General features: G+C 45.2%; 4 protein-coding genes across 6 annotated transcripts; 2 read left to right on the top strand and 2 right to left on the bottom strand.

Moving 5' to 3' along the window:
• The first annotated feature begins 20,964 nt into the window (after nt 1-20,964).
• WNT8B (Wnt family member 8B) lies at nt 20,965-48,297 on the top strand. The gene is made up of 6 exons (XM_002821068.4): nt 20,965-21,393; nt 40,798-40,831; nt 41,623-41,761; nt 42,763-42,888; nt 43,684-43,826; nt 44,043-48,297. The coding sequence occupies exons 1-6, from the start codon at nt 21,326-21,328 to the stop codon at nt 44,586-44,588; spliced, it is 1,056 nt and encodes a 351-aa protein (XP_002821114.1). The 5' UTR covers nt 20,965-21,325; the 3' UTR covers nt 44,589-48,297.
• Nucleotides 48,298-48,421: 124 nt separating this feature from the next.
• On the bottom strand, nt 48,422-82,472 carry SEC31B (SEC31 homolog B, COPII coat complex component). Its single transcript, XM_054522779.2, is given in 27 exon segments — nt 48,422-49,575; nt 49,806-49,835; nt 49,837-49,884; nt 50,644-50,760; nt 51,038-51,184; nt 51,489-51,547; nt 51,794-52,108; nt 52,492-52,669; nt 57,181-57,342; nt 58,059-58,232; nt 58,936-59,081; nt 59,472-59,598; nt 59,834-60,012; nt 60,516-60,615; nt 60,973-61,071; nt 61,337-61,411; nt 64,014-64,238; nt 67,116-67,250; nt 67,795-67,810; nt 67,812-67,954; nt 68,074-68,173; nt 69,168-69,310; nt 69,651-69,794; nt 70,733-70,828; nt 71,041-71,236; nt 77,827-77,950; nt 78,606-82,472. Coding segments are annotated over 27 exon segments (3,537 nt in total). The 5' UTR covers nt 78,685-82,472; the 3' UTR covers nt 48,422-49,395.
• Nucleotides 82,473-85,460: 2,988 nt separating this feature from the next.
• Nucleotides 85,461-97,433, bottom strand: NDUFB8 (NADH:ubiquinone oxidoreductase subunit B8). Of its 2 annotated transcripts, XM_054521703.2 has the most exons (6): nt 96,308-97,433; nt 91,383-92,027; nt 90,992-91,118; nt 88,586-88,685; nt 88,012-88,167; nt 85,461-85,650 (listed from the first exon to the last, which is right to left on the bottom strand). In XM_054521703.2, the coding sequence occupies exons 2-6, from the start codon at nt 91,465-91,467 to the stop codon at nt 85,558-85,560; spliced, it is 561 nt and encodes a 186-aa protein (XP_054377678.2). In that variant the 5' UTR covers nt 91,468-92,027; nt 96,308-97,433; the 3' UTR covers nt 85,461-85,557.
• On the top strand, nt 96,283-115,499 carry HIF1AN (hypoxia inducible factor 1 subunit alpha inhibitor). Of its 2 annotated transcripts, none has more exons than XM_009245709.4 (8): nt 96,283-97,782; nt 97,999-98,249; nt 102,237-102,385; nt 106,537-106,682; nt 107,531-107,637; nt 108,104-108,167; nt 108,725-108,835; nt 109,680-115,499. In XM_009245709.4, exons 1-8 carry the CDS (start codon nt 97,546-97,548, stop codon nt 109,722-109,724), a joined length of 1,110 nt encoding a protein of 369 aa, XP_009243984.1. In that variant the 5' UTR covers nt 96,283-97,545; the 3' UTR covers nt 109,725-115,499. The 2 variants fall into 2 exon arrangements, with proteins under 2 accessions (XP_009243984.1, XP_002821115.2); XM_002821069.6 differs by having other exon boundaries at nt 96,283-97,722.
• Nucleotides 115,500-143,166: the final 27,667 nt, after the last annotated feature.

Raw genomic sequence — 143,166 nt, forward strand, 5'->3', positions numbered from 1 at the left:
CTAAAATATAAAGCATATCATGATGTGATGCTCTTCTGCTTAAAACCCTTCTATGGCTTCCAATTGCTCTTGGAATACAATCCAAATATATGGTAGAGGCCAGGCGCGGTGGCTTACGTCTGTAATCCCAGCACTTTGGGAGGCTGAGGCAGGCAGATCATCTGAGGTCAGGAGTTTGAGACCAGCCTGGCCAACATGGCAAAACCCTATCTCTACTAAAAAAAAAAAATACAGGCCAGGTGTAGCGGGCCACGCCTGTAATCCCAACACTTTGGGAGGCTGAGGTGGGCGGATCATGAGGTCAGGAGATCAAGACCATCCTGGCCAACATGGTGAAACCCCATCTCTACTAAAATACAAAAAAAATTAGCTGGTGTAGTGGCGCATGCCTGTAATCACAGCTACTCAGGAGGCTGAGGCAGGAGAATCGCTTGAACCTGGGAGGCGGAGGTTGCAGTGAGCCGAGATCGCGCCACTGCACTCCACCCTGGGCTACACAGCGAGACTCTGTATTAAAAAAAAAAAAAAAAAAAAAATTCGCTGAGGGTGGTGGCACCTGTAATTCCAGCTACTTGGGAGGCCAAGGCAGGAGAATCACTTGAACCCGGGAGGCAGAGGTTGCAGTAAGCCGAGATCATGGCACTGCACTCCAGCCTTGGTGTCAGAGAGAGACTCTATCTCAATAAATAAATAAATAAATAACAAACATCTAGTGGGCACTTCCTGATCTCAATAAATAAATAAACAAACAAACATCTAGTGGGCACTTCCTGATCTAGCTTATTCTACCTCTCTGACCTTATCTCCAGCTACCCTCCCCTCTTTGCTTACCATATTCAGCCACACAGATCTTTTGGCTCCAAAAACCTGCCTAACTTGTTCCTGCTTCTAGACCTTTGTGTTTACTGTTCTTTCACTCGGAATGTTCTTCCTTGGATCTATGCCTAATGCGCCTTCCTATCTTTCAGGCCTCCCCTTATGTATCACTTCTTCAGAAATGACTTCCGTGACCACATCTGAGGTAGGCCTGTAGTCAGTCCCTATTCATTATAATTTCATAGCATATATTATCTGAAGTTATTTTGCCATTTGTTCATTATTTCCCTCTCCCAACCACCACCTTCAAGACAACAATAATTAGTTTCTTTCTTCTTCACAGCTGTATCCTTAGTGCATACAGCAGTGTCTAGCACATCACACGTGCTCACATGTTTGTTGAATGAATGAATGGGTGACCTTCAAGCAGTCTGGAAAGAGAGCAGCCAGTTCTCTACTTAAATGTTTTCAGAAAAGATTCCACCATTTTTCTGACAATAAAAATGAAGTCCAGCGTCCAATAACATTTAGTTGTCAGAATGGTCCTCCTAATATCCAACCTAATCCTTCCCAAAGCAATTTCTGTCCTGTCTCTTCTCATTTGTCTGGTGCTCAATGGAATAATTAAATTGGTTTACCATGGTCAATAATAAATGTACTGGGCCTTCTCAACAATAATTCTACTTCTCATCATATCTCACATTGCTGTTCTCTCTGGTCCTTGTCAAAGTTCTCGGTCTCAAGTTTCATTTGTGAAGCGCAGTATTCAACCCAAATATTACTGCTTGAAATAGCCTACATAAGAAAAACTCAACGTATAAGTACCTACTTAAAAAGAGCAGTCCTACATCACCTACCTCTTATTAAATTTCTTTATCTGGCCAGGCACAGTGGCTCACACCTGTAATCCCAGCACTTTGGGAGGCTGAGGCAGGAGAATCGCTTGAACCCAGGCGGCACAGGTTGCAGTGAGCTGAGATCGCACCACTGCACTCCAGCCTGGGCAGCAGAGCGAGACTCCATTTCAAAAATAAAAAACAAAAAAAAAAACTATTTATCTATAGGTTCTACATGTGTTTTCATAATGGCCTTTTGTGAAAATGCTTGGACCTTCTCAAGAACCTGTAGGTTCAAATGAGAAGAAGTTTCGAAACATCTTAAAGGTTGTAGCTCCTACAAAAGCTACCCAACATTGATGGCCCACCTGTGGTTTCGCCACTCCACGCAAAGCGGGGTACAGGTACAGGGTCTGAAATTCCAGTGACCCAGAAGAAGGTTGAATGAATAACCATTAAAAGCATACTTTTCTTTTTTTTTGAGACGGAGTCTCACTCTTCACCCAGGCTGGAGTGCAGTGGCGCGATCTTGGCTTACTGCAACCTCCACCTCCCAGGTTCAAGTGATTCTCGTGTCTCAGCCTCCCAAGTAGCTGGGATTACAGGTGCATGCCACCACACCGGACTAATTTTTGTATTTTTAGTAAAGATGGGGTTTTCCCAGATTGGCCAGGTTGGTCTCGAACTCCTGGCTTCAATCAATCCACCCACCTCAGCCTCTCAAAGTGCTGGGATTATAGGCATGAGCCACTGCACCTGGCCAAAAGCATACTTTAGTGAGAAGTTATTAAGACTAAAAAAGTGGGCTTTGGGCTGGCTGCAGTGGCTCATGCCTGTAATCCAACCACTTCAGGAGGCCAAGGGGGAGATCACTAGAGCCCAGGAGTTCGAGACCAGCCTGGGCAACACAGGGAGACCCCCTGCCATGGTCTCTACCTAAAAACTACAAAAATTAGTGGGGTGTGGTGGTGCATGCCTGTAATCCCAGCTACTTGGGAGGCTGAGGTGGGAGGATTGCTTGTGCCCTGGAGGTCGAGGCTGCAGTGAGCCAAGGTTGCACCACTGCACCCCAGCCTGGGCAACAGAGTGAAACTCTGTTTCAAAAAAAAAAAAAAAAGGTGGGCTTTAGGGGTAAATCTTACAGTTGAGATGGGGAAAAAGTAAATAGAACTGAGGATCCTATAGACTGCACTAGCCAAAGTTATGACGAGACCTCAGTTTTGTTAAACAGTATAGCACTGTGGTTAAAATAAGCTCTGGAGTCAGGCACACCTAGGTTCAAATCTTACCTCTGCCGCTTACCTACTGTGTAAATCTGGGCACCTTATCTTGCTTCTCTAAACCTTGGTTGCTTCACTCATAAATGAGGGCAATGATATTGCATCCCTCATAGAGTTGTGAGATTAAATGACTTCATTCGTGTAAACCCCTTTTTAGGGTTGTAGGAATTGTACATTTATTTGAGTTACTACTATGAATTCTATTTTTTTTTTTTTTTTTGAGATGGAGTTTCACTCTTGTTGCCCAGGCTGGAGTGCGATGGCGCAATCTCGGCTCACTGCAACCTCCAACTCCCGGGTTCAAGCAATTCTCCTGCCTCAGCCTCCCAAGTAGCTGGGATTACAGGCATGCACCACCACACCTGCCTAATTTTGTATTTTTTTTAAAGCATAGATGGGGTATATTATAAACAACTATAAGCCAACATATACAAAAACTTTCATCAAATGAACCATCTTCCAGGAAAAAATACAATTTACCAAGACTGACTCAAGAAGAAAGAAAAACCCTTAATAATCCTATAACAAGGCATTAAAGCAATAGCTAAAAATCAAGTCCAGGTGGTTTCACCAGTGAGTTCTTACATACATTCAAGGGACAAATGATTCCAACTTATGCAAATCAATTCAGAGTACAGAAAAGGATAAATCACTCCCAATTAATTTTGTGAAACTGGCAGAATTCTTATAAAACTTGACAAAAACTTTATGAATAAGGAAAATTATAGGTCATAGTCACTCAGTAATATAGATGCAACATCCTAATAAAGTGTTAGAAAACTAAATTTAATAATGTTCAAAACTGACAATACTTTATGACCAAGTTGGGTTTATCTTAGGAATGCAAGCTTGGTTTAGCATTGGAAAATCTACCAACATAATTCAAAATATTTGCATATTAATGAAAGATAATATGTTTATTCACTACATGGATACAATGCATATGATAAAATTCACCATCAATTCATTTTTTAAAAAATAATTAATTAATTAATTTTAGTTTTTTCTTTTTTGAGATGAAGTCTCACTTGGTCGCCAGGCTGGAGTGCAATGGCACATTCTCAGCTCACTGCAACCTCCGCCTCCCGGGTTCAAGCGATTGTCCTGCCTCAGCCTCCCGAGTAGCTGGGACTACAGGTGTGCGCCATCACACCCAGCTAATTTTTTTATTTTTTAGTAGAGACGGGGTTTCACCATGTTGCCCAGGATGGTCTCGATCTCCTGACCTCATGATCTGCCCACCTCAGCCTCCCAAAGTGCTGGGATTACAGGCGTAAGCCACTGCGCCCGGCCAATTTTAGTTTTTTCTAAAGAGAGGGTCTTACTTCATTGCCCAGGCTGGTCTCAAATTTCTGTCCTCAAGTGATCCTCCCACCTTGACCTCCCAAAGTGAATTCATTATTTAAAAAATCTTTAATGAAACTAGACATAGATGTGAACTTCCTCAATCTGATAAAGCCTCTACAAAACTCTTTGTATTAGTTATCCATTGAAGCATAACAAATGACCCCAAAATTTGATAGCTTAACACACTTAAACACATTTATGATCTCACACAGTTTCTATGGGTGAGAAATTCGGGCAGCTTAGCTGAGTGCTTCCAGTTTAGTATTTCCCATGATGTTGCAGTCCAGAACATTGGCCAGTACTGCAGTCATCTGAAGGTTTGACTGGGGCTGGAGGATCCTCTTTGAAGGTGGCTGACTCACAGAGCTGGCAAATTGATGTTGGTTGCCAGCAGGAGGCCTCCTTGCTGCAGTGACCCCTTCCATAGAGCTGCTTGAGTGTCCTCCTAACATAGCAGCTGGCTTCCCCCAGAGCAGGCAAACCAAGAGAGAGCAAGATGGAAACAATATCTTTTATAATCCAGCCTCAGAAGTCACACATGACTATTTCTGCAATATCCTATTACACAGGTCAGCCCTCTTCAGATATGGGATGTGAATATCATTAGGCAAAGGTCATTTGGAGCCATATAGAGACTGGCTATCACAATTTCATGTCATATATCTTCTTTCATGGTGAAACACTAAAATTATTCCATTTCATGAACAAGACAAAAGTTGCCACTATCATCATTTCTATTCTATTGAAATAGAGGTCTTAGTTGACACAGTAAAATTGAACAAGAAATAAAAGGAAGAAACGTCGCTATTTTCAGATCACATATGTCAATATAAAAAAACGCAAAAGAATATCCCATAAAATGTTAGAATTAGAGTGAGTAATGTTTCTGAATACAAAGTGAATATTAAAAAATAAATTGTGCCAGCAACAATCAGGAAGTACAATTTCAGGACCAGGCTCATCACCCTCCCACCTTATGGAGTCTTCAGTGTCTATTATTCCATCCTGTGTGTCTATGTGCACTCGTTGTTAGCTCTCACTAATAAGTGAAGACATGCTGTTTTCTGCTTCCTGCTTCTGAGTCATTTCAATAAGGATAATGGCCTCCAAAACATCGTATTTAACGATGAAATATTAGAAGCATTTCCACCAAAATAGGATAAGATCAGGAGGCCCACTACTATCACCAATATTATATTCAAGTTTAGTCAATGCAACAAAAGAAGAAAAAGAATAGAGAAATATAAATATTGAAAAGGAAAGGCAATTTGGTAATATCTATTAACACTTTAAGTATATATATTCACAAGTTTTAGGTGGCCAAGTGAACACATACAGTTTTTCCCTCTCACTACTGGAACCCCACCCTATTATAATGATGACAAATAACATAGAAATAAATAAAACTTACAGTGGTGAAAAAAATGAAGGGGCCCATCAGCAAATGAAGATTTCAACCAACTTTTTGAAGTTAGAGATAAGGGTAATGAAGCCAAGAAGAAGCAGCTACTGCCTAGGGTTTGTGTGGAGGGGGTGGCAGCCAAGGACACTGGGTAATCCACAGGATCCAGGAGGAGCTTTTAGCTGGAGGCCCCAGATACAACAGAGGGAGCAAATGAGATGTGGGAGTTATTGATTAAAAGTCTGTACATAGAACAGCTGGCCCATCAATTTCACTCTCCCTTCATCAGTCAAGCACCTGCCCCTCCAGTAAATAATTGATGAGTTCTCCCCAGAATAACTCAAATGGCTCAATAAGAAAGGGCTCAATACCCAGAATGCAGGCTCTGGCATCACAGAACTTTCTATCATCTGTTGTATGGGATTTGACCACCCAGATAAAAAGTTCCAAAGTGATAAAATCTGAGATTATACAACATCTGAATGTGAGTACAAGGTTTGCTGCAGGGTTTGGGGGTGTATTTTGGTTGTTGTTATTGTTGTTGTTTTGAGATAGGGTTTCACCCTGTCTCCCAGCTGGAGTACAGTGATGTAATCTTGGCTCACTGCAGCCTTGACTTCCCAGGCTCCAGCGAACCTCCCACCTCAGCCTCCCAAGTAGCTGGGACTACATGTGCGAGTCACCATGCCAGACTAACTTTTGTATTTTTGGTAGACAGAGAGTTTTGCCGTATTGATTAGGCTGGTCTCAAACTCCTGAGCTCAAGTTTTCCACCCGCCTTGGCCTCCCAGTGCTGGAATTACAGGAGTAAGCCACTATGACCAGCCATTTGGAGTTTTTAGAGTGAAACGTTTAAAGGTATATATCCTATACGTTATGGATTGAGTTGTGTCCTCCCAAAAGATATATTGCAGCTCTAAGCTCCAGTACCACAGCATGTGACTTTATTTGGAAATAGAGTTGCTGTGGCAGATGTAATTAGTCAATTTAACATGACGTCATGCTGGAGTAGTGTGGGCTCTTAATCCAACACAAATTGTGTCCTTCTAAGAAGAAAAGAGGCCAGGGGCAGTGGCTCATACCTGTAATTCCAATACTTCGGGAGGCCAAGATGGGAGGATCGCTTGAGGCCAGGAGTTTGAGACCAACCTGGGCAACATAGTGAGACCTTGTCTCTAAAAAAATATAAGAATTAGCCAGGTGTGATGGCGTGCACCTGTAGTCCTAGCTACTTAGGAGGCTGTGACAGGAGGACCACTTGTTCCCAGGAGTTCAGGGCTGCAGTGAGCTCCGACCACACCACTGCACTCCAGCCTAGGGGACAAGCGAGACTCTGTCTCTAAAAATAAATAAATAAAAATTTTAAAAATGAAGAAGAAGAAGAAGGAAGAGAGGAAGAAGGAGAAGGAGAAGAAAGAAGAAGAAGGAGGAGGAGGAGGAAAGAAAGGAGAGAACACCGTGTGATGACAGATGCTGAGACTAGAGTGGTGTGTCCACAAGCCAAGAAATGCCAAGGATCGCCAGCAACACCAGAAGCTAAGAGTAAGGCTTGGAACAGATTCTTTCTCTGAGCCCCCAAAGAGGAACCAATCCTGCTGACACCTTAATTTTAAACTTCTGCTCTCTAAACTGTGAGAGAATACATTTTGGTTGTTTTAAGCTTCCCATTTTGCGGTGCTTTGTAATACAGCGGCAGCCCTAGGAAACGAATACATCTTCCACATTAGTTTTCTATATCAAGTTGTTTTTTCTCAGGCATAGTGTATTTCTTCCAATCCTGGCATCCTTGAAAAGCCAGTGGAAATGGAATAGCAAAGTAAAAAGGAATGGGTTAACCAGGACCCCTCAGTCACCGATTACTTCCTGCCTAGACTTTATTTTTATTTATTTATTTATTTTTGAGGTAGAGTCTCACTCTATCACCCAGGCTGGAGTGCAGTGGCACAATCTTGGCTCACTACAAACTCTGCCTTTCAGGCTTAAGCAATTCTCATGCCTCAGCCTCCCAAGTAGCAGGGATTACAGGAGTTACAGGAGTGAGCCACCACACCTGGCTAATTTTTGTATTTTTTTAGTAGAGATGGGGTTTCACCTTGTTGGCCAGGCTGGTCTCGAACTCCTGACCTCAGGTGATCCACCCGCCTTGGCCTCCCAAAGTCCTGGGATTACAGACGTGAGCCACTGCGCCCGGCCCCTGCCTAGACTTTCCTTACACAAAAGATAATTCTGAGTAGAGGTCAGTTACCATGAAAGAGGATCATTGCCACAAGCTATGTTATTCAACACTAAATTGCCTCAGCCAGGTGTCACTTATTGAAGTTGATGTAGTCCTTTTTGGTTGTGCAAAGACACACTCGGCTTCTATCTACTACTCTAGGGCTTCTAGATTCTCTAAATCTTTTTCTCCTTGTCATCTATTTTAGAGCACATTTTGCTATCTCATGTTTCTCCTTTCTGCTCTCACTATTCTTCTTTTGAAAAAAAAAATACATGGAATATTCAGGAAACAGTGAGAAGCCCAACTTGACAGAGATACTATTTTCCTCTCTGTCATTCTCTCTCTCATCCAAATTTCCAGGGAAGGAAACCTGATTGGCTCAGCTGGGGAGAGTACCCACTTAGTTACTCAGTTACATCATTTATGGTCAGGGCTGAGGTCATGTGGTACAAAATTACTGCCAGAGGCCCCCCACTGGAGGTTAGATAGCCTATAAACGTGATTATGAGCTGGGCAGACACTCCAAAAGCACTCTGCTATTAGTTGTAATAATTCAATGAATTCCCTTGTGTATAATCTTTATAAACATCATATGATTACTTCCTTAAAATAAATTCCTAAAGGTGGAATTATTGGGTCAAAGTGTATTACTATGATTAAAGTTTTAAATTCATGTTATCAAATTCATCTCAAAAGCATTGGATTAATTCACACTCCTATTAGCAGTATATAAAATGGCCATTTGACAAAACAATATTGGATCTTATTTTTTTAAATCTTTGCCAATTTGATGAGTTAGGTGATGTCTCGTTATTTTAATCTTCCTTTTATAATCAGTAAAGGTAAATATTTTCTTTTTTTTTTTTTTTTTGAGACAATGTCTCACTCTGTCACCTAGGCTGGAGTGCAGTGGCACAATTTTGTCTCACTGCAACTTCCACCCTCCGGGGTTCAAGTGATTCTCCTGCCTCAGTCTCCCAAGTAGCTGGGATTACAGGCAGCCGCCACCACACCCAGCTAATTTTTTGTATTTTTAGTAGAGACAGGGTTTCTCCATGTTGGCCAGGCTGACCTCGAACTCCCGATCTCACGTGATCCTCCCACCTCGGCCTCCCAAAGGGTTGGGTGGCGTGAGCCACCACTCCCGGCCAAGGTAAATATTATTATCTGCTTCTCGGGTGTTTTTTATTTCTGACTTTTGAAAAGCCTATCCATATGAATTTGCCATTTTAAAATTGGACATTTTTCATTCTAATGGTTTGTTATAGCTCTTTATATGTTAAAAATATTTACCTTTTTTGTTTTGTTTTGTTTTTTGAGACTCACTCTGTCACCCAGGCTGGAGTGCAGTGGCTCAATCTTGAGTCACTGCAACCTCTGCCGCCGGGGTTCACGCAATTCTCCTGCCTCAGCCTCCTGAGTAGCTGGGATTACAGGCACCTGCCACCATGCCCAGCTAATTTTTGAATTTTTACTAGAGACAAGGTTTCACCATGTTGGTAATCTACCCACCTCGGCCTCCCAAAGTGCTGGGATTATAGGCATGAGCCACCGTGCCCGGCCCAAAAATATTTACTTTCAACATACATATTAAAGATATATTTCCATTAGTCTACTTTGTTTATAGAAAGGTTTTTTTAATGCCAAGTTAAATTTAAAATGACACGTTTACCTAAATGTTAATTGTCCTCAAATCAACTTTAATAACATATTTAAAAAATACTCTAGAGAACAATAGATTAAATATTAGCAAATGAATCTTGCATACTTAGTGAGTATGAAGCGCCAAGCAAATATTCAATCACAGTGTCCTTCATTATACTAAATAGCTAATTCAATACTCTTCTATTCACTGCCATATTCAGTCTTTGTCTTTTTTCACCCAGATTTCTGCAACTGGCCCTAAATTGTCTCTGCCTCCAATCTCATCCTCATCTAAGCCATTTTTCATCACTGCCAAAAAATAAGTCTTCTAATGTATACATTTTATATTACATGTCTGCTTAAACCCTTTGATGGTTTCCAATTGCCTTCATGATGATAAAACACAAACTCCTTAGAACGGGCGCTTCCTCCCCTGCATACTACCTAATTTCTCTGGCCTTTCTTCTTCTTCTTCTTCTTCTTTTTTTTTTTTTTTTTTTTTTTTTTTTTTGAGACGAGGAATCTCTCGCTCTGTCCCCCAGGCTGGAGTGCAATAGCATGATCTCGACTCACTGCAACCTCCGCCTCCCAGGTTCAAGCGATTCTCCTGCCTCAGCCTCCTGAGCAGCTGGGATTACAGGCGCCTGCCACCATGCCTGGATAATTTTTGTATTTTTAGTAGAGACGGGGTTTCACCATGTTGGTCAGGCTGGTCTCGAACTCCTGACCTCAGGTGATCCGCCTGCCTCGGCCTCCTAAAGAGCTGGGATTACAGGCGTGAGTCACTGTGCCCAGCCTGCCTTTCTTCTCCCTCCCTGTTCCACATACTGCAGCCACAATGGGCTAATAATAGTTCTCCAGTGTACCCTGTTGCTTCATACGTTTGTAATACCTTTTGTTATTCCCTCTATATGAAACCTCCTTCCTTTTTTTCACTACTGATGAACTCTTATTTCATTTTGTTTTAGACTTAACCAAGTCTCTTCATGTTCTAGGAAGTCTCTCTGCCTCTCCCCCTGTTCCTTTGGGTACACCGCCTACAAGCTCCCAAGGCACGCCATGCATATCTTTCCCTTGGCAATTTTGAATGTTTACTTGTCTGTTCTTCCAGGAGACTATCAATGTGGTGGCAGCCTCCTCTATCACTATGATTCAGTGTCTTACACAGGGCCTGACACATCATAGGCTATTATATTTTTGCCAATTAAATAGACACATTCATGCACCATGTTTTCTTAGGGAAAAGTACAACAAAGCAAATGTGCCACTATCGAAGTTTTAAATAGAGAATAAAGTGTCAGGGCATTAATAATAATAACTTAAAACAGTACTATCACTAAGGATACTCAGTATATTGCTTTTCTGCCCTCTAGCTTAATTTTCACATTTTTATGTCTACAAGAATAACACTAAGCAAACACCTTTGGAAGATGAACTAGGATAGAAGAATATTAAGAAATTTGGTTGTCAGGCTGGATGCAGCAGCTCACGCCTGTAATCCCAGCGCTTTGGGAGGCTGAGGCAGGTGGATCACCTAAGGTCAGGAGTTCAAGACCAGCCTGGCAAACATGGTGAAACCCTGTCTCTACTAAATATACAAAAATTAGCTAGGCGTGGTGGCAGGTGCCTGTAATCTCAGCTACTTGGGAGGCTGAGGCAGGAGAATCGCTGGAACCCAAGAGGCAGAGGTTGCAGTGAGCTGAGATGCCATTGCACTCCAGCCCAGGTGACAACAGGGAGACTCCATCTCAAAAAAAAAAGAAAAAAAAAGAAATTTGGTTGTAAAATGCTTCAATATATATTAGTTTCTGGTATAAAATTCCAGGAGAGAGGCGGAGATTGCAGTGAGCTGAGATCGCGCCACTGCACTCCAGTCTGGGCGACAGAGCTAGACTCTGCCTCAAAAAAATAAAATAAAATCCCAGGAGAGGCCGGTCACAGTGGCTCATGCCTGTAATCCCAGCACCTTAGGAGGCTGAGGCAGGTGGAACACCTGAGGTCAAGAGTTCAAAACCAACCTGGCCAACGTGGTGAAACCCCGTCTCTACTAAAACTACAAAAATTAGCTGGGCATGGTGGTGGGTGCCTGTAATCCCAGCTACTCAGGAGGCTGAGTCAGGGAGAATTGCTTGAACCCGGGAGGCTGCAGTGAGCTGAGATGGCGCCACTGCACTCCAGCCTGGGTGACAGAGTAAGACTCTCTCTCAAAAAAAAAAACACAAAAAAAACCCCCAAGAGATCTAAGAATATCTGATTCTTAATTATTAATAATAGTAAATCAAATAATGTAATATAGTCTGTTTTAGAGGAAAAATGCAAATGTAGTTCATTTTTACATGGGGCCCCTGATTTGAGGGCACCAAGAGAAAATTCCAGACTTAGGATTTGAAAATAATGAGAGGGTTATAAAGTTGAAAACAAAACCTGATGGAACTCATAAATTTATTTATAATTCATTGTACCTCAACCATTGAGATAAAGACTCTATCCTCCAGTATCAAGATGATTAAAATAGCAATACTTAAATCCAAATAGAAATAAATTAAAAAGTTGACTTTTTTGTTCCCTTCTCTTCACAGGTGTTGAAAAAGTTGCCTTTTAAATACCCGAAGAATTAAAAAAAAGAAAAACTGCCAATTCCTTTATTAGACTGAAAACAACCCAAATATTGAGCAAAATAAGATTACTTGTATACCTGACAATTTATACTATCCTGCTCTTTAAAAAATTGAGAGTAAGAAATATATATATATATTTTTTGAGACTGAGTCTTGCTCTGTTGCCCAGGCTGGAGTGCAGTGGTGCGATCTCGGCTCACTGTAACCTCTACCTCCCAGGTTCAAGTGATTCTCCTGCCTCAGCCTCCTGAATAGCTGGGACTACAGGCACACGCCACCATGTCTGGCTAATTTTTGTAATTTTAGTAGAGACGGGTTTCACCATGTTGGTCAGGCTGGTCTTGAACTCCTGACCTTGTGATCACCTGCCTCGGCCTCCCAAAGTGCTGGGATTACAGGCATGAGCCACCGTGCCTGGCCAAGAGATCTTTAGACCCTAACATAGAAAGTTGTATAGAGGTTCCAAGATGGCCAAATAGGAATAGCACCAGTCTGCAGCTCCCAGCATGAGTGACACAGAAGATGGGTGATACCTGCATTTCCAACTGAGGTACCAGGTTCATCTCACTGGGGCTTGTCAGAGAGTGGGTGCAGCCCACGGAGCAGGGCGGGGCATTGCCTCACTGGGGAAGCTCAAGGGGTCGGGGAATTCCCTTTCCTAGCAAAGGGAAGCTGTGACATACAGTACCTGGAAAATCGGGACACTCCCACCCTAATACTGCGCTTTTCCAACGGCCTTAGCAAATGGCACGCCAGGAGATTATATCCCGCGCCTGGCGCAGAGGGTCCCACACCCACAAGGCCTCGCTCACTGCTAGCACAGCAGTCTGAGATGGAACAGCAAGGTGGCAGCAAGGCTGGGGGCAGGGCGTCCGCCATTGCTAAGGGTTGAGTAGATAAACAAAGCGGCCAGGAAGCTCGAACTGGCTGGAGCCCACCGCAGCTCAAGGAGGCCTGCCTGCCTCTGTAGACTCCACCTCTGGGGGCAGGGCATAGCTGAACAAAAGGCAGCAGAAACTTCTGCAGACTTAAACGTCCCTGTCTGACAGCTTTGAAGAGAGTGGTGGTTCTCCAGCACGGAGTTTGAGATCTGAGAACGGACAGACTGCCTCCTCAAGTGGGTCCCTGACCCCCGAGTAGCTTAACTGGGAGACACCTCCCAGTAGGGGCCGACTGACACCTCATACAGCCGGGTGCCCCTCTGAGACGAAGCTTCCAGAGGAAGGATCAGGCAGCAACATCTGCCATTCTGCAATATTTGCTGTTCTGCAGCCTCCGCTGGTGATACCCAGGAAAACGGTCTAGAGTGGACCTCCAGCAAACTCCAACGACCTGCAGCTGAGGGTCCTGACTGTTAGAAGGAAAACTAACAAACAGAAAGGACATCCACACCAAAACCCTGTCTGTACGTTACCATTATCAAAGACCAAAGGTAGATAAAACCGCAAAGATGGGGAGAAACCAGAGCAGAAAAGCTGAAAATTCTAAAAATCAGAGCGCCTCTTCTCCTCCAAAGGAACGCAGCTCCTCGCCAGCAGCGGAACAAAGCTGGACGGAGAATGACTTTGACAAGTTGAGAGAAGAAGGCTTCAGATGATCTGTAATAACAAACTTCTCCAAGCTAAAGGAGGATGTTCGAACCCATCGCAGAGTAGCTAAAAACCTTGAAAAAAGATCAGACAAATGGCTAACTAGAATAAACAGTGTAGAGAAGTCCTTAAATGGACTTGATGGAGCTGAAAACCATGGCATGAGAACTACGTGATGCATGCACAAGCTTCAGTAGGTGATTTGATCAAGTGGAAGAAAGGGTATCAGTGATTAAAGATCGAATGAATGAAATGAAGTGAGAGGAGAAGTTTAGAGAAAAAAGAGTAAAAAGAAATGAACAAAGCCTCCAAGAAATATGCGACTATGTGAAAAGACCAAATCTATGTCTGATTGGTATACTTGAAAGTGACAGGGAGAATGGAACCAAGTTGGAAAACATTCTTTAGGATATTATCCAGGAGAACTTCCCCAACCTAGCGAGGCAGGCCAACATTCAAATTCAGGAAATACATAGAATGCCACAAAGATACTCCGTGAAAAGAGCAACTCCAAGACACATAATTGTCAGATTCACCAAAGTTGAAATGAAGGAAAAAATGTTAAGTGCAGCCAGAGAGAAAGGTCAGGTTACCCACAAAGGGAAGCCCATCAGACTAACAGTGGATCTCTCGGCAGAAACTCTGCAAGCCAGAAGAGAGTGGGGGCCAATATTCAACATTCTTAAAGAAAAGAATTTTCAACCCAGAAATTTCATATCCAGCCAAACTAAGCTTCATAAGTGAAGGAGAAATAAAATACTTTACAGACAAGCAAATGCTGAGAGATTTTGTCACCACCAGGCCTGCCTTACAAAAGCTCCTGAAGGAAGTGCTAAACATGGAAAGGAACAACCGGTACCAGCCACTACAAAAACATGCCAAATTGTAAGGACCATCAATGCTAGGAAGAAACTGTATCAACTAACGAGCAAAATAACCAGCTAACATCATAATGACAGGATCAAATTCACACATAACAATATTAACCTTAAATGTAAATGGGCTAAATGCTCCAATTAAAAGACACAGACTGGCAAATTGAATAAAGAGTCAAGACCCATCAGTGTACTGTATTCAGGAGACCCATCTCACGTGTAGAGACACACATAGGCTCAAAATGAAGAGATGGAGGAAGATCTACCAAGCAAATGGAAAACAAAAAAAAGCAGGGGTTGCAATCCTAGTCTCTGATAAAACAGACTTTAAACCAACAAAGATCAAAAGAGACAAAGAAGGCCATTACATAATGGTAAAGGGATCAATTCAACAAGAAGAGCTAACTATCCTAAATATATTTATATATATTGCACCCAATACAGGAGCACCCAGATTCATAAAGCAAGTCCTTAGAGACCTACAAAGAGACTTAGACTCCCACACAATAATAATGGGAGATTTTAACACCCCACTGTCAACATTAGACAGATCAACAAGACAGAAAGTTAACAAGGATATTAAGGAATTGAACTCAGCCTGCACCAAGCAGACCTAATAGACATCTACAGAACTCTCCACCCCAAATCAACAGAATAAACATTATACATTCTTCTCAGCATCACATCACACCTATTCCAAAATTGACCACATAGTTGGAAGTAAAGCACTCCTCAGCAAATGTAAAAGAACAGAAATTACAACAAACTGTCTCTCAGACCACAGTGCAATCAAACTAGAACTCAGGATCAAGAAACTCACTCAAAACCGCTCAGCTACATGGAAACTGAACAACCTGCTTCTGAATGACTACTGGGTACATAATGAAATGAAGGCAGAAATAAAGATGTTCTTTGAAACCAATGAGAACAAAGACACAACATACCAGAATTTCTGGGACACATTTAAAGCAGTGTATAGAGGGAAATTTATAGCATTAAAATGCCCACAAGAGAAAGCAGGAAAGTTCTAAAATTGACACCCTAACATCACAATTAAAAGAACTAGAGAAGCAAGAGCAAACACATTCAAAAGTTGGCAGAAGGCAAGAAATAACTAAGATAAGAGCAGAACTGAAGGAGATAGAGACACAAAAAACCCTTCAAAAAAATCATTGAATCCAGGAGCTGGTTTTTTGAAAAGATCAACAAAATTGATAGACTGCTAGCAAGACTAATAAAGAAGAAAAGAGAGAAGAATCAAATAGACGCAATAAAAAATGATAAACGGGATATCACCACCGATCCCACAGAAATACAACCTACCATCAGAGAATACTATAAATATCTCTATGCAAATAAACTAGAAAATCTAGAAGAAATGGATAAATTCCTGGACACATACACCCTCCCAAGACTAAACCAGGAAGAAATTGAATCCCTGAATAGGCCAATAACAGGTTCTGAAATTGAGATAATTAATAGCCTACCAACCAAAAAAAAGTCCAGGACCAGACAGATTCACAGCCGAATTCTACCAGAGGTACAAAGAAGAGCTGGTACCATTCCTTCTGAAACTATTCCAATAAATAGAAAAAGAGAGAATCCTCCCTAATTCATTTTATGAGGCTAATATCATCCTGATACCAAAGCCTGGCAGAGACACAATAAAAAAAGAGAATTTTAGACCAATATCCCTGGTGAACACCTACGCAAAAATCCTCAATAAAATACTGGCAAACTAAATCCAGCACCACGTCAAAAAGCTTATCCACCACAATCAACTTGGCTTCATCCCTGGGATGCGAGGCTGGTTCAACATATGCAAATCAATAAACGTAATCCATCATATAAACAGAACCAAAGACAAAAATCACATGATTATCTCAATAGATGCAGAAAAGGCCTTCAACAAAATTCAACAGCCCTTCATGCTAAAAACTCTCAATAAACTAGGTATTGATGGGATGTATCTCAAAATAATAAGAGCTATTTATGACACATCCACAGCCAATATCATACCAAATGGGCAAAAACTGGAAGCCTTCCCTTTGAAAACTGGCACAAGACAGGGATGCCCTCTCTCACCACTCCTATTCAACATAGTGTTGGAAGTTCTGGCCAGGGCAATCAGGCAAGAGAAAGAAATAAAGGGTATTCAATTAGGAAAAGAGGAAGTCAAATTGTCCCTGTTTGCAGATGACATGATTGTATACTTAGAAAACCCCATCGTCTCAGCCCAAAATCTCCTTAAGCTGATAAGCAACTTCAGCAAAGTCTCAGGATACAAAATCAATGTGCAAAAATCACAAGCATTCCTATTCACCAATAACAGACAAACAGAGAGCCAAATCATGAGTGAACTCCCATTCACAATTGCTTCAAAGAGAATAAAATACCTAGGAATCCAACTTACAAATGATGTGAAGGACCTCTTCAAGGAGAACTACACACCACTGCTCAATGAAATAAAAGAGGATACAAACAAATGGAAGAAAATTCCATGCTCATGAGTAGGAAGAATCAACATTGTGAATATGGCCATACTGCCCAAGGTAATTTATAGATTCAATGCCATCCCCATCAAGCTACCAATGACTTTCTTCACAGAATTGGAAAAAACCACTTTAAAGTTCATATGGAACCAAAAAAGAGCCCACATTGCCAAGACAATCCTAAGCCAAAAGAACAAAGCTGGAGGCATCATGCTACCTGACTTCAAACTATACTACAAGGCTACAGTAACCAAAACAGCATGGTACTGGTACCAAAACAGAGATATAGACCAATGGAACAGAACAGAGCCCTCAGAAATAATGCTGCATATCTACAACCATCTGATCTTTGACAAACCTGACAAAAACAAGAAATGGGGAAAGGATTCCCTATTTAATAAATGGTGCTGGGAAAACTGGCTAGCCATATGGAGAAAGCTGAAACTGGATCCCTTCCTTACACCTTATAGGAAAATTAATTCAAGATGGGTTAAAGACTTAAATGTTAGACCTAAAACCATAAAAACCCTAGAAGAAAACCTAGGCAATACCATTCAGGCCATAGGCATGGGCAAGGACTTCATGACTAAAACACCAAAAGAATGGCAACAAAAGCCAAAATTGAAAAATGGGATCTAATTAAACTCAAGAGCTTCTGCACAGCAAAAGAAACTACCATCAGAGTGAACAGGCAACCTACAGAATGAGAGAAAGATTTTACAGTCTACCCATCTGACAAAGGGCTAATATCCAGAATCTACAAAGAACTTCAACAAATTTACAAGAAAAAATCAAACAACCCCATCAAAAAGTGGGCAAAGGATATGAACAGGCACTTCTCTAAAGAAGACATTTATGCAGCCAACGGACACATGACAAAATGCTCATCATCACTGGCCATCAGAGAAATACAAATCAAAATCACAATGAGGTACCATCTCACACCCGTTAGAATGGTGATCATTAAAAAGTCAGGAAACAACAGGTGTTGGAGAGGGTGTGGAGAAATAGGAATGCTTTTACACTGTTGGTGGGATTGTAAACTAGTTCAACCATCGTGGAAGACAGTGTGGTGATTCCTCAAGGATCTAGAACTAGAAATACCATTTGACCCAGCCATCCCATTACTGGGCATATACTCAAAAGATTATAAATCATTCTGCTATAAAGACACATGCACACATATGTTTACTGCAGCACTATTCACAATAGCAAAGACTTGGAACCAACCCAAATGCCCATCAATGATAGACTGGATTAGGAAAATGTGGCACATATATACCATGGAATACTATGCAGCCATAAAAAAGGATTAGTTCATGTCCTCTGTAGGGACATGGATAAAGCTAGAAACCATCATTCTGAGCAAACTATCGCAAGGACAGAAAACCAAACACCGTGTGTTCTCACACATAGGTGGGAATTGAACAATGAGAATACTTGGGCACAGGGTGGGGAACATCACACACCAGGGCCTGTCATGGGGTGGGGGGAGGGGGGAGGGGGGAGGGATAGCATTAGGAGATATACTTAATGTAAATGACGAGTTAACGGGTACAGCACACCAACATGGCACATGTATACATATGTAACAAACCTGCACGTTGTGCACATGTACCCTAGAACTTAAAGTATAATAAAAAAATTTAAAAATTAAAAAAATTAAAAAAAGAAAGTTGCATATTCCTAAATGAGAAAAGCAATTTGCAAAATATAATTTATATAATCTCATTTTTGTGGAAAATGTTTATATACACATTTACATATGCATATAAAACCTCTTGAAAGACCATCTAAAACTTAACTGCTGTTATCCTAGAGGGGAGAAGGCAGGTCATCAAAAGGGATTTGCACTATTTATCTCTGTCATGTTTAAGTTTTTATTATAAGAATGTATTAATTTTGTGCAAAACAATAAAAGTAGGCCAGGTGTAGTGGCTCACGCCTGTAATCCCAGCACATTGGGAGACCAAGGCTGGATGATCTCGCCAAGCCAGGAGTATGAGACCAGCCTGGACAGAATAGCGAGACCCTGTCTCTAAAAATAAATAGATAGATAGATAGATAGATAGATAGATTGATAGATAGATAGATAAACAAACAATAAAAGTCTTAACTTTTTCCTTTGTGGAAAAAATTCTAAGGGGATAGGACAGTGCCTCAATGAACTTATTTTAAATTAGCTCTCCCTTTTTACACAAAAACTGCCCAAATCTGCTCTACCTCCCAATGAATTTTTGCATCCCTTAGGAGTTCTCTAGTCAAGTAAATGGCAAAAACTGTGGTCAGGGAAGAAGTCAAGGCTGAAATCCAGGAGTCATTGCTCCTTATCTTCCTAGGACCTGACTCTTGGCCTGAAATAGACTCTACTGCTCCCTTTCTGAATGAAGAGAGAGAAGGACCTAAAGTTGTTTGTGTAGGAGCCTCAACTGACCAAGCTCATCTCACAATAAAGTTTGGAGCCCCAAATAAAGACTTGGTCTAGAAGATTCCATGTGAACAACAAAATTACACAGTTAAGATACTGAGGTGAAGACCCCCTAAATCGTCTGGCCTAGGTCATGGAGAAAGTGAATTTGTGTATTAATTCTTTATTTTCTGGTTCAGTCTAGCCAGAGAGGGTTTTGGAGCAAGAGGAACAAGGTTAAAAGAAAAGAACAAAGACCATTGTCTCAGGGAGACCTTAAGAAAGGTGATGTGGATGCCAAAGTAGAAGGTGTGAAAATAGTTAGAAAGAATGAAGAAGACCTAGTATTCAATAGCACAACAGGGTGACTATCGTCAATAATAATTTCATTGTATGTGGTAACTAAGAGTATAATTAGACTGTTTGTAACACAAACGATTAATGCTTGAGGTGATGGATACCCATTTACCCTGACGTGATTATCATGCATTCATTGTATGCCTGTATCAAAATATCTCATGTATATGTACTCCATAAATATATATACCTACTATGTACCCACAAAAGTTAACTGAAATTTTTTTAAAAAGATGGGACTATATGGCCACATAGACATCAGTCTGGAGCCCTTTGAGGATCCCCAGTGCTGTGGCTGAGGCCACCCTCCTCCCTAGGGAACAGAAGGAGCAGAGTCCCAGAGAAGTGTGAGCGAGGGCCTGGGTGCCCTCCTGGCTCTGCCACCTGAGTTTAAGAAAGTAGGGATTTTGAGATCACCTTTGTGTGCCTATTGAAATCTCTTCCCTTCTTCGAAACTCAAATTCTACCTTCTTCAGAAAACCTCCCCTAAATAAGCCTACACTATTATAGGCAGTTTGTAGCTATTTAATACTTTATTAAACTGCATTATTTTATTGTCACCTTACTAGGTTGTAAATGTCATTAGGGCAGAAATCATGTTTTGGTTTTTAAAAATTTCCACAATGCCTAGGGTAGTGTCAAGAATAAAATAGGCATTTGGTAAGTAATTGTGTGATGAAAAAGTTGAAAGGAAGAAAAAACCATCAGGCTTCCTGAAGTTTCTAGCCTTTCTAACTTAGACAGAGAATACACTAGATGGTAGGACTGCATCCCCACATTCTCAAATCAGAGGGTGGAGGTTCACCTGCACCTGGTGTATTTTTTTCTGAAAAAAACAAAACAAACAAAAAAATGCTATCCTGAATGCAAATTCAGTCTCAAAGTGCTACAGAGGACAACCAGGAAAGCACAGTCCAGAAAGGATCTCTTTTGGGGACCCGGCTGTGTGTGTGTGTGTGTGTGTGTTGTGTGTGTGTGTCTGTGTGTAAGTGTGCATAGGTGGGGAAAGGTTGTGGTGTGATGGGAGGGGATAGGCAAGAGAGAGGAAAGAGACTCCATGCAGTGTTTATGTGGAGGGGATTTGCTATGTCTCTTCCCCCTGCTTCTTTCTTTGTCCTCTTTCTCCTGGTCCCCTTCTTCTGCATTTGTCTGGGAGGATCCTGGAGTGTTCTTTTGATCGACTCAATCTTTCTCTGGCACTTGAGTTCTGATTGGCTGAAGGACTTAGAGGGGAAAAAAAACTTTAATTAAGTAGATAATCTCTTCTTTGGACGTTTGGCAGCTCCATTTCACCTCCCCTTAACTCTGTTTGGGATCGCTTACACACCAAGGAAGTTGGGCTTTGAGAATTCCATCCCACTGCCACCGAGGAGAATATTTCTCTGTCTTGCTTACCCATCTCCCAGTTTTTTGGAATTTTCTCTAGCTGTTACTCCAGAGGATTATGTTTCTTTCAAAGCCTTCTGTGTACATCTCTCTTTTCACCTGTGTCCTCCAACTCAGCCACAGCTGGTAAGTAACCTGGACTCTTACCTGGAGCTGGGAATAGGTGAGTGTATGTAATATGTTGGGTAAAGCTCATTTCATTTCCAGAAATGTAGGAAGCCTTGAGATCTCGCCTAGGAAAAACTGTTCTATGGGGTAGGGCTCTTCCTAAATTCATGGCTGATTTTAGTGAATCTTTAGGACCCCTACCAATAAAGGACTAAATGATGGGAGGGGGGGTTCCTATTTTTATAAATCGCTATTCCACAAATATTCCACCAAAGTGATTTGGGGGTAAATGGACAGCAGCCCTTTTCACGAAATCCTGATGTCAGCATTGTAGAGAGGAGGAAGGTAGTTCAAAGCAAGTTCTACCGTGTGTTGAATCTGATCTTGAGGTAGTCTGGAGACAAAATTCAATGGGATCTTACTTTATACTTTCTGACTTTAGTTTTTTTTCAGGATAGTCTAAGTAATTGCTCAAATTGTCATTTCCTAGGCATAAAAAATTTTATTTGAACCACTAAGCAGGCATTGGGTTAACAAACATGTTTGAAACCAGATATTTTAGAAATCTAAACGTCTCGAGAAATTTATTTAATTTGTTCAATTTACAAATATTTCTAAATTGTTCAGAAAATCAGATAACGTATATGGAAGTGCTTTGTAAATTATAAACACAAATGCTAAAGAATATCATCACCATTCTCATTTAGCTCTTGGAAACCACATAAACTATCTATACATGCAACTGTTCATTAGCAAATACGCCAGTACACAATAACATACAGAATGCAGGTTGCTAGGGTGTTCGGAGTTTCTCTCCAGTTCAGATATGAGCTCAGTCTCTCTCTTCATCAGTTCTCATTTTGACCATCTATTTAACAAAGATATAAATCCAATTCCTACATAAACTGTTGAGGAAGCAAGAAAAGAAATTTCTTTGCTGAGATAAGCTTCCTTTGAGAATTGAAAATATATTTTTATCATAAATGAGTGTAGCCGTCTTTATTGGAGTGTTGATAAGAAGTATGCCAACTTCCTGAAACTATTTGCAAGTTAATACAATAATTTGCAACATTTCTGATTATAAGCAGAACCACCAATTAGTCCATTTTTAATTGGCATTTTAATTAAATATTTCAACGTTAAAAAAAAGGTCTCTCTTCTCTCCCCCTCATGAGAACAAAAAGACAAAAGGGAGAGGAGACTATTTCAGAGCATTTCTACTGATGTTCATGGTATTCTTCAGCTGATTCAGTATCAGCAAAAGAGAAACACGAGATTCCTTTCCCTAGTCACCAGGGCGGTGTGAAGAATTGTTCTATAAAAAATACCTTTACTGTGTGTTCCCTTCCCTGCTGGAGGGGGTCATGTTCATTTCATTCCGATACTGACACAGCCACACTGAAAGGTGGCTGGGCTGCTTGTCTGTCCAAATTCAAGTGTCTGGATTCAAAAAGAAAAAAGGAAAAAGAGATGTGAAAGAAAGTTCTAATTTAAAAAAACAGGGTTTAAGAACCCCTTCTCGCCTTGCCTGACTTTGAGGAGCAAATGTACAAATCTCCTTTATAATACAATTAGATTTTAATTGCTTTTTCCTATAAGCCCCAATTTAAATTAAACATTTGCACTTCACCAAGAATCTGTTTGTGGTGGCATTTGAAAAGCAATTTTTAAATTTAACATTAAATCTTGATTATGCTTCTAATGAAACTATCAGGGTTTTGCATAAGGTCATCTTCCCCTTTATGCCATGCAGAGAAATTTGACCAACCACAGCCTTTGAAATGTTTCTCTTAATACTTCATTATCAACCCTTTATGTAAGGACCTCAAAAGCATTTAACAAATAGAGAACCACAATTTCTGCTTGGCTGTTCAATTGTAGGCCTGCCTGAAATTACTGTCTAAAGAGTCCATCAACAGAAATTCCTGGGCTTGAAAAGGAGAGAATAATGATGACATTCACCTATAATATGTGTTTTTACTAGGTAAATCAGTACAAGATGATTTCTTTGAAAAGTATTTGCCACAGTTTTTTATAGTTGGGACACTTCCAAGGAGAACTGTCTTTTAGTAACTTGAGAAAATTATTTTCTTTGAATTTGTTTGTCTTAATCCTTATGGCTCCAAAGAAAGAGAATAAGAATGCATGATAAGGCAAGCAGATGATGATGATTATAATGGTGGCCAGAGATGAACCAATTTGATTTTCCTTCCAATGCACTTACTCATCCAATGCACTTACTCATCCAATGCACTTACTCATCCAATGCACTTACTCATGAGCAGGCCTAGAAAGTGTTTTACCTTAACTGGTTGGCCCCATTTTACTCCAAATGATATGTCATAATGACAGTGGATCTTACCCAGTTCTGTTCATTTCTCACTCTCTCCCCACCTAACTCAGTCACCAAATCAGAAGGATGCCCTGGGATACAGAAGTAAACTATAGCTCTGCTCTCATTCTTCAACAGAAGTCACCACCTCTACTTCTTTCCAAAGGTCTGCAGCAGGAATTTAAACAGGGTCCATTTCTCTTCTGCAGTAGGGCAAGAATTTACCTAAAATCTTTGGATTTTAAGGCAGCTTTTGAAAAACATCATCTTTTGGTCCTCTACATGCATCTTATAGAGTAACCTTTCTATGGCTCTTGAAATCTCATCTGATGATGACATGTGGGACTCCTGATTGGCAAAGGAATCAGTTATTGCAGGAGGGTCTTTGAATCCATATTCTCACCAAGCATTGTGTAAAGCTGAAATTATTGATCTCCACACTATGTTCTACTACTTTTAGGTGTATTTTATGAACAATAGAATATAAACTCATTTAAAAATTACTGAATTCATACTGGGGTTCTGTCATAAGTTTTTGCCATGTTGAATTTTTCCCACTAACAGATTAAAAAAAACCATATATGATCAAGTGAGGATCCACTAAAACTGTCACGATAGGGGAGGATTCTCATCCTCAAAGACGCTGGGAATCCCCGAAGTTAAAGAAATAAAAAGTAAGGTGTGAGGAACTGCTTTGGAATCTGGAAAAAAAAAATACCAGTATAAAAGAGTCACTTAATAGCATCCTTAGTTCATAAAAAAAAAAAAAAAGTGCCTGATCCATTAAAAAAAGCTGGGATTTGTGGAGTAGCTCTGAGGTGGGCTAGATCAGCAGCTGCACTGTAGGAAGGCCTGAGGGCTCTGAGACATAACCAGAGAAGTTTAATTCCCAGGTTTATCATTGAAGGCCTCCACAACTCGAGCCCTATGTGTTTCTTTCCAGAATCTCTATTTCTGTTGTCATGAAAGACAATAACTATTATTATTATAATTATTAATAACAACAAAGGCTGTGAGTATCCTGGGAAAAGACACTTCATTACAGCTCTTGTTATGAAACCAGTTTGTGTGAGTGACAAGAAGGATGCTCTAAGATGCATCTTCGTTTTAGTTTTAGTTTTTGGTGGATGACAACATGACACAAAGAAGGATCTCCTTTGTGTGCTATTACATAGTGACAAATGAGGCATTAAAAAAGGACCAGAAGAAAAGGAGTTTTAATCTAAACCCTCTCCTTCCATGGAAAGATATTCCTTTTTTTTTTCTTTTTCCCAGCTGGGAAAATTGGTTTAATGCTGCTCTATACTGGGTGATACTATTATCTCTTGGGACTATTAATAAAATTCCTTTTTTTCTGGGCTCCAATGACGCTTGTCTATTTCCATCAGAAAAGTGGGGGAGAATTTATATGGCTTAGAGAATGAGGTCAATATAATTTTTCTTAGGATAAACCTTTATTTTTCAGAAACTGGATTTTTTTTTCTTACTCAGTAAAAGATCAGGCTAGGTTAACAGCTGAGGGAAACACTGAGCTTGGGTCACATAAATAACATTCCCCATTGCCTCCCACTTAAAATATACCTGCACTCCCAGGACCTCTCAACAGAAACTACCATCCACTTTGGACAGATGCTTCAGTCTCATTATGAGCCAAAATTTTATGGTTTGTTTTTCTCAATCTTTATTGTAATCCCCTGTTATTGATCATTTCATTTCTCTGTATGCTTCTTAGGTTAGAGTTTTCTCCAAGCCAAGAGAAAATCAGATCATAAGGGGATCATTTAAATTCACCATCATCTGACCAGTCCAAACTCGCTTTTTAAAAATAGGTTGTTTTCGCACCTTCAGCATCCTATGGTACCAGCACATTATGGGGGCTATATTCCAGTAGTCCCAATAAGACCCTATAAGAAGGTTAATAGGTCAGTCTTTCTATGCAGCTCCATAGATGAAATTCTTAAACTCTCCAGGCCAAATTGACACCACCCTACATTAGGAGGAATTTCCCCTTCATTCAGAACTGCAATTACCTTTTGCTGCTCTAAATCTCAGTCCTTTTTCTGTAGTCAGGTTCTTTAGGTTTATCGTATCACACTTTGAAGGTTCCATTATCCAGGACACTAAGTAGTGAACCAATAGATTGTCCACATTAACCTGTCTGGTATTTCCTCACCTTAATCCAAGGCACCTGGTGGAGCCCAGATTCCATAGATTATTGTTTTTCAGAATAATTGGTTTTCTTTTAAAATTTTCATATTATGGGGAAAAAATGTTTTTACAAAGGTTGAGAACAGCATATATAACAAACCCCAATAACTCAGCTTCAACCGTTATCAATCTCTGACCAATCGTGTTTCACCTATACATTCTGTAGCATTTTTAACTGCATATTCTCTTAGTCTAAATCTTCCAAGTACTACCATGGTTCAAAACAGGAAGAAGAGGGATAGCAAAAGGATTATCTGTCCTGTGTCTGAGAGATCCAGGCCAGTAATTAGAACGAAGTTTGGGGAACATTGTACATTTCTCCCATTGCCCTTGGGAGAAGATCAAGAATACAAATTAGCAAAAGGGAATAAGTCATTCAAATACATGTTTGTGTTTATTTCTGTTGGAGCTGTGGTTGATTAGCAAAGGCAGTAGAAATTGGTGGTTGGATCAGATTGAGGAGAGAACATTTTACCATCTATTTGGATTTAATTCCATTAAGCAGTAAAAATGGCACTCAAGTGCCAAAGCCTGTCAATTTTCCAACCTTAAGCTGTTCACCTAGTTGTTTTACAGGATAATTCTTGAAGTTACCATATACACCTACCTTCTTGATACTGATATAAACTGGTATTGTTTCCATCGATGCAATTGAGAACATAAATGTTTTCTAAAGTCTATACTGCAGGGACCAAGGCAACAAGATCAGAAAACAAAATGGAATTATCTGCCTCCATAATGACTGTGGAAAAAATTTCCGTGATCCCAGGCTTTCTGGGAATGGTGGCTTGAGCTGTTCCTTAGCAGCTCTCACTTAGAGACCAAGGAAAGGAGCGTGAGTATAGCTTATCCCTGCCACAGTCCTCATTTAGATGCTAAGTGCTGAAGTGCTTTTCTGTAGCTTAGCGTTTCTCAGCAGCGCTTGCTACAATACATAAAGAAGGAAGGAAATGAGGACAGGGAAGATAGCCTATCGCTCTATAAAATATCCTGAAATACAAATGACATATCAGTTGCAGGGAAAAAGATGATCCCCCGAACATTTGTGCTTCGCTTGTGAAGGAATCTGCCTGAGCTTCTTTTGCAAAGATCCATGGTACAGAGTTGTCCTGTGGGCTATTACATGGCCTTTGACAACAATCATTTGGCAAGGGCTGGATTTGCGATAATGTGGGATTTTAATATACATTTAAATATAAGGACTACTGCTAAGACTGTCACATCTGTTTAACTTAAAAAAATTTTTTTTTTGTCAATTGGCTTACAAGACTTGTTTTCTCTTTTCATATTTTAGGGCACTGCATTATTATATAAAAAATTCACGTTTATAAAAAACATTTTTAGAATGATTTACAGGGCTGAACTCCCTTTGAAGAAAGAAATAGACTTTGATTTGGTGAAATAGTTATGGGAATATGACCAAAAGCTACACATTCCTGAATTTTTCTTTCTATACTCATCTTGAAAAATACCTTCCTTTGGCCCCAATCTCCACTGCAATCATTTCTCCTTTCTCTTTTTTCTTTCAATGCCGTCCTCCTCCAACAAGTCAGCACTAGCTATTTTCATGTCATAACTCTTCACTCTCTGCAATCTGGCTTGTGTTCTATGGCCATACTTAAATAGAACCCTCCACTGATACCAGCTTTGTTCCCTCTTGACATATTTTTAAGTAGGAGGAAATCTGATTTTGAAAGTCTGAATACTTCTCTTCCCTTTAAGACTTCAGATACCTTGTAACTTCTATCTCCTAATCCCTTCCCCTAGTTAAATAGGAAAGCCTGATTTCAATACTTTGGAATAGGTAAGAATTAGTCATGCTTTTCACCCTTGAAAAATATTTGCATTTTAAACTTAACTCTCTCAAATTGTACAGTGAATAGTTCCAAGTTCAATACCCTCAGGTATTATCAGATAAGGGTAGTGAAGAAAATTTGGGGACCAATGGGATATTATTTCACAGTTATTAATAAGACCTACTTTCTGTGTAACTGTGTGTGTGGGCACATGTGTGAACATACCTTTGTGTCTGCTCGTGCACATGTGTTCTACAGGTCAGATGTGTGGATGCTGTGGAACAGAGACAGTCACAAGGAAACTCACTCAGAAGAGCTATCTTTGGGCTCTCCCCAGCCCAAGGCATTTTGGGAGTTCTATGGAGTGGAAAGCTGCTGTCAGAACTCATTCTAAGAGAAAGCTGCATCACTGGAGCACCTTCCAGCTATAGCCCCTGGCAGTTTCCCTACTCCATACCCTCCCCTTAGCCTTTAGCCCTTTGCCCTATATGCCTTCTGTGCTAAATCTTCAGATGGAGATCTACAGTTCACATTCATTCACTACCACTTCTCCTTTCCCCTGGGCCAGCACTCCAATTTCAGTAATCAGATGTCTCTCTCCTAAAGTAGACCAAACTGAGCCTCATGACTCAGAGACAATTTTTTTAAGGCAGGATCTCACTCTGTTGGCCAGGCTGGAGTGTACAATCCTGGCTCACTGCAGCCTCGACCTCCCTAGCTCAAGTGATCTTCCCACATCAGCCTCCCGAGTAGCTGGGACTATAGGTGTATGCCACCATACCCGTCTAAGTTTTGTATTTTTTGTAGAGACAGGGTCTCACTGCCTTTTTAAATATCATCATTATATCCTCTTTTCTGAGCTCCATCCCATTTCTCCATCTTTGTTATGATTTTTATTTTTGTTTTTTGTAGAGACAGAGTCTCACTCTATTGCCCAGGCTGGTTTCAAACTCCTGGGCTCAAGCAATCGGCCCACTTTGGCCTCCTAAAATGCTGAGATAACAGGCGTGAGCCACCATGCCCAGCTGATGACTCAGAGACATTCTACGGACATTAAGAGATGGGATTAAAGGTTGGGGAGAAGCCAGAAATATTACGTAAAGATTTGTGGGGAAAGTGATGAGAGGCAGAACGAAACAAAATCACAGGGCACTAAGATAAAAGTCCTGGGTGGTAAGAGGAAAATACTAAATTCTGCAGATTCACATTCAGAGTGTTTGTCTTTTATTTTTTATTTTATTTTGTTTTATTTTATTTTTTGAGGCAGAGTCTCACTCTGTCACCTAGGCTGGAGTACAGTGGGCGATCTCAGCTGACTGCAACCTCTACCTCCCAGGTTCAAGCAATTCTCCTGCCTCAACCTCCCAAGTAGCTGGGACTACAAGTGCACACCACCACACCCAGCTAATTTTTGTATTTTTAGTAGAGATGGGGTTTCACTGTGTTAGCCAGGATGGTCTCGAACTCCCAACCTCAGGTGATCTGCCTGCCTCAGCCTCCCAAAATGCTGGGATTACAGGCGTGAGCCACCATGCTGGGCCTACGTTTTGTTTAGATACACAAATACTTACCATCATGTTATAATTGCCCACAGTAGTCAGTACAATAACATGCTGTATAGGTTTGTAGCCTAGGAGCAATAGGCTCTACCATATAGCATGGGTGTGTAGTAGGCTATCCATCTAGGTTTGTATAAGTACATTCTATGATGTTTGCAGTGACAAAATCACCTAACGACACATTTCTCAAAACATATCCCTGTCATGAAGCCACACACTGTATCCCCTCCCCACCTCTGCCTACAGTGTCCTTTAGTATTTGTTTCTCCCTACTCTTTCATACATAGAACCCAGTGTGAGCAGCAACAGTGCCTAGAAAATGTGCCCAGGGGATGTCGTGCTACCCAGATAAAGCAGGGCCTGTGCCCTGGCAGATGTGGCTGTTTTGTGGACATAGAAGCAGTAGGCTGGTGCAATGAAAGGATAAAAAAGTAGCAGAGACAATGTGATAATTAACTGAGTGTATTCATGAGTGTGTGCAAAACATCACTTAGGCCTCTCAGAAATATTTATCAATAATTTTTCAGGAATTAGGAGTCCTGGATTAGCCAGTGGGAATAACAGCAAGGGAAATACGGGCTGCAGAAAAGCACAGCAGGTAGAGTGCATGCTCTAGAGTAGGACTGCTTAGGCTCCAGTCCTGGCTTCACCACTTACCTAGCTGTGTGAGGCTGGGTGGCCACTCTATGTTTCAGTCTCTGTTTCTGTAAAATGAAAGATATAATAGTTTCTACCTCATATAATTGTGATCATTATATGAACTTAAAATATATAAAACACTTCAAAGTACATGGTCAGTCCTGGCAACACAATGAGACCCTGTCCCTACAAAAAATACAAAATAAAAATATGCCGGGTGCGGTAGCTCATCCCTGTCGTCCCAGCACTTTGGGAGGCCGACATGGGCGGATCACTTGAGGTCAGGAGTTCAAGACCAGCCTGGCCAACATTATGAAACCCCATCTCTACTAAAAATACAAAAATTAGCCAGCATGGTGGCATGTGCCTGTAGTCCCAGCTACTCGGGAGGCTGAGGTGGGAAGATTTCTTTTTTTTTTTTTTTTTTTTTTAAGATGGAGTCTTGCTCTGTCGCCCAGGCTGGAGGGCAGTGGTGCGATCTTGGCTCACTGCAAGCTCCGCCTCCTGGGTTCATGCCATTCTCCTGCCTCAGCCTCCCAAGTAGCTGGGACTACAGGCACCCGCCACCACACCCAGCTAATTTTTTGTATTTTTAGTAGAGATGGGGTTTCACCGTGGTCTCGATCTCCTGACCTCATGATCCGCCCGCCTCAGCCTCCCAAAGTGCTGGGATTACAGGCATGAGCCAACGCGCCTGGGCGGAAGATTTCTTGAGTCTGGACAACAGAGCAAGACCCTCTCTCTAAATAAATAAATAAAAGTACTTGATGTGCACAGAATAAACACTCAATGAAAAGTATAGTACCACCCCATGGAGTTGCTATGGAAATTTAAAAAGATGATACAGGTAAAGCACTTAGAAGAGTTCCTCACATACTTGAATAAATGCTAGTTATTATTACATGATATGATTAAACTTTATATTATATCAGTGTATACACACACACGTATACTGGACAGCTAACACAAGGAGAAGAAACAATTGTAAAATTTTGACTTGGCAGTGTAAAAGCACAACTAACCACAGTTATTTATGTAAATCGCTTACCACTTATGCCTAATTACTATGAAGCACAATAACAATTATACACAGCACTAAGTATGTCAGATTAACTTTGCTAAAGGTTTGATTATAGCATTAACCTCTGTGTACATATGCTCAGTGTTCACTCTGTGACTCTTGTAGTATGATCATTTGCTAATGTGGCACAGTCATCTGCTCACTACATTAAAAAATAAGTGGGAGCACTGGCTTGCCACAGACTTCTTATATTTCTCAAAATCTTTTTGCAGTTCTTTTTCTCCTTACATTTTCTGCTGCATCTGATGATCTATCTTTTTTATTTCAAAATCCTTGTATTCAATTCACTTTTACAGGCACTTACTATGTTCAAAGTACTAGATTAGGAACTGGAGGGTATACAGAGATAATTAAGGCAGCCCATACTTATAGTCAAGTATAAAAGAGGAAAGGGAAACCTTCATATGAAACAAAGAAAAGTTGCTGTGAGGCTTCAAGGCGTGCTGGTTGTGGCTTCTGCACTGGTACTTATTCAAGAATAAGTGAGATTTTTAAAGAACAGCTTTATTGAGATATAATCTACATACTATAAAAGGCACCCCTTAACAAATCAATGATTTTTTTAGCCAATTCGTGGATTTGTGCAACCTTCACCACAATCCATTTTAGAACATTTTAATCACTCCAAAAAGAAACCCTTTATTCATTAGCATTCACTCCCTGTTCCTCCTCCCCTCAGTCCCTGGAAACTGTGAATCTAGTCAGTTTCCATGAGATTGCCTACGCTGGACATTTGATATAGATAGAATCATATCATTTATGGCCTTTTGTGTCTGGCTTCTTTCACTCAGAATGATATTTTCAAGGGTCATCCATGCTGTAGCTTGTATCCAGTACTTCATTCCTTTCTATGGTCAAAAAATATTCTATTATGGGTTGGACATGGTGGCTCACGCCTGTAATCTTGCACTTTGGGAGGCTGAGGCAGGAGGATTGCTTGAAGCCAGGGGTTTGAGACCAGCCTGGACAATAAAGTGAGATCCTGTCTCTACAAAAAATTAAAAAATTAGCCTGGCACAGTGATGTGTACCTGTAGTCCCAGTTACTCAAGAGGCTGAGGCAGGAGGATCACTTGAGCCTAGGAGTTCAAGGCTGCAGTGAGCTATGATGGCACCACTGCACTTCAGCCTGGGTGACAGAGAAAGACCCTGTTTATACTTAAAAAAATAAAAAGACAAAAGAAAATAAAGGGCTGGGCATGGTGGCTCATGCCTGTAGTCTGAGCACTTTGGGAGGCTGAGGCGGGTGGATCACTTGAGGTCAGGCATTCGAGACCAGCCTGGCCAACATGGTGAAACCTCATCTCTACTAAAAATTAGCCAGGCATGGTGGTAGATGCCTGTAATCCCAGCTACTTGGGAGGCTGAAGCAGGAGAATTGTTTGAACCTGGGAGGCAGAGGTTGCAGTGAGCCAAGATCACGCCACTGCACTCTAGCCTTGGCAACAGAGCGAGACTCCGTCTCAAAAAAAAAAAAAAAAAAAGAAAAAAAAAAGAAAACAAAACAAAAATATTCTATTTATCCATTCCTCAGTTGATAGACTTTTTTTTTTATTTTTGGCCATTATGAATAATGCTGCTATGAAAATAAATGTACAAGTTTTTGTTGGACATATGTTTTCAATTCTCATGAGTATATACCTAGGAGTAGAATTGCTGGCTTATATGATAACTCCATATTTAACCTTTTGAAGAATTGGCAGAGTATTTTCCAAAGTGTCTGCACCATTTTACAATACCACCAGCAATGTATGATTTCTCCACATCCTCACCAACAGTTGTCTTTTTCATTTTAGCTATATTTGTGGGTGCAAATCCTTGTCATCTTTTTAATTCGTATTTCCTTGATCACTAGTGATACTGTGCATCTTTTCATGTGCATATTGGCTATTTGTATATTTTCTCTGGAGAAATGTCTATTCAAATCCCTTGCTGAGTTTTAAAAAAATGTTATTTATTCATTTATTTTTTGGGACGGAGTCTTCCTCTGTTGCCCAGGCTGGAGTGCAGTGGTACACTCTTGGCTCATAGCGACCTCGGCCTCTCGGGTTCAAGTGATTCTCCTGCCAGCCTCCCAAGTAGCTGGGGAGTACAGGCATGCACCATCACACCTGGCTAATTTTTGTATTTTTTGGTGGAGACAGGGTTTCACCATGTTAACCAGGCTGGTCTCAAACTCCTGACCTTAAGTGATCTGCCCACCTCAGCCTCCCAGAGTGCTGGTATTACAGGCATTAGCCACTGCACCCGGCCCCTTGCTGATTTTTTAATCAAGTTTTGTTGTTGTTGAGTTTCAGGAGTTCTCTATATATTCTGTATGTTAACCCCTTATCAAATACGTGCATCGCAAATATTTTCTCCCATTCTGTGAGTTTTCTTTTTGCTTTATTGATGGTGGTTTTAGAAGTGCAAATGTTTTTAATTTTGAAGAAGTTCATTTTATCTGTGTTTTATTTTGTCACTTGTGCTTTTGGTATCATAGCTATAAAATCACTGCCGAACCCCATGTCACAAAAATTTACACGCATCCTTTGTTCTAAGAGTTTTATAGTTTTTGCAGTTACATTTAGGTCTATGATATATTTTGAGTTAATTAAAGGGGATGGGGAGTTGCAATGTTAAATAAATATATGTTGTGCAATAACAATCCAACTTAATCATTTTGTATGTGTATATCCAGCTATCCCAGAGTCATTGGCTGCAAATACTAAGAATAGGTGAGATTTAACAGAACAGCCGAACAAAGGCATGGAGGCATGAATGCATGGATGCCCAGGAATAGCAACTGGTTCAGCCTGAATAGAGGATTGGACAAGTAGCGATATTTAATGGGAAATGAGACTGGAAAGGTTATGTAGTCAGATTATGGAGGGTCTTGAGTACCAAAAGCTGGAGAACTGTAGAAGATTCTTGAGCAGAAGAATGACATCAGAATCAGTCTTTCAGAAGATTGGTCTAGTTGAAGACTATACACTAGATTGGAATGGGGGTAAACAACGTAAGCAGAGAAGTCAGAACTTCTATGGTGGTCTAGGTGGGAGATCACAGCTAAGACTGTGACAGTGAGAGTAGAAAAGAGGGAGCTGATAAGCAAAAAGTATGAGAGGCACAATACACATAAGTCCTGGTAACCGATTGGATGATGAGAGCAAATTGGTAGAGACTTGGCAAAATGGTGGTTCCATTAATAACAAAAAAGTCAGGAGAAGTAGCTAGTTTGGTAGGAAAGATGAGTTAGCTTTTAGATAAACCGTCTTCACAATTTGAAACATTCTCAGTAGAGAAATCTAACTTTCATGTGGAAATGTAGCTCTGGATCTCAAGAAAGAAGTCAGGGCTAAAGTTAAGGCTTTGGGAGATATCACTTAATCACGATCGTTAGAACCATGGACATGAATGAGGAAGTCCCCCTCTCTCTCTAGATAGCAGCTCCTTTAGAGTTTCCTCAGATGATATTTCTTCTTCTAATACCCCTAAATGTGGGTTCCTGCATTCATTCATTCAACAAACGTTAAAATACATTTAATAAACATTATTAAATGCTTATTATTGCCAGACACTGTTCAAGGCATTGGTAATATTTGATGAACAAAATAGACCAACCAACAAACAAAAAAACTGCCTTAATAAAGCTTACAGCCTAGTGGGAGAAGGCAAACAGTAAATAAATATATATGTAAAGCATATAGTGTTCATAAGCAGAGAAAGGGGATGGGGGAGGTGGAGTTGCAATTTTAAACAGGATGATGAAGGAAAGCCTCAGGGAGAAGGACACATGTGGTTATGTGGTTAAACGGCTGATGTAGGTGAAGGAACAAGCTATGTAGATATCTGAGTACAAAGCATTCCAGGATTCCAGGAACAGAGAATATGCAATGACCCCAAGGCTGGAGAGTGCCTGGTGGGTGAGAGAAACAACAAGGAGACCAGCACAGCTAGCGAAGAGTAGTGAGGGGAAAGCAGGAGATCAGGTCAGAAGCATAAATGGAGGCCAGATTGTGTAGGGGCTTAAAAACCACGGTAAGAATTTGACTTCTGCTTGATGTGAGATACGAAATTATTAGAGGATTTTGAGGAGAAAGTTGCAACATTTGATCTGTATTTTAAAGGTATTAATCTTTAAACAGACCACTCATTTTGAGAACAAAATTTAGGAGAATAAAGGCAGAAGCAAGGAGGTCAATCAGTAGGCTTTTACCATAATCCAGACAAGAGATGACAGCTTGAGCCAGGGTGATAACAGCGAAGGTGTTGAGAACTGGTTAGATGCTGGATATATCTTGAGCTGGAGCTAGCAGGATTTGAGGACAGACCGAAACCGGATGTGAGAGAAAGAAAGGAGTAAAAGATGACTCGGCTGGGCATGCGCGCTCATACCTGTAATCCCAGCACTTTGGGAGGCTGAGGCGGGTGGATTGCTTGAGGTCAGGAGTTTGAGACCAGCCTGGCCAACGTGGCCAAACCCCATCTCTACTAAAAATACAAGCATTAGCTGGACGTGGTAGTTCATGCCTGTAATCCCAGCTTCTTGGGAGGCTGAGGCACAAGAATTGCTTGAACCCAGGAGGTGGAGGTTGTAATGAGCCAAGATGGCGCCACTGCACTCTAGCCGGTGCAACAGAGCAAGATTCTGTCTTAAAAAAAAAAAAAAAAAAAAAAAGTGACTCTTTATGATTTTTGTCTGAGCAACTAGGAGGAACCGTCCTTTACTTAGATGGAGAAGACTACAGAAGGGGTAGGCTTGGGTGGTGGCAGCGAGGATCAGGAGTTCAGTTTTAGACATGTTAAGTTTGAGATGCATATTAAACACTGAAGGAGAGATGCCAAGAATACAGTTGGATATGCAAGTCTAGAGTTCAAGCAAAGGTCTGAGAAGAGTTGGGAGGGTTCAGGAAGTCATGAACCCTTTGAATGGTCCTGAAACTGGGTAATATTGTCAGCAACTGTACAACCTCATGGGAAATAGGAAGCTTGTACCTCCATCTGGGAGTATACTGTTTTACCATGTTCTGTCTATATAGCAGCCTCCATTTGTTAAACAAAATTTATATCTTAAAACAAATTTACATCTTCAATGTTTGTTAGCATCTTTCCTTCAATCACATAACTGCCACATATAGGTGGCACCCATACAAACACTTAAATTCCTTCCTTTTTGGTTCTCTTTGCATCTTCTCACAATACACACTCACTATGTTTTCTGCAATCTATATTTTACCCCAAAAAGGAAATCATGCCATTGTTTCATTGACCAAGAACAAGATCCTCCTCCTTTGGTACTCACTAGAGGACAGTCTTCTTTTTTTTTGAGACAGAGTCTCACTCTGTTGCCCAGGCTGGAGTGCAGTGGCATGATGTCGGCTCACTGTAACCTCCACCTCCGGGGTTCAAGTGATTCTCCTGCCTCAGCCTCCTGAGTAGCTGGGATTACAGGCGTGCATCACCACGCCCAGCTAATTTTTATATTTTTAGTAGAGACGGGGATTCACCATGTTGGTCAGGCTGGTCTCAAACTCCTGACCTCAAGATCTGCCCGCCTTGGCCTCCCAAAGTGCTGGGATTACAGGCGTGAGCCACTGCGCCCAGCCGAGTCTTTTCTTAATATAGGATATTTTGGATATGAACAAGCCAGCCATAAGGTTCAAATATGTCTGCAAATAACTCGGAGGTTAACAACACAAGTTGGCCGGGCGTGGTGGCTCACACCTGTAATCCCAGCACTTTGGGATGTCGAGGTGGGCGGATCACCTGAGGTCGGGAGTTTGAGACCAGCCTGGCCAACATGGTGAAACCCCATCTCTACGAAAATTACAAAATTAGCTGGGTGTGGTAGCACACGCCTGTAATCCCAGCTACTCAGGAAGCTGAGACAGGAGAATTGCTTGAACTCAGGAGGCGGAGACTGCAGTGCGCTGAGATCATGCCACTGCACTCCCATTTGGGCAAGACAGAGCAAGACTCCGTCTCAAAAAACAAACAAACAAAAAAACACAAGTCCCGGGAGGCGGAGTCTGCAGTGAGCCAACATCGCACCACTGCACTCCAGCCTAAGCAAGATACAGCGAGACTCTGTCTCCAAAAACAAAACAAAACAAACAACAAAAAAAACAAAAACACAAGTCACCTTACAGGAATGTTGTCCAAATAAGGCCTATAGTGTTGTTCCATGACAGGTGCTCAATTAAGTCTCATTCATTGATCAGTTGGGCTAGACCAGAACATCATACAAATCTTTGCATATTGTAGGATCTTCCAGGAAAGAATTCTCTAGAATCTCTGTCTATAACTCCATGTGGTTCCGGCTTAGACTCCTTTCACAGGAAGACTCTTCACCCGGCTATGGCAAAGCATTTTCTTTGTCACTCAATTTGCTTTGTTGTTTTGTTTTCTTTCCTGATAATTTCTGTCTTATGGAAAATGGGAACTAGCTCTGTCAGGCTTGGTAATGTCCAAAATCTTTGAATGTTATTCCTAACATAAAAAGTGCCTTTCTGAGTGGGAACAAGCTCAGGCCCCTTTCCCCAAAGCAAAGGGGCCTGGCTGACTCCTCCGACATGTCTTTAAGGATCAGAAATTCATGTCCAAACCTATAATGGCTTTGGAAATTGTGAATTCATTTAAGTCATTCTGAATTTTATTTTTGTGTTTTGCTGGTGCTACTACACCTGATCAAGCAGTGCTTCTTTTCAGTTGACTTAAGAGGTTGCCTACCAAGCTTTAAAAAGTAGGCCTTAGTGGCTGGGCGTGGTGGCTCACGCCTGTAATCCCAGCACTTTGGGAGACCGAGGCGGGCGGATCATGAGGTCAGGAGATCGAGACCATCCTGGCTAACACAGTGAAACCCCGTTTCTACTAAAAATACAAAAAAAACAACAAAAAAAAATTAGCTGGACATGGTGGCGGGTGCCTGTAGTCCCAGCTACTCGGGAGGCTGAGGCAGGAGAATGGCGTGAACCTGGAAGGCAGAGGTTGCAGTGAGCCGAGATGGCGCCACTCCAGCTTGGGCAACAGAGTGAGACTCCGTCAAAAAAAAAAAACAGGCCTTAGTTTTGCTAGACTTCATAGTATTTTTGATTTTCTAAAATTCTATTACAACTCGTTTAGAATCTTTTTCATCTTCTCATATGGCAGCCTCTTAGTTTGTTAATACTGGTTTTCAAAAACTACTCACATTTTTGGTGTTGTATGTGTTTTGTATGAAGAAAGTCAGCCAAGCTCTTTTGGCCTGACAAGAAACTTTCTTGGTCTATTTCATTTCCAATCCCCTTTCTGGTGATGTTCAGCATCTTACTGGCCTTCAGAATTGCAGGGGTACACCAGATTTCATGGAACAATACATAATGATTCCCGTATTACTTTCTCACATTATAATGGAAAAAGAAAGATAATAGATTCTGATTTTCAAATGCCTATACTGAAGTCATTCTCCAAGTCTTTAGCCTTGCAGATCATGTGCGTATGTACATATATATTTAACTTTTTATTTTTAGATAATTATAGAGTTGCAAGACATGTACAGGAAGAAATGTACAGGGAAGTCCCATATACACTTGCCCCAACCTCCCCCAGTGTGAACATCTTACAACGTTAGTACAATATCCATGAAGCTTATTCAGACTTCACCATTTTTACATGCACTTGTGTGTACATGTACTCATGTATGTGGCTTTATGCAATTTTGGCATCTGTAACCTTGTATAACTACAGTAAAGACATTTGGCCATCCCCCTCCCAAGACTTTCTCTTGTTACTCTTTACAGCCACATCCATCCCCCATCCCAAATCTTTGGCAACCACTGATCTGTCCTCCAGCTCTATAATTATATAATTTCTATTATTTCACTATTGTTATGTAAATAGAATCATGCAGTATGTATCCTTCTGAGATTGACTTTAATCACTCCGTAACTTCCTTGAGGTTCATCCAAGTTGTTGCATGTATCAACAGATCATTCCTTTTTATTGCTGAGTAATATTCCATGGTATGAAGGTACCACAGTTTTTTATTTTTTATTCATTTATTTATTTTATTTTATTTTTGAGTCGGAGTCTCGCTCTGTTACCCAGGCTGGAGTGCAGTGGCGCGATCTCAGCTCACTGCAAGCTCCACTTCCCAGGTTCACGCCATTCTCCTGCCTTAGCCTCCTGAGTAGCTAGGACTACAGGTGCCTGCCACCACGCCCGGCTAATTTTTTGTATTTTTTTCTTTTTTTTTTTAGTAGAGACAGGGTTTCACCGTGTTAGCCAGGGTGGTCTCGATCTCCTGACCTCGTGATCTGCCCGCCTTGGCCTCCCAAAGTGCTAGGATTACAGGCGTGAGCCACCATACCTGGCCACAGTTTTTTAAACTACCCTTTGAAGGACATTGGGTAGTTTCCAATTTTTGACTATTATGAATAAAGTGGCTATGAGCATCCAGGTACAAATTTCTGAGTGAAAGTAAGTCTTTATTTCTCTGCGATAAATGCCCAAGAGTGCAATTGCTAAGTCATATGACAAGTTCATTTTTAGTTTTAGTTTTTGTTTTTTGTTTGTTTGTTTGTTTGTTTTGAGACAGAATATCACTCTGTTGCTCAGGCTGGAGTGCAATGGTGCAATCTAAGCTCGTTGCAGCCTCTGCCTCCCAGGTTCAAGCAATTCTTGTGCCTCAGCCACCTGAGTAGCTGGGATTATAGGCGCATACCACCATGCCTAGCAATTTTTTTCTTTTTTTTTTTTTTTAGTAGAGACAGGGTTTTGCCATGATGATGCCTAGGCTGGTCTTGAACTCCTGTATTCAGGTGATCCACCCGCCTCAGCCTCCCAAAGTGCTGGGATTACGGGCGTGAGCCACTGCTCCCAGCCCATTTTTAGTTTTAAAAGGGGCAGCCAAACCATTTTCCCAAATCAGATTACTTATTTTTAGAATTTTATTATGACTCAATCCCTAGAGAGATATTCCACTGTTTTTTTACCTCTTCCTAATTAGAGAAGTATCCTTCTAACGTCCCACGGAGTCAGATGAACGTGGATTCAAATCCTGCTTCACTCACTTATTAGCCGGGTGAGCCTGAACACGTTTAACTTTTCTGGAGTCTCAGATTTCCTGTTTGCAAAATAGAGATAATAATGCCTGAGACAGTAAGGATTTAACAAGGTCAACATGTAAAATACTGAGAGTAGAGCATAAGGAACATAGTCAGGAGTTAATGCTAGTTCTCTCCCCACTTCATGGCAGAATAATCAGCAACCATTACTATCAAGTATATGGTACTGGAAATTTTACCTGGCTTTAACAATGCAAGGAAATGATACTACTTTTATTCATGTTTTTTCTACTAAGTTTTGTGTTGTGTGTGTGTGTGTGTTTTGTTTTGAAATGGAATTTTGTTCTGTCGCCCAGGCTAGAGTGCAGTGGCACGATCTCGGCTCACTGCAACCTCCACCTCCCAGATTCAAGTGATTCTCATGCCTCAGCCTCCTGAGTAGCTGGGACTACAGGCGCCCGCCACCATGCCCCGCTAATTTTTGTATTTTTAGCAGAGACAGGGTTTCGCCATGTTTGGCCATGCTGGTCTCAAACTCCCGACCTCAAGTGATCCACCTGCTTCAGCCTCCCAAAGTGCTGGGAATATAGGCATGAGCCACCCCACCTGGCTGTAAATTATCTTTAGTAGGTTTGTTATGCACAGTGTTTCCTGGGTAAAACTAGTCTCCCTTTCTTCCTATTAATTACATGTGCTGAAGTAATTCTTACCACTCTTGGAAGCAGAAACAAGTTGGTGTCTCTGCATTATATTCTGTTTTTGTTTTGTTTTTTCCCTTATAGGTCAGTGAACAATTTCCTGATGACTGGTCCAAAGGTAAGAGCAAATTCCTTTAATTGATATGGATTTCACTAATCTTAGCCTGTTGACTAAAGATGATAAATGCAGATTTTTCATTATATCCACATATTTTATTATGCTGTATATATTACAGATAGAAAGACTGAGACCCAGAGGGTGTTAGGGACACATCTAAAACCACATAGCAAACCACTGTCAGAGCCAAGATAAGAACTCAGGAGTACTGAATTTATGGCTAGAATTTCCAGAGCCATAAAAGTCAACAGCCTTTTATAGGTGTCAGGCTGCAAAGTCACACATCCTTCTCAGTGCCCCGTGGTGGGATGCAGTTTCCCATATTTAAAATGCTGGAATTGTACTATATGATCTTTACATTCATGGGCATTTTCAGTTCCAAAATGTTATCTTCTAAGATGGTCATGTGATGAGAACTCCTTAAATTTCATGAATTAAGTGATTTGGGCTCATTTTGGAGAGGCAGGATAGTATAGTGAAGAAAGGTGAATAAAGGATAATAGGGACTAGAATCTGATAAAACTGAGTTTCATTTCTAGTTCTGCCATTTGCTAGCTCTGGGACTTTGGGGAAATTACTTTAGCTCACTCCCTGGGCCTCAGTTTCCTAATCTATAATATAGTGCCTATTTCACAGGTTATTTGTGATGTCAAATGAGACAGCATATTTAAAGGCTTACTCCACCATTATTTTGGAGGAATGGGAGAGTGAGCAGGAAGAGGGGTGTTTGGTCAGTTTAGGGTAAATGCCTCCTAAGTTCAGTCTGAATTTTTACTCCTATGTCCCTACAGGCTTACCTGATTTACTCTAGCAGTGTGGCAGCTGGTGCCCAGAGTGGTATTGAAGAATGCAAGTATCAGTTTGCCTGGGACCGCTGGAACTGCCCTGAGAGAGCCCTGCAGCTGTCCAGCCATGGTGGGCTTCGCAGTGGTAAGAAAAGCCTCAGCCACAGCTCCCTGGACCCTCTGGTCACAGGTTAGAGCCCCAGGGATAGCCCCTTGCCTCCTCGACACCCTTACTCCTCACCTGCTCTCTTCTCTTAGGTCATCTCCCTCTCCGGGATCTTCTCTTTTCCTTTTCTACTTCCTTTTTTCCCACCTATAGAGTTTTTTCTTTCTTTCTCAACACTCTCATTGCTCAACAAATGGATCTTGCCTTACTCCCAATCCCATACCATCCTTGGCCTCCCAGTTGGCTAAAGGTCTCCTCACAATGTAAGTAACATCAGGAGGTAGGCAAGGGTCATAAGTCCTCAAACCTCTTAGCCCCTTCCTTAGCAGAGAGATACTGGGCAAGTGGAGAGTGACCTGGAGACCAGATTCCCATGGAGAAGATAAAGAGTGGCCATGCCAGTAAATGAAAGAGCTGCCAATCAGAGGTTCTTTTCAAGACTAACTGCACATGACTCTTAGACCCTAGTGTTCCAGGAGGAAGTGGGGATGTGTTCTTTACAACCTAGCCTTCAGATTCATCTCCCTCCCCATTTCTTCCTCAGGCTCTTTCCAATCTAAATCATTTACAGTCATGTGTATCAACAGTACCCTAGCCACCTGGTCATAAAATGTGTGACCTGAAAAGACAGGAGGTGAGAAGAGCAGGGCTAAGGCCAGGGATGGGGCAGACCATGGAAGAGGGTAAGATACACTATAAAGATGGGAAGGCCAGGCACAGTGGCTCAAGCCTGTAATCCCAAGCTCTTCGGAAGGACGAGGTAGGAAGACTGAGCCCAGAGTTTGAGACAAGCCTGGGCAACATAGTGAGACCCTCTCTCTGCAAAAAAATAAAAGTTAAAAAATAATAATAAAGATGGGGAAATAGGATGGAGCTAGGGAAAGAGGATATAATGATGGTTATTAAAGAAAGGTAGCATGTCCGGTATTTCTTTAAGCTGAAACCCCTCCCTCTAACTCTGGATTTTTGGTTCCTGCTAGCCAATCGGGAGACAGCATTTGTGCACGCCATCAGTTCTGCTGGAGTCATGTACACCCTGACTAGAAACTGCAGCCTTGGAGATTTTGATAACTGTGGCTGTGATGACTCCCGCAATGGGCAACTGGGTGAGTAGTAATGTAGGGATGGGTACCATAGGCCAGCTCAACGCACATAAAGAATGAAAAGCCTGGTGGGGGTGAAGAAGAGCTGTATTCTTCTAAATATGAAGAAAATCATGCGGAGGATGGGTGAACGAGTTTGATCCCAAGCCCTACAATGACAAGCCAGGCTAAATGTAGCTTAGAACCTTCTTTTCCCATTGAGTAGTTTCCTTAATTTAAACATAATAATAAAGAAACAACACTCTGGGGATTCCTCTGTTGCTTCTCTCAAACAAGGGGAACTTCCTTCCGTGTTGCCTATCCCCGTCTACTTTCCACTCTTTACCTCCAGTGCCGTCTCCAATCTCCTGTGCCCTCCTGACCAATTTCCAACATCGCTGTTCCGTATTTCAATTGTATCCCTCTTTCCCCCACAATGCTTGAGCTTTCCTCATCTTTTTGGCACCATTTTGTCCCTTCTGGACCTCAATCACCAGCAGGGCACGTGCATCCTCTGCCCATGCGAAGAGGCACTGTTGGCAGAGGAGTGTACTAGCACCTTGCAAAGAATCCACTCGGCAACTACTTATGTCATTGAGCCCTGAGCAGGTGATTGGCTAAACCTGGAAGTGGGCGTGTAAAAGTGGCAAAAACAAATCTAGACGGCAACTGATCTGGATACAGGGCACTCGCCCAACCTTAATCCTCTCCTATCCTGGACCCCCCCACCCCCACCCCCAACCCAATTAGAAACAGCAGCCCAGGAGGCTCTGCACCCGCTTGCTCAATGACCTGTCCTCCCTCTCTGCACTTTTCCAGGGGGCCAAGGCTGGCTGTGGGGAGGCTGCAGTGACAATGTGGGCTTCGGAGAGGCGATTTCCAAGCAGTTTGTCGATGCCCTGGAAACAGGACAGGATGCACGGGCAGCCATGAACCTGCACAATAACGAGGCTGGCCGCAAGGTGAGTCCCGCAGCCCTTGGAAATAGGCAGCTGCTGGCTACATCCACTACCAGCTCCAGGTGCGGACAACTCTTCAGTTCATTTAAAAGATTGGCAAAATGAGGTACCAAGTGGGCTGGCCCAGTAGACTAACTTGACTTCTCGCAACTCCCGCAGGGGCAGTTAAACTCGCCACGCGCTTAATCCCGGGCCTCTCACTCCTAGCTCTCTCCCCAGGCGGTGAAGGGCACCATGAAACGCACGTGCAAGTGCCACGGCGTGTCTGGCAGCTGCACCACGCAGACCTGTTGGCTGCAGCTGCCCGAGTTCCGCGAGGTGGGCGCGCACCTGAAGGAGAAGTACCACGCAGCACTCAAGGTGGACCTGCTGCAGGGTGCTGGCAACAGCGCGGCCGGCCGCGGCGCCATCGCCGACACCTTTCGCTCCATCTCTACCCGGGAGCTGGTGCACCTGGAGGACTCCCCGGACTACTGCCTGGAGAACAAAACGCTAGGGCTGCTGGGCACCGAAGGCCGAGAGTGCCTAAGGCGCGGGCGGGCCCTGGGTCGCTGGGAACGCCGCAGCTGCCGCCGGCTCTGCGGGGACTGCGGGCTGGCGGTGGAGGAGCGCCGGGCCGAGACGGTGTCCAGCTGCAACTGCAAGTTCCACTGGTGCTGCGCAGTCCGCTGCGAGCAGTGCCGCAGGAGGGTCACCAAGTACTTCTGTAGCCGCGCAGAGCGGCCGCGGGGGGGCGCTGCGCACAAACCCGGGAGAAAACCCTAAGGGTTTCCTCTGCCCCCTCCTTTTCCCACTGGTTCTTGGCTTCCTTTAGAGACCCCAGTAATTGTGGAAACTAGGGAATGGGGAACCCGCTCTCCCAGACCTAGGGATCCTGACAGGGAGAGACTGCAATTTCTCCGAAGCTTGCCACTTTCCAGCCTGATTCCCCAATTCCTCTGTGCTCTCCTAGAGCTCTGTCTGAATCCTCGCAGCCACACCTAGGTCTGAGAGCTCAGGCTTTGAGCTACTGATCTTCCTTGGATTAGATGAGAACAGGTGTTCCTCCTCCCCTCTCCTAGCAGCCCTAATGTCTGACCTAGCCTATCAAGCCTTAGGCGCTGGAAGAACCCTTCTCAGACACGCAGGACCCAGGTAAAGTCAAAGCTTTGCCCTTTTGCCCACTGTCTGCTACCAGGGCTCACCCACTGCTGCACCTCTCTTCTGCACAGCTCCTCCCCTGCTACCTGCTGACCCAGACTCCCCATGAATCTTGAGTGCTTTCTCTCCTCTTCTCCCTTTCCTTTCTTTCCCAGAAAAACTGAGGAAACTGGTCCCGGAAAAGCATGTCTTTGGGGTTGGTTCCTAGAGGCAGAGGTTGAAGATGGAAGAGGGAGCTCTGGAGTGCTAACCTGAACACCAAGGGTGCTACTCATCCTTGTGGTATCATGTCATGAATGGACTTTTACTAGTGGGGCAATGACCTTCCTAGACAATCACCCGAAGGACTCCAGATACATACCCCAAAGGTCTAGGAAATATGTTAAGGGCAGATTACAGTCATTTCCTACCCTTTAAAGGTAACTTCTCCCTTCTCCTGACCTACTTCCTCCTAGCAACCAACTTTACCTCTTCTTCTCCAAAGGATCTTTGTTCCTCTGAGCCAAGACTGAGGTAAATAAAGCCACTTTCCTCTTCAGATCCTGGTCTGCACCTCTAGAGGCAGGTCATAAGAAGGAGAAACTGAGACCCTTCCTTCTCACTAACCTGGTTCTCAAACAGGTAGGATTCAGAGCACTGGATATCTTCCTTCAATGAGTAAACTTCCTGCAATGAAACTGTTGCTTAATAGGAAGTTCAGCACCTTGAATCTTAATTTATTGCAGTCATTGTGATATGTGTTCTTTTTCTAGGTACTGCACTTATTCTTGAGGATACTGGGGTGGGTTGTGGTAACAGATACAACCTGTAGGCTCTCTCCTCCCTCCCATCTTGGCAGGATACCATCCTCCCTAGAGCCTCACTTCCCTGGTGGCCCAAGCAGTTATCTGGATTGAGGCTAAGCTGCCAAGGATTAGTAAATCATCTATATTAAAAATCTTCTAATACATTCACTCAGTAGCCATGAGCTTGCTGCTTGTGGTACTTGAGTCTTCTGGTTTTATTCTCAGAGAGTACGGCAGGGACTTGTTTATGAAACAGAGCAAGACCTTGGGGAGGGAAGAACCAATCCCTGACAGACCCTCTGTAGCCCAAGGGGCTTCCCAGCCAGCTTCCTTGCCCTAGGACAGTCCCGGGTCTCAGGCTGGGCAGCTCTTCTAGAGCAGAACTGGTCAGATGCTAGATGACCTCAACCTTCCTCTCCCAGAGTAGGAGAAAGCAGTGTGGCTGGCTCCAGGTAACAAAAGCCAAGACTCTAGGGGCTCACCTGTAGGAGTCAAGGGTTCCCGTATTCCAAACTAAGGCAATGGCCAGGTCAGATCCCAAACCCCTGGCCTCACCCACACACCTTCTGGTCTTACCAACACTTACTGAGGAGAGTTTCCCCTTCCTGACCGGGGATACACTTCCTTTCAGGTGTTCCTAGTGCTTCATTTCCAGCTTTCTCAGCAAAAGGCCCTTCACGCCTTCCCTCTGCTTTTATCTGAACCTCCTGAATCTCCCAACTCACCTTTTCTCTTTAATCAAGAAGCAGCATATACTAACCTAACTGTCCCACTTTGCAGAATTACTTGATAATGTACACGAAGAAAGTTTGGCAAGGCAGCCAGAAAATTTAAAAGCACAATGTTGTAAAGTAAAGCTACATCCTCCAGGTCTCTTAGCATAAAAGCAGAACTATTGTGCTTCATATTTGGTAACTCCAGGTCAGCACTCTAAATATGTCATGCTGCCAGAACATTATTTCATAGGTTATTGTTTTATATCCCCAAATGGATACCAGATTCATTCCAGTTCTACCAAGAAAACATGACTGAGATGCCTTGGATCTGTATTGCTTTTCCCTTCCTTTTGCAATATCCACTTGTTCATTTGTTCATTCAACAAACACCAGAGTAGAGATAGTGGTGAACAACCACCACCATTGCTGCATCATGGAGTTTAAGTTCTCATCTTACACTCAATTGCCAGGGCCGTGGTCCCTTTACAAAGTAGACAACTCCAGAACTGGTGCTTGGGAAGACATCTTTGAGATCAGCTAGTCAAACCTTTTGTGTTACAGATTTAAACTGATGCTGAGAAAGATGACTGGCTTCTTCCCCCGACTAGCAAGTTACTGTGGGGTGAGTGCAGAGCACAGGTCCCTTCCCACCTCTTGTGTGCTCTTCAGGAGCCCATCTGTCTCAGCCAGAAGACAGAAACAGAGGGAGGTCCTGAGAAGTGACAAGGACATTGGTTGGGGTGGGCAAAACACTGTCTCCTTCCTATCCCTGGCCTGTGAGCCTACACACAGGCAGAGCTTTTTCTTTTTGAAAAGAATCGCAGCCTCAACTGGCCTTAGCAGCAGGTTAGGGCAAAGACAGAGACGGGGTCGTCTTCGGCGCTGGTGGTGCTGGCGGTGGTGGGAGGGGAGGGCAGGCCAGGGCACTCGCCTATTGTAGGTCTGGATTGGATGCTTCCACTCATTCATTTCCTTTTAATTAACCCGCATTCCTGGAGGAGAAATATTTATGTTGGCTCCCATAGAGGCAATCCTCAGACTGGAAAGAAGGGGGAAGAAAGCCTGTCTTAGCAAAACAATATCTCTAAAGAGCTCAAGAAGAGAAAATAGGAGAACAAAATGCCATTAAAATAGCCTTCTACCCCCACTGGAGTCAATGAAAACTTCATTTCACATGCTAATCCGCCACTCCGCCCCCTTGTCTTCTCACAACACCTTTTCCGAAAGTGTTTGGGAAAAGTCTTCGCAGTCAGTACACAGCTCCCTGCAGCTCAGACTTCTCCTTGTGTTAGTTCAGGGCCCCAAGTGGGGCTCTCGCTCCAGCAGTGGCTTTTTTCTCCCCCACTTTAATTTAAACAAAGACTTCGGAGTTCATCAACCTCCCACTGAAATTCACAGCTGCTGAACAAACTAATCCCTTCTCCCGGCCTTTCTTCCCTTCAATGGGCTCTTGGCTTCAAAGACACTTTGGGAAAGGACTTTGCTAGGGCTCACACTGCTTCATCAATAGAAGTTAGTGCAAGTATTATCTGAAGAGCAAGTGGCTTTACAAACAAATACTGCCTAACAATCCCTCCCTCCCAAACACACACACATCTAGCCCGCAGACATGATGGGATCTACAACAGGATTAGGGCTAGCATCCCCTGGCTTCACACCCAGTCCCTTTGTATAGCTGAGCTCAGCCCTGAAGTGGGGTGGGGAAAACCCTGGAACTGAACACCAGGCACGGATGAAGGGAGACAATCCCCCCACCCCCAACACACCCAGCAGAGTGGCCACAAATGCTGCAAGGAGAGAACCTAATTCAGTGGGACTGGACACCTTCCTTTAACTTTCTTATCTCTCCCTAAGCCTCTCCCCTGCCTTACTAGGGTGCAGGAAGCAAAAATAAAGAGGACTAGAAAGGTAATGGCAAAATAGAACCCAGAGGAGGCAATGACTGGGAGATGACAGAGGAAACCAAATCGAAGCAGCTTTATTGCACCATTAAGTACATCACTGCATCAAATACAGTGCCACAAATGCAAATCCAATCGGAGAAGGTAGCCCTGAGACAAGTGGTGGCTGCGAGGGAGAAGGACCCCCAACCCTTGAAGAGCAGCGCTGGAAGAGAATCGTTCCTTAATATGGCTCCAATTCCAGAACTGGGCTTTATCATCACAGAAGGAATGGCCTTGTGCTAAGGCTCCAACATAGGTGGAGTCAAGGGCAGTTCCCCACAGGCTGTGGTTCCCCTGCTCCTATCTCACAGCCTAAGACAGCTTCCAGCAAAAGGCAGTTCATCCCTTTCACCTTCCATCCAACCTAGCCCACCCTTAATAATGCCAGCAGATGAGAAATTCCATTTTAACAGCGCCAAAGTTTCCTCTCTTGGTTCTGCTCAGCACCCATCCCTCACGTCCATGACTTGTTCAAAGGGTGAACAGCAGTCAGCTCTACCCCAGACCCTGGGCTACAGAGAAATATGGACCTGGAAATACGAAGTCAGAGGCAGGGAAAAGGTAAGGGCAGGCTCATAAACCACAGAAGGGAGAAACAAAAGACCCACATGATGGGTCACAGCAGAGGTAGGCTTAAAAGTAACAATCCTGTTCACCCTCTCAGAAGCCACTTAAATAGAAGATCCCTGGGGGAGAAGATATCCTGCCCCAGGTCCTTACAGAGTGTAGTATTAGGGAGAGTGAAGAACTGATTCTATGCCCTGCCTCCAGGCCTGAGAGTGTCTTGAACAGATCCTAGAAGGCCAGACATAAAGGAGTAAAAAGCGGGCACTCAGCTGGTTTGGAGCCAAGCCTACAGCATCACATACCTGGCAGCAAGGAAAAGAGTCAGGAAAAACAAACAGAATCTGTTGCAAAAGTCCCCTCTTCTGCAGGGAGGAGTTATGTAACAGCAGAAGTGGCCTCCTAGCAAGACAGGCTGCCTGGTTTAGACCAGCAGCTTATGAGCGATGATGAGGACAGCCTTCAGGATAGGCAGGAAGCTGGACACCTCGCTGAAGCTGCTACAGCCCGCCACCTGGGCATGCACTGCGAGACCCTGCTCAAAGCTTCCTGCATCCACACATGGGGCAACCTCATGAAGCCCAGCCACGACATGAGGTGAGAGCTGTGGAGGGAATGACCCTTAGGTTAGTGAGCCCAACCCAGCTCCTACCCTGGCAGCATGGAAGGGATAAGGGAAGACTTAAGCTCTGGGGCCCAGTCCAGGCAAGATGCACGTATTCTGTGGGGAACCAGGTCAGTGAGACCTATGGGAAGAAAAGACACTGGGCTTCCTGTGGCCATGGTGATGGTGGAAGTGTAGGAGACAGTGGGAGCACAGCTAGCTGTACTTACTGTCCCCTCACAGAGCTTCTCATATAGACATTAGACATTCCAGACGCTGGGCTGCCTCTTCCAGCTTCCTTTTTGTCTTCTGCAGGGAAAGAAATGGATTCCAACCCCAGCCCCTAACTAACACCACACAGGGCCATAAAGAATCACAGCATATTAGGCTGGGCATGGTGGCTCACGCCTGTAATCCCAGCACCTTGGGAGGCCGAGGCGGGTGGATCATGAGGTCAGGAGATGGAGACCATCCTGGCTGACACAGTGAAACCCCATCTCCATTAAAAATACAAAAAATTAGCTGGACGTGGTGGTGGACACCTGTAGTCCCAGCTACTCGGGAGGCTGAGGCAGGAGAATGGCTTGAACCCGAGAGGCAGAGCTTGCAGTGAGCCGAGATTGCGCCACTGCACTCCAGCCTGGGCGACAAAGCGAGACTCCATCTCAAAAAAAAAAAAAAAAAAAAAAAAATCACAGCATATTAGAGCTAGAATGGCTTCATTTTACAGAGGAGGGAATGAAGGCCCAAGAAGGGTAAGTGACTTGCTTAAGCCAACACAGCCAGCAAAGGAATGGCAGACTTCCTCACTCCTGGCTCCACCCCCCTTCCAGTACCCCTGCTGCCTTTAGGACTCAATGCTGCTGGGTCCTACGACCAAGGAGCTGGACTTCAGACCAGACTCAAAGTCTCTCCCCAGCTCCACATGGACATCAATTAAGTACAAGATAGAGACAGCATGTGAGGGGCAGTGAGGAGAGAGTCACACAAGGAACTGGTCCACAGCTGAGGGGTCCTGGAGCCAGCGAGGGGTACGAGGAGGGCACTGTGAAGAAGGTTCAGACTTACTAAGTCAGTTGCAGACAGGGAGCAGCGTTGGAGAAGTGCCTCAAAGCTGTTCTTCAAGGACTGATGCTCTGGGGGCAGCTCCTTCCTTTCCATCTTCTCAGGTGGCAGGTGCTGAAGCTGCTGATAAAGAAGCAGGGAGAAAGGCCAGAGGGGCAAGCTGTCCTTCTCATGGCTTCCCTAAGGACTAGTCCCCAGTGACTCACAGTCACACTGTTCCCATTACAGCAGAGTTGGGGAGATGAGCAGCCTCCCTTTCTCTGCAGTAAGGACACCTGGTACCTGCCCCCAGTCTCCCTCAGCACATGCCTTGAGGAGTGAAGCCCATCTACCATGACCTGCACCCAAGGAGGGCTGGAAGGTTTCCCAAGGGAGGGGAATGCATTGTCCCTGTCACCTGCAGGCTGAGTTCTCCTGGAACTCCTGGGGGAGCATGACTCACACTGGAGACAGGGGGCTGTGAGGGAAGAATCCCTCGTAGCTCAGGGGTGAGGCTCATAACTGGAGCAGTAATTGGTGCTGGGGGCATAAATGTCTCTGGCAGCTAAACAGACAGAAGGAAAGACACATGAGTCTAAGCTGAGAGACTCCATGGCTCTGGTTTTGGGGAGTGGCAGGAATGATAGTGAACAAGGAAACAGAAGAGTGAGTGGGAAACTGGGAAATGAGGAGACTGGTGTACGTGTGTAAGAGGGAAAGAGAAAGAGGAGGGTCCTGAGGAAAGAAGAGTAAGTGGGAGGAGGGTGGGGACAGTCTGAGAAGGGGAAGGACTGACTGAATCCTCTAAGGAATTAGAACGTGGTCATTGGTGAATGTGCGAGGGAGTGGGTGGGGAAAGATGCATTGACCTTGTTCCTCTGGAGGTTTCCCCTGGGGGCTGGGGCTTCTTTCCAGGAATCTTGAGGTCCTATAGGATAAAAAGATAGAGGTTTTTCGGCGCATAGTGAAAAACACTGGAAGTTTTTTATCTGAAGGCTGGAAGCATTCTTTGAGTTGGAGTCCACCACACCTCCCTCTGCAGACCATCTACACTCCCGGCCACCCTCCACCCAACAGGGCCCTAGCCCTCTAACTTGAGGAAAGACTCCCAAAGTAGTGAGAGGGGCAGGGGAGGCAATAACCCAGAAGAGGGATCCATGGAAGGAAGACTGACCTGGGTGAGGAGTCAAGATGCCAGTGGTTGGGAGGACACTAGAGCATGGGGCACCTGGGTCCCCTGGAGGGTATGGCACAGGGAAGCTTGCAGGAGCGGCTGGGGTGTGGGAGACCATGCGGCTGGGACCTAGTGGTCTCAGAGGAAGCAGAGGGAACAGTCTAGGAGTCTCAGGCAGGGAGGTAGAGCCAGGTCGCATGATGTCTGGGCATGCCATGGGGAGAGGGGAACCAGGAAGAGGCCATGTCCCAGGGAATCCCACCGGGTTAGGAGCTTGCACCCTTTGCCCTCCTAATAGCTGTGGCTGAGATGAAGCTGAAGTAGAACAGAAATAGGTCATTTGTCACTAAACTTCAGGAGCAACTCAGAGCATATCAGGGAGAAACAGGATTGCAATAAAAAATTAATAATAATAAATGATTAATACATGTATATGGAAATCTATAATTTACAAAATACTTTTAACTATATTCCTTATTTGACCTTCAAAACAATCCCATAGCATTGAAATAAGCAACACAACACTTTGGTATATTGCCAAAGGTACGAAGCCAGTGATAGCATTAGGAATTCAGACTTCAACTTCCAAGCTCCTCTCACTAGACAGACATACAGCTTCCCAAATCCATGCTGGCCATGCCAATTGCTTTCCTGAGACCTCTGTGCTCTGCCCAGATAGATCTTCAGTGACTACTCACCAGGCCTTACCCCAGGGCTCAAAGGCAAAGGCTGGATGGCCTGGGGCCCAGGTGCCCTGTAGTCACTTATATTCTGCGTCCTGGGGCCCTGATAAGGGCTAGGATGGGAAGGTGCCAAGGGCATCGCTGGTGATGACTGAGGGGTGAAAACCCTTGGCCTTGGAGATGGAGTTGGAACCTATGAAGAGAAAAAAACCATCTGCTCTTGGAAAGGAAAGAGAAAGGTAAATAATAGAAAACAGAAAAATAATAGGGAAAATTAATGAAACAAAAACTAGTTCTTTGAGGAAAAAAATCAATAAAATTGATAAACATCTAAAAACTGATAAAGATAAAAAGCGAGAAGATATAAATCATCATCAGAGATGAAACAGGGAATATTATAACAGACCCTGAAGCCATTAAAAATATAAACAAATACTACAGAAAACTTTACATTCATAAATCTGACAACTTATCAGAAATAGACCCATTCCTCAAGAACCACAAACTACCAAAACTCAGTCACAATGAAAGAAGATCTGGATAGTCCTATAACCATTAAAGAAATTGAATTTGTAATTTAAAAGCTCCCAAAAAAGAAATCTCCAGGCCTAAATGATTTCACTGGAGAATTTCACCAAACAGTCAAAGAATTAATACAAAATTTATGTAATCTCTTCCAGAAAATAGAAGGAACACTTCCTAACTAATTTCATGAGGCCAGTATTACCCTGATGCCAGCACCAGAAAAAGATAGCAGAAAATAAAACTACACATCAATATTTCTCATGAACTTAGACACAAAAATCCTCAACAAAATTTTAGCAAATCAAATAATGTATATAAAAAATAATATTCCACAAGAAAGTGGGATTGATTCCAGGTCATACAAAGCTGATCCAATATATTTAAAAACCAATCAATTTAATCCCCTATACCAACAAACTAAAGAATGAAAATAATATGATCACAGAAATGATGCAGAAAAAACATTTGACAAAATTCAACACCGATTCATGATCTAGTACACAAGGTGTTATGGTCTGAATATGCTCCCCAAAGTCATGTGTTGAAAACTGAATCCTCAATGCAACAGTGTTGGGAGGTGGGACTTTTTGGAAGTGTTTAGGTCATGAGGGCTCTGCCCTCATTAATGGATTAATGCCACTATAAAAATGACTTGCAGGAGTGGGTCTGCTTTCTCTTGCACATCTGCCGCCTGCCATGTGAGGACACAGCAGCAAGGCACCATCTTGGAACTAGAGGGTGGAACCATACCTGCTGGAACCATACCTGCTGGTGCCTTGATCTTGGACTCCAGAACCATAAGAAATAAATTTCTGTTCTTTATAAATTTCCCAGTCTGTGGTATTCTGTTATAGTGGCACAAAATGGACTAAGACACAAGGAATAGAGGGAAATGTCCTTGGTCTCATAAAGAGCATCTACGAAAAACCTAAAGCTAACATCACGCTTAATGCTGAAATATTGAATGTTTTTCCTCTAAGACTGGAAACAAGGCAAGAACATTCATGTTCAATATTTCTTTATTTTTTTTTTTGAGACAGAGTTTCGCTCTTAGTGCCCAGGCTGGAGTGCAATGGCACAATCTCAGCTCACTGCAACCTCCACCTCTTGGGTTCAAGCGACTCTCCAGCCTTGCCTCCTGAGTAGCTGGGATTATGGGCATGCGCCACCATGCCCAGTTAATTTTATATTTTTAGTAGAGATGGGGTCTCACCATGTTGGCCAGGCTGGTCTCAACTCCTGACCTTAGGTGATCCACCTGCCTCAGTTTCCCAAAGTGCTGGGATTACAGGTATGAGCCACTGCGCCTGGCTCATGTTCACTATTCTTATTTAACAGAGACTGGAAGTCCTAGTCACTACAATAAGGCATAAGAAAGAAATTAAATGCATATAGATTGAAAAGAAAGAAAACTATCTATTTGCAGATTTGCAGACAGCATGACTGTCTGATAGAAAACCCCATGGAATCCACAAAAAACTTCTATAACTATTCAGGAAAGTCACAGGATATAACCAGATCAACACATAAAAATCAACTGCATTTCTATATACTCATAATGAACAAGTGGAAACCAAGAAATTTCATTTTAAACTGCTGAAGAGAAAATTAAATACTTAGTAGGCATAAGCTGACAGCTGATATTAAAAAAATTAAATACTTAAGTATGAATTGGGCAAAATATGTACAGGATTGGTGTGATAAAAATTATAAAATGCTGATGGAGAAACATGCCACGTTCATGGACTGAAAGACTGAACCTAGTAAAGATGTCAGTTAGGAACTTGTATTTGAATACTCATAGCAGCTTTACTCATAATACCCCAAATTGGAAACTACCCAAATGTCCTTCAAAGTTTGAATGGCTAAAAAAATTAAAACTGGGGCCGGGCGCGGTGGCTCACGCCTATAATCCCAGCGCTTTGGGAGGCCGAGGCGGGCAGATCACGAGGTCAGGAGATCAAGACCATCCTGGCTAACACGGTGAAACCTCGTCTCCACCAAAAATACAAAAAATTCTCCGGGCGTGGTGGCGGGCGCCTGTAGTCCCAGCTACTCGGGAGGCTGAGGCAGGAGAATGGCGTGAACCTGGGAGGTGGAGCTTGCAGTGAGCCAAGATTGCGCCACTGCACTCCAGCCTGGGCAACAAAGCGAGACTCCATCTCAAAAAAAAAAAAAAAAAAATTAAAACCATGGTGCATTCACACCATGGAATACTACTCTGCAATAAGAATGAGCGAACTACTGGTACACAGAACAACTTGAATGAATCTCAAAGAAGTTATGCTAAGGGAGAAAAGCCAATCTCAAAAGGATACATATTGCATGATTCTATTTAAGTAACAATCATTAAATAACAATTATAGAGCTGGAGAACATATTGGTGAAGCCAAGGATGAGGGAGGCGGGATAAGCACAGCTATAAAAGAGGTTAACACAAGAGAGTCTTCTGGTGATGGTAAAATTGAGTATCTTGATTTTGGTGGTGGTTACACACCACAATGTGACAAAACTGCATAAACACACATAAACACACACATAACAATATGTAAAACTGGTGGAGACTGAATCTGAAATCTGAATCCATGGATTGTACTAACGGCAATTTTTTGGTTTTGATAGTGTACTGTGGTTGTGTGAGATGCCGACATGGGGCAGGGTGTTGTTGGGATGCAGGAGACATCCCAGCACATTTCTTTGCCACCTCCTGTGAATCTATAGTTATTTTTAAATGAAAAGAGACGGGGAGAGGGAGAGGGAGAGGAGAGGAGGGGAAGGGGAAAAGGGGAGACAAGTGAGGGAAGAAAGGGAGGGAGGAAAGGGAGGGAAAAAAGAAAAGGAATTAGGATGGGGATTGAAGGTGGGACAAGATGAGCCATCAGAGCTTCTGCCTGATAACTCTGTATCCAAATCTGTTCCCCAGCTCCTCTAGTAAGCTTCTGGCCTCACATCTTAACAGTATCCAATCCCCCCGGGGAACTTTGGCCAGAACCTCTTTCCTCTCCCTCAGTCCCCCCCAACCACACACACACCTCTCCAAACTATCAGCAATTCTGTCAGTTCTATCTACTAAGTACTAAGTATTTCAAATCAAACCTCACTGGCTAGCTTTAGTTATTTCATGTCTTCATCATCCCTTACTATAGCCTAACTCCCTCCAGCCTGGCCCTTCCTAACATACAGCTAATTAGGTCACTCTTCCTAAAACTGTTCAATAGCTCCTCCCTGTAAAGTTTAAGTTCTTTAGCACAGAATGCTAGGTCCTTAGTGATCTAACTCCTACCTGTTGTTCCAGCTTCATCTAACTTCACTTCACAGCCACAAACACCTGTGTTGCAGCCCCAATTAAATAACAGTAATCCTCAAAAGGCCTCGGCCTACTCTTGCTTCAGTGCCTTTGTATATGCTATTCTCTGTGCCTGAAACAGTCTTCATTTGCTCATTCCTTTGCCTAAAAACTTTTAATCTTTGAAACTCTGATCAAACATCAGACTCGTTCTGAAACACTCCCTGGACTGCCCCCACAACCTCACCATACAGAGTAAACTACTTTCATCTGTGTGATCTTATAGCCCCTTGCCATACCCCAATCATGGTATTTATGAATTTTACTGTAGCTATTTTTTTTTTTTTTTGAGACGGAGTCTCGTTCTGTTGCCAGGCTGGAGTGCAGTGGTATGATCTGGGCTCACTTCAACCTCCGCCTCCTGGGTTTAAGTGATACTCCTGCCTCAGCCTCCCAAGTAGCTGGGACTACAGGCGCGTGCCACCACGCCCAGATCATTTTTTTGTATTTTCAGTAGAGATGGGGTTTCACCATGTTGGCCAGGATGGTCTCGAACTCCAGACCTCATGATCTGCCCGCTTTGGCCTCCCAAAGTGCTGGGATTACAGGCGTGAGCCACCACGCCAGGCCTACTGTAGCTATTTTTTACATATCTATCTTTCCACTAGACTATGAGCTACTTGAGGGCAAGTATCACGATTTTTGCACCTTTATGTCCTAAGAGCCTAGTAGTTCAATAAACAGTTATTTATTATAAAAAGAACTGAATCTATGTTCTATGGAAGTTGGGAATTTTCATCAGTTTTGTTCACAATATATTCCCAGTGCCCAGAACCATGCTTGGCACGTAAGTACTGTTGAATGAACAAATGAATGAACAAACAAGGTCTCACCTGGTGAGAAGGCTGGGATCCCAATCTGTAAGATGATGTCTCTTTAGAGTGGAGGGTAGCTCCCACAACAATCCGGGGGAAGGGGAAAGGGGGAGACTGTTGGCCCAAGACAGCAGAACCTTGAGCATGAAAAAGCCGATCTCTTAGCTGCTGAACTGGTGGCTATAAGTTTTAATGAGGAAGAGCTGTGTCAAGAAATTAAAACAATCAAGGCCCCAGGTAGCAGTCAAATTTCAGCTGACCCTCTACACCAAGTTTGTCCAACCCGTGTTATTTTATTGTTGTTGTTGTTGTTCTGTTCTGTTTTGTTTTGTTTTAGGCTTTTAGCAGCCTGAAGCCATGGTTTTTGGTTTCTGTCTCTAGTGATAAGTGCAAAACAGGGATGAGGAAGGGGCTTTACTGGCCCAGCCAGAAACAGAAACTAAGCACCCACGACTGTATTCTGACCCTTGGACACCCCCGCTCTATCCTCTAGCCCCCTTAGAAATGACTCAAGGTTCCCGAATCCCTGCCAAACATTTGCATGCCTCCCTCCTTGCTGTTCTTTCTGCTTAGAATGCTCTATATCTGCTGGTAAGCTACTTCTCTTTGAAGGTCCAGCTCAGCTGTTTTAACCATTGGGAAGCCTTCCTTGACTTCTCCAGGCAAAAATCAGTCCCTTCCCTGGACTCCCACAGTGCTTAGTATAAGCTTCTGTTATGGCACTATAAGTCATCGACATCTGATCTTCCCCCAGTAGATTGTGAGGTGCTTAAGGGATTCCATCTTATCTATCCTAGGAGCTTCAGTATTAGCATAGTGCCTGGAACATGGAAGTGCTCAATCAATGTTAGATGACTGAATGAAATGGTTTGCTCTCTCCACATGGCCCCGCTTACCTGAGCACAGTCACTGGGTAGAAAGCTCATGGCAGTGGCCAGGCTGCCCTGGGCTGCCAGGAGGTTGGCATACTGAGTGACCCTGTAGGTTGTGGCAGGGCCTGGGTTCACCCCATGAGGACCCCGCAGTTGCTCCAAGCTCCTGTTAAGAACCATCACCTTCTCCATCAGGTCCTGTAAGGACAAGCATGAGGGTGGTAAGCCTTCAATGAGGCATATCCTGCTCTCTAAGTCCACACAGCTCATTCAGGGATCTCCCACTATGGGTAGAGATGAGGGCACCTGGCCATACCTAGGTGAAGGCAGCAGATGATGACATGCAAGAACTGTGACAGAGAAGGGCCACCTGGCCTCACCTCCCAAGCTGTTAGGATTGGATTTAACTGGACCCATCTGGGTCTTAGATTTTTGTACATCTCTACTTCTTCCTTTTGCTTTTTTACCCTTTCCGCTTATACATCACCAACCACAGACTCTGTTATACTAATAGTTTCATGTGCGACTTTTGTCTCTCCATGAGTCTGTGACCCCCACTTTCTGTGGTCACCCACAGAACACCTGGCAGTTTAGATCCACAGAATTTTCCATAGTAGCTAATAGAAGGGCCAAGCCACAATTACTTAAGTACTGAATACATCTGTAAAACCAAACCTGAAATAGGAAAAAAATTATGAAGACTAACACTGAAGCAGCTGCTGCTTAGTCTTCTCTGAGGGAAGAGGAGAAGATCCCAGACATTCAGGACCTTCCGCTCCTCCCTAACACCGTGGTTCCAGCCTGTCCCAGAAGATTTGCCTCTGCTAGCTCTGCACATCTCCACCACTAGCCTCCTAAGGGCCTGGTGTGGAGTGGCCAGTACCCTGCAGAGAAGGGGTACCTGCAGAGCCATGGGGGACAAAGCCTGGTGGCATTTTGCCCAGCACTCCACCAGCTGCTCCACACTCCCTGAGCACACGTAACAGAGTCTGGCTTCAGAGGTTAGTGCCCTGCCGCCCTCCTGTTCCATGCGAGTTCCCAGCATGTCTGCAGAGAGAGGGAAATTTCATTAATGGCACAGCTGCCCTGTGTGCCTCTCCTTCTCCTGTTTGGAAACAGGGAGAGGACCACGAGCCTGGGACAAGTAGCTGCAGTGGCTTTAAGACAACACTGAGACTCACCTTGCTGTACAGAGAAGGGGAAAGTTCTCACATCATGGTGTGACAAGACAAGGTAAAAGAGGACAACAAAGGATCCCCTCTGAAAGTAGGGGCATGCACTGTGGTCCCTGCCTCCTGGCTGAGCCAGATTCTAGCCCTGACAACATTGCCTGGCCTCCCAGAGCTCAGGCTGCTCCTCCACCTCCCTCCTGCATGCATCCTTTGACTCCATGCTGGAGTCACACCATTTCATCCTGAAGCCTGGAACCACACCTACCACAGAGCTCAGGGAATTTCTCTGTGCCTGCGTATGTCAGCAGCAAAGCCAGTGCCTCTCTCCAGTTCTTCAGGCTACAGGTACACACCACATCCTTCCAATTCTTTTGCACAACACAGGCTAGAAGCTGTAATGGGCCAAGAAGGAAAGAGGCCATCAGCCATCCATCCAGCATAGGCAGCAGGATTCCTGCACAGGCCTCCTGTTAGAGCACTGAGTAGGTGCAAGGGATGAGGTGGGGGTGGTTAGAGTAGAAAGAGAGAGGCAGGCAGACACTCAAACACGGGTCCCAAGGTGTGGGTGTCCACCTCACAAGGTCCAAGTAATCCCCTCCCTTCTTCTCCTGCATGATGGGCAGTTACCGAGGAGATTTTGGTTTTCTTCTTGGCCAAGTAGCGCTCCAGTGTTTGCTTCAGCAGATCTGCACCCCCAGCCTGGGCCAGGATAATGGCATCAGCAAAGCGCTCCTCCTTCAAACACAGCTCCACGGCCGGACCCAGTTCCCCAAGCAGGAGAACCTGGCTTAGGAGTCCATCAACATCTGCAGGCAGAAGCATCCCCTCTGCATTAGTTGCTCTCAAACCCCAACTTCCTGCCCCCTGCAGGGCCCACAGCACACCCTCTATATCTCTATATCACTCAGCGTGCTTGGCTCCAAACTAAACCCTCAAGCTTCATTCCTTGGCAATAAAATGTATTTTGGTGCCCAGGTCTAAAGACAGGGCCCAAGACAAGGGGGGGAACTGATGTGGCAGTAGCACAGTGTGAGGTGTGCTTGATCACAGTGGGCAGGGCCACAGTCCTTTCAGCAAGGATAGAAGAAAATCTGTTGGTAGAAGGCCTTCCATAGGAAGGACCTATCCATGAAAATCTACAACCACAGAGAGCTCTAACTGGTAAGCGACTCACTCAGCATTTGAGATGGTGGGAGGAAGGCATGAGGCAGGGGACAAGAAGGGAATGTTTCCTACCTCCATACCCCAAAACCTCTGTGCCCACCTAGTCCTAAGCAGAGACTCTCTCTCTCCCTCAGGGTCAGGGTACCTTTTGTGATGGGGATCTCCCCAGGAGTCATGTTCTGAGGGACCAGCTCATCAAAGAAGGCTGAGGAAGCAGAGGCTTCCTCTGTGGTGTGTTTGGAGGCCTGTATGAGGAAGGACAGAGGTGACTACTTAGGGATGAACCCAGAAGACAGACAGAGAGCTGGCTTAGTAACTCTCAGAGCTCTACTATTTGGCTGTTAATGGGTAAAACTAAAAAAATAGCCAGGTAAGGTTTGGGAAGGGCCATAGTTCACGGTTAAGACACAGTTCTCCACTCCCAGCTCAAAAGCTTAGGGACTCTGTGTCTCACTCTGGTTCTAAGAGAGTGAGGAGTCTGAAGACTTCTACAGACGCTAAACACTTACAGAGAGCAAAGAAAAGGGCCAGGAAGGGAAAGATGCCCAAAAGGCAGGTTTCCTGTGTTATCATACGTCAGGCTGACTGGACTCCTACCACACCTGGCTGCAGAAGGCCTGTTGTCTGTCACTATTGAGGTCATTTCCCTTGGGCTGAGGACTCTCACCTAGCCCCACGTCACTCTTCAACCATGTGGCCACCTGCAGGGAGAGACCTATGAAAACCGCTCTTTCCAGCATAAGATCAAATAAGCATTATCCTCTTTTCCTACCTCCATACCCCACCAACTGGACTCTCTAAGATCCCTGATCTATTTTTTTCTGAGAAAAAAACAAAGTCCAGGATGTAAAATGCTCACATATGCAATAATAAGGCCAGGAAGAGGTATTCTGAGATGGTTTACTCTGGCAACATTCTCTTCTTCTCTTCAACAAGTACATGTTTCTGATGTGAAAAGCAGCTTACCTTCTTCTGAAGCTCATCTTTACTGTATCCTAAAAGCTTTAGGAATTTCATTCTGGAGTCTTGCTGTAAGGTCACCTAAGAAACCACAGAACACAGAAAAGACTCCATTAAATGAACATAAATGACGCTCTTCCTACAAGCTGGGCATCTGTGCCAGTATACCCCCCAATATAGTTCTTTGTATTACTAGAAGTGCCCTCAGCAGTCCAATGCCATCTCTCCCTTTTCCTCCCTGGATCTGACTTACTGATGGGCTATGGGCAGTGTTAACATAGCCCCCTGCCCTTTGCGCATGAGAATTTGACCTTTCATTGACTTCCTAGCTCTGTTACCCTGGTAGTCTGGTGAGAGTAAAATGTCAACTGTTCCTAGGCAATATGCTTGTGATTGGTAACTTGCATCTGGACTGGAACTATGTAACCTAGAAATAATTAATGTGAACAACATGCTATGCGTTTCCCTGATTGCAGTGGCTCTTGTAACTGGACAGATTCTTTGCAGGGACTCCGGAAGCTATGCTTTTAGAATTGGTACAAGAGATAATTGGCTCTTGTAGGCAAGAAGCTTCTAAGTCAGGGCAACTTACGTACCTGCCTGATGTATAGTCTCATCTCCTTGTACCTGAGCTGTCTCTGGGGGGCTGAAGAAGAGAACTCTGAATTACTGCATGACTGCTGAAAGGGCTCCCACAGAAGACACCTGCCTGATGCTACCCTGCTGTGGTCCCTATCCCATATCCTTCCGAGGAGACTGCTACCCAGCGTAGCCTACAGTAGCCTTGTGAGTCTAAATGTTTCTTTTTTTTTTAAGACAGACTCTCGCTCTGTCGACCAGGCTGGAGTACAGTGGTGCCATGTCAGCTCACTGCAACCTCCACCCCCAGGGTTCAAACGATTCTCTTGTCTCAGCCTCCCGAGTAGCTGGAATTACAGGCGCCCTCAACCACGCCCTGGCTAATTTTTTGTATTTTTAGTAGAGACAGGGTTTCACCATGTTGGCCAGGCTGGTCTCGAACTCCTGACCCCAGGTGATCCACCCACCTCAGCCTCCCAAAGTGCTGGGATTACAGGCGTGAGCCACCGCCCCCAGCCTTGTGAGTCTAAATGTTTCTTTGAGAAGACCTCTGGTAGAAGTTGCACAGGTACAGTAAACAAAGTCAGCTTCCCACTCAATGTCCCAAATACCAAGGAGCAAACCTTTCTGAAGCCCCCGTAATCTTGATTAGCTGTCCCAGGCCCTTAATTTATTCCACACTGAAACATGATTTCTAACCATACCTTTCTCATAGTCTCTCTGGGCACCCTTCTCCTTCCATGCCCTTCCCTTAGAAGTGTTCACCACACCCAACCAGGAACCATCATGATGGACAGCTCTTGGGTAGCTTTTAAACCAGAATGCCTGGCCAGGCGTGGTGGCTCACGCCTATAATCCCAGCACTTTGGGAGGCTGAGGTGGGTGGATCACCCGAGTTCAGGAGTTCGAGACTAGCCTGGCCAACATGGTGAAACCCTGTCTCTACTAAAAATACAAAAATTAGCAGGGCGTGGTGGCAGGTGCCTGTAATCCCAGCTATTTAGGAGGCTGAGGCAGGAGAATTGCTTGAACCCGGGAGGCAGAGGTTGCAGTAAGCCAAGATCATGCCATTGCACTCCAGCCTGAGCGACAAGAGTGAAACTCTGTCTCAAAAAAACCCAGAATGCCCTGTCCTATAGGTCCCTCTCTCCTATAGGTACCACTGTCTCCTTTGTTTAGCGGAGTAAAGGCTGAACTCCTGACCACTCCGTCTCTTTCCCATCTCACCATTCCTGGAACTTGCATCCTGCTTACGACAAAAGCATAATTTCTTATTCTTTTCTTCCCACATCATTCTCTGGCTTCACTGTATAGTCAAGATCTTTCTCAAATTCTCTTTCTCTAACTTCCTGATGTCCACCTTCACAAAGCTCTACTATGCCTAAAGCTCAAATTTCAAGTCCCTCTCAGATGCCCTGGTACAGGCCCAATCCATTTTGCTTTCTTCTATACAATTCCAAAAATTTGCACAATCATCCCACTGACTGACCAGTCAGCTACTTCCCTTTCTTCCTTCAGATCTCTCACTTGCTCATTTCCTTTGATAGATATAGTACTCCTTCTGGTGTCATAGGAAACTTGAAATTAAATGAGAACTGGAACTGAACCCATGCCTCCAGTGTACAGTGGCACCTGAACCCTAGGACCCACTCCAGGGACTTGCCTTGGGTTACTTGAAACCAACTCAAAGCCTTCTTATGACAATGTGTCCTTCTAACTAATCTTTTTCCTTTCTCCTCTTTTTCTCTTTTCTCCCTTTTTTCTTCCTTCCCATTACCTTACCTGCCCTTTGGCATGATACCGTGAAGGTCTTTGCCTTGTCCCTGGTAAAGTACCTAGGACATCAGCCATAGTAGCAACAAAGGAAAACATCTCGTGTATTCCCCATCTTTCCTAGCCTCTTCCCAAATGGCCTTTGAGCCTCTGGTAAAGGGTGAACGTTTTGTGTCCAGATGGTGGGTACAGTGTGGGGGAAAAACTAATGGGAGTTAAGGCCTCTGTAATCTGGGTCCCAGTGTGCTTGTGCTTCTCCTGCAGTTGACACACGTTGGAGCTCCAGGCTTTGGGAAGACACTTCTGAGCAGCTAGCCTTCAGGCTTCCCACCTTCAGGAACTGCCACAGCATCTTCTCACTTTGCAGTAAAGCTTGCTGGCTCTTGTTCTGACAGTAATTCAGTAGATTTCCTGATCCCAAGGCCTCCTGCAGCTCAGTTGATTGCATCAGGAATTCAGATTCTGTGGTGACTTGACTGATGAAGACTAGGCGAGGGCAAGGCACCAGATGGGCAGGGGTGCTGGGGAGGCCAAAAGTAACCAGCTTCCCTCCAAACTGGTGAGGAAAAGCAAGAAGGGTAAAGGTTATACCTTCAAGCCAAAAAGTAACACTAAGTCAGGTTCACAGAGAAGGCTATCTAATGGCTGACCCTAGGCTAGGAAATAAATAAAATAAGAGAGTTCCTGGGGGGTGGAATAGGATCAGGAATTTGGTATTCAATGCGTCTCCCTACCAAAACCACTTCTGCACTCTTAGGACCACCCGCTTCAAACTTCACCACACAATACTCACCTTCTGCTAACCTGTCCTGGTACCACCATTCTCCCAGTCACCTGGGCTAAATACCTCAGCATTAGCAAAGTCTTCATACCCCCTATAGCCAAGCAACGACAAAGTCCTACCTATTCTTGTTCACTGTCTTTCATGCAGGTCCCCTCCATCCCATTCCCAGTGCTAGTACACCCAGATTACTAAAATAGTTTGCTAGCCTTCTGTTCTTTTCCCTCCTCTAATTAAGCCTTAGACTATCCCTCTATTGCTTGTACCAACCTGCTGCTATTCAGGAGCTTGTGTGGTTTCACAAGGCCACAGGAAAGAGCTTAAGCTCCCCTGCCTGCAGTGCACAAACTTCTGCAAAATCAGGGCCAAACCTATCTTTCCCAGCATCTCTCTCCCTGCTTGTTTATTACAATTGCTCCACATCCCTAAAATGCCTGGTGTGTTCCTGCTTCTGTGCCTTTACCCACAACACCCCCACCTGGAGTATCCTTCTCACCAAATTAGATGCCTTATATAGAGCATCTGGCACAAAACAGGACCTTAGAAAAACCCTTTTACTCCAGCAGTTCTCAACATTGGCTGCATATTGAAACCACGTGGAGAACAATCCAGACTTGCCAGGCCACACCCCAGACAATACAATCAGAAACTCTGGGGGTGGGACTAGGCGTCAGTATTTTTTGAATTATTCAGGTTATTCCAATGTGTATCCAAGGCTGACAACTTTTTTTTTTTATTTTTTGAGATGGAGTTTTGCTCTTGTTGCCCGGGCTGGAGTGTAATGGCGCAATCTCGGCTCACCGTAACCTCCGCCTCCCGGGTTCACTCGATTCTCCTGCCTCAGCCTCCCAAGTAGCTGGGATTACAGGTATGTGCCACCACGCCAGGCTAATTTTGTATTTTTAGTAGAGACAGGGGTTTCTCCATGTTGGTCAGGCTGGTCTCGAACTACCCGACCTCAGGTGATCCACCCACCTCGGCCTCCCAAAGTGCTGGGATTACAGGAGTAAGCCACCAGTGCCTGGCAGACAACTTTTTTTTTTTAACTTTTACTTTAGGTTAAAAAAATTCAATCCAATGCAGTAAATGTGCATGTTTGTTACATGGTAAACTTGTGTCATGGGGGTTTGTTGTATAGATTATTTGGGGTTGATAACTATTGCTTTACTCCCTAACTATTCACCATTTCTTTTCCCGATATCCACCTCGTAATGAACTCTCCCAGTCAGAATTCTTATTTACTGTGACTTCTGCAGCACAAAATCTACACCACAGATTAGTGCTAAACAAAACCATTTTAACTTTTGATTTATATAGTACTTGATAGTTTTACAAAGTGTGTACATATATTCTTATTTGTGGTTCATGTTAATTTTCTGGGCAGGCATCACTATCCCTGTTTTACCGATAAGAACGGTTAAGTCCTGAGAGGTTAAATGAATTGTTCAAGGTTACCCAGCTAATAAATGACAGAGCTATGATAAGAATTCAGGCCTCTTGACCTCAGAATTCTTTACCTCCCTACTTCTTTTTCTTTTTAAGCTCACAGCCCATTGAATGTGTTAGTCTTGCCTCCCCAGTAAAACTGTTGGCTTTGAAAACAAGAACTTCCACTTTTATACATCTGTTTTCAATTCAAACCTAATATTTAAAGCATTGTACCAAGTGCTTCAGGGCCTTGTCATTCAAAGTGCTAGTCCTCAGACCAGCTGCAAGGACATCAACTGGGAGCCTGCTGAAAAATCAGAATCTTGGGCCTTACTTCCGACTCAATGAACCAGTTTCTGAATTTTAATAAGATCCCCAAGTGATGTGGATGCACATTAATAGTTTGTGAAGCACTGCTTTGGGGATATAAAAATCAGCAAGACATAGTCCCTATTCTTAAGAAGTCTATTACTTAGTAGGGTAATATGCATATATGTATATAAATAACTTTAGTATAGTTAGAATGTATCGTTACCAAAGTATAAGTCTGTGGGATTATAGAGAGAGGTTAATTTTGACTTGGGTTAAAGACAGGCATCAAAGAGGAGATAGTATTTAAGAGAGGGGCCTTGAAAGGCTGTGGTAGCATTCAATGGGCCCAGGAGAGAAGCTGAAGGTTAGGGTACAAGCAGAGACAGGAAGAGTTGAGGAGTTATTTACAAAACAGAAAGAAGTCGTATGTAACTGGAACATAGAGAACGTATGAGAATGAGATGGAAATGGAAAGGTAAGTGGAGCCCTGTGCACATTTAGCCTTGTCTATAAAGCAATGCGAGGCTCAAAGGTTTTGAACAGAGAAATGACAGAATAAAATCTGTTTTTTTTGCCTTCTTTGTAGTTCCTTACTACCAGTCCAGACATGTAAGGGTTAGAGAAAGGATGGAATCTCAGGCTATTTCTCCACAACCAAGAGTTCTAAGGCAGTCAGCTCCTTTTATACAGGAATGGCAGAAGATACAGAATGGGTGAAGTGAAGAGAGGGAAGCTATAGTAACTCTCTCGAGAGGTAAAGTGGGATCCATTCTGAGACAGAGGCAGTGGGAATACGTCTCCTACAAAACTTAACTCCATGCTGGGAACATGGTAGGCTTCACACACACACACACACACACACACACACACACAGACACACACACACACCCCCTATACATCCACTACACTTACAGCAAATGAAACACCTGTTGGTCTTCTAATCCAGTTGGGGGGTTTTTTCAGGGGAGGTATCAGTGATGCTTGTGCCACTTGTTCTGGCACCTGCAGTGGTGGGAGAGGCTGGCCTTTGCTGAAGGAAGAGGAGATCTGGGGGGAAAAGACACCTGCATCGCCATCCTAAAGTGGCAGTTTAGTCAGGAACTCCACCTACAAACTCCATTTTGGGAGGAATCCTTGAGACACCCAATTTGACCTAGAAAGGTCAGACTCCCATATTCCAGGGGATGGGGAAGTGAGTGGTAGCGAGGGTGGGACTCCCATGCAAGTAGGCTCTTGGAAAGACTACTACATTCAAAGTCTACAATGGAGTGTGGCACAAAATGGATCTATAGGACAGAGAAAGATAAGAGTCATACTCTTGAAATAACTGTCCCAGCAAAGGGGTCCCACTGTCCCTGAAATACTACAGGGCCCATCCAATAACAAGAGTCAAGGTGAAGGCCTTCTTCACATTGTGGCAGAAACTGACATCCTTTAAGGAAGATGGGCACTAGAGCAAAGGTGCAGCCCTCCCAAACCCCGGGCCCTGGTCTCCCAATCTCCAATATCTCCGCTTCTCAAGCCATATGTCTCTCTCCCACAAATAGAGACAGCCCCTTCCCTCCAGCATTCTCTACCAAGCCCTTCAAACATTGTCAGCCTGTCTCGTGCTGGACTTCCCAGCTTCTACCCATCACAGAGTACAAACTGATCCAGCCGTCGAAGGAGGCAGCAGAGAACACTGAAGGGTCCCGAGGGCACCACTGCACATCAAAGCACCAGCTGCTCTGTGTTGGTAGCTTATATACCACCTAATATGAGGGAACACACCATTAGGGACAGTCCATGAAACCCAAGACACATGGCTGCAGCTGAGATTCTTCTACCCTCTCTCTCCCATCCCAGCATGCCCACAGAAGGGCCAGCCTACCTCACTGCTCCCCGGGTTCCAGCACAAGATCTGGCTGTCCTTAGCACTAGTGAGCAGCAGCTCAGCATCAGCCTGGCTCCATGACACTGACAAGATCCCCCTAAAAAGGGAAGGGAAGAGGAACTAGCATTTGTTGAATGCCTACTATGAGTAGGGTGCCTTATATGTCTTTTATATATTTTATAGGGCATATCAGACCATCCATGCCCTATAAAATGCATGGTCTGATATTATCTTACAAATGAAGAAAATGAGATTTTGAAAAATTAAGTAACTTTCCAACAGTTGCAGAGTCAGAACCCAAACCAAACCTCAGAGCCTGTGCACTATGCAATGTACCACTCTGCCTCTCTTAGATCACTGCAGGATGGCCTGCTTCTTTTCACTGATTAGACAGTAGAGATTATGAATCAGTATGAATCACAAAAACACTCATCACTATGGGTGCTTTTAGCCCAGGAGGTAGTAAAGACCTAACCATCTAAAGTCCCAAGGAGGCCAGGCACAGTGGCTCATGCCTGTAATCCCAACACTTTGCGAGGCTGAGCGGGGAGGATCACTTGAGCCCAGGAGATCGAGGTCACAGAGAGCCTTGATCACGCCACTGCACTCCAGCCTGGGTGACAGAGCAAGAACTGGTCTAAAAAAATAAAAGTCCCCAAGGAGATACAAAGGCACCGTGGCCCTTTGGTTAGAAAGAACAGATTGTGGAGGCCTGTTCACAGGATAGACAGGAGTCAAGTTGTTTTTATGAAGAAATCCTGGAGGAGGCAAGCTCATCACCTAAAGAAATGAACGTTATCCTCATATCAGAGCCTGGAGACTAAACACTGGTTCCAGTATTTCTCATTACCCCATTCCATTCCCATCTCTGGAATTTAGATGGAATCTCAGCCTCCTCCCCATAACCTCAGGGTCTAAGGGCCTCCTCTTGGTTAAGGCTGGAGTTGGTATTGGGTGACTATATGTTGACCGGAATGGCTTTAAAGCCAGGGAGGATGTTTAGTAGCTAAAGTGAGGGATACATTGCCTCCTACCCAGGCCAGTTATATCCACCATCTCCCAAAGGATATGGATGACATCTGAGATGCTACCTGCTGTGGCTCTCCAGCACCTTCAGGGGCGAGGAGGCAAAGCGCAAGTCCCACAGCTGAATCAAGGGAAGACGATCATCCTCTGAGCACAGCACTAACTGGGTGGCTATGTCAGGATGCCAGGCCAGGCCTGAGCAGTGCATCTGTGAACAAAGCAGATCCCAATGGGTGCTGTAACCTGACTCTTTTGCCCAGTTGAAATGGGACCACTCTGAGAGCAAGTTTTCTGTCTCTTCTGTGACTGGGAACACCACAGGCATCAGAGAGTGATGGCCAGGAATAAGTAAGGAACGGCAGAAGCTTCCAGATCAGCTCTGTTTAGCTTCCTTAAGTTTTCACTCTCAATCGGAAATGTGCTAAGCGGCTGACTCCACATGTCTGACAGCTGAAAGCAGGACTCTGGCCTGGGGCAGAGCAGCTCTAACTGCTAGGCAGGAGAGAGAAGCCAGAGCCCAAGCCTGTGTTCTGGCCTCCAATACTCACCCTGTTGCTGTGATCACTGACTTTGATGATAGGTTCATTCTTCCTGAGATCCCACACAACTGCCTTGCCACTGGGGTGAGCAGAAGACAGAATGTGTTGGGCTTGCTGGTTCCAAGACAGTGCCTTGATGTCCTCTGGGGGCTGCTAAGGCAGGATGACAACTTGTCACCCCCTGGACAAAGTGACATCTGCTGTTCCACTGCTCCCAGCCACCCACAGCAAGTCCAAGAATAGACATGGGGCTACCCAAACTAAGACAGTGTTGCGAAGCTGGGAGTTGAATTTTCCAGGGATGATCCTTTAGGGTATCAGTGTAGAAGCAGAGCGGATGGCAGACACATCTAAGTTTTACTCCTACCCAAGGTTTTACTAAGAGGATAGAGTCAAGATTTTAAAAAACAGCCCTCTTGTCTAGGACAAAAAGAGAGGGAGAGAAGGAGGAAGATGAGGGAGGGAGGAAAACAGATACCCAAGACCCTCAGAGAGAGTGAGGCCGAGAGAAAAACAAGATGCTATCAAATTGAAACTTAACTTACCTCACAGTACTGTAAGCACAGAAGAAAGAGAAAAGGCCAGGAAGCAAAAAGATGGGCCCAGTTACAGATTGACAGACAGGCTCTCCAAGACAGAAGACCAGACCCCTGACTGCATGGGAGAGCCACATACAGGGAGAACAAAGCTGACCCCCCCCCCCAATAAAAAGGACAATGGTAAGTCTGGGGTCCTACTCTTGCTCCCTCTTTGCTGGGCCCAATGCCCTACCCAACCCTGTGAAAGCTCTACTGGTTAAACAGCACTCCCATCCCTTCTTGTGGTGTCTTTTGTTCTCCCCACCTTTCATCTGCCTCCCAGAAACTCCTAGAACGAGTAATGAGCACAAACCAACTACCCCATATACACCCTCCACCCACCGGCCATCCTAACTCTTATCTGGCTGGTAGCATGTTAGTCTGTGGAGCTTTATTGCCCTCCAGTGGTAAAGTTTGATATCTCTTGAGCTCCGATTGGCTCCAGAACTCAAGACTTTTACTTAGGAGAATCAGCTGCACACTCCAGGGTTGGGTAGTAGGGGTGCTGCTCACCTGTGACTTGGATCCCAGGGTCATTGGCACATTCAAGTTATTCAGATCCCAAATGAAGATTTCAGAATTGCTGGCCCCTGAAGCCAGGAGGTTGCCCTGTATGAATAAAAAGTGTTTGGAGACATACCACCCTAGGAAGAAACAGAGCAAGAAAGGAGGAAAGAAGCCCAAATTTGGGGCTATCAAAAGCCCCCCCGAAACAGCCTGGAAAGGGGTCAGAGTTACAGACTGGAGGTCACAAATGAATGCTTCCACTCAGATCTGTTGCTCCCTGGCTTGGCCATGTTTGACTAACTGAAATGTAGTACCTGGAAAGGATTAAAGTCGAGGGCTCTGACAGCCCCCGTGTGCTTCTGTTTCTGGGCAATCACAGGCTCCTTCCCCGAAGACAGGATGTGGGTCACATTGTATAGAATAAGCATGCCATTGTCCCCGCCGCCTGCAATAACCCCGGAGCTTTCCAGAAGCCCACTGCCAAAGCTCCCCCAGATCAGCTTGTGAAACCTATAAAGAGGAGGAACTGGCATCAATACAAACTTAGGTTCATGTCAGTAAGCACAGGATGGGCATCTCTGTCAGCTTCTGCCATTAGCCCCACCCCTAGCTGGAACTTGCCTGTCTCCTTTATTTCCCAGACAGAAGGGACGTATCCTCCGCCCAGTCCTGCCCTTTCTCTGAAAAAATGTTTCATCTACGTTACACCAGAAGCCAGGAAGCCACTGACTCTGAGTTGTGTGGAGGTGTATATATATACATATATATGTACATTTTTAAGTTAACATTGGGGTTATATAGGCCGGTGATATATACTTCAAATAGATTACTTCACATAATCCTAACAACTCAAATAGTCAGGTAATAATAGCAACCACTTACACTGACTGAATACTTGCTATGTATCAGACACTATTTTAAGTGCTTTAGATGTATTAGCTGTCTGAATATTTAACAACCTCATGAAGTATTACTATTATTTTCATTTTCAATTGAGAAAACTGAGGCACAAAGAAGTTATAAAATTTCTGTACACAGAGCTGGTAATCTTATCCCCATTTTAGGATAAATGCTAGGAAGTAGCAGGGTCAAGGTTCAAAGTCAGGCCCATCTTATTCCACAGCCTGAGCTCTTAACATCATAAAATACTGTCTCCTATTGAGAGAAAGATCCAAACTTTTCTGTAACTATTAGAAGCAGGCTCCCTAGACCAACAATTCACTCTCCAAACTGGAAATGAGAAAAGACCCAATGGCCTCCCCACCCCATGCCTCTCCCATGTGGCCGGCCCACTGGAGTGGCCATGTGGCTGCAAAGGGCCAGACCTGGAGACAGAGGCACAAAAGGATACACTCCCACTGAGGAAATACTTTTCTGGATTTCTGAGGATGCTTCTAACAAGAAAATGCCAATGTCTTGCCCCAGAGAAAAAGATCCCTTTGGATCCCTGGATCCCTTCTAGACAAGTTTGGGTCCTCTGCAAAGCCCCTACGGAAGGCATGTGAAATCCCTGAAGCCTCATAGGTGGTCTGTCTCTCACTTCATAGCTGCTAGCCAAGGACATTTCCACAGCACTTTGGAGAAGCCAGATATCACGCCAAATGAGGTTATAAGATCTCCAACTGCAAAGAAATATTCCCTGCGAACAGTCAGCAAAGCAACTGAGTAGGTGATAGGCAGGAACTTGTTAGGCCAGTCACTGGAGCAGAGCCAACTGGTCAGAAGCAAAGTATGGAGCACCAGCTCAGACTAGGTCAGCATCTGAAGCAAAACAGCAGAGCCAACACAATGCTAGCTAAGAGGCTACTGCCAGAAAGGCTGTTTTCTAAGGTTGCAATGATCTTAATATAGCAGAAGGATGTTTTTCCATACAGGCTCAAGAGGCTGCCATGTCATCCAGGTACTGGAGCTCAGCAGGGGTAGAGGGCATGTCAACTGAGTAGCTAGAGAAGCCCACAGTAGGTCACACAGGAACCAGCGGAGGGTATGTCCAGTGAAAAATCCACATGGAGATGCAGAGAGTGCAGCGACCTCAGCATGGTCAGAACATATGACATACAGAGCAGAGTAAAAGGTACCTGAGACCTCAAGGGGGAGTCACCAAAGGGCTGGAGAAGAGGGCAGTTACTTCAGTTTGCCACATACAGGGTGTGACAAAATGATTTTCTTTCTGTATGCATATAGAAAGCACATTTCTGTGGTTAACTACCTCACTAGCGAGGGTAAAGCTGGCGCCTGAATAGGTTGTGATAGAGAGCAACCTGGGCGAATGGGCTTAACACCTAGGAGGAGTTAAGTGAGGAAGGCGACTTGATGGTTCAGGGTGCTCAGGGAGTGTTCCCATCTCTACTCTGCAAATGAAAATGGAACAAGAGATGGGTGGATTTGTACTATCCCACAACTTTCCTGTAAGTTTGGATTTTTAAACAATAAAAAGTTAAAAAACAAAAAAGGTGGTCTAGCTGGGCACAGTGGCTCACACCTATAATCCCAGCTACTCAGGAGGCTGGGGCAGGAGGATCACTTGTGCCCAGGAGATGGAAGCCAGCCTGATCAATAAAGCGAGACCCTATGTCTATTTTTTAAAAAAAGAAAGAAATATCTGCTGTATAAATTGTTTCCATGATTTATTCATTCCTTTGGTTTGGATTCTTTCATTTTCTTAGTAAGATTCTTTTCAAAAAATCCCAGCTTCATGTTAGTGAACTAAAGTGAAAAGAGTTTGTCCACATTCAAGCCAAAATAACTTGGGAAACTCAAGCCTCCCTAGAAGTCAAACAGAGTGGTTAAGGCAGTACTCCAAGCTGGAGAATGAATGGAGCATTGGTTGTTTGAGAGGAAAGCTACTTTTCTGAATGCCTATTATACAACAAACTACTACGCATCTACCATGAATCCTCAATTTACAGTAGAAAAAAAAGGTTCAGAGAAGTTAGATAAAGTGTCCAAGAGGACAGCAAGTAGCAGAGCTGGGATATAAACTCAGGTCTATCCAACAACTAACCCATGCTCTATTATCTTAATGCCTCTAGAAAGAAGGCAAGTCTTGAGAACAAGAAAACTGAGAGAAGTACACAAATGATTTTTTTCTGCTTGATGTTGTCCCTTACAGAAGGCCCCCAAAGAGAGGACACAGTGCTCCCCAAGTAGCTAGAATTGAGATAAAGGTAGAATGACAGAAGACAGATCCTCTACTTTCTCCATGTTACTTGAGGATGGTTCTTCCAGAGGTTATGGGGGCCACTCCAGAGAGCTAGAAACTCAGTGTATAGAGAGGGTAAGGTACAGCAGACCACACGTTGGTCTCTCACCTCATTTACCCACAGCAGCTATGTCCTCAGTCAATGATATAAACAGTGTGATATTCTCCCAGAAACCTTTCTTTTTAAGTGAAATTCATCTAACAAACCAAACACTGTTTGCTTCACTGCACATGTTAATCCATATTGATTCTGATTGCATCCAGAGACATTTATCCATGCACTCTCTTCAGTCTATTTATAGCTTGAGGCTGTCCCTTATCTATACCTATACCAGTGTTTCAGAACATTTTTCTTTCAGTCAAATATTTCTAGGTAGATAATATTTCACTGATGCATCAAATATTGAGGATAAGGGGATCTTCAGGATCCAAATTTGGTTGAGGCATGGGTTTAGAGAAAAGGGCAGGCAGAGAATGGGGAAGATTTTGAAAGGTGCATGTTTAGTTGATAAAAAAGAGATACAGGAAGAGGTTTAGAAATGGAAAAAGGAGGAAGACTACTAGAAAATAAAAGGGAATAAGAGACTGAACATGAAACCTGAATTCAGATCTCAGCTAGTTTCTTAGAAGTCATCTGGTACAATCTCTTCTTTATACATAAGTGAGGGAACCTAAGATAACTGACTTGATTTGCCCAAGTCACACAGCTCTATTAGTATTATGGCCAATGCTACAGCCCCACACAACTATGCCCTATGCCACAGCATGCAGAAGACACAGAAAAAAAGAGAGACGAAGACAGAAAGCAAAGGATGAGTGTCCCTCTATCTGCCCTGATCATCTAGGTCAATAGCTCATGATACTGACTGTTGAGCATGTGACCTAACCTAGACTGGAACAGAATGAAATGGGTGCCTTAGACCCTGGGTGTCTAAGATGATTTCTTCAGAAAGGCCCCAACAGGGCTGTGTCAAAGGTAATCCCTTTGGGATTGAGGTCTTTGGGAATGTGATTTAATCTTCCAACACAGTTACAGAGGTGGGAAAAGAAAGCAGAGATAAAATACTTATCAGTAGGGTTAACTGTACTATTTATTCTGATTACTGGCCCCAAATCCCTACAGAGTGGAGCAGGAGTATGAGGTAAAGTTCATGACTCCCAAATTCAAACTAACAGTTTGAAAAACTCTTAAGACACTAAGACTAACTGAAGACTAACTCTAACTGAAGTGCTGGATTTGAATGCTGTTTGGTAACCCAGAAGTTTCTTCTTCTTCTTTTTTTTTTAGGCAGGGTCTTGCTCTGTCGTCCAGGCTGGAGTGCAGTGGTACCATCTCCTTGGCTCACCACAACCTCCGCCTCCCACGTGCAAGCGATTCTGGTGCCTCAGCCTCCTGAGTAGCTGGGACTACAGGTGTGCGCCACCACGCCCAGCTAACTTTTGCATTTTTAGTAAAGATGGGGTTTCACCATGTTGGCCAGGCTGGTCTTGAACTCCTGGCCTCAAGCAATCCACCCGTCTCAGCCTCCCAAAGTGCTGGGATTACAAGCATGAGCCACCGCACCTGGCTGGTAACCCAAAAGTTTCTAATATCACTCATTCATATAACAAATATTTATTAAATACAAATATTTATTAAATATAATGCCAGGCACTGCTCTAAGTGCTGGAGATAGAGCAATGAGTAAAACATTAAGATCTCGGCCGGGTGCAGTAGCTCACGCCTGTAATCCCAGCACTTTGGGAGGCCAAGGTGGTTGGATCACCTGAGGTCAGGAGTTTGAGACCAGCCTGGCCAACATGGTGAAACCCCATCTTGACTAATAATACAAAAATTAGCTGGGCATGGTGGCGCACACCTGTAATCCCAGCTACTCGGGAGGCTGAGGCAGGAGAACTGCTTGAATGCAGGAGGTGGAGGTTGCAGTGAGCCAAGATCAAGCCACCGCACTCCAGCCTGGGTGACAGAGTGAGACTCTGTCTCCGGAAAAAAACAAAACAAAACTAAAGCCATTAAAATCTCTGCCCACATGGATCTCAAAATTCAGTCTCTAAGATTATACTGCCTCTTTCTTAAGAACTCTTAGCCCTAAGGAGCCACTACTATGCTGAAGCTGTTGCTTCGCTTGTTGAGGATTAGAACTAGTGCCCCCTCACCCTTTTTTCTTTTCCTATTAGCTTTCTCATGTTGAACCCCCTTTTTAAGCTCCAGCATATAAACATCTTGAATTAGCTCACCCCTTTGAGGGGCCCCTTCTGAAATGTTTGGTTAGGGGCTAAGAGTATCTAATCATCATCAGTAAATCCTCAAGTGCCTGCTCTTCAAAGGATACAGGTACTGGAAATACAAAGAGATGTAAAAAAAAAAAAACCCCTGCAAAATAAGAGATGCTGTCATAAAGTGATGCAGGAGCTCAAGAAAGGGAAAACGACAACTAACTTTTCATTATGAAGTTAAACTGTGAAAAGAAAGAGGGTACTTCCGCCTCAATATTTTAACTAATCTCTTAGAGGGACCAAGAAATGCACAAGGAGTTCATCAATCATCAGAAGGAATGTTGCCTTCTAGACCAGTAACCTCTAGTATAAAAAAAATTAATAGAAATTACACTTTATTAGTAGTATAACAAAAAAATTAGCCAGGCGTGATGGCGCACACCTATAGTCCCAGCTACTTGGGAGGCTGAGGCAGGAGAATCCCTTGAACCTAGGAAACAGAGGTTGCAGTGATCCGAGATTGCCCCACTGCACTCCAGACGGGGCGAGAGAGTGAGACTCCATCTCAAAAAAAAAGAAAAAAAAAATAGTAGAGCCAGCTGGTTCAGTGGCTCACACCTATAGTCCCAGCACTTTGGGAGGCCGAGGGGGCTGATCACTTGAGCTCAGGAGTTCAAGACCAGCCTGGGCAACACGGCAAAACCCCATCTCTTCTAAAAATATAAAAAATTAGCTCGGTGTGGTGGCATATGCCTGCAGTCCCAGCTACTCACGGGGCTGAGGTGGGAGGATCGCTTGAGCCCAGGAGGTGGAGGTTGCAGTGAGCCCTGATTGTGCCACTGCAGTCCAGCCTGGGCGACAGAGTGAGACCCTGTTCCAAACAAAAACAAAAACAGTATAGTAGTACATGTATACATTTATATTGAATATATAACTTGAGTATAATGAATATTGACATTTTTTCTAATGATATAAAAATTTGGAGACCATCGCTTCAGATTGTAAGCCCCACCTCTATAAGACCTTTAGAGGAAGGGCAGAATAATGGAAAGAAGGTAGGCTTTGGACACAGATAGGCCTTGACTTAAATCCTAGCTTCTCAGAGTTTCAGTTCCCTCCTATGTAAAATGGAAATATGGTACTTATCACTTAGGTTTATTATAAGGAATAAATAAAATGTACAGAGTCCCTAGCACAGTGTCTGGCATGTATACATGTGCTCAATGAATGACAGTATCTAGCGCTGGAAGCCTGCAAGAGCCATGAAATCCATGAGAACCAATCAGTGTCTAAAAGCAATGAGGAGAGGATCATTCGTTCTCTTCCTTGTTGGCAGAGAGGGTGATATTGTGTAAGGTGTTTATCTTCACAAGAGCCAAGGGAGGAAGGAGCCAATATCTCTGGGTTCAAAGACAGACCAGGTACACGTGGGTCCAGGCTTGTCTGAGGCATCTCTATCACATGCATTCGGCCTGACACTGCTATTGCTGCTGACTGGAAAGGTGGGGGTGGTTGTTTTTTAAATCCTTTTGCAAAATAAGCCCAGAGTTAACTTCTCTCCAACTTGGCAAAGCTCCTTCTTCCCTCACTTGGCTCCTCATGAGCCCTGAGAAACACACACTGCTCCCAGGATTCCTCGTCAGTATCTACCCTGTATACCCATCAATAGATCAGACAATACCTGCTGGAGGCAGAAAGGACTCCTTTGTGTTTCAAGTCCAGAGAAGGGTCCCTGAAATCAACCTCAAATATTTCCAAGGTGCCATTTGTGCTGAAGGAGGAATCTAGCTGTTGGGCAGATGTTCCTATGCACAAGAAAAGGCAGCATATGACCAACAATATATGCATGGATTTCAGGTATAAGAAGGTTAAGGAGTGAAGAAGAGAAGAAACAGAAGAGGGCTGGGTACACCCTTTCTCAAAGGTAACTCCACAAAAGCAAGAAAACATTGGCTGGGCACAGTGGCTCACGCCTGTAATCCCAGCATTTTGGGACGCCGAGGTGGGCGGATCATGAGGTCAGGAGATCGAGACCATCCTGGCTAATATGGTGAAACCCTGTCTCTACTAAAAATACAAAAAAAAATTAGCCGGACGTGGTGGTGGGTACCTGTAGTCCCAGCTACACAGGAGGCTGAGGCAGGAGAATGGCGTGAAGCCAGGAGGTGGAGCTTGCAGTGAGCCGAGATCGCGCCACTGCACTCCAGCCTGAGTGACAGAGTGAGACTCTGTCTCAAAAAAAAAAAAAAAAAAAAAAAAAGACGTACCTAACCTTGAGCCATAGTCCTAGGAAGCCCTCAGGTACCCAAAACACCTAATATCTCCTTGCTTATGCTGTGAGCCACCCTATCTTTCTATGATCTGAGAGCTTTCTCTGAGGCTCAATAAATAATTCTAGATACTAAGTTTCCCCTCAATTTATGCACTCCTAGTGGATCCTAATGCACAGTGTCATCATACCTGTGGCCAGATACAAAGGGTATTGGCTGGCTGGGCTCCATGCCTGGACAGCTGGCTGCTCAAGTTCCTTCAGCTTCATGGTCTATCCTGTAGGTGGCAGAAAACTGACATGGCCCTCAGCCCACTGAAAACAGAAACCAGCAAACTTAACAGCCAGATCCAGGGAGCATCTGCGGACAAGAGTTCTTGTTTGTCTTTCTCCATCACAAGATAGGGCATTTCAGGGCAACACAGAGTGACAAATACATGACCATCTGCAGATCTAAAGATAGTTCATTCACCCAATTACTGAAATGTAATGCTTTAAACCTCAAATGATACTCAACCACAATGGCTACCACAGGTCCAGTGGTGATAACCATCAAACCAGACAATCTCTCAGTGATTTCTGTCCATTTCCTTGGCTTTAAATAGCATCCATACGCTGATGATCCCCAAATTTATATCACCATCACAAATCTCTCCTCTAAGCTCCAAGTTCTTATATGCAATTTCTTTTTTTTTTTTTTTTTTAGACAGAGTCTTGCTCTGTCACCCAGGCTGGAGTGCAGTGGCACGATCTCAGCTCACTGCAACCCCTGCCTCCTGGGTTCAAGTGATTCTCCTGCCTCAGCCTCCCGAGTGGCTGGGATTACAGGCATGTGCCACCATGCCTGGCTAATTTTTGTATTTTTAGTAGAGACGTAGTTTTACCATGTTGGCCAGGCTGGTCTCGAACTCCTGACCTCAAGTGATCAGCCGCTTATATGCAATTTCCAATCAAATATTTCACTTGGATATAGTAGATACCTAATGGGGGGAGGGAACTCCCATTTTAGTCTGTCTAAAATGGAATTCTCTATTCTACCATCTTTTATGGGTTTTTTTATTTGTTTTTGTCAGAAAGGAGCAAAGTCACAATCTCTTCTGTTCTTCCTCCAGTTTTCTTCATCTTGGTAAATGGTTCCACTATCCACCCAACTGCTCAACCCAGAAGCCTGAAAATCCCTCTCGATCACTCCTTCTCCCTCATTCTCTTCTAATCCATCATTTAGTCTCCCTGATTTTACCTCCAAAATATATCTTAATCTGTCTACTTTTCTCTATTTTCACTGCCAACAGCCTTTTGGATTATATCATCTCTCACCTGGAGTACTGCAACAGTCTCCCAACTAGCTAGCCCCTTTCTACTCAAGCCATTACCCAATTTGTTCTTTACACAGCAGCAGGAGTGAACTTCTAAAATAAAAAATAATTTTGGCATTCCATGCTTAAAATCTTTCAATGATTTCTATCACACACAGAATAAAATTCAAACTTCTTTGAGCCCTGCCCAAAGGCTCCAGCCTACCACTTCGACTTCATCTTTTGATACTTTTCTCATTCATTGTGCTTCAGCCACACTAGCCTTTAATTTCCTGACATTTTCCTTCCTTAGAGCCTTTACAAATGCTGTTCCCTATACTTTGAATGCTCTTCCCTTCACTTTCTACATGACTGGCTCCTTATCATATCTTTCTGGGCTCAGCTTCTCACTTCCCCAAATAAGTGAACTACCCAATCACAAAAAGCTTCAGTTTTTTTCTTCCTAGTAATTTATAATTACATATTTATTTACATTGACATTGTCGGTCTCTTCCACTAATATGCAAGCTCCATGAGAGCTGACACTGTGTCCGCTTTTGTTCACCATGTTGTAACTAGTTTCCAAACGAATGTCTGGCACATGGTAAAAGCTCGAATGTGGACATCCATTTTAACTCTGTGGTTTCTGATCTAATTCCAATGTATATTCAAGGTCCCATCCCAACAGGCTAGCAAAGAGGTAGAAACGATTTTTTAAAATTACACTGAACTTGAGGAGAAAGCTTGGGACCTGCTGTGACCTGCTTGAGTAAGCTATAGTCAGATCAGTCTCACCTACAAAAACAGAAGATAGTATTACTTAATCTCTAATGTACTTTCCATCGTGAAGAAAGTTTAAGTCTGCCCATTAAGCCAAGATTTCCAAAGGACCTTTAAACACTTGTGGCTACTATCAGGTATCCTGTGACCAGCTCAACACTCTACTATACAGTCACCAGTGCCACCTGCTGGGCACAGCCATTTTAATGTTTCTGGGAAAAGATCCCCTAATAACAAAAATAGGAGCTGCGATAAGCAGCTGTGCATTTGATGTGCATATCTCATTTAATTCTCTCAGTGGTCCTATCAGGTAAGTACTACGATTATCCCCATTTTCCAGAGACGACAACTGGCTAGGCCGGGATGTGAACCCCCATCAGCATCAAGAGCCCGTATTTCTAACCATTGTACTAGTCACAAGTAAACCCTAGAAAGTGTTTTAATCGCTGACAGTCTAGGAACTGGGAAAATGGGCCCTTAATTCACATTGTTCAGAAGCATCTATTCACAAAAAAAGGGCCCCCACTGGGGTCAGATTGGCCATGGGGGCGTGATGGGGAGATGACCAATGAAATGCTGGACAGACCTGCCGTGCAGGAGGGCACCAGCTACCCTTGGCAGTCCAGTCCCTAGGGAGGACGGTCAGCACAGCTTCTTTCCCGCTGTCGCCGAAGCGCGGCGCGCCAGGGTCAGCAATGACAGGCCTTCCCGCCCAGCCCAAACGCAGCGACACCGGGCGGCCTCGGCTGGGGCAGGTCAGGACCAAGGCGGATGGGAAGGCGCAAGGCAGCGCTGAACAGGGAGACCCTCATCCGGCTGGGGGTTCCCGTGCGGCAGGGACAGTAGAGCCGGATCCAATTCAAGGGTAGGCGTAGTGGAGGCCCTCGGGGCCCGGACCCGCGGGCAGGGCAGGCGCGGGCCGGGGGCTCCGCAGCAAGCGGGCTCCCCTCGGCGCTCTGCCGAGAAAGGAGCAGTGCTCCGGATCCCCAGCGCAATCTCTGCTACCAGGGACCCCAGACCGGCGGGGCGAACCAAGCTGTGCGGAAGACCCCGGGCAAGGGTCAGGCGCGGCGGCCGGAGCCGGTCCTCTGGCAGGGCTCTCGCGCGGAGCCGGGCGCTGTGGACGGCGGCTGCGGAGGACCAAAAGCGGCGCGACCCCGGCAGGGCACCGCCGCAAACACGCTCCGCGGGCGCCGAGCCCGAGACACTGACGGACCCACGGACAACCTTTCCAAACAGGATTATAGCTTTTAACCGGGTCTCCCTCACCTACCCTGTGATTGCGCAGTGGGTCAGATCTGGACCAGTAAGTTCTGGTCTATACAGTTTGAGCCAGGCTCTAGGGCCAGTCTCTGAAAAGAGAAAATACTAACTCATTATCTATGTATTGAAGCGGGAGAAGACCCGGCCCTGGCCCCAGGAGCCCTCAGTGGAATCCATTTAGTTGAAAACGTAAAAAGCAATCGAGGCTGCAAATGGCAGTGAGTGTTGCGCTGCAGCCCAGCAGAAACTGGTGCCCAAAACTTGGTTGAATTAAGGGCTGTAAGTGTATGGAGGGTGAGACTACAGGGCCAGGGGCTTCCTGAAATATTTGAGGAACATAGGAGGGGTGTTATCCTCTGGAGCTGCAAGAACACAGGTGATATTCCAGCTGATAATGTATTTTTTATGTTGAAGAAATTGTGCCACTTCCAAATAAAAGTGTTCTGTAGACAGGCCGAGTGCAGGGGCTCACACCTGTAATCCCAGCACTTTGGGAGGCCAAGGTGGGCATATCACCAAAGGTCAGGAGTTCGAGACCAGCCTGGCCAAATGGTGAAACTCCGTCGCTACCAAAAATATAAAAATTAGCCGGGCATGATGGTGCACGCCTGTAGTCCCAGCTACTCAGAAGGCTGAGGCATGAGAATAGCTTGAACCCGGGAGGCGGAGGTTGCAGTGAGCTGAGATCACGCCACTGCACTCCAGCCTGGGTGACAGAGACTCCATCTCAAAAAAAAAAAAAAAAAAATTCTGTAGGCAGCTTTAAATCTTAGAAACTTATGCTTAACGCATGAATTATCTGTATTCCTGCCTGATACACCTCCAAAGATGGGGGGCCAGTTATCATGATGGGGCCCAACTCATTGTGACACGACTCCAGTTCCCTTCCATGTGGATTTGGCAATTTTGAAGTTAGACAGAAGGTAATTCAGTGCATTATCTGTGCCTAGCCCATGCTTCCTACCTACTAAGTACTCAAGTATTTCCTGAACTTCTTAGCTGGCACAACAGGGAATGAAGCCTGAGGAAAAGTAAACAGGGTTGAAAACTAAACCTGAGAGGAGGCAGAAGAGTTACTGATGGAATACTCCTAAAGAAATTTGAACCAGAAGCTTAAGTTTTGGGTAGGACATGATTAAACCAAATTAAAAGTGCACTTTCTCAACTCACACCTCTTAAGAATTCTTGCTGGGAGCGGTGGCTCATGCCTGTAATTCCTAGCACTTTGGGAGGCTGAGGCGGGCAGATCACTTGAGGTCAGGAGTTCAAGATCAGCCTGACCAATATGGTGAAACTACATCTCTACCAAAAAATACAGAAAAAATTAGCTGGGCATGGTGGCGTGTGCCTGTAATCCCAGCTACTCGGGAGGCTGAGGCACGAGAAATCACTTGAACCTGGGAGGCAGAGGTTGCAGTGAGCTGAGATCATGCCACTGCACTCCAGCCTGGGTGACAGAGTAAGACCATGTCTCAAAAAAAAAAATTCTTTTTGGCCTGGCATAGTGGCCCACACCCATAATCCCAACACTTTGGGAGGCTAAGGCAGGTGGATTGCTTGAGCCCACAAGTTTAAGACCAGCCTGGGCAACATGGTGAAACCCTGTCTCTACAAAAAATACAAAAATTAGCCAGGTGTGGTGGTGCATCCCTGTGGTCCCAGCTGCTTGGGAGGCTACAGTGAGAGGACCGCTTGGGCCTGGGAGGTAGAGGCTGCAGTGAGCTGTGATCACACCACTACACTGCAGCCTGGGCAACAGAGTGAGACCCTGTCTCAACAGTAATAATGATAAAGAATTATTTTCACTTTGTATTATAACTGCTGGTCTCCTACGTAATATTTGAAGGCGATTACTTTGTCTTGCTCAGTTTTATATCTCCAGGGCTTATCAGTGTTTGATACATATTAGACACACAGGTGTTTGTTAAGGAAATGATTATCAAATGCTATAGAGAATGAAGACAGATAAAAAGCCAGTGGGGACCTTCAAAGAATAGCACTCCACAAGTATCTACTCCCTGACCTCACAAAAGGTCTCTCACTGCCTGCACAACTAAGACTCCACATCTAATTTGAATGAACTTGCTTCTTTTGGTCACATTAAATGTATGCTTTTCTATGGAACAGGTTTTCTGGCATAAGAATATGTCCCCAAAGGAATATGGGTTGGTTCACTTAAAAATAGACACATGAGGGATGGGTACAGTGGCTCCTGCCTGTATTCCCAGTGCTTTAGGAAGCCGAGGCAGGACTGCTTGAGGCCAGGAGTTTGAGCCAGCCTGGGCAACATAGCAAGATCCCACCTCAACAAAAAATAAGAAACTTAGGTTTGTATGTACCAGTAATCCTAGCTACTAGGGAGGTTGAGTAAGGAGGATCCCTTGAGCCCAGGGGTTTGAGGTTACAGAGAGCTATGATTGTGCTACTGCACTTCAACCTGGGGAACAGAGGAAGATCCTATCTCTAAATAAAACAAAAAACAGATGAATGAGATAGACTCTCAAAAACATAGTTTTTTCTCTAAGGCTGTTATAGGAGTGTGGATGAATCATTAAAAGTAATCAAAGCTATGAACATGTTCAGTAGTAACTCACTGACTGTCCTCCAATTCATAAACACAGGTAATGTCAACTTACTAAGAAGCTATGATTCAGAAGCTGCTTTGGAATAAGGAATATTCTTATAACGGAAATAAGATCAGAGGCAGTCACAGCCTTAGGCAAACAGGACAAAAACACTTATCAGTCCTGTAATATACTTGAAACATGTTAGAGCACAATTTTTTCCAAGTAACCACTATTATTAAAGAGGTTTTTTTTTTTTTTTTTTGAGACGGTCTGGCTCTGTCGCCCAGGCTGGAGTACAGTGGCACCATCTCACCGCAACCTCGACCTCCTGGGTTCAAGCGAGTCTCCTGCCTCAGCCTCCGGAGTAGCTGGGATTACAAGCATGCACCACCAAGCTTGGCTAATGTTTTGTATTCTTTATAGAGACGGAGTTTTGCTATGTTAGTCAGGCTAGTCTTCAACTCCTGGCCTCAAGTGATTCACCCGCCTCGGCCTCCCAAAGTGCTGGGTTACAGGCTGAGCCACCATGCCATGCCAAGGTTTTTTTCGAGACAGGGTCTTGCTGTATTGCCCAGGCTGGAGCAGTGTTGCAAACATGGCTCACTGCACCCTCCTGGGCTCAAATGATCCTCCCAGCTCAGCCTCCTGCACAGCTGGGACCACAGGCGCACACGGCTTTGCCCTGCGAATTTTTTGAAATTTTTTTTTTGCAGAGATGGGGTCTTGTCATGTTGCCCAGGCTAGTCTCAAAGTCCTGAACTTCAAGCAATCCTTCCACCTCAGCCTCCCAAAGTGTTGGGATAATAGGCGTGAGCTACCGGACCCAGACTAGAAAGGTTTTTTATGGGAAATAAATCTTGTTCCAACTTGGAAAGTTAGGAACATTTCTTCCTTGACCCTGTAAATGGGAAAAGGAGCGACCCTTAACACCTCCACACAGCTAAAACCCTTAAGTACCTTCACAACCCAAGTGAAATTAACAAATTAACATTTTGTGCCTAAGCCCCCATCCACCCCACCTTCTTATCCTTTAAATTTCAGAATAAGAAAACAGGGAAGACAGCAGACATCAAGCAGAAAAAAAGGGAAAAGGATGAGGTTCCTCAAGGCAGTGACTATTCCTGGGGAAATGAGGCACAAATAACACAGCACTGAGTTTTATTAGGGATTTCATTAAGGTTAAATTTCTAGGAATGAGGGAGTCCTAGTTAGAGGACGCAAAAGCCCACGAAGCCTCCTCAGATCTCATAGTGGACCACCCGCTCTGGTTCTTTGGAGGGATCACCACCTCGTTCCAGGTACAGATTATTGTAAGGATACTGCTTTGGGCCCTACGGAAAAAAACACAGGTCAGCAAGAACATACATTCAGTCAATTCCTGGCTACACCCCACTCTGAGTTAACAATCACACATGGTAAATGGGTACACAGTAGCCTCTGGTCAGACCCAGCTGGGCTAGGAAGGCAGGAACAGCACTCATCTTCCTCACTCAGCCCAAGGCAGAGAGAAAGCCTAAATTGTAAGAGAAGTGGTGCCCACACTGTGACAGAGAAGGAGAAAGGGGGAGGGAAGGGGGTTAGGGAAAGGAGGGGAAGGGAGGAAGACAGGGAGGGAGGTAAAGAAATAGAGAGAGTGTGTCAGAGTCAGAGGCAACGCTTTCTAAATGAGACAATGCATCCATCCATCCCACTCTCTCTCGGGGTCGAGACAGACTCAATCTCCTTTAAGTCACTCAGCCTCTAATGGTTCCACCACTAAAGTGGCCCAGCAAATGAGGCGTGCAGGAGCAGTGGTGGGGGAAAGCACAGAGGAGACAAGGCTGGGACGTGCTTTAGGGGCTGCTGGCTTTACCAACAAACAGCTGTCAGAGAACACAGCTCAAGGGGAGGAGAAAAGGGTGATGTGCTTACAGAACTGAAAAATGGAAGAGCCACACTGTTTCTTGCTCTCCTGAAGTGAAGTTAGTGCTCACCCTAGCCCTACGTGCATTCTCCAGCATGGAGCCCCTGGGGCTTGGTAGGAAGGCTCGTGTCAGTGCACACAGACATACCAGCTACCTTCAGGACATTGATTGTCTCTGCAGAGGTAGCACTGGGCAGCCAACTGCAAACACAGCAGCCTCCCTGCTTTCAGTTTCTCTCCTTCCAGTACATCCTGGAGACTACTCCTGGATTAATCTTCCTAAGAACTCAGCATTCATTATGTCACTTTTCTGTTCGAAAACCCAAAATGGCTCCCTGCCACCTAGAGGCAGACCAAGTCATCACTGTATCCCCAACCGCTAGCACAGTCTGCATCTGGTACATAGTAGAGGCTCCATAAATATTTGTTCAATTAATGCTTTATCACACCATGAAGTCCAAATCCCTTAGCAATGAAATAAAAGCTGCCCAACCTAACTGACCAACTTACCTCACAATATTTTTTAACACAGTGATTTCCAAATCTAGGTGCACATCAGAATTACCTGGGAGCTTGTTAAAAATACCGCTTCTAGAACCCTACTGTGATGCTACTGAATTAGGAGCACCAAGAAGTGGGGCCTGGGAATCTGGATTTTTAGCAAGTCTCCAGGAAACCAATGCAGCTGGTTATTTAGGAACTATTCTATACATCTATTCTACTCTACCTAACTCACCCTCCTTTTCCTTCATTGTTTTCTTTTCTTTTTTTTTTTTTTTTCGAGACAGAGTCTTGCTCTGTTGCCCAGGCTTGGGGGCAGTAGTGTGATTTCAGCTCACTGCAACCTCTGCCTCCCGAGTTCAAAGGATTCCTGTGCCCCAGCCTCCCAAGTAGCTGGGATTACAAGCACACACCACCATGCCCGGCTAATTTTTTTGTATACTTTGTAGAGACGGGGTTTCACCATGTTGCCCAGGCTGGTCTTGAACTCCTGAGCGCAAGCAATCTGCCCACCTCAGCCTCCCAATGTGCTGGGATTACAGGCGCAAGCCACCATGCCTGGCCGCCTTCATTGTTTTCTCTTGCCCCAAATGTTTTCTCCAACTTCCCACCACCCAAAGCGTGTGCGTGCGTGCGTGCGTGCGTGCGTGTGTGTGTGCATCTAGGTAGCCCTTCTCCTTGACAGTAACTCATACCACTAAGCACATACATTCACTATACACATATATACACATAAATTATACAGAATTCCCATATATCTGTTCAAATGTTGCTCATGTAACTTATCTAAATTTTCTTAACTAAACTTCCTTAAAGCTAGAGAATTCATTTTCTATGTCCTTTACATTCTCCAAAATGTAAGTCTATGCCTGTAGTAGACACTTAATTGCTTCCAATATACTACAGGAAGTGCCCTTCACATGTCCAACAAAGGATAAGATTTTCGCTCAAGATTCCTTAACTCTACTGTGAAAGATCACTTAATGAAATATTGTTAATAAATATAATCCCCAAATGGCAACTCTGGTGACTAGTTGGTTTCCACACACTCATTGCTCATCTAGTCTTCAAGTGTACCTACTCACCCAGACTGGTCCAAGAAGTAAGGGTGGAGAAGTGCTCTGGTACTTGTGGCAGGCCAATGGGTCAAGGCCCTCCTATCTTTCTATCTCCTAAGACTCCAGGAAGCCAAGCCTGGTATTGATTGGATTCCTACCCCAGAGACTTCACTCCCTCAGGAAATGGGGCTAAGCAAGCGTGCCTAAGGGAGCACTTCTCAGATACTCACCACAGGCTGGTAGACGGGGTACACCTCCCCCACCCAGCACATGAATATCATGAAAGCCAGGAAACCGAAGAGCTGCATACACATGACATTCCAAGAAACAGGTATGGGGGATGTATCCACACGGTTCCTGTTGAACATGTCTAGGTGCCAGTGCATCTGAGGCAGAAAGACAAATAGCTGTCATATACTACTCTTCCTGCAAAATGCAGGCAAGTCCCTAGTGATTAGAGTCTGATACAAGGCTAGACAGAAGCATTCTACTGCCCTGGGGCAATATGCTGAGAACCAGGTCTGAGGCACGCTGCCCTACAGGATTAGATGCTGGCCTCTGTCTAGGTTCTGCTGAATAGGGACAGCTCAATCATGGAAGTGCACAACTTTCACAGTAGAGTTTCATGATTCCCAGACGTCCCATTCAGTGTGCCACATGCAATCTCAGATCTCACATCACTGGACCTTGCTTCCTTGAGCAGAAAAGCTTAGTGTTACTTGGTCAAAGAAGTGCCATCTGAGCTAAAGAATCGCCAAGAAGACAAAGGGAGAAGGAAGGTCAAATGAGATGTGGTTCTCTTACTGGTTCACCCCAGTTCAACCTCAGGTCCGGCTGGTCCCAGCTATACCATGGATCCCTCTCATGCTGTGAGCGGTCAGGGAGCTTCGGGTAGTCGCCATACCTGAAAGACAGCAAGAACTTCTGGAAGGGGCTGTGAGCAGCCTCAGACAATTCAGAGTCTCCTCATCTTATAGATGAGAAACCAAGTGACAGAGATAACTGCCTCACCTAAGGACAAAGGAACTAAACCTCAAGGAAAGAGCTCAAGTTCTAGTCACTAAGCACAGAATTAACCATAGAAGTCCAAATTGTGTTTAAAAGTTCATGACAAAGTTTGAAATATTTTAATGTATATAAGCCTTCCCTGGGCCAGGTGTGGTGGCTCATGCCTGTAATCCCAGCACTTTGGGAGGCCGAGGTGGGTAGATCACCTAAGGTCAGGAATTCAAGACCAGACTGGTCAACATGGCGAAACCCCATCTTTACTAAAAATACAAAAATTAGCTGGGTGTGGTGGCAGGTGCCTGTAATCTCAGCTACTCAGGAGGCTGAGGCAGGAGAATCACTTGAACCCAAGAAGTGGAGGTTGCAGTGAGCCCAGATCGCACCATTGCACTCCAGCCTAGGCAACAAGAGTGAAACTGTCTGAAAAAACAAAACAAAACAAAAAACCCCAGCTTCCCCAAACTTCTTTCAATAAAAAGAAAAAAAGTCACACAATTATGTGATATTAGAGATGAAAGGGAATTTAGCAATCAATTACAGTCATGTGCCACATACCATTTCGGTCAATGACGGACCACATACACGAAGGGGGTCCCATAAGTTTATAATAAAGCTGCCCTATACATATGTACCATTTTTTATCTTTTTCTCTTTTTTGAGACAGAGTCTTGCTCTTGTTGCCCAGGCTGGAGTGCAATGGCACAGTCTCAGCTCACTGCAACCTCCGCCTCCCGGGTTCAAGCAATTCTCCTGCCTCAGCCTCCCAAGTAGCTGGGATTACAGGTACCTGCCACCACGCCCAGCTAATTTTTGTATTTTTAGTAGAGACAGGGTTTCGCCATGTTAGCCAGGCTGGTCTTGACCTCCTGACCTCGTGATCCGCCTGCCTTGGCCTCCCAAAGTGCTGGGATTACAGGCGTGAGCCACTGTGCCTGGCCCATTTTTTATCTTTTATAGCATATTTTTATGTACCTTTTCTATGTTTAGATACACAAATACCATTGTGTTACAATTTCCCAAAGTATTAAGTACAGCAACATGCTGTACAGGTTTGTGGCCTCAGAGCAATAGGCCATACCATAAAGCCGAGGTGTGTAGCAGGCTGTACCATCTAGGTTTCTGTAAGTACACTCTCTGATGTTCATACAATGAGGAGATCGCCTAACAACACATTTCTCAGAATGTATCCCTGTTGTTAAGTGACATATGACTGTACTCTGATTCCCTCATTAGATAGAAAATGAAAAATTAAAGTTTAGAGTCTGAATCCAAAGTCATCCAGCTAATTGGAATAAAAACAAAAAGGGAACAGATTAGAAAAGCACTCTTCTCATAATAACTGTGTTCTTGACCACCCAGTTGGCATTCATCTCCACGTCTCAAACACCTCATGGGACCTCTTGCTAAGCTGGGTTTTCCCCAACAAATCCAGGTTCATCTGACACTGGCTTCGAACAAGGCTGCTCTTGTCCACAACAAAGAAAAAACAGGAAATGATGACAACTAGACATATGCTACAGAAAATGTGTGTATAACAAGAAGAATAGAAGTTGCTGAAACCAAGATTGAAAGAGTGACGTTAGGACAGGAAATAAAGGCAATGATAATCACTTCAGATAATTAACCATTGGGATGTTATGTGGGTGTGGATACGGAAGAGTGTGGAAGGGATAGGATAACATCAACTGGAGTAAGTAAGGGGGCTGGCTGTTTAATCTGCTTAATAGTTGCTACGATTTTCACAGCACTAACAGAAAAAAAATTTTTTTTTTAAAGAGACATACACATAAATATAGAGTACTCCGTTTACAAATAAGATTCTCATGACAGGAGTCCAGCTCCAGCCTGGTCACATGCCTGGACGACAGCACCTGAGCACAGCAGATGCTCAACCTAAATGAAACTCGACGCTCTGGATAGAGCCAAGGAAGGCTCCTGCTATTCGGGGGTCCTCGAGGGAGCCATTAAAACCTGGGCTTCCTCATTTGAGGAAACAGCCTGAGCCAAGGAGAAAATTGAAGTCCTCTCAGCTGCAGCTGCTCACCCACCCCCTCCCACCTCCCTCCACAGAGAAAAGCACCCACTCCATTGACTCCGAGGGGTCACGAGAAGGTTCGGGAGAAAAGGTCACAGTCAAGCCACCCAACCCAGCCGGTCTTCTCCCATCACTACTTGGGTGCGAGCAGACCCTCTCTGTCTCACCCCATGCCATCATCCGGGTAAGGTTCGTAGTCTTCCACACGCATATTATACTTCTTGGCGGCGGCAGCCCGTTCTTCTGGGGTCCTAGGATAGGGCCCCGGGAACATGTCCTTGGTCATGTGGGAGGCTAGAACGCAGAAGAGAACAAACAGGTCAGAAGCGAGCCCGCTCTCCAGCCGCTCCGAAGGCTTCAAGTCGCAGGGGCTGCAGAGGTCCGAGCCCGGGACTTCGCAGGATCAGCGCGACCCTCCACCCCATTTTCTGGATATATCAACGCCACCTCCACTCCCTACCCGGAGGCTGCCGCCGCGGCATCCACGATCCTCCCTCCCGATACACCAAATTTCAGGTACTCCCTTCCCACACTGAGGTCTCGCCCGTTCTCGCGGACCTGTCCGTGCGCCCAGCGGCATCACGTTCCAGGATGCCCTTTGCAGCCACTGGACTCCCAGGACCCCGGTCCTGGCCACCGCCATCTTCACCTTCTTCACGTTTCCCTTCTGCACATGCGCAAAGGCCTGTCACGGCGGCTGAGCCGGGCCAAACGTGACGGAGGAAGCCGGGAGTGAAGAAAAGCCGAAGGGTTCAACAGGGGCGGGGTTTAAATACGGAGTTGGGAAGCCAAGGGTTGGATAGAGGCTGGGAGGGATAAGCGGGAAGAAGAGAAAACCAGGCAGGTCTCTGACATTTCAGAATGTTGTGTCCTTTTTCTCCCTGAGCTGACTTAGACCCATCCAGGGATGATGGGAACTCGGAACCTGAGCAACTCAGGTAGACAGCTTAAGCACCTCCCCCAGGAGCTGTACTAGTGAAATGAGCCTGTCTTACTCTCTTCTCCGGCTGTTTGTTTTCCTCTCCTTCACGGGCACTTCCATCCATCCCCAAACATGATCATTCTTCAAATTCACCTGTTGGTCTTGCTTGTTCTGTTCTCCAAATGGGTTGATCTTCACTTAGACGCCAGTGCAACACACAAATCGGCCTTGAATTGGCTCCTTAGTTTCAGTCCGTGTTTCCATCTGCATGTCTCAGTCACCTCAACCCAACAAATGTAAAATTAAACCTATCACCAGAGGCAGCTCTCCAGAGACAGCTTAAAGCCTCGGAGTTGGTAGGACTTGGATAAAACAAATTACAAACCGGCCCATGATGAAAAAACTCTAACTCAACAGAAGAATTGGAGACATTATTATGTTTGCATATGAATGTTTTCACTTGGGATTTGAATAACTTACACATTATAAATATGCACGTATTTCCAGTGACTTTTCAGGTGACTACTGTTTTGGAGCAGAACCTATTACTATAAACATTCTCAAGTATATATCCGAGCAATAAAAATGCATATAAGCTGGGAGCTGTGGCTCACACCTGTAATCCCAACGCTTTGGGAGGCCTAGGTTGGAGAATGGCTTGAGACCAGGAGTTTGAGACCAGCCTGGGTGACATAGTGAGACTTCGTCTCTTTTTTTTTTAAGTTATAAAAAGTAAACAAATATGGATATATACTATTTAATATATAAATTTTGGGAAGGACTACACAGCAACTTGCTGTCTTGTAAATGAGCATCACTAGTTGATGTTCAGAATAATTGGACAGCATCTGCATTCAACCAATAGCAAACCCTGATCCAATTTAGGTCAAGAAACAGTTGATCTAATTTATTTATTTTTATTAAGATATTATTCACATACCATAAATTCACCCTTTTAGGCCGGGTGCAGTGGCTCACGCCTGTAATCCCAACACTTTGGGAGGCCAAGGTGGGAAGATCAATTGAGGTCAGGAGTTCAAGACCAGCCTGGCCAACACAGCAAAAACCCATCTCTACTAAAAATAAAAAATAGCTGGGCATGGTGGTGTACACTTGTAATCCCAGCTACTTGGGAGGCTGAGGCAGGAGAATCACTTGAACACAGGAGACAGAGGTTGCAATGAGCCGAGAGCACGCCACTGCACTCCAGCCTGGGTGACAGGGTGAGACTGTCTCAAAAACAAAAAACAAACAAAAACAAAAACAAAAAACCTTTTAAAGTGTACAATAGTTATTTTTAGTACGTTTACAAAGTTGTGCAATCATCGTCACTATCTAAAACATTTTTATTGCTTCTGAAAAAACCCATACACATTAGCACGTTGCCCCTACTTCTACCCACTGGCAACCACTAATTTACTTTCTGTTTCTATGGATTTGCCTATTCAGACAGTTTGCATAAATGGATCATGCAATATGTGGCCTTTTGTGTCCATTTTCTTTCACTTAGGATAATGTTTTCAAAGTTTGTCTGTGTTGTAGCACATATCAGTACTTCATTCCTTTTTGGGCTGTATAATATTCCATTATATGAATGTACAGTACAACATTTTATTTATACATTTATCAGTTAATGGACATTTGAGTTGTTTCTGCTTGTTTGGCTATTGTGAATAATGCTGCTATGAACATTCTTGTATAAGTTTTTGTCTTGATGTACATTTTCTATTCTTTTGGTTATATGCCTAGGAGTAGAATTGCTGGGTCATAGGATAACTCTATGGTTTAACTTTTGAAGAACTGCCAAATTGTTTTTCAAAGCAGCTGTGACATGTTACATCCCCACTAGTAGTGTGTGAGAGGGTTCCAGTTTCTCCACATCTTTATCAACACTTGTTATTGTCTCTTTTTAGTATCACCATGCAAGTGCCTGTGAATGGTACTTCGTTGCAGTTTTCATTTGCAGTACCCTGATGACTAATAATGCTGAGCATCTTTCCATGTGCTTATTGGCCATGGTATACCTTCTTTGGAGGAATGTCTGTTAAAACCCTTTGTTAATTTTTAAATTGGTTTGTCTTTTTATTGTTGAGTTGTAAGGATTCTTTATGTATTCTAGATACAATTCCCTGATCAGATACACAATTCGTAAATATTTTCTCTGACTCTGTAGGTTTTTTTACTTTCTTACAGTATCATTTGGAACCCTGTGTTTATTATGAAAGGGTGTTGGAGTTTGTCAAAAGCTTTTTCTGTGTCTATTGAGATGATCATGTAGGGTTTTTTCTTTTACTAATATAGTGTATTATGTTGATTATAAATGATTAATCAATAAAATATTGATTACTACATGGTGTGTTATATTGATCATTTTCAGATGTTGAACTGACCTTGCATTCCTGGAATAAATCCCACTTGGTCGTAGTATATAATTCTTTTACATGGTGTTAGACTGAGTTTGCTAGTATTCTGTTAGGATTTTTGCATCTATATTCATAAGAAATATTGGTCTATAGTTTTCTTTCTTTCTTTTTTTTTTTGAGACGGAGTCTCCCTCTGTTGCCCAGGTTGGAGTGCAGTGGTGCGATCTCGGCTTACTGCAAGCTCCGCCTCCCAGGTTCACGCCATTCTCCTGCTTCAGCCTCCTGAGTAGCTGGGACTACAGGTACCCGCCACCATGCCCGGCTAATTTTTTTGTATTTTTAGTAGAGACAGGGTTTTACCATTTTAGCCAGGATGGTCTCAATCTCCTGGCCTCGTGATTCACCCGCCTTGGGCTCCCAAAGTGCTGGGATTACAGGCATAAGCCACCGCACCCAGACCAGTGTTAATTTTTTAAAAAATGTTTGGTAGGATTCATCAGTGAATCTATCTGGTCTTGAGCTTTTTTTTCTTTTTCTTTTCTTTTTTTTTTTTTTTTTGAGACAGAATCTTGCTCTGTTGCCCAGGCTGGAGTGCAGTGGCATGATCTCAGCTCACTGCAACCTCCGCCTCTGGAGTTCAAGCGATTCTCCTGCCTCAGCCTCCCAAGTAGCTGGGACTACAGGCACGCACCACCATGCCTGGCTAATTTTTGTATTTTTGATAGCGATGAGGGTTTTACCATGTTGGCCAGGCTAGTCTCGAACTCCTGACCTCAGGTGGTCCCCCCCACCTCGGCCTCCCGAAGTTCTGAGATTACAGGCATGAGCCACTGTGCCCAGCCTTTTCTTTTCTTTTGAGACAAGGCCTAGCTCTGTCTCAAAAGGCTGGAGTGCAGTGGTGCAATCTCAGTTGACTGCAACCTCCACATTCCGGGCTCAAGTGATCCTCCCACTTCAGCTTCCCGAATAGCTGGAACTACAGGTGTGCCACCATGCCTGCTAATTTTTGTTTTTTTTTTGTTTTTTGGCTGGGGAGATTTGGTAGAGACGGGGTTTCTCCATGTTGCCCAGTCTGGTCACGACCTTCTGGGCTCAAGTGATTTGCTTGCCTCTGCCTCCTAAAGTGTTGGGATTACAGATGTAAGCCACCATGCCCAGTTTCTGGGCTTTTCTTTGTGGGATGTTTTTGATTCCTAATTCAATCTCTTGTTACAGGTCTATTCAGATTTTCTATTTCTTCTTGAATCAGCTATTACAGCTTGTGCCTTTCTAGGAATCTGTCCATTTCATCTAGGTTCTCTAATTTTTTGACATACAATTGTTTACAGTATGTCCTTATATGCTTTTTTGGGGGGGTAAATTCAATAGTAATATCCCTGTTTCATTACTGATTTTAGTTCTTTTACTCTTCTTGATCTTAATTTATTTCTTTATTTTTAGTAAGACAGGGTCTTGCTCTGTCATCCAGGCTGGAGTGCAGTGGCATGATCATTGCTCACTGCAGCCTCCACCTCCCAGGCTCAAACAATCCTCCTACCTCAGCATCCCTAGTAGCTGGGACTACAGGCATGCATCAACGCACCGAGCTAATTTTTAAAATTTTTTGTAGAGATGAGGTCTTGCTATGTTGCCCAGGCTGATCTGGAACACCCAGGCTCAAGTGATCCTCTTGCCTCAGCCTCGAAAAGTCCTGGGATTACAGGCATGTGCCACCATGCCTGGCCTAACTTATTTTTAATTCCCAAGGTTATGAATTAATACATTCTTGTAAAAATTCAAACATTCAGCCTGGGCAACATGGCAAAACCCTGTCTCTACAGAAAAAAAAAAAATTAGTCCGGCATGGTGGCATGCGCCTTTAGTCCCAGCTACTTGGGAGGCTATGGTAGGAGGATTGCTTGAGCTGGAGAGGCAGAGGTTGCAGTGAACCAAGATTGCACCACTGCACTCCAGCCTGGGTGACAGAGTGAGACCCTAGCTCAAAAAAAAAAAAAAATTCAAACACTGCAGATAAAATGAAAGCCTTGATTGCCACCTGCAGCCTCAAACACTTCCACAGAGGTAGCCCTATTATCGGTTTGGTGTAGCATGGTTACTATGTAGCATAATTACATAGTTAAGCCAGTGCATTCATTTCTATTAGTGCATAACAAATTACTATAAATTTAGCAGCCCAAAACACCAATTTATTTTCTCACATATTCCATGAGTCCAGGTACTAGTTGGCTGAGTCCTCAGCTCAGGGTCTTATCAGGCTGAAATCAAGGTGTTGGCTGGGTTAGCGATCTCATCTGAGGCTCCGTGTGTGTCCTTTCCCAAGTTCGGTAGTTGTTGCCAGAATTCAGTTACATGCATTTGTAGGATTAAGGTGCCCACTTTCTTGTTGGCTGTCACCCAGGAGCCTTTCTCAGCTCCTACAGTCCACCTGCCATTTCCTGCCATATGGCAGTTTGCTCCTTCAAGGTGAACAGGACAGCTGTGCTGTGGCTTCAAATCTCTTAGATTCTGTCTCTGACCTCTAGCCCTGATTTAAAGGGCTAGAGTGATAAGATGAAGCCCACCAGGATAAATCACCTCCTTTTTGACTGCCTTAAAGTTAATTGATTAGGGACTTTAATTACATCCTTGTCATATAAGCTAACCTAATTCCAGGAGTGATGCTCTATCATATTCACAGTCGTGTTTTCTTTTAAGGGGAGAAATGTATACAGGATGTGTACACCGTAGGGTACAAATCTTGGGATACATCTTAGAATTGGGCCTCTCACAGCCAGCCATAAGAACTGTCCAAGTAAGCAATAGAAGTAATTAATATGGCCTTTTATAATCAGTATAGATTGTTTGAAAATGTGAGATGTCCACGGTTGGCCACTAATAACATTCGTTTCACGGCAAACATATATTCAAGTAGGAGAGATGGTGATATAGGCAGAAAAATCAAATGATGCTAAATAAAAGAAAACTGTCCTTGATTTTGAAAGAATTCAACTTGCTGTATATCTTTTGCCTAAGCCTTCAGTCAGCCTTTGCTCTACATCTACCAATGTGATCACTGCTTTTCCTTCTGTCTTCTTTAGGTGGGTCAAGAGTTTGCTTTTCTCCCCATTCATGAGTGTAAAGTTTAATACTTGCTTCCTTCTTTGACTCTTGTGTAGACTTGGGCACATGGGGCAACATTTTTTTGTGTTTTGCTCTACCAGGTCATCCCTATTCCGTGGGACTAGTGTCTAGTCAACAGTGGAGCCTAGGATGTAGAGCTGCATGTTACCATTAGGAGGCGCACCCTCAGGCCTCGGCTCCGCTTTCTTTATGTCTCTGGACCGCTCTCTCTCGCAGCTCATCTCTATGGTTTCCGTTGTGTGTGGGGGAGTTCTTTTTTTTGGTCCGGAATAGGCGGAGCTTCCGGTTCCGGTGGGGGCCGTCCCTGGCGGCGGAGATGGCGGCGACGGCGGCGGAGGCTGTGGCCTCTGGCTCTGGAGAGCCCCGGGAGGAGGCTGGAGCCCTCGGCCCCGCCTGGGATGAATCCCAGTTGCGCAGTTATAGCTTTCCGACTAGGCCCATTCCGCGTCTGAGTCAGAGCGACCCCCGGGCGGAGGAGCTTATGGAGAATGAGGTGGGGGGCGGGGCCGCGTCTGAAGGGAGAGGAGGAAGGTACCCGGTTGAGAGGTCAGAGGTGAATGGTGAAAGAGATGGGAGACTGGCAGGGCTCTAGACTGGGGCCTATGGGAAGATGGAGAGAAAGGCGAGGAGATACGGAACTTGAGGGGTTCGTGCTGATTAACGGGAGAAATTATTCTGAAGTCGAGAAGTAGTTGGGATCATGGAGGCCAACCCACCGGCTCCTTGGCATTACTTCATTTGGTGTTTTTCACCTGTTGTTTTCATTTAGGAGCCTGTGGTGCTGACCGACACAAATCTTGTGTATCCTGCCCTGAAATGGGACCTTGAATACCTGCAAGAGAATATTGGCAATGGAGACTTCTCTGTGTACAGTGCCAGCACCCACAAGTTCTTGTACTATGATGAGAAGAAGATGGCCAATTTCCAGAACTTTAAGCCGAGGTCCAACAGGGAAGAAATGAAATTTCATGAGTTTGTTGAGAAACTGCAGGATATACAGCAGCGAGGAGGGGAAGAGAGGTAAATTCCCAAATCTTAATTTTCTGTTGGATTTAGGGCACTCATTTTTCTTTCCTATACTTGTTTGAAGGTGTGGCAGAATTGGGTCAATTAGAGATTGGCCTCTCCCATCTCTAGATTCCTGTTGAAGGAGTAGTCTGGTCTTCCAGCCTTTAAGGGGTTTGAGTTCTTAGTGGTTCTTGGTGCTACAGCAAGCTAGTTCTGTAGCTTGAGGGATGAGGGAATGATTAAACTTGAGCTATGAATCTCTGGGTTCCCATCTTCTTCCTCATAAAGAGTTAGTTGCCTAGACGGGTCAGGCAGGTGAATGGAAGGAATAATATCGTCTATGTGAAATCAGTGATGAAGCTGAAGGCATAAGCCCTGTTCAAAGTGAGAAGCCAAGGCCGGGTGGGGTGGCTCATGCCTGTAATCCCAGCACTTTGGGAGGCCGAGGCGGGAGGATTGCTTGAGCCCAGGAGTTCAAGACCAGCCTGGGAAACGTGGTGAGAGCTAGTCTCTACAAAATTAAAAACTAAAACAAAAAACCATGGTGAGAAGTCATTACTTGACTCTGCTTGCTTCAGTTTTGGAGTGCAGTTCTAGGGTTGCGAGATATTCCGATTTTCAAGAGAAGTTCAAAATCAGGATTTTTATTTAAAATCTTTTGACTTTAAATGTGAGCAACTAAATCAGATTTAAAGAAAATAAGTTGCAGGGGGCCAAACAAAAATGTTTGTCACTGGATTTAGCTCTGAAAATGCCTGTTTGTAGCTATTGTCCTTAAGTATTGTGATGACTGAGGATAGTTCAACATGAAAAGTTGTATAGTTTGTTGTGATTCTGCAATAAAGAAGGTCAGGATTCTCTAGCTTAGGGAAGATCAGATTAAATTTGTTTTTCCTATCACAACAGCAACACAGGACACACAAGAGAGTGATTCTTCCTCTCTGCTTTTATTCCTGCTTATGAGGACAGCCTCTTATGTAGGTCCCAGACAGTATTCAGTCCCACACTATAACACTGCCTCTGGGGAATTGCTTTCACTCACTACTTCACGGTGAATGACCCTCTCACATTTGGTGTCCAACCCTGGGTTTCTCTCTAGTCTCTTGCTTCACTCACTCCTGTTCCTGACTCCTTATCAGCAGTCTGGCTAAGTGAATGGATTTGAAATATCTTTTTTTCTTCTTCTTAACACTTAGCAGTTGTCATAATGATGGGATTTTTGACCAGAAGAGTTTCCAAGATATGAACTGTGGTCGATCTGTCCATGATGTCTTAATATATTGGTTCAGTTATCTCATGCATTAATTTTCTAAAATTTAACACTGTGTGTGTGCGCACACTTCCATATACACACACCCAGCATTGAGAGAAAGATTGATTTAAATGATGCTGTTGGAGTGTGTAATTCCATTGAATGAACATATACCCAAGAATAAGCATAAGATATGTGAATCTTGTGGTTCTTCAGTTGCTTGAAGTTTCTTGTGTCCCATAGTGAGAGCATTTTGCGTAAGAATGAGTGTAATCTGTACTTTATGGGTGATTAAAGAGTTTTCAAGGAAAATCTTCAATTGTTTGGAAGTTTTGCCCTATCAGCTGACTTTAGCACCGACCAGCTTCACCAGTCAACTTCACTTCAACCTGATTGGACAGGTTGTTGTGACTATGGGGTGAAATGTATTAGGATCCTCTGAGCTATTTTGAGCATTTACCATTCTGGTGTAATCATAATATTGTTTGGATTCATATTTGGGGAGTATCACTGACTCTTTCAAAGTTACTTGCATATTTTTTGGGTGAATATATAATTATTATCTTTGGGGAGAGTTGCATTGAGTCTTGAGGATTTCATGTTCCTACAAAGGTAGTGTTTCCAACTCATCAAGATTTCCTATTAAGGCTGGGCGTGGTAGCTCACACCTGTAATCTCAGCACTTTGGGAGGCAGATCACCTGAGGTCAGGAGTTCGAGACCAGCGTGGCTAACATGGTGAAACCCCGTCTGTACTAAAAATACAAAAATTAGCTGGGCATGGTGGCACGTGCCTGTAGTCTCAGCTACTTGGGAGACTGAGGCAGGAGACTTGCTTGAACTCAGGAGGCAGAGGTTGCAGTGAGCTGAGATTGCACTACTGCACTCCAGCCTGAGTGACAGTGAGACTCCGTCTCAAAAAAAAAAAAAAAGATTTCTGATTAACATTGCCTTAAACGTGATTCTGGGCAGTGAGATGAGATGCCTTTGAACCTTTCTTTTTTTTTTTTTTTTTTTTTTTTGAGACAGGGTCTTGCTCTGTCACCCAGGCTGGAGTGCAGTGGCATGATCTCAGCTTACTGCAACGTTCGCCTCCCAGGCTCAAGCGATCCTCCCACGTCAGCCTGTCAAGTAGCAGGGACCACAGGCATGTGCTGCCACCACCATGCCCAGCTAATTTTGTGTATTTTTCATAAACAATTTATTTATTTAAATACATAAGGTTTTGCCATGTTGCCCAGGCTGGTCTCGAACTCCTGAGCTTAGGCAGTCCACCTCCCTTGGCCTCTCTAAGTGCTGGGATTACAGGCGTGAGACACCGCCCCTGGCCTCTTTGAGCCTTTTGAAATAATGATCTCAGGACCAGGACAGAGATGCTTCTGTCTCTTTTTTAGGTTTGCACACTTATTAAATGTCTCTTGTGGGCTTGTTCAAGTGTGTCTGGGTTTTCATATCTCTTAAGTAACTTATGACCTTCCTCAGGTATGTTAGGAGCCTGAGGCCTTTACCTAATGAGCTGTCTTCCTCACTTTAGCTGTAGAAGGCTGCAACAGGATAGGTGGCTGAATCAGTTAAGATAAACTAGGCTTCAAGCCAGAGCTCGGGCTAGAAACAACAGAGGCTTATTTCTCACTTACTACATGTTGATCATGGGTAATGTCATATTGTTCTTTGTATCATCTTACTCGCTCTGGCACCCAGATTGCCCCAGCAGCTACTATCTGGAACTTTGGAGTTGCTGTGGCAGAGGGAAAGAGATGTGGTAGTGGTGACTTGTTCTTAAATTACAGTTGGAAACAACACAAGTCACTTCTGTGGACATTTCCTTGGCCAGAGCAGGTTAAATAAGCAAGCATGGCTTCAAGGGGATGTGAAAGAAAACTCCCACACTGAGGGAACCAGCTCTTGGTGAACAGTAATACAATTTACCACAGTGGTCATCAAGGGCCAAAGGAGATGTCTCAGGCTCTGCGAATCTCTGGAGTAAGACTGATTCATCATTCTAGGGTCTATGGATAGGCTTCTAGGAGTCTGAAATTGTATGAAAGTTCTGGGTATATGTGCATTTTTATGGGGAACCTCCGTGGATTCTTTAATTTTTATTTATTTATGTATTTATATTTTTTGAGATGGTGTCTTGCTCTTGTCACCCAGGCTGGAGTGCAGTGGCACGATCTCAGCTCACTGCAACCTCTGCCTCCCAGGTTCAAGTGATTCTCCTGCCTCAGCCTCCTGAGTAGCTGGGACTTCTTCTCCAGGTTCTTTTTTTTTTTTTTTTTTTTTTTTTAATTTATTTTTCATCTCACCCTCCTGCTTTTTGGATTCTTAAAGGAGTCATTCTGTGACCCAAAAAAGGTTAAGCATCACTTCTTTAAAGAAAAAGTTTGGGGGCCAGATGCAGTGTCTCACACCTGTAATCCCAGCACTTTGGGAGGCAGAAGCAGGAGGATTGCTTGATCCCAAGAGTTTAAGACCAACCTGGACAACATATTGAGACCTTGTTTCTTTAAACAAAACAACAACAACAAAAACAGTAAATTAAAAAGTTTGGTGTTGAACATAACTCAATGAAGGATAAGTAAGAATTCAGTTGTATGAGAATCCATGTTGGCTAAAAGTTGCCTGACTACATCTGTTCTCTGTGGGAGATGCTGGTATGGATTTGGGCTTGGATTTTCAGATGTGGAGAGGCCATGCCAGGGGCTGTGTGTGCGTGCACTAATAGGATTTTCTTCTTGGGGAACATAGGTTGTATCTGCAGCAAACGCTCAATGACACTGTGGGCAGGAAGATTGTCATGGATTTCTTGGGTTTTAACTGGAACTGGATTAATAAGCAACAGGGAAAGCGTGGCTGGGGGCAGCTTACCTCTAACCTGCTGCTCATTGGCATGGAAGGTAAGAAATCTTTCAAAAGCAGCATGGCTTGGAGTCATATGAACCTGATTTCTAATCCTGTCTCCACCGCTTATTAGCTCCATGACTTTGAACAAGCCACTTCACTTTCTTAAGCCTCAGCCTACTCAGCTCTAAAAGAAACATAATAGGGGCTGGACGCCGTGGCTCACGCGTGTAATCCTAGCAGTTTGGGAGGCCAAGGTGGTTGGATGATGAGGTCAGGAGATGGAGACCATCCCGGCCAACATCATGAAACCCCGTCTCTACTAAAATACAAAGAAAAAAATTAGCTGGGCATGGTGGTGCGTGCCTGTAGTCCCAGCTACTCGGGAGGCTGAGAGAGGGGAATTGCTTGAACCCAGGCGGTGGAGGTTGCAGTGAGCCAAGATCATGCCACTGCATTCCAGCCTGGCGACAGAGCAAGACTCTGTCTCAAAAAAAAGAAAAATAAATATAATAGGACCAGGCATGGTAGCTCATACCTGTAATTCCAGCACTTTGGGAGGCCGAGGCAGGAGGATTGCTTGAGGCCAGAAGTTTGAGGCTGCAGTGAACTATGATTGCCCACTGCACTGCAGCCTGGGCAACAGAGTGAGATCCTGTCGCTTAAAAAAAGAAAAATGGAAAGAAATGAAACATGGTAATGTCTTGTAAATAGTTGTGAAGATTAAATGAAATAATGTATGTCGAGTCTTTTTTTTTTTTTTTTTTTGAGACGGAGTCTCACTCTGTTGCCCAGGCTGGAGTGCAGTTGTGTGGTCTCAGCTCACTGCAACCTCCGCCTCCTGTGTTCAAGTGATTCTCCTGCTTCAGCTCCCGAGTAGCTGGCACTACAGGCGTGTGCCACCACACCCGGCTTATGTCGAGTCTTTAAGCTAGTTTCGTGTATTCTAAAAAGTTCCCTTTTCCCTTCCTCAGCTGTTATGTGAGTGTGTATACTGAGATATTAGGGACCTCTCTGAAATACAGACATGTGATGCTTAATGTCAGGGATACGTTCTGAGAAATGTGTTGTTAGGTGACTTCATCATTGTGCAAACACCGTAGAGTATAGTTACACAAACCTAGATTGTGTAGCCTGCTATATGCCTAGGCTATATGGTGTAGCCTCTGACCAAACCATGTACTACACGGTGTTAGCATATTACTGTGCTGAATATTATAGTCAATTCTAACACAATGGTAAGTATTTGTGTATCTAAACATACCTAAATATAGAAAAGGTATAGTAAAAGTACGGTATCAAATACTGCAGGAAAAAGGTGACAAAAGAAAAAAATATATAAAGGATAAAAAATGGTAGTTTGGGAATTTTTTTATTGCCAAAAAAAAAAAAAAAAGATAAAAAACAGTATACCTGTATAGGGCTGCTCCATTATAATCTTACGGGAGCATTATCGTAGATGCAGTCTGTTGTTGACTAAAATGTCATCATGTGGCACATAACTGTACCACTTTTCTCTACTAGATCTGTCTGTATTCAGACAATTTTTATCCCTGTAAAAGAGGGGAAACTTATTTTTTTAGTATAAATTCAACTTTATTATTTTTATTTTTATTTTTATTTTTTTGAGATGGAGTCTTGCTGTGTCGCCCAGGCTGGAGTGCAGTGGCGCGATCTCGGCTCACTACAAGCTCCGCCTCCCAGGTTCACGCCATTCTCCCACCTCAGCCTCCCAAGTAGCTGGGACTACAGGCGCCCGCCACCACACCTGGCTAATTTTTTTTGTACTTTTAGTAGAGATGGGGTTTCACCGTGTTAGCCAGGATGGTCTTGATCTCCTGACCTCGTGATCCACCTGCCTCGGCCTCCCAAAGTGCTGGGATTACAGGCATGAGCCACCATGCCTGGCAAATTCAACTTTATGTTTTAAATAGATAATACATTCATGGAGTTCGAATTCAAAAGGTGTAAATAGGTATGTAGTGATAACCACCCCTTTCTCTTAGCCTCCCAGTTTCCTCCCTGGAGGCACTGCATATTATTAGTTGCTTGTGTTTTCTGCTAGAGAAATTTATGCATACACTAATAAATACGTGAATGTGTTTTGTTTTTTTCTTTTTTTTTCTTTTGAATGAAAGGAGAGGCCCTTAAACTCCACTCAGGAGAATGAGAGCTTTTTATGAGGCAGGGTCATTGTCTCATTCTTATTTTTATTTCTCGCAGTAGCTCAATGCCAGGCCCATGGTAGGTACTTAGTAAATGGTGAATAACCTGGGTTGAACAAGGAAGCAGAGAAGTTATTTATTGTCATTCACCACTTAGCTCCTTGGTTTCTTCTCGTTTGATTGTCCATTCTTCAGATTTGGATCCTTTGCTGCTGGTACTAATAAAGATTTCCAGCCATGTAGCTTGTGAATTGATACCACCTGCCTCTTTTTTTGTTTTTGTTTTTGTTTTTTATTGAGACAGTGTCTCGCTCTGTCACCCATGCTGGAGTGCAGTGGCATGATCAGGGCTCACTGCAGCCTTGACCTCCCAGTCTCAAACGATCCTCCCACCTCAGCCTTCCAAGTAGCTAGGACTACAGGCGTAAGCCACCATGCTTGGCTAATTTTTAAAGTATTTTTCTGTAGAGATGGGGGTCTCCCTATGTTGCCCAGACTGGTCTCGAACTCCTCGCCCCCTCTCACCTTGGCACCCTAAGTGATCCTCTCACCTTGGCCCCCTAAAGTGTTGGGATTACAGACGTGAGCCACTGTGGCTGGTCTTACCTGCCCCTTTGAAACCAACTCTTGGTTGACCTGCCAAGAAAGAGCCAGTTCTGGTTTACTTGACTCTTTTTTTTGAGACAGAGTCTCGCTCTGTCGCCCAGGGTGGAGTGCAATGGCGTGATCTCAGCTCACTGCAAGCTCTGCCTTCCGGTTCACACCATTCTTCTGCCTTAGCCTCCCAAGTAGCTGGGACTATAGGCGCCTGCCACCACGCCCAGCTAATTTTTTTATAGTTATAGTAGAGACGGGGTTTCACCGTGTTAGCCAGGATGGTCTCGATCTCCTGACCTCATGATCCGCCTGCCTCGGCCTCCCAAAGTGCTGGCATTACAGGCATGAGCCACTGCACCCGGCAGTTTACTTGACTCTTAATGTCTTTCTGTTGCCTGCGTTTCCTGTGGTAGGGTGCATGGAAGTGGATCCCTCAGGTAGAGATGAGAGAGCAAGTCTCCTTTGAGGATGCACGTGGACTCTCATCACTTAAGAAAGCATCTGTCTTGGCATACCCAGACAGAGCTGGGGAAGATTTTCTAAATTCCACGCCCTGCAAAAGTGTGTGTTCAACTCATGGACTGTGCAAAGGCCAAACAACAGACGTGGTCCTAGTTATAAAGGAGTAGATGGAACATACACTAGGGCACAACTAATTCAAAGTGGCATTTAAAATAATGTGCTATATTTAAGTTATACAACACTCTCTTCAGTCATCTGATATTCTTTCCTCCAATGAAAATCACTTGCACCAGTGAGCCCCAATGTTGCTTTAAGAAGTGTTGTCTTGGCTAGATGTGGTGGCTCACACCTGTAATCCTAACACTTTGGGAGGCTGAGGCGGACAGGTCACTTGAGCCCAGAAGTTGGAGACCAGCCTGGGCAACGTGGTGAAACCCCATCTCTTAAAAAAACAAGTATTGCATCCGTTAGGTGTATTGAAGTGGGAGGAAAGGTTGAGAATCTTTGAGTTCCACAGAGCTTACCAAAGTAAATACAGAGCTACATAATCATATAACTTAGAATGACTGGTTGACTCCTCATGTATATGTTGTTGATACCAGTCATTTCTGTCTTGCTTCCCTTGAATTCCTGCCGTAGTCAAGAAGAGTACACGGTATACATGGTTGATTACCCTACCTGATTTTTGAGGATCATTTTGATGTGCTCTTGCTTCCAGTAAGGGCAGCAGCCTTCATTTAGGGAAGTTGACTTAGGTGATAGTGGACCCTTAACCAGTGATGTTTGCTAGAGTTATTACCATACAAGCTTAACACCTAATTTTCTGAGCGTTGTAATTGGAATTTCCCTGATTCTGCCTAAATTTTGACTTGGAACTCTTAGCTGGGAGGGCAGGCTGGGTTTCTCTTTAGCACTGGGTCCTGTATACCAGCTTGTGCAATAGAACCACTGCTCTGCATAAGAAAATGCCTTTCTTCTTACAGGAAATGTGACACCTGCTCACTATGATGAGCAGCAGAACTTTTTTGCTCAGATAAAAGGTTACAAACGATGCATCTTATTCCCTCCGGATCAGTTCGAGTGCCTCTACCCATACCCTGTTCATCATCCATGTGACAGACAGAGCCAGGTGAGCTTGTGTGGTCTGAGAAGGGTATAGAACTCTAGATTTTAGTAATGCCTAGGCTGGAATGTCTTTCACCTTCCCCGTAGTGATATGCCAGGCTCGGATTACAGGCTGTTCTTGCCTTAACACACCAAGAGGATAATTTCATTGTAGCTCCATATTCCAGGCTCCCTGGAGTGGCCACCAGATGTTTGTAAGTATAACTAGCCCCACAGAGCTAATTCTCAGGACAGACCCTGTCATTGATGCTGATGGACTCTGGTTACTCTGTTTGATTGGCTTATAAGTTTATGGAACAAAATGTGTATGTCTCCATTGGATTTAATTATTGTTTGCTTTTGTCATGGATGCTATTTCTTTTTGATAAGGAGAAGGGTGAATAAAACTGAGCTTTGTTGTTTAATGTATTTCCTGGATCTAAGTGAGGTATGTGGTTAATTGTGGCCAGCCAAAGATATCCTTTCCTTTCTTCAGAAAGCTGTATAGCTACTTCATGTGGGAGTCTTTGCTGGTTAGAATATGTTTTTGGGAGAAAGTTTCTGAAGGTTTGGGTGGAGGATAATTCCTAATTCCTCATATCCTCAGCTGTGGAGTAGGTCGTCTGACCTCAGGAGCACTGAAGTCTAGGATTCTTTATCACTTAACATTCAAATGTGGACTGTCTTATATTGTTCTCTCTCAGAGTTTAATGTGCATTATATCTTCTGCTGGATATAAATTCTAAAGACTTTTTTTAAGGCATTGTTTTTTTGTTTTTGTTTGTTTTTACTGCCAAACTGGCACATAGTAGTTTTACTGGTGAAGATTTGGTGATTGACTGATATTTTTTTTCTTTCTCTTGAACCTCTTAGGTGGACTTTGACAATCCCGACTACGAGAGGTTCCCTAATTTCCAAAATGTGGTTGGTTACGAAACAGTGGTTGGCCCTGGTGATGTTCTTTACATCCCAATGTACTGGTGAGAAGGGGGCTAGGGCTGGGGGCTTCTTGGGAGCTTTCTTTTCCATTCCCTGGAAAGGCTTGTCTGTGTCGCTTCTGAGTTATGGCATGATTGGTTTTATGTGGTCTATAGGAAGGTTGGCATATCCAGACGTGAGCGTACTGAACCTGTGGGGGATAGTGGGGGGAATGATAGCCCTGTCTCTAGGAGAGGATGACAGTTCTTCAAGTCCAAAGAGATTTCGGAGGCTTGAGCCTAGAAAAACTGTTCTTGGCTCTTTGGTATTTAGAGACTGAACACCAGTACCTCTAACCCCCCAGTGTGTGTTTTTTTCACAGAATGAGTGTAAAGATACTGTCTTCACTATTTTCCATAACTGGACTCTACCTAGTTTTGCAGCCCACCCCTGCCGCCCCCCGCACCTCCCCCCCCACCCCCGCCAAAAGTATCAGTAATAAACAGGAGCCTGTTTGTTTTCTTGCAGGTGGCATCACATAGAGTCATTACTAAATGGGGGGATTACCATCACTGTGAACTTCTGGTATAAGGTGAATATGGTTGGCTTTTTTTGTTTTTTCCAGATGGAACTGGCTCTTGGGTGAGGTAGGTATAATAAATGATTTTGAATGGGATGGTTGACTATCCTGGGAAGTGATTGTCAGGTGTCTGGGGAGATGAAAGGGACAGGATTGAATTGGGTTTCTTTTTTTTAAATATATTTTTTGAGACAGAGTCTTGCTCTGTTGCCCAGGTTGGAGTGCAGTGGCGTGATCTCGGCTCACTGCAACTTCTGCCTCCCGGGTTCAAGTGATTCTCCTGCCTCAGCCTCCCGAGTAGTTGGGATTATAGGCACACACCACCATGCCTGGCTAATTTTTGTATTTTTAGTAGAGATGGGGTTTCACCATGTTGGCCAGGCTGGTCTCAAACTCCTGACCTCAAGTGATCCACCCACCTCGGCCTCCCAAAGTGCTGGGATTACAGGCCTGAGCCACCACGCCGGCAAGAATTGGGTTTCTTAGAAGGGAGGATGGTACTAAGAACAGTAGAGTGACACTGACGCCTGCTGCTAAAGGCATTTCCTGAGCTACTGCTTCCTTTGTAGGGGGCTCCCACCCCTAAGAGAATTGAATATCCTCTCAAAGCTCATCAGAAAGTGGCCATAATGAGAAACATTGAGAAGATGCTTGGAGAGGCCTTGGGGAACCCACAAGAGGTATGTGACTGCCCCAAGGTGGCTCAGTGGGTGGGTTGATCAAGGAAAGTCAGGATTGGAGCGACATTCTTTACAGCTTCTGTGTTTCAGTATCTGGTGTCCTCTCTCTCCATAGAGGTTATGGGTATGTTCAGAAAAATTCTTGTTTTCTGGTGATAGCTGGGCTTGACTGGCAGATCAATTATAATTAGTTCCATGCTAGTAGTAATGTTCCCCATGCGGCTTGTGTGCCATCTGGGGACCCCCTGAGGGGATTCTTCTGGAACAGGAAGCGAGCACTAACACATCTCCTTGCACTTTCCCAGCTGTGCCAGGGCTGCTGTAGGTAATGTTGAGAGACCTGCTTCCCACGCAGGTGTGCCAGTGGCCCATTGGGTAAATGGTGGAGGTTTGTATTTGTAGGGTTCTTGCTTGCCTCTTGCAGGTAACCTCAGCATCCACAGACACCTGTGGTGTTGGGAGATAGCATCAGCCCCAGTTGCAGGTGATCATTTTTGGAGGATATGGAGGCAGTTAACATTCTGGAGAAACATGCAGACACTCTTGGGTGTTCGGGGATTATTAGCTTCTCTGACCATGTCTGTCCGTTTGGGGCAGATTACGGTGAGAGACAGGATGTTGTGCGAGAGAAGAATAATAGTACAAGATGGACCCCTGAGGAAAAGGCTATGTCCCAGAATACTGGGTTGACCTTCAGAAAGATAGGTGATTAGAGTATTCACAAGATTATATGAAAACATTGTCTCTGTCCTTGGCTAGACATCTGATGTCTCCAGATACACCCTGTCCAATTCCAGGGCCAGGGAACAGCCAGTTCTGATTGGCTCCTCATGTTTCTTTACAGGTGGGGCCCTTGTTGAACACAATGATCAAGGGCCGATACAACTAGCCTGCCAGGGGTCAAGGCCTCCTGCCAGGTGACTGCTATCCCGTCCACACCGCTTCATTGATGAGGACAGGAGACTCCAAGCGCTAGTATTGCACGCTGCACTTAATGGACTGGACTCTTGCCATGGCCCAGGAGGCAGGTGTTCGGGGCGAGACAGGGCAGTTGGCACTCCACTCCTATTTGGAGGGACTTCATACCCTTGCCTCTTGTACCCCAGCACCTTCTCTCTCTGCCCCCCGCCTAAAGTCCTGCATTCAGTGTGTGGAGTCCCAGCTTTTGGTTGTCATCATGTCTGTGTGTATGTTAGTCTGTCAACTTTGGAATGTGTGCGTGTGTGTGCATGCACACGCATGTATGTATCTGTTCCCTGTTCCTTCTGGGTCAGGCTGTCATTTCCGGCTCTCAGCCCTATCTCCTGCAACCTCAGTGCCTCAGCCTGAGAGAGAGATGAGATGCTCTTGGACTCCCCACTGCATCTGGGCTGCAGGGCCAGAGCTAGTCTGACCATTAGATCAGTCTGCCTCCTGACAGTTTTTGCGTAGTCAAGCTCTAGGTGGTATGGGAATGGCTACTGGGACTCTAATGGGGTGAAAGAGAGGGGAGGCTTGCCTTTGAGAGCCTAGATAGCCTTCCTGTGAGAGAGGATTAGATAGGGTTCTAACTGGGCCTACAAGCTCAAGCCATACATAAAAGGACCTTGGGACATAAGAACCAATGATTGTGCATAAGTTCCAAATTATAGACACATACAGTTTCTCTCTTTCAGCACCAGCTCTTGCCCCTATGCTGGGTACCAAGGGAGTTCTCCTAGCTGTGGCTTCTCTAGGTTCTAGGGGTGCAAGCCTCTGTGTGTTTGTGTGTGTGTGTCTGTGTGTGTGTATCCACACTTAGGGGTACAAGCCTCTGTGTGTGTGTTTGTGTGTGTGTGTGTGTGTGTATCCACACTGGCCAGCCTCCCTACTTACCAAGGTTCTTCACTGCTTACCTTTTCCAGTGGGACAGTACAGTGTGAGCCCCCGGGAAGTACTGCCTGACCTATCCTAAGCTTTTACACTTGGATTTTAGCCATCATATGTTGGCCAGGTCTCACTGCAGCCTGCCCGAGCCTAACTGGCTAGAGCCTCCAGGCCCTATGATGCTCCCTACCCAGGCCATATCCTTTACTCCTGCTGAGCTTCCTGGCTGAATAGATAAAATGGGGTCAAGCCCAGGCAGCTCATTCACTACCTGTGATCCACCTCAGGGCACGGGCAAACACATAGGCTTGCCTCTTAAAGCCAGCTCCTCTGCCAGACCCTGTTGTAATGTGCCACGACACCCTCAATAGTCAGGGCAACTGGTAGAGCATGGAAGTCGAATTTCCTTTTCTGTTAGGAGCTACCCGTGGGAACCCCTCTCAGGGCTGCAGCTTACAGGTGGGCAGCTGTGATTGCACAACTTGAAGGGCCATCATTCACATCTATTCAGTGGGAGTGGGGCCCCTGGGATTGGGCAGTGTGGTGGCCCTGTGTCTCCGCACCTCTGCTCCTGTCTTCATCGCCACCTCTCTGGAATGGAAGAGGAGCTGGAAGGTCTCTGGTTTTCTTTTCTTTTCTTTTTCTTTTTTTCTTTTTTTTTCTTTTTTTTTGCCAAAGGTTTACTTCCAGCATCTGAGCTCTGGCTCTCACCCCCAAAGCTCAGTTTATAGTGCACTGATGAACTGAGAGGATGCGTGTGGATGCGTGTGCATGCCTGAGTGTGTTTTTTGGGGAGGGGTGTTTATTTTTAGTACCCCATTCTGGGGTTCTCTGATGCAGTGTGGATATGAAGACATGGTACCTTATCAAGTGTAGCTCTTTCAAATATAGTCAATGCTGGGAAATGTGATTGCAGTCATCTCTATCCCTCCACTTCTTTTGGGAAAGAGGAGCACAGGAACGGAGGAAAAACTTGGCCACAGCCACACTTGGAAAGATAGTGGATTATTTTCATTCTTCTCAGCAGGTCTGCTGTATTTCTCGCTCAGCCCTCAAAGATGTGGGTGATGTGTCAAGGAGGTGTGCACTCAGCTGGTCCTTGCTGAGTTCTGTGCTGACATAGGTCTCACTAAGGTGGCCAAGGGGTGGGAGGGAGAAGGCTAATCTTGGAACCTTCACAGGATTGGCCTTGATCCTTGGGTAACACAAGAGTGATCCCTGATTTTTAGACACCGAATATGTGCCTAGTGCTTTTCTCTTTGTTCCTCACTATCCTGCAAGGTAGGTATTCTCACTTACAGATGAATAAATGGGCTCAGAGAGATTAGGTGATTAGTGACAATCAGTTGTAACTTAGCACTGTTTGGCTGCAGACCCCTTGCTCCTTCCTTTCCACCAAACTATGTTGATTTTCCTTCCTTACCTCCCTCCTTGTACCACAGGTTCTGTCCTCAAGATATCACCCCACTGGGTGTATCTGAAGGCAGACCCAGCCCAAGATGGTGCAGAATATACAGGTCAGGGTGAAAGTTCTTCTGGGCTCCTGCTAACAACGTCTTGGAAAAACTGCCTGGGAAGCCAAATTATGAATTAGTGCTAGAAGAAGCTGTGGGGGGAACTGAGTTCTATCTCTAATTGCATTACTTGTGTGTCCTTGAATAGGACCCATAAATCCTCCCAGCATGCTTTTGCATCTATAGAACTGAAGCTGTAGTTCTGGATGGCACTAAGGGTCTTGGTTCATATTCAGCTGCTGCTTCCCCCCAAGGAAAAGATGAGGTTTTCCCCCTTCGATTACCTTTTCGAGGGATGTTTAGGCTCAAATTCTGCTTGCCACAGAGGAAACATTTCTGCTGTAGTTGTTTATCTCCATCCTAGCTGGCAGTGTGGGACACACACATACAGCAAGTGAAGGTGGGGCTTTGGGCCTGTATAGAGGTCAGCCACGCTGCAGGCTCATCTATTCACACCAGCAGGTATGGAGAAAACTAGTGTTTTGTAAAGTCAAATATTTGTTGGGGGGTTGGAGTTCTGGGGATGGAGGAGGGGCTGTTCTGGGCATCAGTTGAGCAGATGCCCAGGATGCCTGGGGGAGACCAGCTTCCCCTACAAATCAGAGCTCTAAATTACAAGGTTTTTACCAACGTGAACAGTTGGGGGAAGTCGTCTGCTCTCATTTGCGTAATGGTTTCTGTCACTGGTGATTAGACACAGGATGAAGGAAAAGAAATTTGACAATTAGGAATGAGCGATCATTAATCTGAATCTGTTAGGAGACAGGGGAAGGATCCTTATCAGTGGGCCAGCCCAGTATGGGGAGACACTCCCTCCCTCTGCCCCCAGAGACTCCTGGGCTACATCCTCTTTCAGTATTGCAACAAGTGGGTAGAGCTTGTATTTCTTAACAAAGACTAGGGACCCAGTCGCCAGCCTGAGATGGATATAGGAACAGACATCTTTGGGCATGAGCCAACAAAGATAGAAATAGATGGGTGTCAAGTACAAGCTATAAGGCAAACAATAACAGTGGAAAAGTTTTGACATGTGTTTGCCATTTGAGGAAAATGTTTTTGTAATAGTCAACACCCCTGATAGCCCCCCTGTGACAAGTACTTGTTACATTCCAGCACTGTAGGGCGTGAGGAAAATCTGGTCCTTATCAAATCCCAGGAGCTTCTGCTTAGTTGGGGAAGAAATTACATGAAGCAACCAGAGGTTATGAGGCCACACATGTATATCGCGCACCCTGTGTGGACAAGATTAGGGACTGTTGAGAGAGGAGGAAACCAGTAGAGAGCAAAGCTCTACCCAGGCTCCTCGTAAGCCTCTGGGCTCCCCTGAGACGGCCTTGCTACTCTACGCTTCCTAGCAACATTGATGTCCCCACAACCCCACATCAGTGCAGCTGTGGCTGTGTGGAGGGGCTCTGAGGCCAGATGTGTAAACAGTGCTGAGGTTCAGTAATAGGATGAGTCTTAAGGTGTGGAGCAGCCCACCTTGGCTCTTCCCATGTCTCTGTGTTACTTCTCATATTCTTCTGTCCTTTCAAACTTGAAGGACAGTATTAACTTACACTAGTATTTTTCCTCAGTTTTGTGACTTGAATGCAGTGAGTGCCTTAGATGAGAGGATCCCTCAAGGATGAAGGAATGTGGGTTGGTGGTTCTCTCTTTCAGAATGGGAACTTCCCAAAAATGGGGCTGTGTCTCGCCTCTCAGTAGGTTCCCTACCTCTGGGTCTTCCACCCTTCAAAATCTGGTACAGAATTTAGCAGGGGCTGCAGGGAATGACCCTCAGGGACCAGTTTCACCCAGATGGGGTAGATGATGAGGTATGCCTAGAAGTAGCTCAGGGCTCCAGAGTCTGGCCTTTCAGCTGGTGTCTTACTCTCCTTTGAGACCTTCAGCTGCTTGTCTTCCACTCCCTGCATACTTCTCTGTCTTCTCAAACTGCTGGCTCTAAAGGGATGTTCCAGCCTCCCTCTCCAGAGCTGCCTGCAGTTTCCCTTATTCAGCTGTCCCCTGCCTGGTCTCTCCAGCGGCCTCCTTACCAAGACCCTTTTTCCTAAACAGTTGTCCTTCCCTCAGAAACTCCATGGCTGCAAGTGTTGAATAGACTTGTCTTTAGGATCCCTCTCTCTGGTCATCCCTGTTCATCTTAGGGCCATTTCCCTTTTCTGATTTTTGACAGCTCTGTTTATTTTGCCCATGGCTAGTCCTCTTGTTTTGTGTCTGCTGTGTGTTCTTGCCCTTCCATTGTCAGTTCTGTACATCCTGGTTCAGCTTGTCTCACTGTGGTAGCCCCTTCTGCTTGTCTTCAGCCATCTTGGTTTAATCCTCATAGGTCATGGATGAATGGAGCCTTGCTGAGCACTTTGAGGGCATTTCTGTTGGGCAAAACCTCAGAAACTAGAAGTCTTGAGGCCTGGGGGCGTGTGGTCAGTGAGGCCTCCAGAGGTGGGTTAGGGGTGGGCACCTACAGAGTAGTAGAGAGCCAGTTGAGGGGAGAGGTGCAGGGGTTGCTGAGGAGACTTTCTGAGAATGGTGTCAGGCCCGGGAAGCCGGTGCGGAAGAACTGAGCTGTCAGAAGGAGATACCAATATCCCCTTTGCAGGGTGGTGATGGGCATCAAACATGACATGGAACATGTCCCCTTCACGGAGGGTTTCCATCTAAATGCATCTGTGTGCCTTAGGGACCAGTAGTTCAGGGGTGATGGACTTTTTTGAGTGTCTCCTAATTTCTCTCAGGTGTCTTTGGCTCTGTATCACCAAATGTGCCTGACCTCTGCATCCCAGTGGTTGCTGAAAGGGAAACAGTATATTGCGGAGTCAGATGTCAGGAGTAGAGATCTTAATGAGAAAGGCCCTGGCAGCTGGAGAGATGAGAGGACCTAGTGGTCAGCTTATACCCAGACTATCTCTTCACTCCTCCAAGAGTTTGAGTCCCATAGCTGATTAAAGAATTTACATATGGGCTCCCCTATGCTTTCACACTTAAAATCTATTCTCATATTTTGGGAAGGAGCATGTGTCCTTTAACTTTCAGTGGTAAACAATCTAGGATAGTGTTTAAAGGCATGGATTTTGGAGTCAGACATAGTTGAATTTCTAGCTTCACTACTAACCAGCTGGGTTTGACCTTGGTTGATTTACTTAACCTCTCTGAGCCTCAGTTTCCTCAACTATAATAACATGGGTGGAGGGAGGCATGTTGAAAATATCTACCTCAGGGTTGTTGGAGTAACTGAAACAATGTTTGTAAAGCTTTAGCACAGTGCCTGGCAAGCACTTAATAAATGGCTGTGTTGGTGGTGGTTATATTTATTATGTGATTTTTTCAGAAACTTGGTTTCAATGATCTCTAAACAGATTTCCAGTGGTTCTTTCTCTTAAGAAAGCATAGGGAAAAACGAGAAACACCTCAGATAAACCATATTGAGTTGAGGGTAGACAGAAAAGAGTCTAGTACCTAAACTCACCCTAGAGGAAGAGAAACAGGAAGTGTCTTGTGCCTCTTCTGCCTGGGCAGCCAGACTTTACTGCTGTACTACCAGCCCAGGGCCTTGGGTGAGAAGGTTTCAGGTCTGAGCTCCCCTTGCACTGTGTGAGAAGCTGTGGAGCCGAATGCGTCTTTATTACACATGGAGAAGCTGTTGTCTCCTCACACCATGAAATGCAATAGCAGTCAAATCAGGCCCCTCTTGATTCAATTTTAGTCCATGCCTTTCCATGTATTTAAATTATATAAGTGTTGGCCAGGTGTGGTGGCTCACGCCTGTAGTCCCAGCACTTCGGGAGGCTGAGGCAGGAGGATCACTTGAGCCCAGGAGTTCGAACCAACCTGGGCAGCATAGTGAGACCCCATCTCTTAATAATTTTTTTTGAAAATAATTTTTTAAAAATTACAAGTATGGACCAGACACCTGGGAGGATTACCTCACGCCTGTAATCCCAGCACTTTGGGAGGCTGAGGCGGGTGGATCACCTGAAGTCAGGAGTTTGAGACCATCCTGGCCAACATGGTGAAACCCTGTCTCTACTAAAAATACAAAAATTAGCCAGATGTGGTGGTGGGCACCTGTAATCCCAGCTACTCGGGAGGCTGAGACAGGAGAATCACTTGAACCTGGGAAGCGGAGGTTGCAGTGAGCTGAGATCACGTCATTGTACTCCAGCCTGGGTGACTACAGTGAGAGACTCCCTCTCAAAAAAAAAAAAAAAAAGAAAAATTTTATGAGTATGTTAAGATTGTTCTAGGGGAGAAGGGCAATCAAAATTCAGAAAAATATGAGTGGGATGTTAATAGCTACCATTTGTTGAACACTTCTGTTCCAGGCACTGTATTAGTTTGTCCCCGTGTGGTGCTCTCAGATCAGTGGGGGAGACAGGCAGGCAGTTAGAATTGTGGTGTATAGAGGAGAAGCATCGCACCATGTCCAGTTTTTTTATGGTAGGCTTCCTGCAGAAAGTGATAAGTCCAAGCTGATATGTGGAAGATGAATAATTAACCAGGAGTTGGGGGGTTTCCCCCTTAGCTTCTCTTTCTTCCAGTCCAACAGTCCAAAACAAAGAGTGCTTCCCAATGCCTAAGGGTTTTGTTGTGCCTTACTCCAGGGAATGGGTGAGACGGTAGATCTCAAGAAGAAAACCCTTTGGTTAGTCACAGAAATCTGAAAGTCTTGGTTGCTCTCTCAGATTTGTCCTAGAGTGGACGTAGATTGGACTTGCTCATTTGTAGCCCTCCACTGTTCTCATTTGTGTTCTGGCCTCTGGAGCCACCCTGCCAGACCCTACTTGGAAGAAATGTTGAATCAAGCTACTCAGACTTCAGCCTGAGATGTATTATGGCTGGCTGGAATTCTCAGCCCTTTCCATATCATGATCCCATTAATCTCTTGGGTCTATCCCCACCCCCAGCCACCTCTCCTCCTCACTATAAGCCAAGTCTCCCTGCAGTTCTCTATAAATACTCAGATCCTCTTGCCTCAGACCCTGGTCCCTAGCCTTGTGGGTGAGGAAGATACCTCTTTAGCTTGTGCCAACCCATCCCTCTGGGCTACAGGCCATTCTGTAGTCACCTTGCAGTCACGTCTTTCCTTCTAGATAACTGGCTCTGGGCCTTGGAAACCTTCTGTTTGCCTCGAGCTAATTTTGCTGTTTTATTCCGTTTACTTAAAACCTATTCACTTGGTCATTGAGGTCAGACCTATCAGGAAAGCTGTGCTCCTTAACCCATCATCTAAGCTAAACTTGGGCCAGGTTTTTATTACCTCTTGAATATATGTAGTGCAATATAGTGTAGTGGTTGAGAGTGGAGTCTGCATACCTGGATCTGCCATTCTGCATGACTTTGGGCAAATGACAAACTGCCCGAAACTTGACTTGTTCATATGTATGGGGAAGACATCATTTACATTGTCAGGGTAAGGCTTAGCAGAGTGACCAGTCCATAGCAAGGTCTCAGTCTTTCTGTGTCTCTCAGTCTTTACCTCTCTTCCCCGTCTAGCTTTCTGACTAAGGTCCTGTTTCTAGTCTCAGGGCATATCTAGTTGTCAGCTCCTGAGCAGAGCAGAGGTATAAGCGTCAACTCATGCTCGTGTTACCGGTTCCTACCCCTGTCAGTAACCTCTGATGCTTACAAGGATACTATCACCTATGCCATCACTGGGGAATGACCTTCCAAAAATATTTTTAACAATACTAAAAATACCTGAAACATGCTGGGTGAAAATAAGACATTGGAGCTGCTGCTCCCCAAGGAGATAAAGGGACAGTTCCTAAAGAGGCATTGAAGGTTTGTATGATCCAGCAGCACAGTCAGAAGGCACGAAGGAGACCCTGAGATGTGCGCAGAGATGCAGGAGACAAGATTGTTACAGAGGCTGCCATGCTAGTAAGAGTCAGAGGTTACTGACGGGTAGAGATTGTCACAGAGTCTGTCTTGCTAGTCTGGAGGTAGGACCATGGATTTAAGAACGTTGCCTCCAAGTTTTTGAATTGTGAATTTTTGATCATATTATTTGAACAAAACCCCACCTACAGTCTGCATGGTCATTGTTCTCACAAGGGTTTGTGTGATGCACTGACAAGAACAGAGGCTTTGGAGGTGACTCCTGGGTTTGAATCACCATTTGCCACTTGCTAATTCTAACCTTAGGTAAGTCAGTGTCTCTGGGTCTCAACCTCTTCCTCTGTGAGGGGTAGGAAATAGCACATAACTTGTAGCATTGTTATAAGGGCTTGTGATAATGTTTTTAAAACACCTGGCTCAAGCACTCAGGAAAATGTTTTATTATAAAGACTAAGTGTCTCTGAAAAGTGTTTCCCTAGTGTCTGGAGAGAAACTACAGCAGCAAGGCTTTTCTGATCCTACTCTGACTCTCAAGATAGTGATGCTTGAAGTGAAATCACAGAAGAGATGATTGGGGCAGGAAAAGCAAGATGGAAAAGATAAAGTTGTAGAAGGGACTGAAAGTCCATGAAGTGCTGGGCTGGGGACAGAAAGGGTTTAATAGGGCAGGGTCTTGAGGAACAGGAACAGAGACCTTGGTTCTGGGTTGCCATCTGATTCCCAGAAGAATAAAGGAAATGGGGTAGGAGGATGTGTGTGGAGGACACAGTATGGCTGAGTGGAGAGAACACAAGCTTCTGGCCAGTGAACCTAAGTGAGAATGTCAATGGACTTTGCACAGGCTGGGTGCCTTTGGGGGTATTCATCTCGCTATGCTTCGGTCCCCTCATTTAAAAAAATTGGTTAATAATATGACGACCTGCCAATGTGTGTGGAAATACTATGTAAACTGAGCACTATATAAATGCTGGTTGTTGAGATATTGGGAGTGGGGGTTTCGGGAGATTTTTTTTTTTTTTTTTTTTTTTTTTTGAGACGGAGTTTCGCTCTTGTTGCCCGGGCTGGAGTGCAGTGGCGTGATCTTGGCTCACCGCAACCTCCACCCCCTCTGGGTTCAAGCAGTTCTCCTGCCTCAGCCTCCCGAGTAGCTGGGACTCAGGCGTGTGCCACCATGCCTGGCTAATTTTGTATTTTTAGTAGAGACAGGGTTTCTCCATGTTGGTCAGGCTGGTCTCGAACTTCTGACCTCAGGTGATCTGCCCGCCTTGGCATCCCAAAGTGCTGGGATTACAGGCGTGAGCTACCACATCTGGCCCTGGATTTCTTAATAGGTCCTCTTATGTGGCTATTGAGAATGAATGAGACAACTCAAGTGAAACAGTTAATTCAGAGCTTAATGCCTAGTAAGTGCTCAATAAATGTTAGTTTCTTTTCCTCCATTTCTTCTTAGGAAGCATCGTTTACCCAGCATAAACAGGAGGACTCAACTGTGCATGTCTTAGTGTGAACAAGTAACATCAGATTTCCCTTTTCTGAGGAGAGATCAGTTCTCTAAGAGGGAGCATGAGTGTGAATGGGGAAGAATCATGGGGAAGGGAGCAGGACTCCACAGTACTGGAGACGGAGTAGGGACCTCTGGGAATCGTTGGCATGGGGGTGCAGTGCAGAAAGGGTGATGCTAAGAGGTGAGAGTCTCAAGAAAGAAGATGGGTGTTCTAGACGGGAAAGCTAAACGATGATAGGCAATGAGGAGCAGAGGACAAGACCCTGAACTAAGGGTGAGGAGGCCAGCATTCTGTTAGGAGAACCTTAGGAATTGTGACCAGAAGTCAAAGTTGTTACAGCAATCCTGCATTCAACCAGGTTTCATCTGAAAAACTTAAGAGTTGCTGGGCACAGTGGTGCACACTTGTAATCCCAACACTTTGGGAGGCTTGAGTCAGGAGGATAGCTTGAGGCCAGGAGTTTGAGATTAGCCTAGGCAGCATAGTGACACCCCATCTCTTGAGAAAACAAAAACTCTAAGAGCGGTGGTTCACCTAGAAATAAAAAGCAGAAATCATCAAGATGAGAAGACATTTTGTGTTTTGAGAGCCAAGGAAATTTGCCACTGAGACAAGGTATCTGACAGCCTAGATGGGATTCTAGACTTCTGTGAGAAAGTGCAGTTAGGCCCTGAATAGCGTCAAACTCAGGGATGTGAGCTGACTGACTGCCTCTTTATGTAATGGAGGCCGTGTGATAGGGCTTTATGAGGCCACAAATAGCGCTTTCTGGGTCCTTTCACAGTCTAGTCAGTGGCCCAACCAACATTTCTGGTTGTTCTGCAATCTCAGTCATCTGAGAAGATAACTTCCAAAATACATGCAGTGGCATCAGTTGTTTCCTTGGTAGGTGTGCATCTTTTAATGATGGAGGACTTAGGATGAAGAACAGGTGTGTTTAAAAACATCAAACCCCCACATCATTACTATTTGTTGTAAGGATCTATGCAGTTTGTATTTTAAGTCCTTGACATATGGAAGAGCATTTGTGAGAGTAACAGGTTTGCTTTGTAATGCCAACTAAAAAGTGTGTATTTATACTCGAATTTTAAGTTGAAATTTTGCTAAGTTTCTTTTTTTTTTTTTTTTTTTTGAGGTGGAGTCTCGCTCTGTTGCCCAGGCTGGAGTACAGTGGTGCAATCATTGCTAAGTCTCTCTCTAGTTTTAGAACATTTAGAACGACTTAAGATTTCCTGTATTTATAAACTTAATTTATTGGAAATATAAGTACTTGATCAGGTTTTGTCTTGGTCAGATAAATTAAGTACTTAAGGAAATCAAATACATTAATTATATAAATGTCATTTAAGTGTTTAAAGGAGTTTAGTTAAATGTAAGTTGGATCAAACATTAAACTTTTTTGTTTTATAACCAAAATAATAAAATTTGTTAGCAGAACTTAAAAGCTTAGAAAAGAGATAGGATTTTGGATATGTAACTTTGAAGAGGTGAATAGTTTGGTCTTTTTTGAGACAGGGCATTGCTTTTTGATGCAGGCTGGAGTGCAGTGGGGCAAGCATGGCTCACTGCAGCCTCAACCTCCTAGACTCAAGTGATCCTCCTGCCTCAGCCTCCCATGTAGCTGGGATCACAGGCACATGCCACCACACCTGGCTAATTTTTTATTTTTTGTAGAGACAGGGGCCTCACTTTATTGCCCAGGCTGATCTCGAACACCTGGGCTCAAGCAGTCCTGCCTCAGCCTCCCAAAGTTCTGGGATTACAGGCATAAGCCACTGTGCCTGGCCTTGAATATATTTTTTAACCAAAGTAATTTATGAATATAAATTGTTTCTATATAACCCAAAAGTTACTCTCATTGACATTAAGAAACTCAGAGAGTGGGTTCTAAATGTAATAATACCACATACCCAAGTCACTTAGCCTCTACAAGTACCAAGTAACTAGCAGCCGTTAAAAGATGGCCACCACTAGTCCAGTGAGGGCCACAGACATGGTTTTGTTTGGCCAATACAAGTTTTTGAAAGTTTTAAAAAATTGACAACATTGAAGATCAGAAACTTGCACCTAAAAAGATTTCTCGCTTCTCTGGAAAATCAGATCTGGCAGTAATGAAATCGCCTTTCCCATATGACAGCAGTTGGCTGGAGCTGAAGAGCAACTGCCCCCTTGGCTGTGTTCCTTTCAGTTTGTCAATCTCCACTCTTCACTGTTGTACCCTAGATCTCACTCACGTGACCTGTCTGGCCCACATAGATATTTGAGGGTATGGCCCTGAACTTGAGGCACTCTGGAGTTGCTAGCAACTGATGCTGGGTAGCCTAGAATAAGGGCTCAGGAAAAGTGTAGGCCCTACCTCTCTGTTTACATCATTCCCCTCTCCAGCCAGGCTGTCTTCCCAGCTGACCTGGCTCCAGGACTGATTCCAACCCCTATAGCAACTGTGTAAGAAGTCCCCAGGCTCAGGCTTCTCAGTGTTCACTGCTCTTGTCTGTGACCAGGCACTTTGCCTAGGCTCTGACCTCATGTCTCAGTCCTTGTGAACATTCTGGTCACCTGCCTAGTTTGACCGCAGCCTGACTTTGGTCTGTGAGGGGTCCTGGGCTCTCTGCTTTATGCAGCCCCCATATCTGATCTTTGTGATGTGGTTGTGAATCTTCTGTTTCCATCTCCACCATCACTGCCCACTGTTTGGGCAATATGGTTGCTCAGCTGAGAGATTGGCAGCCGAGATTGCTAAAGGTTTAGGAGACATGAAAGGTGAGTTTGGAAGTGTTTGGATTTTCAAAAGAAGGACAGAGGCAGAAGCCAACCACAGTTTAAGGAGGCAGCTAGTAGAGGGCTTTTTAGGCAAGGGAGGCCACTGCACATTTATAGGCAGAGAAGGTGGCAGGAGAGAGAATTTAAGAGAATGAGGTCTCGGAGGCATAGGATGATGGGATATGAAATAGCAAAGGCACACCCAAGGTGATCCTGAAGCTCAATATTAAGTCATGCAGGAGGGGGCACCATTGGAAATCTAATCCCCTAAAGTTATGAGTAAACAAATGATAGTGGGGTGTGGAGGGTAGAAAGAAGGCCTAAGCTTGATGTGGGGGCCACAGCCTGGGCAAGAGAAATTTCCAGCAAAACCTCTGACAAATTTCTGACAAAGCCTCTCGTGTTATCTAGTTGTGGCAGAAGCATCTGAACCAAATGGCTAGGAAGCTTGGTGAAGAGCCAGGCCCAGTGAGGGTTGATTAATGGATCCATGTCAGCCTAGACTAGAGGGAAGTCTCCAGCAGTATGCCTTAGGGCTCAGTCTGGGCCTGTGTCCTCTGACATTTTTATTGACAACTGACCGAAGCAGCAGGCTCATCAGGTTTGCAGGTGATAGAGCTAGGAGGGGCAGTTAATACTTTGCATGAAAGAGTCAGGATTCAAAACGATTTCAACAGGCTGGAACCAACAAGATTAAACTTAACAGGGATAAATGTAGAGTCCTGCACTTAGGTTAAAACAAAATCAATGATAAAAGTACCGGTTATGGGGGCTGGCCCAGCTTGACAGCAGTTCATGAAGAAAAGACCTGGGGGGTTTAGTTGACTGCAAGCTCAATATGAGTCAACTGTGTGATGTGACTGCTAAAATCCTAATACAGCCATGAATTGCATTAACCAAACGGAGCAGCCAGATCAAGGGAGGTGTCACTCCACTGCTTTCTGAGATGGTCAGGCCACCTCTGAGCACTGGGTCCAATTCTGAGGTCTTTTCCCCTGCTAAGGTCAGTGACAGAATATTTTTGATAGGAAGCCACCATGGCAGTGGGCCTGAATACTGTCTGAGACTTGCCAGTGATTCTATGGTGCTGAAATTTTTGGAATGAAGGACAAGAGACTATAATCTGAACCCAGGCAAAGACTTATCTGGAGCATATTTCTAGGATTTAGGGGAAAATTTGGGGTCTGCATTTCCTCACTTCCTATGGCTACCCAGAGGCATTGGCCTGTGACACTCATCCCTGGCCTTCCTGAGGTCAGGGGATTAGCGATTAGTTAGACGGGGTCTAGGGTAGAGGTCAGCCTGAGGGGGCGGCTATAAAAGGAGTCATTGAGGTGGGAGGGAACCTGGAAATTGGGACTTCACGCACCACATTTCCCGCGCTCTCCCCTGGGATGTGCCATCCCTGCTGCAGTCGCAGCGTGGCGCCCTCGTTCCACGCAGGGATCCTGAGCCAATGGCGGAAGCGGGGTGCGCGGCGAGGCCGCAGTTGCGTTTCTCGCACTCCCCACTGCGGGGAGCCCGTGGGCCCCGCTCTGCAGGGAAGCTGCCGGCCCAGGTCTCCTGGGTGGCAAGAAGACGCCTGTGGTGTGGAAGAACCTCGCCCGCAGCCCAGCACGCGTAGAATCCAGATGTGGCTTCTGCTGGAGCCACGTGTTCCGGCCTGAGCGACGTCGCACGTGGCCTCCTGGGCGCGGAGCCCATGGCGCCGGGGGCCACTCTTCTGACGCAAGGGTCTGTGGGGCCGCGGAAGAGCCTGGGGCCCCCGACCTTCCACCAACTGGCCGTGGGCTGGCCGCAGCTCAGCTCGGCTCTGTCTCGAGTTCCTTCGCTGTTCAAAGCGGAGTGGTGGCCACGTTCGGGGGCACTGGGGCGAGGGGTCGGGAGTCGGACGGGGCCCTGGGTCTGTACCGCTTTGGGATCACTGGAGCGGCTGCAGGCAGGGCGGGTTTCGGGTTCCACCGCCAGAATAATTCGGCAGTTCTGGATGGGGCCCAGGAATTTGTATTTGTGACCAGTTTACCAGGTGAGTCTGAGGTCGGTGGTCCTCTGACCTCGTTTAGGGATGAGATCTCGTCCTCAGAGCCCGGGGCGGGTCTGCCGAGGACACGGGCTTGCTCTTTCAGGCAGCTCTGGCCCGGGTGGCGGGAGGAGGCGGCCGGAGCTGGGATCCGGGCGCACCCTGGAAGCTCCAGATGGGCGTTGGAGACCTAGGGCGAGATGAACCGAGGACCGTTCATGTGTGTGGGTGCCTCTCAGGAGCAGGGAGGTGGGGGTGTGGGTGGACGGACGTGTTGAGGGTGATGGATTGCTGCAGGGAGTGGACTCAGCCTACTGGGAGGAGTGGGAGAGGGGAAAGAACTGGAGGAACGGCGGAGTCCATTGGCCTTTTCTTGGAGAGCTGGAGATGGAGGTTGGTTCTGTCCTGATGGGAGCAGGAGGACGGGTAATGGAGGCTGCCATGCCCAGTGAAGCCCCATGGGGGCAGCCATGCTTTGTGGTTTGTGGTGAGGCACTGAGCCCCAGGATACTGACTATTCCCTTTTTTGGGGAAAGAGGGGAAGAGGATGCTCCTTAAGAGCTTCTAGGGGAACGTTTCTGCCTCCAGGGGGTTTAGGTGAACAGTGTGTGTGTGTGTGTGTGTGTGTGTGTGTGTGTGTAGGAAGGTTAGCATATTGGAGATTTTCAAGAGAATTCGTCTCCAGGACACTTCCCTCACCCCTACATCCACACACAGTATCTTATGATCCTCTTGGTTTCTCTTGGGCCTCAACTCCCCAAAAGGGGGGCACTCTTGTCAGCAGCTCACAAACATGTGGATATCTGCTAACTGAAGACACTCTGAAGACTTCCCCAGAGGAACGTTATAGAAGGAACCCTCAAATTCCAAATCCTTGAATATTGGAGCTGGAAGAGAACTTACAAACCATCTGATGCCGTCTTCCCCAGCTTGGTCTTGGAGAGTAGACACCTTAAGTGAAGGCCTAGCTTCGTAAGCCTCTGAGGATCCCAGCACCTGGTGTGGAGACAGGACTCATGCATTGCCTAGAGAAGGGAGAGACACAGCAGAGTCAAGCGGTGGGTGGTGAGCTTTGATGGTGAACACCTGGGAGCTCAGAGGTGGGTAGGAGCCTATAAAAGAAGGCCCCTTGAAGGAGTGAAGCTAGAGCTGCATCTTTAAATGGGGAAAATTTATCTTTTGTGTTTTTCCTCCTGATTATGAATTTATGAAAATGAAGAAAAAATATATTGGGGCTGGGTGTGGTGGCTCACACCTGTAATCCCAGCACTTTGGGAAGCCAAGGCAGGCAGATCACTTGTGGCCAGGAGTTTGAGACCAGCCTGGCCAGCATGGCGAAACCCTGTCTCTACTGAAAATACAAAAATTAGCTAGGTGTGGTGATGCATGCCTGTAATCCCAGCTACTTGGGAGGCTGAGGCACGAGCATTGCTTGAACCCAGGAGGTGGAGGTTGCAGTGAGCCAAGATTGTGCCACTGCACTCCAGCCTGGGCAACAGAGCAAGACTCTGTCTCCAAAATATATATATATGGATGGAACACTGTGACATGTTGGTCTACAGGGGAGCAAAGCTACAGAGGCCTGAATTTCCTGAGGTTTGGAGGGCAGTGAAGAGATGAAGAGGACAGCTCTGACCATTGTTGGAGCACAGTGAGCGCGTAGGGCAGAGGGGTCTGGCTGCAACAGAAAGTATCTGGCAACAACAGGAGGTATAAAGCTGGAACCCAGGGGAAAGAAACAGGATTGGGCTCAGCTTCGTAGTAGTGAGGATTAGGCAGATGAGAACACCCAAGGAGAAAAGGAGAGAAAAGAGGGTTTGGGGGGGTAGGTGTGAACATGCCTGAGAGTCATTTCACAGGTAAATAGGAGTGGAACTGAGGGCGGAGTTCAGTGAGAGAGAGGGAGGAAGAAGGACACAGGAGGGATGGGAACCAGGGTCACCTCTGAAGAGGGGTTTGAGTGCAGGAGACAGGAGTGAGGCCCTAGTGAAGGTCATTAGAGTTGGAGATGAAGAGGTCAGCAGAATGGTAGGGGTTAGAGGGTGAGTTGATGGAGAGGAAATGGGGGCACAGAAAGTGTAAACAGCTATAGGTTATCCTTTGAGAAGTACACAGGACTGGAGACAGGTTGGTGTTTTGAAAAGGAAACTGCAGCAACGCTTTGTTAGCCAGGGGGAGAGGAGCAAATCTGTAGACAGAGGACATAGGAGAAGGGGCCACTGGAGAGGGGGAGATGGAAGCTACCAGAGAGAGCAGACACTTGAAGGAGCTGAGTTCCAGAGGGAAGGGGGGACAGGGCCTGGAGGAGGTTGAACCCTCAGAGAAATGGGGAGGAGGGGAAGTCATGGGGTTCAACCTGAACCCAGGTTTTGATCTCCTAAAAGTAAGAATAAAGGTTGAGGTTGGCTTCTTCAGATAAGGGTGGCCAGGGTGAGGCTGGGCTGGACGGACACAGAGGGAGGGGTGGAAGTGCTGTTGTGAAGAATTTGTTTGGGAGTCAAAGGAGCAATCTAGGCGTGTGATGTACTGCCTGGTAGGGCTGAGGTGCAGTGCAGCTGGGCTGGGATTTGCCTTGGGTGAAGCTGATGCTGCATCTTGGGGCAGGATGGAGCAAGCAAGCCATGGTCTGACCTGATTACAGATGATAGGCTCAGTGCCAGGCTGAGGAGCCTAGGGGCCAGGACACGATGAGGACAATGAGGGGCCTCCCTGGGGAAGGGAGGGACAGCTGCCAGAGCCTGGCCCAGGAGAGCCCGATAGACGAGTATGGGCAGCCATGCGGTGTGTGGGGTCAAGAGCCTGGACCCTGGACTCAAGGGCCTGAGTTCAAATGTGAGGCATTGTCATTGTCATGATGTTTAAGTATCTGAGGTAGGCTCTGAGTGGAGGGAAGGACAGGAGGAGGTCCAGAAAGGGAGTGCTTGCTTCATGCCAAGGAGTGTTCTATATTCACGAGTCCTCTCTGAATCACCGTGAACTAGGCACTATTTCATCATTTTACAAATGAGGAAATTGAGGTTCAGAGAGGGGAAGTAACTTGGCCAAGGTCACACAGCCAGTTGGTGACAGTTGGTTTTCGAAAGGCTTTTTTTCTGTTGCTTTGATAACAGTCCCTTCTGAGAAGTGGCTCCAAAGTCTGACTTTCTGCTATGCCTTTTCATCAGCTACTTACTAGGTAGGTGACCTTGGGCAAGTTACTTAGTTTCTCCCTCAATTTTCTCATCTGAAAAACAGGGATAATAGTAACACTGTCTCATAGGGTTGTAATGATAATGAATGAATATATGTAGAGGATTTGAAACAGTGTCTAGTACATAGAAAGTGCTGCTTAAGAGGGTGCTGCCATTGCCAGCATCCTCCTCCTCCTCCTCCTCATCATCATCATCATCACTCCTTACAGCCTCCAGCCAGAAGCTAAGGACTTAGAGGCAGGTGAAAGAAAGTCCTGAGGCATATTAGTCATTTAGAGAAGGTCCCGTGGGGAAAGGCGAGAGCTTAGCATCCAACCAGTGGTTCTCAACAAGGGACATTTTTGCTGTAACAGTGGCCTGGAGGAACTACTGACTTTTTTTGTGGGGGTGGGGAGAGGGAGCAATGGGGTGGGGCAGCGGGGAGTTACTGACTTTTGGTGTCAGGAGCCAGGAGTGTTAAAAGTGGTCGTTCATACCCAGTTGAGAGTGTGGAGAAGTTCAGCTGGAAAGGGTGCTTGAGATTTAACTCCTCAGAAGAGTTGCAGCTGCAGCTATTGGAGCAGCTGGAAAAGGTATGGAAATGAGCTTGGAGGTCTGTGAGGGGCTGGAAAGAATCAGACTTAGGAGGCAGCAAGGCTTCCTGGAGGGGAGGGTGGGGGTGAGGCAGGCTGAGGACAGTAAGCAGGGGCAGTGGAGAGCCATGGGGTTCTGGATGAGGGACATGATGTATTTGGGGAGATCACTCATGCAGCCAGGGAAGAGGTTGGGTTAGAGAGGGAGAAAAAGGGGGCCCATTTGGGGATTGGGAACAAACCCTAAGGTGGTAAAGACACCTGGGCTGGTCTGGGGTTTGGGGTTGGAGTGTGCAGATAAAAGGCCACACTGAGGCACATTTGAAGGAAAAGTCCGTGTGAAGATGAAGGAGTGGTGAGTGGGCTGGGCTGGCCCTAGCAGGTGCATGACCTGGGAAGGAATTCTGGGAGAGGTGGGCTGGTCGAGGACTCAAGGTGATCACAGTAAATTTCAGGTGATGCTGGGGAGTCTGGGAGCTGTCTAGTGAGGGGCTAGAAATGCCAGTTGGAAGTTAGGACTGAAGTACCAATTTGGGAGTCATTATTCCACATCTATTGAGTACCCCTGACACTCAATACACATATAAAATAGGGCCCCTTCGAGGGCCATTCCTATGGGGTTGCTAGTTGAATTTGAAGTCTTGCTTGCAGATGAATTTGTCATAGGAAAAAGCGGAGGGGTAAAGCACTGGAAACCTGCATCCTAAGCCTGGCTGGGCCCCTTCTGCATAGGGAGGGAGGGAGGGAGTGAGGAGAGAGCTGCTGGGAGAGTCAGCGAGAGGTTGGAGAACTAGGAGAGGGCATTGCCAGCGCTGCCGGCTGCAGGGAAGAGGCCTAGGAGCTGGGAGAGTAGCAGGGTGGAAGCCAGGAACAGTGGAGCTGCTGAGAGTGAAGATGACTCAGGGGCAGGAGGAATTTGGGAGTTCAAGGAGAGTGGACCGAGTCGTGGTTCAGGAAGCAAGTTGAAGAGGGTGTGTACATGAGAGCGGGGCGGTGGTGGGGTGCAGAAACACTGAGGCCTGCAGAGGGGAAGGGAGCAGGAGAAGAGCGTTTCCCTGAACTAGGGTTCACAGGGAACCACCCCCAACCTCAGCCAACCTCAGGTCCAAAGTAGTGAATTTCTCCAGGCTCTATTCTCTGACTTCCACCTCCCCGCAACACACACACTTGACCCCCAATTTGAGGCTATTTCCTCTGCCCTGGCCTCAAGGAACATGGAGAAAAATAGCCCGTGTCCTCACTCATCTGGCTCCAGGGGATTCCCTGCCTCCTCTGCCCTCAGCATTCCCTTCCCTAGGAGAAAGCTCTGCTCCCGTAAGGTGACCTGACTTTAGAGTTTTTCCTATTTGCCATCCTCAGTGCATATGGGCTTTCAAACAGTGTGTGGGCCACCCTGCATCTCCCACTTCCCCCAGTCATCATCTGCCACTGCTATTCAGGCCCGACTAGCCTTTTCTTGGCTGTTGCTTTGATCACAGTCCCTTCTGAGAAGTGGCACCCCGAGTCCCTCCCCCACCAGCTCCCTGGTCTCTTTGAGTCTGTCACCGGAGTTAGGAATCTGCATGGGATGTTGAAAACTCCTCTCCTCTAGGAATCCTCCTCCAATTGGGCTCATTCAATTCTTATTGCTCCTTTCCTCGGTTGAGTCTGCAGATATGGAGTCCACTTAGATAACTTTGCAGATAAAAAGCAGCTCATGCTCTGCTATCTGACTGGGAACCATTTTTGCCTCTATTGCATTGTAATATTCTGTAAGGGAGCTAGAGCTCACCTACTCCAGGAGTTTCCAAGGATATTTTTAACCTTAGAACCTTCAATTCTGAATGTACACACACACACACACACACACACACACACACACACACACAGAGAGAGAGAGAGAGAGAAAAGCAGAAATCCGTTGGCTGAAATTTACCCTTGCTCTAACCTTTGCCCATAGCAAACTTAGACACTCCTGAGAACCCTTAGAGCTCCATGGAGCACATTCTGAAAGCCCAATTTCTTCACTTACAGATGAGAAAGGCCCAGAGAAGTGAAGGGACTCTCCCAAGGTCACACAGCAGGAGCAAAATTGGGAATTGGGATTCCCCCAATTCCCAATTCTAGCATTCTAGGACTTATCAACATCCAGCCAAGCTCTCCCTCTAGTGTTTTTTAAAAATGTAATTTGTGTTTTTCATTCATTCACACAGCAGGTATTTACTGAGCACCTACTATGTGCCCAGTACACAGTCTGCCCTTAAGACTATTAGGTACAAGTCCTAGGAGTCAATGGGAAGCAAAAACAGACACTGTCTGCCCTCATAGGGCTTTCAGTCTAGTGGTAGGGACTGAAAAACTTCATGTGTGAGAAGTGCCACAAAGGAGAGATCAACGGTATGATAAAGAGGGCTCATTAATGGGGGATTTAACTTAGTTAGAAAGTAACCCACAGCTGAAAGCTAAAGGTAAACTAGGAGAAAAGCGAAGATTGTTCCAACAGATCCAGCAGCAGCACATGCAAAGCCCCTATGGCAGCGGGGAGTGAGATGGGGTGAAGGGGTGAGAGAAGGCTGGTGTGGCTGGAGCTCCAGGAACCATGGCCAGATGGGCAGGCAGGGGCCACATACCAGATGGGCTGTGCAGGCTGTTAAGTAGTTCTGGGGCTTTATTCTAGGATTAGATTTGTGTTTCAAAAAGATGTCTCCAGTTGCAAAGGTAACTGAATGCCCTGTCCCCAACCCCGACGGAGGTGGGTTCCTTTCATTCCGTCTCCTTCTTTGGTCTGCTTCTCAGACTAGTCACGTTCTGCTTGGGACATTCTTAGAAGGGCTTGTTTCCACTTTTTGTGCTATATCTATTTCAGCTCTAAGGTACATATGTGTGTATCTTAGTCTGTGAATGTATTGCCACTGTATCATTCAATAAATATTAAGTTATTAAATGCCACTCTGAAGCAGATACTGTCAAATTATCATTATGGGCAACGAACATCATGAGTGATTGTGTGTCTGTGTGTGCAACGTTGGTGAATTGTGTCGTGTGTGAATGTGTTAACCATGTGCTCTAAGTGACTGACCACATGGGTAGCTGTGTTCTTGTATGGTTGTTGGTGTAAGTCTGTTGTAGGTGTCATTACGTGTGACTGTCATAGTGGGTTTTGTGTGTGACTTGATATGACAGCATCACGTGGCTGAGGTGGTGCGTGGTTGTGTGTGTTACTGTGCAGTGTGAATGTATGACTGTCAGCATGTGTGCCCTGACCGGGTGACGCTTGGTGGGTGTGAAGCGTCTGTGGGTGGCACCGGAGACCCCATCTCCTGCTGTAAATCCAGAGCCGAATGAGCTCCCACCGGACTGTTGGGGGCGCTCTTCATGGCCTCTGGGATGATTAATGCAGGCGGTGGAGCCTCTCTGCATGGGATGTTGGAGAGCAGGAACCTCCCCCGCAAAGCTGGAGGGGAGAGGGGAGATGGGGGCAACCTGGGGGGCCAGGGCTGGCCAGACAGGGCCAGATTAATAAAGAGGGACCTGGGGGAGGGAAGGCCAGGGCGGGCGGCTGCGGCGGGAGGCGGCCGAGATGAAAGTGTCCCGGCTGGCGGGCAGGCAGGTGGCCTCTCCTGGCCCTGTCAGCACTTTTTAATGTCCCCTTGGTTAGAATGTGTGGGAGGAATGGGGCGAGGGAAGCGAGAGCTCACCTTTCCCAGGCCCTGGAGGAGCGGGCCGGGTCAGCTGCTAGAAGTGGGTTTTTTTGGTGGGGCGAGAGGCACGCGTAGGTGTAACTGAGAGGAAGAGCCTGGGCCATGCCACCTCCCTCTCCCACTAAAATGTCACCTTAGTTCAGTCTGTCTTGGACAGGCAGGATAGGGCAGCAGCTGGGGAAACAGAAAAGCAGAAGGGACATAGAAAGGGATGGCTCTCTGTGTGTGTATTACTGTCCAGGGTGTGGACCGGACCCGCGCAAATTAATGCATGTGAGGCCGAGTGCCTAAGAATGTGTGAGCAAGGCAGTGTGTGTGTGTGTGTGTGTGTGTGTGTGTATTCAGCTCTCTGCGTGTGGGAATTTAAATGGTAAAGCAGGAGACTGGGCCCTGGCTTGGCGTGCTGCTCATGTTCGGCTTCGGGTAGGGCCTTTACCCGTCCTGTGCTGTGTTGCTTGTCTCTAAGTCGAGATAAGGATGTCTGTTTCACAGGATGAGTGTGAGGCTTCAGTCGGTGGAAATGTCTGACTGTAAGTCTCTAAGTATGCAATGTCATTGTTAATAATCGAATGCGGGTGTGTTGGGTGACTGTGTGTGATGATGTGGATGTGTCTGGGGGCCTGGGGCTCTTTGTGGGTCAGTCACAGTGGGTGTCTGGGTGAGAGGACAAGGCTGTTAGTGTGAGCTCTGTCTGCCATGAGTGCGTTGTGAGTGGACAGGTGTGTAGATGTGTGTTTGGCAGTTGTATTGAATTATGTGGATGTATTGGTGTGGATCCAGAAGTGGTGAGTGTCAGTCTTTGTGTGCTTGTGAATATCTGTGTCCTTATCATTGTGTGTAACTGTTTGCACTGGATTCCTTTGTGTCTCTTGGGGTACATCCGAGTTGCCCTGGAGACTGAGATGGAGTGTGTGCTGGCTGTGTGGGGGATGTGTGGGGATGGGGTTGGTGTGTCTTTGTGCCCTGTGTGTGTCCCAACATGAGTGTGGCTGAATGTGCCTTTGTCTCAGTGTTGTGAGTTTGATGGCATGTGTGGTGCCTTGGTGTGGCTGTGTGTGACTGTGCGTGACTGTGTGTGACAGCGTGTGTGTGCGTGTGTGTGTTTGGTGAGCGGCTCTGCTGCCTTAAGCACCTTTCGAATACATTGGCCACAGCTCATTGAATCCTTTAACAATCTGACTCTGCTCTTCCCCGTTTTTTCTAATTCAGTTCCTCTTATTACAAAAATAAAAAATAAAGCGCTGCCCCTTTCCAGTGGCTGGCCCTACGGAGCCCCCGCCTCGGGACCAGCCTCGTTTCACTCCATTTCGGAGAAAACGGGAAGTCGGTAATTTTAAAAAATATTTTCTACTTTATTTGGGATTTAATGTTCTTACAGAATCCTGCTGCCTCCCTCTGCCCCCCCACCCATCCACCCCCAGCCCCGCATGCAAGAGGCGTAATGGCCCGTTCAGCATATTAGGGGAGCCGAGCGCACGCGTGTGTGCACACTTGGATAAAAACACACAGAGACCCGCAGCAGACACACATACAAATACACAGCAGCTCAAACGTATACTCAGAAACAAACTCAAGCACTCTACCCTTATGCCACTCAATATTCACACTGAAACACCATGCAAAGACAGAGACCCATTCCCAGATACTCCAAAGGGAACGAGAACCAGGAGCACTGTCAGAGGAGAACCTCTGGAGACATGAAGGAGGCAGGTGGTCAGAGATAGGAGGAAGGAGAGAGACATGTTCACGGTGAGAGAGAGTTTGGAAGCACCTTTTATGCTGTAAAGGAATGTGAATTGAGTAGTCCAGGGGAATGAGTCGGGGGGTTGATCCCTGGGCCAGGTGTGCACCATTTTGTACAAGGGAACACTGTATGGTCAAGAAATGATTACTCAAGTTCATGCAGGGAGTCAAGACGTGGGGCTGGGTGCGGTGGCTCACACCTGTAATCCCAGCACTTTGGGAAGCCAAGGAGGGCGGATCACCTGAGACCAGGAGTGTGAGACCAGCCTGACCAACATGGTGAAACCCTGTCTCTACTAAAAATACAAAAATTAGCTGGGCGTGGTGGCTGGGGCCTGTAATTCCAACTACTCAGGAGGCTGAGGCAGGAGAATTGCTTGAACCCAGGAGGCGGAGGTTGCAGTGAGCCAAGATCGTGCCACTGCACTCCAGCCTGGGCGACAAGAGCGAAACTCTGTCTCAGAAAAAACAAACAAAAAACGGTCAGGCGCAGTAGCTCACGCCTGTAGTCCCAACACTTTGGGAGGCCAAGGTGGGTGGATCACAAGGTCAAGAGTTTGAGACCAGCCTGGTCAACATGGTGAAACCCCATCTCTACTAAAAATACAACAATTAGCTGGGCATGGTGGCATGTGCTTGTAGTCCCAGCTACTCGGGAGGCTGAGGCAGGAGGATCACTTGAATCTGGGAGGCAGAGGTTGCAGTGAGCAGAGATCGTGCCACTGCACTCCAGCCTGGGTGACAGAGTGAGACTCCCTCCCAAAAAAAAAAAAAAAAAAGTAGATGTGGGAACAGAAATAAGGAATCCTTTGCCCTCCTATGGGGGCCTCAGGCCACTAAACACTGTGTGTGTGTGTGTGTTTGTGTGTGTGTAAGATGTGCTTTTGAACGACGCTGGCTTAAGTGCCATCCACATACTAGGATCAACAAATGTTTGCAGAGGCTGGCAGTACCTGACGCGGCAGTGTATGTCTGCAAATGTATATTTGAGGAGTTGTGTGTGCACACGCATGGGGGGATCATGCTTGTCCTATTCAGTTCCGTATCCCCATCACTTAACAAAGGGCTTTGCACATAGTACTCAATCAATATTTGTCCAAGCATGAATGAATGAGTAGAATCCCTCAGGGATCTCAGGTATAGGAGGGCCTGATCACCACTGGTAGAGACTGTGGCAGCTCAGCCTCTGGGTGGGGCCTGGGAAGGTGAGACATAGTAACTCTGGCCAACTTGCTGCTGTCGCTGTTGCTATGAGGGGCCCTGTGGTCTGTGCTCTGTCTAATGAGTTTCATGAGTTATTTCAGACCATTCTGTGTGGCGGGCGTGGTGGGGGGAAGGAAACAAAAGACCTGTCCACTTGTTAAACATGGGACAGGTAAGGGAGAGAAGGGCAGTAGTGGACGGAAACTCAAGATGGATAGATAGCGACAGATAGGCATACTGACGAAACACACCAACTGTGGATATATTTATTTCTAGATAGACCAAAAGACAAATAGAGACATAGATAAATAGATGTACAGATAGACACACAGACTGACATGAATAGGCAGGCAGGCAGACAGTCCTGAGGAGTGACTGACAGATAGACCAACAGACAGGCAGACAAATCGATAGACAGACAGATGGACAGCTGGTTGCACAGAGAAGATGGATGCGTAGCTCAGGACACAGAATGGAGCCAGCTCTGCTGATGGCCTACCCTGCAGCCAGGCCCCACGTTCCATCGTTCTTTGTGAAGGAACCCACTTTCGTGGGTTTGAAGTCCAATGCTTTGGAGAAAGTTGAACCCTTCACTTGCCCAAGAGGTGACTCTTAATTGTTCTAGGAAAATCATGGTAACTCCATTCATCTTGGATGGGTGATTTGGGAATGGACATATGATACAATTTTTTTTTTATATACAAAGTTTTGCTCTTGTTGCTCAGGCTGTAGTGCAATGGTGCGATCTTGGCTCACCGCAACCTCTGCCTCCCGGGTTCAAGCGGTTCTCCTGCCTCAGCCTCCTCAGTAGCTGGGATTATAGGCATGCACCACCACACCCAGCTAATTTTGTATTTTTAGTAGAAATGCACTTTCTCCATGTTGGTCAGGCTGGTCTTGGACTCCCGACCTCAGGTGATCCACCTGCCTTGGCCTCCCAAAGTGCTGGGATTACAGGTGTGAGCCAGCACGCCTGGCCTATGATACAATTCTGACCATTGATATGTGGGAGGTAGTCTATTACGGAGTCTTTTGGGAAATTTTACCTCAGTCTTAAAAAGGGATAGATGGAAGGGATGTGCCCCCTCCCTCCTTCTAGATTCTCGACTTTGCTATGTGAAGATGTAATGTGTTGGGTGGCTCCAGCCTTTTTGACACCCTGAGGTTCAGCCTGAGTTCAAAAGCTGACATGCCAAGGATGACAGAGAAGAGATGTGAAAGGAATCTAGGTGCTGGTGATGCCATGGGGCCACATTAATCAGAGAGATAAACAGGTAAACTGAGGAGCTGACAGTTGGAAAGATCATCAGACTCTGAGCCTCTGATGTTTATGTTTAGCACCTGTTACATACTTGTTTCTATTGACTGTGTGATTTTCTAGTTTGGGAAAACCATTCTGTCTCTACATCTCTGTCTCTGTCCCTTCCTCCCTCTCTCCTCTCTCTGCCCCCTTCTCTCCCTCTTTCCCTCTCTTTTCCTTTTCCCTCTCCCCTACCCTCTCTCTCTGCCTCCTCCTCCCCCATCTACCTGCTTCTGTCTCTAAGAGTCCCCATACCCATGGCTCAGCTCTGCCTCCCATAATAAGGCATTTACTTGTGTGTCACAGGCTGCCTCTGAGCAGGGCCTGGGTTTGGGATGATGAGGGGAGAAGCTGGGAACCATGGGAAGGCAGAGTACCTCCTTCCACCCCCTACCTCATGCCCGGCGAGCTCAAGCAGTCTTTCCCCCAAATCCGTCAACTAAGACCTGGCCTAGGGTTCTTTTCCTGACCACCCCGTCTTCCTTCCTGCCAGGATTCCAAGGACCTGGGGTTACACCTCTGAAGTAAGTCATCTTTGAGACCTGTTCACTTTTCAGGCTTGAGTCCAGCCTTTGGACTTGCTTTTTTTTTTTTTTTTTTTTTTTGCAATGGAGCCTCGCTCTATCACCAGGCTGGAGTGCAGTGGCACGATCTTGGCTCACTGCTACCTCTGTCTCCCAGGTTCAAGCGATTCTCCTGCCTCAGCCTCTCAAGTAGCTGGGACTACAGGCACCTGCCACTGCACCCAGCTAATTTTTGTATTTTTAGTAGAGACAGGATTTCACCATATTGGCCAGGGTGGTCTGGAACTCCTGACCTCAGGTGATTCATCCGCCTTGGCCTCCCAAAGTGCTGGGATTATAAGCATGAGCCACTGCGCCCGGCCGGGACTTGCATTTTTGTTATGGGGCATGGAAATGATGGCAAACAGATGCCATCTGTTTGCAAGGGCAGGGAGGACCACCAACCCCCTACAAAGAAACTTGGCTCTCCCCGTTTTTGTGTTCATCTCAGTTGTTGGCCACTTTATGAATCTCTGAGTCTCTTAATTCAACAAATAAATATCAAGCTTTTACTCTGTACAAGGCACTGGCTGGTGCCATGGGAAACAAATGAGAAATAAGATACATTCCTCTTCTGGAGGTATCTTCTCTTTTTCTTCTTCCCTTTGTATGTATCTCTCTTTGGGTGTTTCTTTCTCTTAGTCAACTGATCAAGAAATATTCATAGGATAGGCACTGTACGCCATGCATTTGGGCTCGCTTTCCTCCTCTGACTCCGCCCTCTCTCCATGCCGTCAGCACTCTCCCTGCACTGTCCATCTCCAGGTCCCACTTACACTGCAGCAAGATGATGAGAGTTACGTGCTTTCCGAGAACAGGAAACCCCGAGGGACCGATGACTCTTTGATGGTCCCCTTCTCCTTTCACTCAGGATAATCAATCTGTCAGGGGACCAGGGGAATGTAGGAGATGACTTCACAAGCATGCAGGCAAAGGGTGACCCCAGGGTATTCCTCCTGGCTGTTATGGCTTCCCTCCTCATCTTTGCCCCCCATCTCCTGTTGCCTGGCTATTCTTTCTGAAGCATTATTCCAAGCAAGTGCCCCACTGGCAAAGATGGTTCAGTGTGGCATTCCGAGCTCTGCACCATATGGGCCCAACTCGCCCCTTCCAATTCCTCTACTCCCACCCCCCACAAGACCTTCAAGACTGGCCACCTTCCCTGACAGCCAGCAGTTTCCTGCTTCGCCACCATCCACATTATATTAATACAGCTTTTAAAGCCACGTTTAGAAGTCACCTGTTCCAAGAAATCTTCCTTGATGCCCCTACAAGAGGCTCCAACTCAGACCCACAGGCACCAAACACGCCCTTTTATACATGCATACTGACCTGCCGACAACCAAGGTTGACATCAGTACCAACAAGTTCATGGCCATGTCTTGTGCTTTCCACCCTGCCCTGGTCAGAGTTCCAGGCTCCTCCGGGCTCGTGGACAGCTCACCCCCAAGACTCTTTCATATTCTGAGTTCCACATTCCCCTGGGCCCCAGTGTGTCCAAGCAAGCCCTGGAGTGTCCTTTGGGTCGTGGCCCCAACCTGTTCCCCCAATCTTCTTCATTACCTGCCTAGACAGTGGGCATCTTCCTTCCTCCCCTGCCCTGCCCTTCCTCTTCCTCCTCCTCCTCAACATCAACAAGTTTCCTTATAACCTACTATGTGCAGGGTATAGTAAATAACAGTAGTGGATCTTCACTGAGGACTTATCACATGCCAGCCTGACCTATACAATCTCACTTCGTTCTTACAACAACCCTAAGCGGCAGGCACTATTATTATTCCCATTTACAGAGGAGATGATCCCATTTCACAGATAAGGCCCCTCCCACACCTAGATAACAGACTCTGGAGCCAGACTGCCCAAGTTCTAATTCGACCTCTTTCTAGCTGTGTGACCTCGGGCAAACTACTGAGTTCTGTGATTCACAAATATTCCTCTTGCTCCAGGCTCCCATTCTTCGCCTTCTTCAGCTCCCTGGACAGGCTTTCAGCTGATGTTTAGCAGACCTTTGAGACCCTTAAATGACTCTTCCTCAGGGTCTTGACCCCTAGACAGCTCCTTGAATGTGGCTCTCAAGGCTACATTCTACTTAACTTCTCTGTGTCCCATTTCCTCAAGTGCAAAATGAGGTTAATACTAGTATGTACCTTGCAGGATTGTTGAGGACCGAGTTAGAATAGAGTGCTTAGAACAATCCCTGGCATAAAGTCAGTACTATACAAGCAAAAGTTACCATTTTATTATTATTTTGGCTCTGTGGACTCAGGATTCTCAAGTTTAGAGGAAAAGAGCTAACAGGTACCAAGTGGCCTCTGTGTGCTGAGGGTCTTACAGATGGTATCTTAATGAAAAACAAACCAAACCCTCATGAGAAGGGATTGTCATGGCATCTCTTCCACAGATGAGGAGATGAAGGCTTCAGGTAGTTAAAGTTTCTTTCTTTCTTTCTTTTTTTTGAGACAGAGTCTCGCTCTGTTGCCTAGGCTGGAATGCAGTGGCTCGATCTTGGCTCACTGCAAACTCTGCCTCCCAAATAGCTGGGACAACAGATGTGCACCACTATGCCTGGCTAATTTTTGTATTTTTAGTAGATGGGGTTTCACCATGTTGGTCAGGCTGGTCCCGAATTCCTCACCTCAGGTGATCTGCCCGCCTCAGCCTTCCAAAGTGCTAGGATTACAGGTGTGAGCCACCATGCCCAGCAAGGTAGCTAAAGTTTCTTACCCAAGGTCTCTGCCAATAAGGGGAAGATCCAGGAATTGAACTCAGATTCATTTGCTTCTAAAGTCATGCCTTTTCTAAGACACAGTGCTATTTCTTTGATGTGAGGATCAGGGATTGGGATTTGGAATTTGGAATTCAAGGATGTGAGGTCCGAGAGTGCTCATGCTTTGGGTGTTCGTATTATCACAGCTGAAAGCGGTGTTAGTGTGAGTAACTTGTTTTCAAAGTGGTCACAGTGTGTGACAGGGTGTTGAAACCTCACAGATTCAAGGCTCTGGCCTCACGGTCTAGTTTGGGGGTTGCTGGGGATGGGGCTTGGGAGTACTGGAGGACAGCAAGAGTCACCAAATTAATGACTCACCTGGGGCCAGGAAGTCCAAGGCCACCTGGAGATGAATTATCTAATTAAGAAGCTGTGAGCAGGTGAATCGATGAAGGCAGAAGTTTTGTCTTGTATTGCCCCATGTTTAAAGAGCTACCCCTGGGGCTAGGGCTCATGGGGGACTGCGCCTTTCTCTGGTAGCACCCCAGCCCTTTATCAGAGTCTGCAGGGAGCTCAGAGCCTAGCTGGGGGGACGTGAGCACTGGGGGCTTCACAAGGAAGCAGATTCTGAGATGGAGATTAATATGCAGGGAGCTCTGGAGATAAGAACCTGTGGAAGGGAGAGGAGGGAGTCGGGTTGGGCCAAGGCTTGCCCTCTGGGGTACTCTGGAGCTGGAATGGCCCTTCAGCTTTTTCCCAAGTTGTGGCCAGAGGGCTCAGCTTTTATACTCTGACACTGATGGGTCAGGGATAAGGGTGGGCCCAGGAAGTGGGTGTAACCTTGGGCCAGGGAGCTTTCTTCCACTGAAGCCATTCTCCTATGGGAGCTGACAGCTGAGGCCTGTCTGCTAGCACTCCCAGCAACTGGTGATAAGTCCCTCATTGAAGGGGATCTGAGTGGCACGTTGTAGTGTTCACCACAGGCACCGACCCAAACTGGAGAGAGCAGAGCATCAAAGAAGGTTTCAGTGTGAAACAATGCCTGGGCTGAGGTTAGAAGAATGAGTAGGGGTTACACAGGCCACAAAAAGTCCAGAGGGGAGACAGAGAGAAAAGGGAGTTTCTGGCAGAAAGACAAGTATATACTAAAACCCAGAGGTAAAGATGGCACAGGAGAGGTGGATAGGTCTGCTGGGCTAAAGAATTTGAGTCGTTGTATTAAGGGGATGGGGAGCCCATAAAGGATTTTAGGACAATATATGACATAATTAAGATTTGCATTATGGAATAAACCTAGCACTGCCTGTTACTTAATAGCTGTGTTGCTAACAAGTTACTTAACCTCTCTGTGCTTTGATCACCTCATCTGTGAAATGGGAATAATAATAGTGCCTGCCTCTTAGGGTTGTTGCAAGAATGAAGTGAGATTGTATAGGTCAGGCTGGCATGTGAAAATGCCCTTAGTGAAGATTCGTTACTGTTATTCACTGTAACAGACTGGACTGGGGCTGGAGGAGACCACTGGAAGGCAGAGTTTGAAGGCTACTGCTGGGTACTGCAGAGAAAATGAAGGCCACAACTAAGGCAGAAGCAGTAGATGAGGCCAGTTGAAAAACTCTCAAGAAAGAAAACTCACAAGACTTAGCGATTGCTTAGATGAAAGGGGTGATGAAAACATGGCATTCACAATGACCTCCAGGTTTCCAGTTTGGGTGGCTGCCTCTGGGAATACACAAATAGATTGGGGCAGGGAGATTTGGTGAGTTCATTGTAGATGAGTTGAGATTGAGATTCTTGAGGAACTTCCAGCAGGAGATGCAGATATTCCAAGCTGACCTCTGAGGTCTGAATGGAAAAAAGAAGTGCCAGTGTGGTCAAGGGAGCCCTGGGCCTGGATGAGGTCGCCAGGCTGAGTGTGTGGGAAGGAGGAGGTGTGGGCTGCGGATGGAGCTGTGGCAACACAGTCATTAAGGGGGCATGTGAGTGAAATAGAAGAGTCCCTAGAGAAGAGGAGGAAACCTGGAGCTGCTGTTGGCATGAGAGCCAAGGGAAGAAGGAGACCTGAGGAGGTACCAGCCAGCACGGCTCAACGCTACAGAAAGCAAGAAAGAGAAAGATGGCAGAGTCTGCCTAAGAGGGCAAGAGGTTCCTGGTAGCTGACTTTGAGATGAGTACTTCATCAAAGTAGTTGGTGGTAGGCAGGTTGTGACAGTTTGAAGAATGAAGCTGAAGCTGAAGTTTGCCCATTTCTAAATGGACAGACCTGTGGATAGAGAGATTCCCAAGGGTCCATGTTGCGAGCAGTCCAAATGCGGTCTTCCCAAATGACCTTTATGTGTGCTCCTTCTCTCATGTTTCTGGTCACAGGCTGCCTTTTATCTCTGTCCCTGCCCTATCTCCTCTACTGGTCTGTAAGCTCCTTCAAAGGAGGATCTTCATCTGTCTTTTCCCTGTGCCAGTGTAGAACTGGTGATCAGCAGTTGCTTGGGGAGTGAATGAATGATCTGTGTTGAGACTATGAAGCAAGTTCCCTGGTTTGCAGACTGGTCAGTCAGCAGAGAGGGAGTGAAACTATGTTCTGGAAGAAGATGTATGATAGGAAGATGGGTGGCTGAGAATATGGGAAGGTGTGAATCAAGAAACTTAGGGAAAAATAAACACAGCTGACCTCTGAGAAGATGTTCTTAACCTTTTTAGATCCTGGCCCTCTTGGAGATGCCATTGTAGATAATGGACACTTGCTCAGAAAATACATCACATTCTTACCCAGTCTGCACATAAGTTTAGGAGTTTCACAGAACCCGCAAGACCCACCATGGACCTGTCCAGTTGGTTCATGGATTCCAAGTCAAGAATGTGCTTTCAAACATGGAGTGCCTACCAGTCCTCTGACCTTGGGTACATCAGTTACCCCCACTGGGCCTCTGTTTCTTTATGTGTAAGATGAGGAATCGTGAGGTTGAGGTGGAGGTGGAGAGCGTAAAGACACTAACAACTTTGCCAGTATCTGGTGCAGGTATTTTACAAACCATAAAGATTCTAGCCTGTTAGTGGGTAGAATTTGTCTCCATTTTGAACATAGAGAAAGAGAGACTCAGTTCAAGAAACTTGACAAAAGGTACACATGAGTAAGTAAAGGAGCCAGATTCCACCCAGGTCTCTCTGACTCCTAATCCTGGCTCTTTCTTATTGACTGTGGGGCCTACCAGGCACAACATTTTCCATGTTTGTCTGCTCACCTTGAAATAGTTAATGCACTAATGAACATGAAAACTATTTGGAAACTAGAAAGCAGTTATGCAAATAGAAGGTATCCCATTGGTATCATCACTATTAATCACTCTGTATCCTGAAGTCCCTTCTTTGGCATCTGTTACATTCCTTCCCCTAACCCCAGCCTGCTACTTCCTTGTTTCTGTCACCTGTTCCTCCTTCTCCTCCAATCTCCTGAGGGTGGGTTTTCTCTAAGTCTCCACCTCTTGCTTTCTGTTCTTTACTCTCTAAATCCCCTCTTCCTACAACTTCAACCTTTGACCTCCAACCAGGTAACTCTCAAGTTTGTACTCTAGTCCAGAGCCTTATTTCAACCACCTGCTGGGAGTTAGCGATTCTCAGACTTTACTGTGTATCAGAATCACCTGGAGTGTTTGTCAAAGCACAGATTGCTGGGCCCTAATCACAGAGTGATTCAGTAGACCTAGGGCAGGGTCAAGGAGTATTTTTTACAGCATTATTAACATATCATTGATATATAATGAACTGCATATCTTTAAAATAAGCAATTTGATAAGTTTTGACATGAATTCATCCATGAAAACAACACCACAATCCAAATAGTGAACACTACCACCATCCCCTCGGAATCTCCTTGTTCTCATTTGTAATTCCTT

This window comes from Pongo abelii, chromosome 8, assembly GCF_028885655.2.
Source record: "Pongo abelii isolate AG06213 chromosome 8, NHGRI_mPonAbe1-v2.0_pri, whole genome shotgun sequence".
NCBI lineage: Eukaryota > Metazoa > Chordata > Mammalia > Primates > Hominidae > Pongo > Pongo abelii.

Bases quoted from the DNA above. Each gene is read 5' to 3' on its own strand.
- WNT8B (XM_002821068.4), top strand. From the start codon at position 21,326: ATGTTTCTTTCAAAGCCTTCTGTGTACATCTCTCTTTTCACCTGTGTC. The intron at 41,762-42,762 runs GTAAGAAAAGCC...GGTTCCTGCTAG, and splicing joins CCATGGTGGGCTTCGCAGTG to CCAATCGGGAGACAGCATTT. The intron at 42,889-43,683 runs GTGAGTAGTAAT...GCACTTTTCCAG, and splicing joins CTCCCGCAATGGGCAACTGG to GGGGCCAAGGCTGGCTGTGG.
- NDUFB8 (XM_054521703.2), bottom strand. From the start codon at position 91,467: ATGGCGGTGGCCAGGACCGGGGTCCTGGGAGTCCAGTGGCTGCAAAGG. The intron at 88,686-90,991 runs GTGAGACAGAGA...GCTGTCTTTCAG, and splicing joins TACCCGGATGATGGCATGGG to GTATGGCGACTACCCGAAGC. The intron at 85,651-88,011 runs GTGAGTATCTGA...TTTTTTCCGTAG, and splicing joins ACCCCGTCTACCAGCCTGTG to GGCCCAAAGCAGTATCCTTA.
- HIF1AN (XM_009245709.4), top strand. From the start codon at position 97,546: ATGGCGGCGACGGCGGCGGAGGCTGTGGCCTCTGGCTCTGGAGAGCCC. The intron at 107,638-108,103 runs GTGAGAAGGGGG...GTTTTCTTGCAG, and splicing joins CTTTACATCCCAATGTACTG to GTGGCATCACATAGAGTCAT. The intron at 108,168-108,724 runs GTGAATATGGTT...CTTCCTTTGTAG, and splicing joins CTGTGAACTTCTGGTATAAG to GGGGCTCCCACCCCTAAGAG.